The following is a 143727-nucleotide window of genomic DNA, read 5'->3' on the forward strand; positions in this document are numbered from 1 at the left end:
TTTAGCGATTAGGATTGAATTAGGTCGTTTCCTAACCATGGGTTAGCCTTTACTAATCGGGTCAACCTTTGACTTGAACATCTTATGTCGGTCGACCACATATGCCACTTGGTCGACCTCGTACCTTAAGGTGTGATGGTTGCGTGAGTTGACCGGGTCAACCCCAGTACATTAAGATTTAATATTTTTATTAAGATTTTGATTAAAATTAGTGATGAAATATTGTTATTTAGATTGAAGTGGGCCCATCTTGGCCTCGCAACTCACGGTAACATTGAGCATTCATCATGTTTTGTTTTTTCTTCGTCAACTTTTAATCTGTGTTCCGTGCTTTCACTGGACCCCAAACAAGCCACTAGTTACTGCTTATAAAACCGATGCATATCTCTACACGATGCCAAATATTATTTATTATTATTATTATAGGAACGAAGGTTAGAGGTTTTAGTACCCGAGATGACTAAATTGTTAAAACTTAGCAAAAGATTAATCAGTTTAAAATAGTAATTAAATATGTTTTTAATTATGATTTAAACGTTAAATTCTATCTATAATAATATATAAATAGTCACTCACTTTTTAAGAAAAAAATAAATTATCATATATTAATTGTATCAAACATTGAATATAAAAATCTTACTTGAACATCAGAATATCTTTACAGATACCATTAAGATAGTAAAGCGACCAAATCAAGATAGGAGATAATAGTTCTCTGAGTCTTGATCCGTAATTTGGATTCTGATTTACATAAAAATGATAATTTAATGAAATATTTCTTAGGAGTTGTTGTAGAGTAAAATAACAAGAGTGATTCTAAAATGAGACAATATTGTTCTCGCTAAATTGATTTTCCAGTTGTTTATTCAGTAAACATTATAGTCAATGAACAAGAACAAAAGTAAGAATTTTGTAGTAGAAACTTTGTAATTCTCTCTCTCTATTTTTTTTTCTTTTTTTTTTTAACTTATAATGCGACATTGTTTATATCGGTTGAGGATAGTTAAGTTAAATGTAAATAAGTTGGTATGGTTGAAATATATGAAATAAAATTAAAATTAAAGATAGTTATTAGAATAAATGTGTAGAAATAAGTAAGAAATAAGAGATTATGTTTTACAATTTTTTAAAGTTATTTAAGATAATAAATATGTGGAGTAATGTGTGAAACCTAATTGGTTTGGTTGATGTGACTAGACATGTCCTACCTAACGAGTGTACCATTGTGGATTGCTCACAGAACTTTACTTCATTTTCACCGTCACTTCAGAATTTTGTCAACTTGTTTAGGTTTAGTTAATGCTTTTCATAAATACACGGAAATGGTTTCAGATTATTTTAGTGTTCATTGTATTAATTGTTGAATTGTCATGTTTATGAGCTACTTATTTGAGTGGTTGAGCCTTCAATGGTCTAAGGCTCCTTAGATTTACTTTTGATAGGAGACTAGATGAAGCTCACTGGTCAATAGATGAAAGTAGAAGTACTTTACCAACACTTTAATGCTCTGTTTCTAAAAAGACAGAATTTTTTTTTTTTTTCTAGTCATTTAGACGGATGAAAAGGCGAAGAAAGTTGAATGAGGGTATAAGGTATCTCCTCATAGTTGAGAAGAGAAGAAAGTGGAACCCAATAGAGAAAAGCTAAGTAAGATTTTTTTAGTTTCCATTTTTGTCCCAAATAAATGTTTTTGTCCAATGTAATATTTGAATTGAAAATATTTTCAAAAATAATTTTCTTATATTAATAATAATAAAAACCATCAGTAATATTACTTTTCTTATATAAAAAAATATGTACTTAATATATATATATATATAACATAATGTAATATAAATTAAATAACTATAATTATTTAGATTAATATATATATATATAACATAATGTAATTTAGATTAATAAAATAAAAATAATATGATTTTATTTAAATTTTTAATTTTATTTCTTTATTTTAATTTTACATTTTTTATTTTTATTTATAATTGTAATTTTATATTAATCAACTAAAATATGCACAAAATTAATTATTATTATTTTTTTCTTTTTTATACACAAGGGTAAATTTATAATTTTGTAATTCACACTATTAAAAATAATTCAAAATACTCTTACAACCATTTCATCACTCACAAACTTCGATAAACTTTCTTCACAAATCCACTTTAACATACCTTAATCCAAATAACCTCACTTTCTTCACACTTTCCTCTTAAATCACTACAAATCCACTTCCTCAAATCCCAAGAGAATGATAATATATGAAAAAAGAAAAAAAAAATATACATATGTTATAAGTAATGATATTTTCACATATTTTTATTATTGTGATGGGCTACTATATATGTTATATTTATAGATAGTGATATCTTGAAATCAGTTATATACATATATGTTATATTTATGAATAATGATATATTGATACTAGTTTTATACATGGTGGTCGAGGGTTGTATATGCTATATTTATGAATAATGATAACTTAACATCAATTTCATACATAGTGGTCGACTATTACAATGTTATATTTATAGGTAATGATATATTAATACCAATTTTATACATAATATCGACTACTATATACTTTATATTTATGGATAATGATATTTTGATATCAGTCCATATATAGTGATATAGTGATTTACTGATATATTTATGAATAATGATAATCAGCAATCAATAAACTAAATAAAAAAGGAAACACAAGGGTATTTCAACTCAAACAACTTCTCTAAGCATCCAGCTAGTGCAAATTTCACAAAACAAAGCAAAAATATCCACTGATAAGCAAGAAACGCTAAACGACTTCACACAAGAAAGGAGAAAAACCCCTCTCATACAAAAGGCATAAGGGAATAAACTAAGGCCAAACCGTAGTTCAAGTGCATCCAAAATACTAAACCAAATATGTTTAAAACATCAATCTTCAGCTAGCCATACTGAAAAAATCATCCATGGGCAACACGAATGACTTGCTTGCCAACGTTCTTGCCATGGAAAAGTCCAACGAAAGCAGCTGGAGCACTTTCCAAGCCTTCATTCATGTCTTCAATATACACAATCTTTCCCTGCTTATAGTAATTTGAGACATCTTCCAAAAAGCGCGGGTATAGATTCAAGTAATCACTTTGCAGAAAACCCTGCATTCTGATGCGCCTTGAAATGAGGTTGAATAAATTGTATATTCCAATGGGCTTGGAAGGGTTTTGCTGAGATACCATCCCACAAACTGCAATTCTACCATGAATCTTCATGTTAAGGAGTGCAGCATCAAGCATGTTCCCACCCACATTGTCAAAGTAGATGTCAATGCCATGTGGAAAATACCTGTCATGTAAGCCAGGAAAAATTGTGTTTGTGACTGGAGTTTTGAATGTCAAAGTCATGAAGGATAACTAACCAGTGAGAAGTAGAAATAGTTGTAAACTTATTTCTCAAGAACACTTTTAGAAAAACCATTTTGTTTCCATAGACAATAGCTAACAATTCAATTGTTCACAAACCTTTGTAGAGCCGCATTCAAGTCTAATTCTTCTTTGTAGTTAAAAGCTTCATCGAAGCCAAGCTTATTCTTTAGAAGGTCAACCTAACACAACAAATTCAATGAGAAAATTAACAAAGTACTAGGTTCAAGTATCTGTGTGTGCATTCATGTGTCTAAATGTCAATACTTCATCTATTTTTATATGTTGGGAATCCCTCCTTATTCTAATGGCGACCATAACCAATGAATCTTGATAACTGATCCATTGAATAATGGTAATTCCAAAAGTCTTGGAATTATAACTCTTTTTTGAAAATGTGATGAACTTTAATTACCCACTATGTCTTTATGTGATAAACTTTCCTCTCATTCTCTATATAAAGAGAACTTGTGAGGAAGAGAAAAACAAACAAGTGAGAAAACAACCTAGAGAGTTGATATCCACCATAGTGTGAGATTAGAAATCCTAGTGAAAGGTTAGAGAGAAGTTGTATTTCATCATTCTTGGGTGAGATTGAGTGTTTTCTCACAGAGTGAGATAAACAAATATTGTAATCCTACTTTCATAGTGAAAACATTTTCATATTGAAGAAGTTTGCAACCTTAAAAATTATCAGTGTCATTATTCTATTTGCTCTATTTTCTATTATTTGTTTATTGCTTGCGTAAGTGTTCATTTTTTATCTACACCAAAGAGAGAGAATTAATTCTGATTTTCCTAACAATATACAGAAAAAGGAACAACTAATTCAAGCATTCAGTTTTACTTTCGGCAATCATTAGTGAAGCTGACCTTTTCCTTTGATCCAGCACTTCCAACAACATAGCAACCTTGTAACTTGGCAAGTTGCCCTACAAGCTGACCTACAGCACCAGATGCTGCAGATACAAAAACATATTCTCCTTTGCTTGGGCTGCAAACCTCAAAAAATCCCGCATAGGCAGTAAAACCTGGCATTCCTATAAAATTAAAGAAAAAATGAATGGCTAATTATTTATCAAACTAGACCACCAGTAGAAGACTGGAAGTGATTTCATTTCCATACGTAAGTCAAATAAAGAAAAACACAGAGGCTGAATGTTGAAAGGATTTGCAAGGTCAAAACAACTGTGCCATAAAAGACATGATTGCATAAAATATAACAAAGGAACTCTCTAATATTAGAGGATTCCCTCCAACCAGATGAGACGAAAATAATGAATGAGCTCAAAATGGTGCAATCCTACATTATCAATTAGTGACTATAATGTTCAACAACAGAGTGAATCTATAGGCAAAAAAAAAAAACTATCAACACTTCCAGCAAACTAAAATCCAAATCTGGTGGCACTCGGTTATGAATCAGGGCGATGTTGGGCCAAAATTCCGAAAAAAGGGAAGTTACACATAGCAGTGCATTCTATTCTGTCATAATACATATAGGAGCCATACACAATCTATTCTGCTCGGATTGTTAAAGGGTGCATTAATTCTCCCCTAAAGTTGATAGGTGAATTAAGTCACAGTCCAATAGTAGTGTTTAGACTCTTATACTCTTAGTTTAGACTGATATACTCTTAATTAGAAAGAGAAATATTTGCGCTCATAGTATTAGCTATAGATAACAATGTACTCATAAATCATATGAGTAAGCACAAGCAAAGATACCAATACCAAACGTGATTGACATTTGGATACAACAAACTTGTATAAAATTATAAGATATAAATCCAAATAGGAGACAAAAGAAAGAAAAAAGCATGTGTTGGAAAGTCGATAGTAATAATTGAGGGGAGTGGCATACCAAGAAGACCGACATGGAAAGAGAGAGGAATGCGGTCATCAGGTTCAATTTTTCTGAGCTGGTCTGTTCTTTTGATGAGGCTATACTCTTCCCAGCCAGTGAACCCGGTAATGAAATCACCAGGCTTGTAATTTGGATTATCAGAGTGTATAACTTTCGACACACCAAATCCTTCAAGTGCCTTCATCAAAACACACAGGAATCAGTTATTCACTGTATCACATGGCGTCATATTATAACATAATTAAATCATCAGAAGATTTTAAGTCTAATTTTATCTTATAATGTGAGGTTTACATAACTATTAAATGTTGTAATCTCTAGTCGATAAACCCTAAACCCCTAACAGTGAATGATTTGTAACTTGATTTACACCTATTTATAAACTATTAAATGTCCTAAACTCAATGTGTTTTGTAACCTGACTATAAATGAGTTTTGCATCTAATTATAAACTATTAAATGTACTATTCTCTACTAATGTGGAATCTCTAACAGTGAGTGGTTTGTAACCTGGCCAGGGACAAACGGAGGGATATAAGATCCGTGGAAATCACGCATGCGACCGCGCATGTAAGGATCGCAAGAGAGGTAAAGGTTTTTGACGAGAATTGCTGCGGAGCCTTGCGGCGGAGGGTTGAGCTCGAGATTTGAAAGCTTGAGCTCCATATCTGTTTCTTTAGGAATATCATCTATGTAGCCTTTGAATGTGACCTTCTTGTTCTGCACTACTTCTTCTGCCATGGTGGGAGAAGATCCAATTCAAATGAGGAGAAGAGAACTACTACTACTGGTTCTTGGCTCAAAGTTCAACAGTGGAAAATGTTTATTTGAATCATGACGTGTGCACCTAATCACCTCGTTCTCCAAGTAGCTAGATTTGGATGCCGCGGTCTTCTTCATTCTACCTACCACCCTCTTTACTTCTTCCAACCGCCAATTAGCAGAAACACGAATACAAATATTAATACGGAAAAACATATAATCTTTAAAATAAAAAAACATAAATTTATATGATATAAATTAATAATAAAGATTTATGTATATATTATGCCTTAAATAAGTTTAAATAAAAATAATAATTTTTATAACTGATTTAAAGAAATTTGTTCGTTTATTTTTATAATTTCAATAAAAATTAATATAATAAATTTTGAGTTTTAAAAAATTAATATATTTTTAATTGTGATACAATATACTAATCTCATACGCCACTTTAATTGTGATACGATTTATGTACTGTACAAATCTCATACGCCACTCTTGGGTTCAGTAGAATCATGTAAGAGCAAAACTATACTTTTTGTTTGGAATGGAACACCAGTACACAGTGGAAATATATAAATACATTTTCTTATAAATATGTATTTCCACAGTTTTTCTTTTAGTTTTTTGGTCGCTACTTTTATTTTATTTGACATGACTAATATATTTTTTTCTAAATAATAAAAATATTAAAAAGGTATGGTGTCGATAGATATTTTTCATTTGTATTTAAAGTCATCTTATGTCCTAATTCAGATTATTCATCTCCGAATATTTATTTACAAATTCATAGGATTCGCATTTTTAGCAAAATTTTGTTTTATACCTAGAACTTGAATAAAAATCTTTACTTGAAAAAATTGACTTACTGATGTAGCAACTGGAAAATAGGTCAGGTGAACAATGCATCTCCATCTACAATTTGAGATTAAGTTCATAGAATCGTTAAAAAATACATTGGTAATTAATTAAAAAATTATTTTAAAGGCAACCCAAATGTGATTCTTAAAATTCAATAATTTTATTATACATTAATTTATAATTACATAATAATATAAAATAACTTAATGTCAATATATTTTAATTAAATTATATACGCATTAAAAAATTAATAATATAATATAAAAATAACTCAAACTTGAGGTGTCTCTTATTCTATAATTAATAATATAAAAATAACTTAAACTTTCATTAAATCGTATGCATGTTAAACTAATAAACATAAGTTTGAGGTATCTCTTAATTAGAAATCAATGAATAACAAAATCATTTATAGTGAAAGAAGTATATTAAATGAAAAAGTAGATTTAGATTTTTCAGATATTTACAATGTAGGTACAGACAATACATACATTTGTTGGAGTAAACTTCAAAAAGTAAATCTTTCTTCAACTATTTGAATTCAATGCCATTCAAGTTTCATACAAAATTATAAAGGTTAAAACAAGCAACTTTCCAGGGTAAAAAGCATTCTCTCAACTAATTTTCTACAAAATAGATTATGCTTACAAAATCCAAAACGATCCCAAAATTCAGTCAGAGTACACTTACATGATAAAATCATTGAAATAAATAATAAACTGGGAAAGAACAAAACCCAGAAACTTTTTCATTATAGCAGATTAATTACTGCTGGCACCTCGAAATATAGAGAAAGTTCATCAGTTTACGACACAGCCTATCCAAAAGAGAGCTTCAAGAACATCTAAGTTGGCTTCCGCATGTTACGTCCAGCACGAATCACTTCATCCACCACCAGTAACTGAGATACTATAACTGGCCTGTATGATGGGAGGAAAGAAATGAGGGGGGAAAACTCACACTTACGGTAATGTTAATATGAGAGGAAAAAAAATACAGATTACAATGTATTTACTTTTTGTTTGGAGAGAGTTGAAAGAAAAGAGAAATATTGACTTCTAAAAAGGAAAAATCAAATTTCCCTCTCTTTTCACTTTCCCTGCTATTAAAATCCGTTTCCTCACTCACTCTCCACCATACCATTAGTAATGGCACTGTTTTACTGTTTTAGTATTAACACGTTCCTAGTTTCAAAGCCAAACAACAAACTGAATGTGTCAACAGATCAAGATTCATACCCTGAGTTTATGATTTGGCGTTTCACAGAGTAGTTGTCAAAAATACCCTCCATTGCAGGGTCTACAGGTTCACCTGTGTTCAGGCTCAACCCCACAATATTTCCTTTGTCATGCTCTCCCTGAAACACCATTCAGCAAGTACAATAATAATATATCACTCTTCTATTTTATATGAGAATATCTATACAATCACATTAGGGAAAAAAAAGATAAGTGGAATGAGTTTAAGGAAGTATACCGTGAGGGCAATAATCACATCTTGAGTGTCAAGCCCAGAGTTTTCAGCAAGTGTCTTAGGCACCACAAGAAGTGCATCAGCAAAAGCCGCAACACCAAGTTGTGCACGCTGTTTCAAGATTATAAACATCAGAGTTGAAAATTGAATAAGTAAATACAATTAAACAAGAAAAACATGGACAACCAGAGACTCGTAATTTACCCCTTCAACTGTTTTCTTAACTTCGTTCATCAGATATTGTCTAGCAGCAACTTCAAATGCACCAGCACCCTGATCATGGGAAAGAAAATTCTCTTCAAATCAATTACAATCACAAAAAAATTGCACAAAGAGTTCGTTATTGGAGATATATTAATTTTAGCTTCGGTTTTTCGCATGTAAAAAGCTTCCTTGTAGTTGTACTGATTTCTTTCCAACAATTAACTACTTGAGTGGATTCAACAATAAGCTCAAAATTACTCAATCAACGATGGGTAGGAACAAATCAAGTTATTTAACCTAAATTTATGTAAAAGCACATTATTTTTCTTCTAATTGAATTCATTAATCAACTCAAGCACACATTTGCAATAATGTGAGATCGAGTTTCTGGTTTATTTCGTTATAAACGTGCTGAAAGCATGTCCAATCCTACAATAATCTTTTCTCTTTAATCTAATAAATTATAAACAACACAGTAGCTGCAATGCTAGGTCCAGAATTTCTTCTATAGGGTAAATTCATTTGACTAAGGAAACTATAACAAGAAAATGGAGTTAATCAATATGAATAGCATGAACATGCATATTACAAAAGAAAAATGTACAATTCGTGTATCAAAATAATTGATTGACATAAAAATGTCTTACTAAGACAACAGATTCGTCTTCAAGGGTATTCTTAACGGCCCTCAAACCATCACGTACAGCATCTTTAATCTGAGCTATAGTATGGTCATTAGGACCTGTTTCATCATGACAGAATTGCAAATCTTAAATACATTACAGGAAATAAAATGACAGTTTCTTCAAAAGTCAAGTCAGAGCAAAAATAATAAATAGCAAAAAAGGATCTGATTAACAAACGCAGATTAGGTGAAAGGACAATTTACCTTTAATCAAGATTGTGCAGGAAAAAGGATTCTTAACATTTTCTATGAATGTATATTTCTCTTCACCAAGGACATGTTCATATACCAAACCTGCCCAACCAAGACATTCAGGAGTCAAATCATCTACCGAGTTTACTGCCTCTCCTCCACAGGCCAAAACCAATCTTTCCATGTTTCTTCTCTTTGCTCTCCGTAGGCCAATTATCTAACACAAAAGGTCAAAAAATAAGCAGATGAAAAACAGGATAGGGATTGTCCAACTGATGTCAGCTTATGAGAGTTTACTTCGTGCTACATTAGCAACATGAAATTTGTGTCATGAGATATTTAACATCACAGACATTATTATAATCAAAACATACAGTCTTCAAGGATCACCCAATGGCTTTCGCTCATAGAAAAAATTAACCTCTGAATTTTAACCTAGGGACAGGTCCTGGTTTTAGCTGAATCAGTGCAAACCGACAGTCTTCAATAAAAACTATCTTCAAACTTCATGCGTAAATAATCTAGCAATTTGATCAGACCACACTGGGGCATGGTCATTATTTATTGGTAAAACAATTAATTTCAAAAATATGTTTATAACTTTCTATGTATTTTAATTTGGAATATTTAAGACATTTCAAACTGGGTTCTTCCTTCAACCAATAAAAGAAAATTATGCCTACTGGTCATTTTCAGCCTATTTGTGCATCATTACCTAAATAACTGAAAAGTGAAATGAAATTTCCAAGAGTACTTATACATTATATAGTCATCTTCCCAATATTTAAGTTTTAAAAAACCTGAATGTGATGGTATGCTACTTACTCCTTCCCTTGCAAGGAGGTCCAGTGATGGAGGATCAATTCCCTTTTGGTTGATGACAACAAAGTTGGTATTATCATCAGTGCAAACCTGCATACACATACATGAAGTTATATAGTCAGGAGCAGTGAAATAAAATCAAGCTATTGATGAGAGATGGATCAAGAAAAAGGGGGTTCCAACAATAATCCAGAGACGATTAGTATATCTATTTTACAGAAACATGAAATAACATTATTATGTTATTGGCAATATAGCAGACCAGATTAACATGTAAAAATCAATACATACAGGGAGCAAAACTTCTCTACCTTATTCTTCAGTTCAATGATTTTCTTGACCCTCTCATCAACCTGCCGTCTTTCAGCAGCAACCATAGCCTCTCTCTGTTCCGCATTTGAGTAGAAAAAACCTGAATTTACCTCACTGGGAGAAGAAAACATTGACTTCATTAGTCTTACAGACATCAAACATAGTTCAGATAGGCCAAACATCTGATAGTGAAAACCACACAATGTATATACATCATTGACTTAAAGTGATATAACTGTCGACAAAACAGTGTGTTGATGGGTTGAAATTATTAATTTTACCATTACAAAGTTTGCATGGTTGAAATAAATAAATAAAAATAGATTTCCCTTTATTAATACATATAAGCTTGGTTTGTTCTAGGTTAAAACCGGTTTTTCTAGAAAGAGAAAGCAGGTAATTCAGATTAAAAGAAAAGACAATTGATGTGGCAATACCTAATTTTCTTACATAGTAAATGAATACTTTATTTGTTTCAGGTCAACTAAACCTTCCTTAGTAAAACAGAGTAAACATATAACCAACACTAATGGTAACATATCATGTCATGTGAGCTTACTCATTTTATGTTTCAGGTTAACTAAGCCTACCTTGGTAAACCAGAGTAAACATAAAACCAGCACTAATGGTAACATTTCATGTCATGTGAGCTTACTGATTTTATTATCCAACATAAACAATAGTGTGTCTGAAGTAAAGACATACACAATCAACAAATAGAGACTAGAGACTGATAACATGTGATATTGGTAAACACTAAAAACAATACATAGTAATTAAACGGTTTATACATTAATTTCAACAATATGTCTACCATTCATAATTTATCACACTGTCATACTTAGATAAATATGATAATGTGATAAATTATGAATAGCACTAACATGTTTGGATTACAGGTAAAAGGAATCAAATGACAGCCATAACACAAATTGGAAGATATTGACAAATATCAGGCTGATTACCTCTTCTCATATTCCAAAGATACATTACACGTTAAGATATAGCAATTCTCTGCCCGACGCTTCATGTCAGGGTGTCTTGAACCATGATCAAGGACAAGACCCTCAACCTAGAAAATACAGAGGAATGAACTGAGTGGGAGCAAGAACCGCACAACCCAAAACATAAGGTGCATTAAAATAATATAATTATAACTGAAGTAAGACAATCAAGGTAAGTTACAGTTAAATATGGTTTGCTATTTGCGATATTGCTACTACAGAGCCCAGGTATTATAGATTTGTTTATTCATGATTTATTTGAGTTCAAAAAATTATAAATAACAGAAACTCTCTACTTTACTTTGTTTTTCATGATTTATTTATTTGAGTTCAGAAGCTCTCTAATCAGAAGATAGTCCACTACAACTATGCTTCAGCTCTCTATAGAAGCTCTCTTCATAATGCTTCCTCTGGCTATTTCTCTCAAGAGAAACATATTAAACACAAGGCCACTATCAACTATCAATTTGGTAATCACAACCAAACGCAATTGTTATCAGTTATGACTTACAGTAGCACACAGACCATGAATTATATGGCCTATCTTAGTTAGCCAAGGAGATAAGCAAGATGTGAAGAATGTCAGCACAACTTATGCAATAAGAGGATAACCTGCCCAGAGGTTAAATTCGAATCTCATCAAGATTCCAAACTTTTAGAAAATGGTCTGAAGGATATATTCAAAGATGAAGATGATGAAAAACTACCCTTACCCTTCATCAACTTGCTATACTGAGTTACTAACTACTATCTAGGAGAATGCGAGCCTGTTCAATATACACCGAATGGCAGTGAACAAAGAAATGCTTGGTAGGAGACAGTAGAAATGGATTTAATTTATCAATTCTTGATTTATGGTACATAAGAGGGAAAATATGATTGAAAATTATTTAAAATAGCTTCTTGTTAAAAACTTCTTTTACAAGTACAGATTTTTTTTATATTAGCCAGGATATGAATCTATATCCATAAAGCAAGATGAGCAACAAAGCTTAAAGATTGACATACCAAATGCACAAGAACTATAGACTAAATGTTAAAAACTTTTTCATATTTGGTAATAACTGAGCTGAGAGCACCAAACTGTAATAATTAAAGCTATAATAACAACAAAACTATATATGAATTGATTTCAGCACAAGATGGATAGCTTTTGATCATAACAAGCAAACAGTCCCTCTCAACACGAAACTATCATGCACTAACTAGATCTCAATCCTGCATTTAGAGAAAATCCACCCTGACTGGTTTTCAACAAAGGAAGATAAGCATAATGATTTCAACCAAAACAAAGTCAAGTCCTTGATAAACTGTTACTATCATAAAAAATAGGCAAACTTATTCCTCATCACATCCCAACTTATGCTTGACTAATATTAAGTTGAGAATTTTAGATGCTGTCAAAAGATGGAAATGTAATAACGTGAACATCCAGGTTGTACACAATATATGTAATATGAAATTTAAAAAAATTATCAAAATAGTATACAAATTACTGGAAAAGTGTGGCTGCAAACAGTCATTCATAAAACATACCAAGCGTGTGTCAACATCAAACTTGTGTCGCATATGCATAATCTCCACCATAAAAAGATCAATTTCCTCCTCAGGCTTCCGGATGCATAAAACCTATCATAGCAAAAACCACAAAAAGTTCCGGGTCAATTAAGCAGCAAAATGTACATCTTTAAATAACCAAACAAACATGAAAATAAAATTTTCATATTTATAAGGAATCAAAGTTAAAATGTCTAAAATTCAATATAAACTCACCGCATTAACAATTATGTCAGTCAATTGATCTGCAAGTGATTCATGCAACTGCAAATGATGAGGAAATATACGGTGAGAACATCATGCGTGTTAAAAAGTTATGTTGAGAAGTTATTATTCACTCTGTCTGCAGTATCAATGTATGATCAAATTTGAGCAAAAAACGGATAATATAAAATGAGTTTTACCTTTGTCCTCACGGTTGTTCTAGCTACCATCTTGAGAATCTCTTTATCAGGCTCACCACCCATCACAACAGGAGTCTTAAACTTTTCAAGGAATTGCAGAGTTGCTCTCTTTGCAATATCAAAACCATCAACCAACACGCGTGGATGCATACCTAGAATATCCATATATCATCTCAGCATTAGCAAAGGATGAAATGACAGATAAGGCATCAAAACGAGAAAGGCTCATCCCTCATTTTGAGGATGTTTATTTGCCCCAAATCCTACAACTGAATAGAATAGGATAGCATTTAATGCCTCTCTTTTGTAAACAATTCATGGCCGTTTCAACTGTGAAGGGGATCACACCTGCTGAATCGCAAAGAAACTGCACTCCCTAGTTACACTCATGTTCTCACATCTTTTGCGCATTCAGTCTTGTTTCTTCTAAAATCTGTTTTAGAGGATATTGTACCATCACCTAGTAGCGTTTTTCATCTTCTCTCAAGCCAAAAAATCGTCTTCTCAAAAATTTTCCCTTAATAACTATAAGAAATCACCACCAGTAGAAAATTAACGGCAGTTTCATAGTAATAAAACTGTTCATATAGATAAATAGTCTTCTTTCTTTTAAAATCTACTTTAAAGGTTATCATATCGTCATCCTAGTTGCATTTTACCTCTTCTCTCTGTAGCAAAAAATACCCTCATCTCTAATAAAAAAACCAACTAACCACAAGAAATCACCACTTAATCACAAAAAACAGTAAGAAAGTTCATACTAATAAAGCTGGAAAGCTGGATAAAGATAAACAGTCACATGTTAGAGTGTACGCCTACGAACACACAAAGAGAACAAGCAATGCAAAGAAAAACTCAGAAACAAATGCAAACTCCAACAGAGACTCAAACTCACTAACCTTCATCAATGTAACGTTCCGACTGCTTCATAAGTTCGCCAATGAAGATGACAGTGGAAGTGGTGCCGTCTCCGCTAGCGTCATCCTGCGCCACAGCGGTCCTCGCAATCATAATCGCCGTCGGGTTCTGGATTTGCTGAGATCACAACAAACAAGATCAAAACACGTTCCGCCGTAACGGTTTTCAAGTGCTCGTAGTAGCAGATCTCAATTAATAACAGAAAAAAATGAAGAAAAAAAAAAACTAACCATCTCTTTCAAGAGAGTGTTGCCATCTTTGGTAAGCTTAATATCACCAGCGCCACCAACGAGCCTGAATCAAAGAGTGTATCAGAAACAACAACACGTAAACAGATACGAATAGAAGAAGAAAACGAAATGGAAAATATAGAAGAGAAAGGAAGAGAGAGAGACATTTTGATGGTTCCTTTTGGACCGAGGTTGCTTTTGAGTACATCTTGCAAACCCTTGGCGGCATTGATGTTCATGTGCAGTGCCGCCGATTTGTTCAGCACTTCGGCGTTAGGGTTCAGCGCTCGCAGAGACATTTTCGAGAGAAGAAAAAACAGCGACTGAATGAAACGAGTGCTTACAACTTGAACGGAAGCAGTGAAGAGGAAGTGGGGTTCTCTAGGGGTTTCAGTCTTTGCAACTCGCAGTGAAACGGCAGCTGAATCCTCGTTTTATGTTTTTAAGCAGCGCAGAAATACGCCATGTCGTTTATGAGGTCTTTATTTTTTGGGACACTTTTCTGGGCTTTAGATGGTAGCCCAATTCTCGATAATTTCTTCCTGCACTCCTATATTTTCTTCACTCACCTTCTCCCACATTGCAACCACAAAATGACATTTTAAAACATCTATGCTTCTAAAAAAAACACAATCCATATTTTTTATACAATCATATTATAACTCTCAATACTATTATTTTATTATTTTTTTATATTATTTAATTACAAATTTACTTTTTATTATATATATTTATTTCTAAACATCATTTTCCTTATAACATACTAAAAATATGTATTTTTGGAAATGATGATTTCTATGCACAATTTATTACTTGTAGTTAATTTTTAACTATTTTGGATTATCATTCTAAAATACTTCATAATAAAAAAAAATATTACGAAAAAAAAATTAAAAACAATGTAAATACATTCCAAAAATATGTTTTCGGAAAAGATATAACTTTGAAACATCTTAAAATATTTCTTATATTAAAATAAAATTGTCGAAGCATGTGTAACAATCATTGAAAAAAACTGTATTATGTTACTTTTTCATATCTTTTCTACCTGGTGGAGTCTAGCTAACTTCAAATGTTCTTCGTATTTTATGGATAAATAAAATGAGATGAAACTTACTATTTAGCTAATACTTTTGGATAACTTTTGTTTTTTTTTGGAGAAATTAATTTTAAGATTTTTTTATAATTTCTCCACGTATTTAAAATTAATACGTTATCATATATTTTGTGTGAGATGTGTTTGGTAATTCCTTTTTTTTTTATGAAGAACTTGAAAGTGATATTTGTTCACTGTAAATACACTCTACTTGTTCTTATTATAAAAATTATATATGAATTATTTGATATTTGAGTTCTTTTTATGTGACTTTTAACAATAATTATAATAAATTATGAGATAGAAAATACAATGATATGGGAAGAATCTATCACATAAAAAATACAATGATATTAATTGAAATTTAGTTCAGGTGAAACAAAAATCCACTTATGATTGTGTCATTAGAGTTAGATGCATACATAACTTTCAAATGAGTTAATCAAAGTTATGACCTAAGAATTCATCAAGGTATACTACTATTATAAGATGAGCTCAATATGTGTTTATGTGATTAAAACCTTTCCATGAATATTCTTTCAAAACATAAATTCAGAATTTAGGAGACAAAACAATGTTTTTAAGATACATAAATTTGTGAGTGTAAAGCAAATTGATGTGATTCCACTAGCCATATAGAGAAAGGTTCTTGACCTTCTTAGGAATCACCTTGAGTTGGACATTATAGAGGCACTTTTCTTAGAGTTGGATCATTGTTCTAAGACAAGAACTCACCAAAAACTAGTACCAAATCCTAAACTCATTTGGATGAACCAATTATAGTCAAATTGAACCAAACAAAAGAGGTAGAATTAAGAAGTACCGAACAGAATTGCATAAGAACACATTTCAACCGAACAAAATGAAATTAAAAGGCAAAGAACAAAACATAGGTGCTGGAAAATTAAGAACAGCCGAACCAAAAACAAGACAACAAGCTTAGAACAAAGAATTAACAAAGAAGAAAGGAAGGAGAGAAGAAATGCTCATGGAGATGGAAGGAGGATGGATGATCTCGCCACTAGAAGTGTGGAATGCTCCTAGATGAGAGTGATGCCGCCACTTGAGGACTCCATTGATCCATCAAGATAAGACTAGAGAAGAAGGCTCAAAGCTCTCCAAAGTTCACTCAAAATTTGAGTAGAGTTTTCTTAGATTAATTCCAATCTGAATTTTACAAAGGAAGCACCTCTATTTATAGCCTAAGGTGCTGAAAAATAGGTGGGAAATTTCAAATAAACTCATTTGAAATTCCCACAAAAAACAAGTCACATGGGAGGTGTGACCTTTTTCTACTATGACACCTCCCAAAAACTACACCTACACCACTCTCCTAAGTCACATGGGTAATGTGACTTTATTTTACATTTTCACACTCCTTTATTTAATAACCACACCTCCTAAAACTATACAAGAGTATTTCAAAGCTTGGCATTGCCCCTCATGGGATGGACTTGGGCTCTTTGGGCTTTGGCCTTCTTGGGCTTGGGCTTTGGGCTTTGGGCTTGGGCCTCATCTTTATTTTATGTCTTCTTTTAGTTTTGAGAAGACTAGAAGGAAGAACTTCAAATGTGAGGGTGGATGTCCTCTTCCTCCATTAATAAAAGCCTCCTTTATTTGATTCTCATCACAAACTAAGGGTTTTATGGGTTTGGTTGATTTCTTTGACTTAAACTCTTATGGAAAAAAATTGTTTTGTTAAATATTGAAGGAGAACTAGATTTAAGTTAATTGAAAATAAATAAGTGATGATAGCTTAACCTTTGTGATTGAATATTTTATCAATAAAAAATAAAACTTGATATGAGTAAAAATAACTTTTTCACTAACACTAAATAAACATTAAACAATTTTAATTTTTATTACAAGAAAGTATTAGATTCTTGTAAGAGTGAGTAGTTTATGATTTGCAACATATACTTCTACTTGTTTAAGTATCAAGTAAAAACCACTTTCATCAAATCTTGATGAATATATGTAAAGTACTCGTCAACATGAGACTTTAGTGCATTATCTAATAACACAAAACAACAAAAAATAACAAAGGACATTAAAAATATATTTTGATTTGTAAACCAGTAACAAATATAAATTGTTCCTAATTCACACTATGTGTTAAATATTTTTAGTCAAAAGATTAATTCATAAAACTTAACAACCTCTTCTTATATGTTTTCTCATTTAGGAGTTTTTGATATCATAATTTTTATCTAACACAATTGGAAAATTCACAAAATAATTGATACTTTTAATACAATCAGTGGTCATTTTACAAAATAAAATAAAATAGAAAATGCTTAGTCTTCAACATGTGTGAACACTAATGTTTAGATTTGACTTATCTCTACCATGAATACATGTTTATCTAACACTTTGTGTGTGTTTGGTATGAGGTACTAGAAACTTGTTCAACATAATGTCCCAAATTCAGTGCAGATTCTTGGGTGGAATTTCAGGAAAAAACCATTCCGGAAGAATTTTTAAGAAATTTTGTAAAAACCAAGGCTATCCTCTACCGAAACTTGTGAAATTCCGGCCTAATTTTTGCAATTTCATTCTTGGTCCGTACTGCGCTGAAAAAAAATCACACAAGCACTTTCGTATGTTGTTTGCACCCAGGCAAGGAGGAACGTCCATAAACGAATCACAAAAAGAAGATACGGGGAAGAAAAGCCAGGACGTTTTGTTTTCGGAAAACCGGTTTTGTTCACTCTCGGTCTGGGACTTACTGCGCCTTACTCCTTGGGTATTTTGGTCTGAAATTTTTACCAGACATTCGTCACTGTGTCTTTTGAGTTTTGCCTGAGGTTTGAGCCCCAGATTCGTCCCACAAGATCGGCAATAAATTTTTTATTCGTCACTGCCAGGGCTGAAAGGAAGGTTCGTTTGTGTGTAAAACTGTTTGATTTTTTTCGTGGGTAAATACTCATCCGTTTGACCTGAAATCTGTCGCGTTTTGTCCCAAATTCAGTGCAGATTCTTGGGTGGAATTTCAGGAAAAAACCATTCCGGAAGAATTTTTAAGAAATTTTGTAAAAACCAAGGCTATCCTCTACCGAAACTTGTGAAATTCCGGCCTAATTTATGCAATTTCATTATGGGTTCGTACTGCGCTGAAAAAAATTCACATAAGAAACTTGTTCAACATAAAAGTATTGAAAAAAAAACACTAAGATGAACATCATTTGAATTGTTTGAAGGATAATTCCAACAAGCCCTCACTAAATTTTCCATTTGAATCATTCATTGAGTTAATCTATGTGCTTAGTCAAAGTACATCACTCTCTTACGAAAAGGCATGTATGGTTTATGAAATAGTTTATTCTTTCATTAGTAGTTAAAAAAATAATTACTTCATACATAAAGAAATATTGAAAAAAATATTTAGTGATTTGTGTTAAAGATCTAACAGCATTTTATATTATATAACTGGGTGCAAACATTATTTTATAAATTGATTTTATAAAGATGGGTTGAACTTAAAAGTTCACTTTTTAATATATGTTACCAGAGTTTAAGGGTGGACAAAAAATCCAAATTACAAAATCCAATCTATAATTTTCCAAATCCATATTAGTTTTGATCCATTTAAATGGATTTATTTCAAATCCAAATCCATATTTTTGGATTTCAAATCCAATCCATTTAATTGGATATGGATTAAATATGAATTGGATACATTTTTGGATTATCCAATTTGTATTTTGGGTTGGATTTTGACTTTGCCCGATCCAGGTTGAGCCAAGACAATTCGGGCGCAGGTTAAGCAAAGTTGACCCAAGTCCAGCTGAATGAGCCCGGACAGATGTCAAGCCGAGCGGGCCCGGACTGATGTCGAGCCAAGAGGGTCCAAGCCGATGTCGAGCCAAGGGGGCCAGGGCCGATATCTAGTCATTCGAGGTTGGGCCAATGTTGAGTTGTGCGAGTTCGGGCCGATGTCTAGTCGTGCGGGCTCGGGCCAATTTTGAGTCATTCAGGCCCAGGCCGATGTCGAGCCGAGCGAATCCAAATCGATGTCGAAGTAAGCGGGTCTGGTCGATGTCGAGACGATTGGGACCGGACCGATGTCGAGGCGAGCGGGCCCGGGCCGATTTCGAGGCGAGCGGGCCCTGGCAGATGTCGAGTCGACTAGGCCCGGGCCGATGTCGAGCTGACCGGACCCGGGCCGATGTCAAGCAAATTGGGCCCGAGCAGATGTCGAGTCAAGCGGGCTCGGGCCATTGCTGAGTCAACTGGGCCCGGGTCGATGTCAAGTCGACCGGGCACGGGCCAAAGTCGAGTCGACCGGGCCCAGCCCGATTTTGAGGCGAGCGAGACTCGACCGATTTCGAGGCGAGTGGGCCCGGGCAGATGTCGAGACGACTGGGCCTGGGCCGATGTCGAGGCGACCGGGTCCGGGCCGATGTCGAGCCGGCTGGGCCCGGGCCGATGTCAAGCAAGCTGGGCTCGGTTAGATGTCGAGCGGGCCCGGGCAGATGTCGAGGCGAGCTGACCCGGGAAGATGTCGAGTCGACCGGGCCTGGGACGATGTCAAGCAAACTGGGCCCGGACAGATGTCGAGTCGAGCGGGCCCAAGCCGATGTCAAGTCGAGCGGGCCTGGGCCGTTGTCGAGTCGGGCGGCCTCGGGCCGATTTCGAGGCAACTGGGCCCGGGCCGATGTCGAGCCGACTGTGCCCGCGCCGTTGTTGAGGCGACTGGTCTCGAGCCGATGTCGAGTCGACTGGGCCCGGGCCTTTTTCGAGTCGATCGGGCCCGGGCTGTTGTCGAGTCGACCGGACTCGGGCCAATGTCGAGTTGAGTGGGCCCGGGCCTATGTCGAGTCGAGGGGGGCCGGGTCGTTGTCGAGCCGAGCGGGTCTGGGCCAATGTCGAGTTGTGTAGGCCCGGGCCGATGTCGAGGTGAGCGGGCATGGGCCACTGTCGAGCTGACCAGGCTCGGGCCGATTTTAGAGCCGATTGGGCTCGGGCCGATGTCGAGCCGAGCGGGCTTAAGCTGATGTTGAGCCGAACGGGCCTGAGCCGATGTCAACGGGCCCGGGCTGATGTCGAGTCGTTCGGGCCGAGCCGATGTATAGTTGTTCGAGCCCGGGCCGATGTCGAGTCGTCCGGGTCGGGGCCGCTGTTGAGTTTTCTGGGCTCAAGCCGATGTCGAGTCGTCCGGGCACGGACCGATGTCGAGTCGTCTGGGTCGGAGCCGATGTAGAGCCTAGTTGGTCTGTGTTCAAGTTGAGTCGGCTTAGGCCCAGTTCGAGCCAAGTCAGTCTTTATCCATATCAAAATGGATTTAATGTAATTGACAAAGTGAATTTAATATAATTAACAAAGTGGATTTAATCTGGATTCAATCCACTTTAAATATATTTAAAAAAAATCCAAATATATTTAATATAGTTAAAGTGGAATTTGGATTTTAAATCCAATCCACTTATTTGGATTTGGATTGGATCTAGATTGGAAAATCCAATCCATGTCCACCAGAGTTATTTAGAACACATCATAGCAAGAGTTTGTCAAACTTATCAAGTCACTCGCTAAATATATAATCTTAAACACGAGTTGACTCTCAACATAAGAAGAGGGTATTAGAGATTTTATATCAACTAAAAATATGAACATTTCACTATATAAGTAAGTGTAAATTTTATCTTAAGAATGAATAGTTCGTAAGTTAGAGCATTTTGGTGTCTTTTTCACTGTCTCAGTCGTTGGTTTATCTTTCTTTTTCATTGTCTCATTCATTGGTTTTATCTTTGAAGATGAAGAGGGTGGAAAAAGGAGAAGAAAGAAAGGAGGGAATCATCAACCCAAAGAATAAAGATGAAAAGCCTTTGGCATGTCGATGGGTTTTGAAATTTGGCAGACCCATGTGGATCTGTGGATGAGAAGAATCTTGACTGTTAGCACCATGAAATTCATGTGAGGTTAATATGACCCCATGTTTTTGTACGTGGACTGCAGAATCTAGTATAAAGTAAATATTGTAATTGTTCATGGCTACTTCTCCACATCCCACTCCATTGGATCATGAACCACCTTGCATGAGATTGTGATTCTTGGAACAAAATCTTCCAAATTGGACCTACTCAATATTTAAAACTTTATAGACCAAGGTAAAAGGCTCTAATAGCACACCCTTATCCCTGTAAAAGCCCCTATAAAAACAAAGAAAAATAAAAATTAATTACTAATAGTTACAAAACGAACCCGTGTGCTGCACTCCAATACTAACGGCTACTACAAATATTAATCAGAAGCATTATTTGTACTTAATTATTCACTTTCGGTTAAGCCGACACAGTCAAAGACCTGGTACAATCACACCACTTAATTTGACTTTTACTTAAATAGAAAGAAAGTATTTCTACTCGTTAGAATCAAATCATTGTATTTGAACTAATATTCATTTTAAAAGATCGATGCTCTTTCATAATTAAAAGATGTTCTTACTAGGGAGATGAGACCTAGGGAGATGAGATCTAGGGAGATGAGACCTAAAGAATTATTGAAGTCTTCTTTTCCTTCCTTCGGTTGGGCAGGTGAATGGTTGATGAGCTGGGATTCTTCTCGTCCTCCTTCTTCTCCTTCGGCGCTCGGTCTCGGGTAAGGGTACCTACGAAGGCATTCTGACGCTCAAGTCAGTAAAGCGGGTGGTCAGCTCTCAGGTAGGTGAACAGTAATAAATGACGTCTCTTACTCATTGGGATGTGTGCTATTTATATTATTCCAATGGGTCTACCTTGTTGGGTCCGTTTATCGAGGTGGATACCACTTAGGGTTGCATTACCTAATTCTTAATGATGGATTAGCTTCGCTGACCTTGGTTTGGACGTTAACGATGATAGGGGTCGGCCATCGGCCAGATTCCCATAGTCTCGGTCGTCCCGGCCAGGTCTTCAGAGGTTTCGGCCGAGTCTTCTAAGGTCTCGGCCGGCTTTACCTTAGTCTCGGTCAAGCTGACCAGGTCTCGGTCAAGTTGACTACGTCTCGGCATTGCCCATACCTGTACAAAAGAAAAAAAAGTATATAAAATATTATTGGTATGGAGAACTATATTAAACATGTAAATTTTGATAAGTATCGTATTGATGTTTGATATATCAGAAAAATTTATTCGAATATTTTAAGTAGAGTCAAAATTGATAAAACTTTATGATATTTAACAAAATTTGATAGTTAGGATTCAAATTGATTAAGTCAATCTGCGGGTGCGGTGCATGCATGCATACATGAATGGTGGATATTGAAAGATATGTAGTTATCAATTACAAGAACTAAAGAAAAGTACATGTGCATCATCCTGAATAGTAGTTATCAACACTATTACTTGAAAATAAAGTTGAAACAAATGTCAACTTAATGGAATCCAGGGTGATTGTGCAAGCATATATATATATATATATATATATATATATATATATATATATATATATATATATATGCACACTTAATATGAAGAAGAATATGTATAAAACAATACATTTTTAATAACTAGTATCCTAGATCAATTAATAGTAAAAATTATATGCTTAAATATGTATTTATATTTTTTTATATAATAAATAAATTTTCAACCTAAATTATATTGTAATATTATAAAATTTACTTGATAACATTTTAGTTTATAAAATAATACATAAAAAAATTAACAAAAATAATTTTAATAATTTATTTACTTCAAATATTCCAAAGATTGAAAATCTAGACTAAAAATAAAAACTGTGTAAAAATACAGGTAAAAGAAAAAAACATATTTAAACACAAAATTGTACAAATCAAACTAAAGCAAACACTTTATCTTGCATGAAACTTATGTATGTAAGAATCCGTGTGCGGGTGTGTATTGGAAGAAGACATATATGTAGAGAGATATGAAAGAAATAAAGGTTTTGTGTTTTCTTTCAATATTGAATGAAGAAATAAATAATAGAAAAAGAAATTAGTATAATATTATGAATAAGAATAGAAGGCATATCTGTGAGAGATATGGGATATTTAAAGAATAAAGTTAACTTTCCATTTGGTAGTACTTGGAATTAGAAGAATATTCTTTGTTTGTTTTTTTATTATAGTGGTCTTTCTGTCTGTTTAGTAGCTTCTAACACTAAATCATCACTTTTTTTCTGGTCTTTAGTGGTCTTTAGTAGCTTCTAACACTAAATCATCACTTTTTTTCTGGTTTTATAAAGAAAGCCAAAACAGCCATTTATAATTCCTCGTAACACTGAAATTTATTTAAATATCTCTCACAACATAGATTATTGTTCTATACACGTCCTGTTAAGAAACAAGATTATCTGAAAATCACAAGACATTGATAAATTAAGAAACGAAAATAATGTTGCACAAGGATAAAGTGCTTATGACAGATGTCCTTGTTCACTTCACTTTGTGGATTGGGTATCCAAATCTCAAACAGATAGGCCATGAGGAAAAAAAGTCACAGAATTTAAGTGTCATAATAGGGGTGCAAGTTGCAACATGCTTGTTACAAAAGTATCGCACGAAGTGCTGCATTTACCTCTCATTCAGCAGATAAGAATAATGTTTATCCCAAACACCCCCTCATTCAATTGGATTCTCCCTGTTCATTTTCACACTCATCATCAAAATAAATCTTTAATACAATCTATTCACTTTTATTTATACTGTTTTGGTTACCCTTTTAGAATGGCTAAGTCAGAGCGGTGGATGTTAATCCCATTTGATGATCTTTAATTAGAATAATCGTCCATAACCCGTAATATGACGAGGATGTCTGTTTTTGTCCAAAGGCCATTAAACCATCTGGATTTTCGGCTATTCGGGCCCCTGGTATAACACAATCCAATGAGACAAAGACAACAACAAAATATTAAGATTTTCCAACTTCACGCAAGAATCTTCATAACAGCACATGCCTATCAGAATGAAGCTTCTTCTCGAGCTTCTTTCCAACTTGGACCCTTCTTCTAATTGGTCAATTCCCACTTATCTTCTTATTCTCTAATCCTCTATAAAAGGACCAAACCATGTAGCATCGTGTGGCATCATCAAAACTAAGGAAAATTCATATTTTTACTCTTGACATGGCTAGCCTTTCAGTGAAGCATAACCCTCAAGTGAACAACATTAGCCAGCAACGTGAAATCATCACTGAAGAGATCCAAGGACTCATAAGAGTCCACAGAGACGGACGTGTAGAGAGGCCACCAATTGTGCCTAGTGTCCCCTGCACATCATCATCAGAACGTGGTGTCACACCCAAAGATGTTATCATCAACAAAGAGACCAACTTGTGGGCACGTGTTTATGTGCCACTAAGTTCTCACACAAAGCCTCTTCCTTTGCTTGTGTACTTCCACGGTGGTGGATTCTGTGTTGGTTCTGCTGCTTGGAGCTGCTACCATGAGTTCTTGACCAACCTTGCTTCCAAAGCAAACTGTGTAATTCTCTCTGTGGATTATCACTTAGCCCCAGAGAACCGTCTTCCCGTGGCATATGATGATGGTTTCAAAACTCTCATGTGGGTGAAAAGAGAAGCACTGAACATCTCCAGTGCGCAAAAATGGTGGCTGAATCACTGCGACATGTCTTCCCTTTTCCTAGCTGGTGACAGTGCAGGTGCCAACATAGCTCATAATGTGGCCACACGCATGGGATTATCATCAAACACCTCAACGGCACCATTATCTCTGAAGGGTGTGATACTGATTCAGCCTTTCTTTGGAGGAGAAGAAAGAACAAACTCCGAGAAGCATTTCCTTCAGCCACCCAATTCAGCACTCACTTTATCCGTTTCAGACACTTATTGGCGCTTGGCACTTCCTCTGGGAGCAACTCGTGATCACACATATTGCAACCCTCTTGCACATGGCACGGTGAAGTTGAGAGATTTGAGGGTTTCTTCGATTATGGTGTGCGTTTCAGAAATGGATATTCTGAGAGATAGGAACTTGGAGTTCTCAAAAGCTTTGGCTAAAGCAGGGAAAAGGGTTGAAACGGTTGTTTTCAAAGGCGTAGGCCATGCATTCCAAGTGCTGCATGATTACCAGCTTTCCCATTCCCGAACCCAAGAAATGATGGCACATATCAGGAACTTTATAAACCAGTAACTTCTCTGTTTCATGGGTGCTGTTTTCTGTTCAGATTACATGTTTAAGATACTTCATCCATTAGAAAATTACATTTCATTTCATAATATATAATAGAACTTAATTTATGTTTCTACCAAAAATAAACTCAGAATTCGGTGAGAATTGCGTATTTCACAAAGAATCGAACTTTTACGATAAGAGAAAGGTTCATCTCTAAAGACTAAAGAGTGCTTAAGTCACTAGAAACACAAAGATGATGATAAATTCTTAACATAAAACTAAAAGTAAAGTATAAAATCAAATTTAGTGTCTTCCCTTACCGCACAAGTCATCACTTATTTATAAATAAGATCATTAAGAAAAACATTGAATGATTATCATGAGATATAAATGAATTTTATAATACTCACTACCCTATGAACTCTAATAACCTATAACCGAATTATGATATATTTATGTGCATTAAATATTATATTAAATGAACTGTTATTGATCTGATGTATCGATCTAATTAGAGGTATGTGTATTTTATAATTAAAATTTTATAAGACTGAATTACAGCTTGAGTTCACTACTTAATTCTTAATAATTGCAGTATTTTATCTATTGATCAAAATACTGGTTTTTTAACAGGAAATAAATTATCTTTACCCCCACAATACTGCAAAATATAAGTGTATTTAGTTTTTTTAATAGTAAACATCCTAAATCCCCCTCTTTTTTTCAGCTATACTTCAATTTGCTTCAAAAATCCATATCTCATATACATACGTATCCCGATACTAATACTATTGGGATACTTCACTTGGTCTCCAAACCTAAGAAGCACCAACACTCTTGTTTATTTAATTTGTCTAATTTCCATATTTTTTTTATACTTCACCAACCTTCCAATAATGAAATCCTTCTTTATACAAACTATTTTAAAAAAATAACGAGATCGTGTTATTTGTATATGCAATAATAAAATGTAATTTATGACAAGTGTTATTTATACAATAACAATATTAAATGCACATCACTTCACCCATATTTTACAAAATTATGAAATTTTTATTCGTTTATACATTGTGAGTTTACTTTATTATGAGATATTTATTTTGACTATTGTCATAAACTCTAAATAGTTTTTATAACATATTAAAATTTGTATTTTAAACTTAACTCAATTTTTAAAAAAAATATGCCTTTAAGTTAAGATTTTTTATAGTTGTTTTAGTAATAATAAGTCAAATATTTTTTCTATAATAGAGTTTGTTAAAAAGTTTATTTAAATTAACTTGATTTTTATAAAATCGATTTTAAGATAAAATTTACATACACTTGTATACTTTGAATTGACTGAGTTTGGAATGTGAGATAGATAGGAAATGATGATGTTATTCCCATACCAAATTATATTATTATTGTACCTATAGGTAAAATTTCTAAATTCTAAACCTAAAAGTACAGATAAGTTAAAAAAAAAAGTTACTTAGAGGAAGAGGTTTGAAAGGAATGGGAAAAGATGAAGTAAGAGAAATGAAAGTGAAAGAGGCATGAGTAAAAGTGGTGTGGGGTGTGAGTGTTTATTCTATCTTTAGACATTGTGTTTGACCAACCATGAGATTCTAGTGTCCCTTCTGAATTAGAATTGTTGAGAAAGGAATAGGGGTATGAGAACATGTTGAAAATGAATGATATTTTACAAGGAATACGTAATTGTTCCACAAGGACCACTATTTCATCTTCAAAATAACTCATCTTCCAAAATTTGAAGCAATGTACTTCTTAAGATTCCATCACAAACAATATGTTGTGGTACGGTTCAAAAATATAGTTTATTTTTCAAGCATGTGGATATGGCTTAATAGACTCAATTTCTTTCTATACCTCCATAAAACATGTGAAATGATAATTTTGTTATTTTTCATATTTTTTATTGACACCCTTCTTTTTATTTTTTTCAGATTCATATATTCTAAATTCTAAAATTCATAATACAAAATTATATTCCAAATTTTAGAATTTAGAATGTATTTTTTGGGTTTGAAACTACATTTGGAAAACTTTAAAATATGGAATACAATTTTCTATTCCAAAAATTAGAGTTTGGAATGCATTTTCAAACCAAAAAGTTATCTTTCGAACTACCAAATTTAGAATATAAAACTATATTCTTAAATTTTAGAATTCAAAATATATTGTTAACTCCTTCTTCCGGTTACTCGTATCTTTCGTCTGAGATGTTGTACCTGCAGAAATTATTCGAAGCTTAAGTCAATATTTGTCTTAATTACTCGTCAGAAAAACTAAACTATTAAACTAAATGCTCTATCTATTTATCCTACTCATTAATGGGCCTATTGGATATGTCACTTCATACTAAATCTTCTGTTTATCATTTATTAATTGATTTTCTATTTTATAATTCTGTTTATAACACTTAATTAAATTTATTTGTTGTTTATGCGTGTTTCTTATTAAAATTGACACATGTATGTTTTTTCACGTAAGATTTTCACTAACGCATTTTTTGTTATTTTCTTCTTTGCACTTCTCGACTTTCCTGACCTCTCGACAGATCTCTTTTGGCATGACTAATTTATATATATATAAAAAAAGATAAAATCAAATACCAAGAGAAAGGGGAAAAAAAGTAAAGAAAATCAATTTTTTTATGAAATGAGAGATGTATTTATTTGGTTCATAGAATATGTATATCCAATAAAAAATGTAAGAAATGTTGTGTAACTACGAAAGAAAACAATATTAAATGATGAAAACTAATTTTATTATATGTTCAAAGTGGGAAATATGAAAATATAATATGTATAAATCTTTAAATTGAGAACAATAATTAAATATTGTAGTAAATACTTGAGAAGAAGAAACAGTGCGAGAAAATGAGACAAAGGTCAAAAAGACTTTTGAGGACTCGTGAAATTACTGAGAAAATGTTCATAAAGTAATATCATGAAACATTTATTTTTTTCCTAGTTTTAAACTGTGAAATTCCTTTTTTAATTACTCGTGTTTGTAATCTTTTCCTTTCTTTAATCTTAAGATTTTTACAAGTAAAATTTAAATGGAGATTTAATTACCAAAAAGATGGACTCAAAGTACTTAATGAATATCTCTCCATGACACAACAAGTGCAAGGAGTGGAGGAAATTGGTCAAATATCAATTTTAAACAAAAAAAATAATTATTTATCAAATTCAAAACATTACTTTCCATACTTCACAAGTCACTTTACTTAATGAATTTGAAGATAATTAAATTTGATTTGCACAATGATACATAAACTTAAATACATGTTTCAAAATCAAATTTGTGAAACAATGAATGCAAAGTAACATTTTAAACTTAGAAACTTGTGATTTCAATATTCATTATACAATAATCATGACATCCTAATGTAACCTAATTATGATTGAATATGACTTGTTAGTGAAAAAAATATTCATATTTGATATAAGAAAAGAAATATTCATATTTGATATGGGAGGATAAATATCTTCCTAGTAAGTTATTATATCAATCGAAGTGATTTATCTGGGTATGATGTAAAATTTGTAAATATTTTTTTTAAAAATGAGATGTATGATGAGGGCATAAATAAAATGGACAGATCTCAAAAAGTACTTACAAGATGTAAAATTAAATAAATAAATACATGAAAGATAGAGTTTGGAGGAAAAATAACAAGAATATGACTTAAAAGAGATATAGAACATTTGAAGGGCATAGAATAGAAACCAATATTCTTGTAAACAAAAAAACTATTTTTTTTGTATATAATACTAAAATAACATTGCACAATGAATAATCCTAAAATATTATTACTATAACTATCTTAAAGAAACATCACATGTTTTATATTGAAGTGGTTAAGAAACATAAACTGACTTGAACATTTAGTAGTTGAGTTAGTTCACGAGTCTTAGAACCTTGTTTATGACTTATACAATGAGTTACAAATAAGTGCTCATATATTGACAACTCTATACCAGATTATAATTGGAAAGATAAATAATATTTAGTTGAAATGAAACAATTTTAAGATTGTATTGACCAAATCATAGTTATAAACTAGTGTTTTTTAATATATAAGTGTCATAGTAACATTATCCGTTATAAATATCTCATCCATGTATAATCACTTTGAGCTAATAGAGATTTTCTACCCTGTATTAATTTATTCACTTATCTTTTACAATTTAAAAAGCTTGTTAAATACAATTTTTTCATGCTAACATAAAACTTCTTTAAGTGTGAATGAACAATATACTTATCCTTTGAATCTTCAAATATCACATGTTCTATCATTCTTCTCTCATTGTCCATCTCATTCTCATTTTAACTTTTTGTTCACATTCCTTCATCATTTTAGAGAGTTATCGTGTATTTTTAAATGGATTGCATTATTAAATTTGTTTATATGAATTTATACATATTTTAAGTCTCAATGACCTCACGATAGAGTCTAGTTTTTTTATTTATTTAAAACTTTAGGTCTCAAACAATTTGAAGGTATTAAATCGAATGGTTTAATGAGACTAATAATCTCTATCTATAATTTTTGAATAAATAGGATTACGAAAAAAACTTTTAAAGTGAAACAATTATAATTTTTTTAAAATAACGTGACATGTAGATTCAATTTTAAAAGAATGAAAAACATATAATATTTTATAAATTTAATGAGAAAAAATATAAAAAATAACACAAACAATGATAAAATTATTGAAACATGAAGTTTTGGTGAATAAATATGTAATCAAACAATTTTTACAACGTTAAAAAAAAAAGAAAACCACTTTCATATTTGACAGAAAAAACTATCAAAAGCTGGCTGCTAATTTGTAATGGAAAAGATTTATTTAATACCATATACACTAAAAACATATACTTAACATTATATTATAATAATATAATAATATTTAAAATAAAAAAAAAGTAGATATAATTAAAATGTTAATTTATTAGGCTGTGAAGTAAATGCTTTTTTAGTATTTATTGTTTTAACATATCACCATATTTTATAATTTATTTGGTGATGTGAAAATGTTGATAATAAAATTTACAAAACATAAAAAAAAAATGGTTAAGGATTTTTTTTTTCATTTTAAGCTATTTTTTTTTTCCAATTTTATAAAAAGAAATTTTCTCAAATGCGCGGTCACTTGTAATAATTTATTTCACATTTTCACTCTCCCACACCATTTCGCCGGATCCAGGCAAAGTCTCCGAACGATCATCAAATCAAAACATTTTGGCGATACACTCTGCATTGTAGCAAAGAAGAAAAGTTGGATTTACATGGCGAAGCATTACACGGCGGCGGCGGCGGCGGCGCCGCTGTCACGATTCGGCGTGCTGGTTGCGCAACTCGAATCTATAGTGGCCTCCGCCGTTCACAAATCACCGCAGCCACTCCTCTGCTTCGATCTCCTCTCCGATCTCATCACCGCTATCGACGAGGACACCAAGGTCTCTCTCTCTCTCTCTATCAACCTTTCATCGCATTGCTGTGGATTTGTTTTTTCTTCTTCTTTGCTCGTTCGTTTTTCCGCATTATTTCGTTCGTTCGATATTTGGTTGATTTGGAACTCCGCTGATTCACTTTTGTTCCTCACGTTATTTGGATTCGTTCACGGTTTTTTCTCTCGAATATATATCTCCTGTAGATTAAGTTTGATATTCAGAATTCAGAGGGATATACATTTGCACGTTTCAGTTCGGATAAGCCGTTCCTGCTTTTTTGTTTTCACGCTATCATGCTGTGATGAGCTGACTTAGCTACAGTTTAAAATTCAATGCATGCTGCACAGAACACTGAAAGCAAGCTAAGAATAAGATTATGGTTAAGATACGACTCTTATTGTCTTTTCAGAACTGGCTCTTGTTTATAAACTGAAGCTTTGTAATTAGTGTGAGGTTTAATGTTACTCTTTTGGTTTTTGGCACTTTTATTTTAGCCTGAATTCCCGAAACTCTATCAACGGTGATTTTCAAATTCTAATGTTATAGAATATGGTTTCCAGGAGAATATTTTGTTTGTGCAAAGGAGATGCGAGGATGCTCTGTATTCCCTGCTTGTTTTTGGTGCACGACGGCCTGTGCGTCACTTGGCATCTGTAGCGATGGCAAAGGTCATATCTAAGGGGGATTCAATATCAATTTACTCTAGAGCAAGCAGCCTTCAGGGATTTCTTTCAGACGGGAAGAGGAATGAACCTCAGAAAATTGCTGGTTTGTCTAGATTAAATATTGTTTGAAGTTTTAGATAGATCCTGGATTCCCAAATATTCTTATAATCATCATACTATAAAACTTGTGTAGTTAAATTGTTGTGTCCTTCCTTTGAAGCAGTCACGAGCACAAACGTAAAAAAGAAGCCATGAACACTATTCTATTCCATAACAAGTTTAGGTGAAAGACGCACCCTTAAGGATGCTAACAGGACACTTCAATTACAAACTAAAGGGCTATATAACTTATACATTGCCTCAAAATTTATTGTGGCATTCTTGTTTACAACCCTTACAACAAGACAAGTAACTGCTAATCTAAAACCTGATCTAAAATACTAGGATATACACAATGTTTCCTATGAACTCCAAAAGATTGTTCCAAAGGAAATTAGCCTCCTTAGATTGCAAACATAATTAGCCTTTTGCTAGAGAAGCTATGAAAATAGCATTAGAGAAAAGCCATGAATACAGTAATATTTGTAAGCAAATGTTGGAGCAAGGAGACATTCAACCAGCCACATCACCATAAATTTTGCCCTATTTTTTATTATTGTTAAATAAGAAATAAGAAATTCATTAAGATGAAAAAATGGTCTGCTTCCTTGTTGTTGTTAGAAGCTTTAAAACAAGTCATGATAAACTGTTGGAAATTAAAGAGAGAATAAAATTATGGGGAAGATGTGACACTTCAAAAAATAGAGGAAATAAGAGCACAAGGAAGAACATTGCTCACATGTACTCATCTTTTTCCATACACCTGACTAGTCTTTGGACATTTTAAGAATAGATAGAATATGAAATGTAGCAAGTCTTTGTAAAATAAAATAAGGAAACTCCTTGTTTTATTCTGGAATTGTGTTGGATGTTGTCAATTTGGATTTTAACCTTGGAGAGCTACTCTAAATATATGTTCCTTTTAGCCAACAAAGACAGTATTCAGAGATAGGAAGAAGTACAAGTAAGAATAATGATAAGTGTCTTCCCTAGAGAAAACAATATTTAAACTGTTGCCACTAAGTCACAAGGCCTGAATCTTACAGTTGCCCCAAGTAAAACCAGAGCTTTTTGTATCTCGAATTCTATGAATGAACCAAGCAGAGTGTCTCAAAACTTAAAGCAAGCCTATCACAAAGCAAGTTGGTAAGGAATTTATGGACTGAACCAAACATCTTAGCATATGTGGCTATCGCAGTTATTTGTTGGTGCCCTTTTGATTGTTTTTGCCATAAAAAATGAAATACTATAATAAAAAGAACAAACTGTAAATGAAAGTTTCTGTCTCATATATATTAATTGCTGGAAAAATATCGTAAGCATCGATATGAAAAGAAACTATTTGATACGCGAAGGCATAATTGAATGTATTTTTCTATTATTTCTATAAGATTCTATCTAATCTTATAGAAATAATAGAAATTTTATTTCTCGATGAATGATTTGCAGTATAATATACATTATTGTAATTTGTATACAAGAAGAATCACTTGACTCTTACATATCATAGTTGTGTTAAATTTTGTGTTGCATTTTTTTTTCTGGAGTGTTGTGGTTTTGTTCTTGTTTCTAGCATTTAACTATTCAGATCCTGTCACTTTTCTTTTGTTTTTACTTTTCATTTTTTTCTGAACATAATTTTATAGGTGCTTCACAATGCTTGGGAGAATTGTATAAGTACTTTGGCAGAAGAATCACTTCAGGTTTACTTGAAACAACAATCATAGCAACTAAACTTATGAAGTTCAACGAGGTATTTCCTGACAACTTTTATGTTCATATGTTTAAATTACTAATAACTGAATGATATGCAAATCATAGAGAACAAAATTATCTTTGTTTATGCATGCCTGTTTTCTTTTGCCTAAGTAAAAACTATAAATTTATGATCCTAGCAGTACCTTTAATTACTATTTTCTTTTTTATTATTTTTCTGTTCCTATTTACATTGAAAGTTTGGTACTTGATTTACTTTTAACATGTTTTTAAATTCCTGAAAAGCAACTGTTGAGTGAAAAGATACAATTTTATTGGGCAGTAACCAATCGAAGTTTTGACCCGAGGTTGCAGGAAACGTGTTTAACATCACAAGAAGACTTTATCAAACTAGCGGAATTGACTAGATCACACCTGTATATGATATTGTACTAGAATTGCTGAGTAAGATTAAGAAAATGAAAAGAGGGAAAAAAATAAAAGATGTGTCTCTACATCTTGTAGAGATGTGGGCATATGTTACAGAAGTGAGGAACAAAGAGGTTGATCACATATTAGAAAGTGAATAAGAGAGTGATTATAGTTGGTAAGTTCTTTAGGAAAGAATAAGGGAATCTTAAGGCTTGTAAATATTTCAGTATACTGCTGTTTAAGAATGTAAATTTTTAGTCTAATAGATAAATCAATTTCATTAATGATTAAACAAAAACACTCATTCCTTATACGTAGAACTTGAGCTTTTCTTAGTTGACTCATCACTCTCTTTCTCTCAACTTGACAAAGTGCCTTTATTTGTCTCCCTTTTCTTCATCTATTGCATTTGTCATTTCTGCATCATTTGTCGATTGTCACTTGTGAAAGGTATCTATTCCTATTATGATTAGCTATGCTCTCTTTTAATGAATTTCCTATGTATCAAACATCAGGAGTTTGTTAGACAAGAAGCATTATATATGCTTCGGAATGCCTTAGAAGGCTCTGGTGGCAGTGCTGCTTCAACAGCATATTCAGAGGCTTTTCGTCTTATAATGAGATCTGCCACTGGGGATAAGTCCTTTGCTGTGAGAATAGCTGCTGCAAGATGTTTGAAGGCATTTGCTAGCATTGGAGGTCCAGGCTTAGGTGTAACAGAACTTGACAATTCAGCCTCTTCCTGTGTCAAGGCAGGTATTTTTGTCTCAATTTTGTCTCTTTCACCTGTAAATATGTCAATTGTTTGGTGCAAAATCATTGTAATCTATACATTTCTTTGTTACTGCTACTTTTGATAGGCACTTGAAGATCCTGTTTCATCTGTCCGGGATGCGTTTGCTGAAACTTTGGGTTCCCTGCTTGCTCTTGGAATGAATCCTGAAGCACAGGTCTCTAATATTGTTTTTCTCTGTTTTTTCCTTGGTTTTGCATCATTCATACTTAACCCACCTCAATTTTTTCTAGGTTCAACCAAAGGGAAAGGGTCCTTTACATCAAGCAAAAAAACTGGAAGGTGGATTGCAGAAGCATTTGATTTTGGTCTTTACAAAAGGTTTGATGCTCTGTTTGGGTCACTGTATTATGAAGATGGTGCTAAAATACCATGTTTTTAGGCAGTTTGGCTTTAACCTTTTCCAGATGTGCTTGAACCCGAGCCTAAAACTCATGGAGAAAATCTATTGAAGATTAACGACCATAATCTTTATAAAAGAATAGAGAATTGCAGTTTTTGGAAAAAAAAAACTAACTCTAGTAGTTTTTAAAAGTACGCTTCATGGATTAAGAGGGTATAGCTGAATTGGTTGAGCTTGAGTTGTTGTAAACTCCATAACACGTGTTCAATTCTTGCAAATAAAAAAAAGTTGCACATGTTATCTTTTCTATCTGATCCTGAACTAATTTGTGAGACATTGAAACAAATTGTTTAGTTTGAATGTAATTTTAAGCTAAAACATCCAAATAACTTTTACTTTATTTAAAATTCTTATTTTTTTACTTAACTTTAAAGTAACTTTTGGGCCATAGAATTCTGGGCCAAATCTACTTCTCTGTACTCTCTGTTCTCTCTTTGCCTCACTTTCTCTTATTTTCCCACACTTTTATCATTTTCTTCCATTTTGTCTGATTTCGAATAGTATTTAATGAAATGCATTGAATGCTGGTATTTCTATTCGATCATTGGAGGTCAAATAAATGATTGCAAGTGAGTTGTTGGATGACAGGAGGCAATACTTAACTTCCATCATGGAATTGCAGAAAATGGATTATGGCCGTTATCCAGGCAATTGCGCCTTGCTCTTTCTGGTCATTGCTAGTCTGCATGGAGGGGGTGAAGTGAATGGATATTGCCTTTATTGTCTGTTGAATATGAACACAGATTTGTTTCAAAAGTGGGCTGCAGATTGTTTTATTTTTTATTTTCTATTTTCCCATATCTTCTGTATTTGTATTATTTTTCTTTGTATGTGCTGGTTAAATTTATACCCTGCAGATTGTTGCCTTTTGATTTACATTATTAATATTAATATAAGTTATAAACCCAAAGTAAAGAATGGGGTTCATGCCTTATACTCTGAATTGATCTAAAATTTACAAATTTTCAACTGTCTCATTTTCTTGTTGTGGCTTTCATTTATACTGCACATTCTTTGTGGGCATGTAATGATTTTTTTATTTCCATTTCAGTTAGTGGAGTGAAGTCTAGGAATGTTCGGACTGGGTTAACATTAGCATGGGTATTCTTGTTACAGGTGAATCACATTTCTTTGATAGATGTTCCGCTTGCAGTTTATTTAAAGGCGTTCTTGTGGATATTTGTAGATTGGTTATTTTCTCAGAACATAGAACCCTGTCTTGTTTAGTAATAGGGACACTTGTTCTTATTCTGCTGTTTTTTAGCTTTAGCCATTCATGAATTTATTTACTTTAACGAGACATTGTCATTTTACTGTCTTTATTTCTTAGTTTTGGTTTGCTACTTTGTTTTTCTTTTTTGGAACACTGACTGCTTTTCATCCTTTTCTATAATATAAGTTTTTTTTTCTCTCTCTCTGAGAAGCAGTGTTTTTATCTAGACACTTCAATTCAGGTCACTTTGTACACATTAAGGTTGGGAGGCAAATGGAATATGAATTGAAAAAGTCACTTTGTACTCACTTTTATTTGGTGTGGTTGTTGATATATGACTGAAAGTTTTGATTTTATGTATTGATCTTTTGTATTTTTTTACGTATGGGTAGATTGTCCCCTTTAATAGTTTGGTAGCTGCCACCCAAGTTATTGTAAAGAAGAAAATTAAAGTGCATTTACTTTTTCTGATTGTGAATACTATTCTCCGGTAATTTTGTTTTGCAGGTCATTCGGATAAAATATCTGCTTCCTGACAGTGAGCTCCAAAATTTGGCATTGCAAGTTATGGAAATGCTCCGTGCTGAAACTTCTGTTGATGCCCATGCCTTGGTATTTTTCTTATTTTTTAATTTGTACTTTTGCTTTTAGTTAATTACGGATGTGTATTCATTAAGATAGACTGGTGGAAATAGGAGAGGAGGGAGAAAATAGTGCCACTTTTTAAAATTTTCGCTGTTTATTTAGGCCCTGTTTGGACTTTGGAGGAATTTCTTAACTTATTTCAGCTTTTTTATTGCAATAGGGACGCGTAAAACATTTTGGTCCAAGTTGGACTGGCTTATGAAATAGCTGTTAAAGTAGTACTTATGAACTATTAGAGCTTATAGTCGTAAGCTACAAACTGAAGCTTATCAAATTAACCTTTGCCTAAGCTAAATTGTCTAAGGCCGTTCCTTTTAATAATAGTTTTCTGACTAAATTAACCTTCATAGTGTCAAAAGTTCATTTCTGCATAAGCATTTCTCAAAATGTATCCAAAGGATATTTGGTTTATTTTAGTCTGCACTAAAGTAAAACTTATTTAACGAGCTCCACCTGAATAAGTACCTATTGAAGCTGGCCGACCAAATGGGGCCTTAATGTAAGCCTATACTTTCTTAGTACATTTAATCTATATGTAAATCAGGTGAAGCTTGTAGAAAAAGTCAAGGTGAAAACACGTTTCTGGTTTTATTTTCTTATAAAACTGATTAAAATTAACAAGATCCATGGTAAAAGGTGGCTTTGCTATGTACTTGATGAGTGTGTGTTAAATTAAGGCAATTCTGGAAACATTTTTCCTTATTTTGATGGGGTGATCCTTGGTGCCATGGTAAGGTCGGCAAGGAAACAGCTCCCAAGGGATAGAGATGTATACATCTAACCTTCTCCAAATCCACTGTGGTGGGAGCCTTGTGTACTGAACCCAAAACTATCTGAAAAAGGAGAGTGGAAATAATGAGGTACATGACTAGACTTTCTCCTGTGTTGAATAAGAGAAACCCAAATCAAACAGGAAGGTAAGGCTCACCAACCTTGCTTTATAACATCGGTCGGGCCGAAAATTTTCCCTGAAGAAAATATAGGACAAGAAACATATATTCATGAAGCCCCATGTACCCATATCCTTCTAAATAGTCTACCTCTGCTCTCCTTGGGCATCGTCTATAATTTCAAATGACCACATTGTGTTTGGAAATCTATTTGGTAAAAAATTACCACTGAAAGCAGAGAGAAGAGCACATAGATGGGGTATTAGGTTTAACTAAAAGAAAATAAGGAACAATCAAAATCTGTCAACAAGTTAGGGCATCAATTCTTCTGTTTATTTCATAGAGAAGTTTACTAAGGTTGCTCACTGATACTGGAAAAATGTCCTGATGGTCACCATGTAGCTAAAGTTTCTCACCTGGTGGGATAGTTTTGGTTGTTGTATGCAATAGACGGATGGAGAAGATTATTAAAGGGAAGTTTCCTTATAAGTTTGCTAAAATTAATGTTTGTTCCACAAACATAAAAATCTCTGTTTTGATCCACTTGAATAAATAAGATGGATAAAAATAGTGCATTCAAATCTACATTGTTGTGCTTTTTTACTGATGTGTATATATGAGTTTAAAAATAAGCCAAGGCACTTACATAAAACCCAAACCCTGAAGCTAGGTACATACCAAAGAAATAATAATAAAATAACATTACATTTTAACACTCCCCCTTACGGTGGAGCGAGCATATAGGTCATACGCCAAACTTGGAACATATAAACTGAATCCTAGGTCCTCTTAGAGATTTAGCTAGAATACCTTTGAGTTGTTCATTAGAACTGACAAACTCAGTAATAAGATCCTTGGACAACTTCTCTATAACAAAATGACAATCAATCTCAATATGTTTAGTTCTCTCAGAAAACAATGAATTGGAGACAATATGACGAGCTGTTGTTACAATACAATTTCATCTGCTTATTTTTTCACAAAATTTCAATTCTTGAAGTTGTTTAATCCACACAAATTCAAATGTAGCTAGGGCCACATATCTGTATTAAGCTTCTACATTAGATCAACAACAACACTTTGTTTCTTACTTTTCCAAGATATAAGAGATTCTCCCAAGGAATACAAAGTATCTTGTGGTAGATCTCTTGGGAATAGGACAACCAACCCAATCAGCATCACAATACCCTAATATAAGTATTTACCTTGTTCTCATACAACAATCCTTGTCTTGGGGTCCCTTTTACATATCTGAAAAGGAGTAAAGTCCATTAACTTTGATAAATTAATTTAAAATTTCCTTTAGAAATTCGGGATCCTATCAAATTCTTGGATTGAAAGAGAATGGATAAAAGGTTGAACATGTATATTTCATTAGCATGCTCAAAATCTTTAAATGGATATACTTGCCATTTAAATTCTAGTAGAATTCAAACCCTAAACCCTTAACTTTGATAAATCAATTTAAATTTTCCTTTAGAAATTCGGGATCCTATCAAATGTTTTGGATTGAAAGAGAATGAATAAAAGGTTGAACATGTATATTTCATTAGCATGCTCAAAATCTTTAAATGGATATACTTGGCATTTAAATTCTAGTAGAATTCAAAATTGACTGAAATTTGGATGCCATCTGGAGCTGAGCATTGGAAATGAAGAAATTCAAGTTAAATCAGTAGAGTAGTGGCTTCTTACAAATAACAAGACTTTAAATTTTTGAACTATTCTCAGCTTTGTCTGTGACTGAATGAAGATAAGAATACATATGCGAAAACAATTTTTGAGGACTTGTAAAATCTGCTGCCTACGTGTTGAGATTTTGGAAATGAAGAAATTCAAGTAAAAACAGTAGAGTAGTGGCGTCCTACTAATAACAAGACGAGCTTTAAATTTTTGAACTATTCTCAGATTTGTCTGTGACTGAATGAAGATAAGATAAGAATATATTTGTGAAAACAATTTCTGAGGACTTGTAAAATCTGCTGCCTACATGTCGAGCTTTTGGGATGAGAATAGGGCAATTGTGGCGCATTTGTGTTTTTTTTCTGCAGAAACTGTGCATGTGGTTAGAGCAAACTGCTACTATTTTCAGCCTGTGATTTTCTTGAATGTGTTGTGGTTTCTTGAATGCATTGTGATTGAGATCACAAAATAGTTTTTCTTGCCCCAACAGTGATTCATCTTTCAATTAATTTTAAATTTGGGTTTCCTTTGATGCTAGTGGTTTGTGAACTAGCCATTTGCTTCTTTCTTAATAACTAGATTTAGGGTTGTAATATTTTGAACATTTTAAACTGTTGAGAAGAATGTCTTATTTCTTGTTGCAGGCATGTGTTCTTTATGTCCTTCGTATTGCTGTAACTGATCAAATGACTGAACCTACTCAAAGGAGCTTTTTGGTGTTTTTGGGAAAGCAGGTACAATTTTGTGTAAATTAAATTAGTAGTTAATGTTTTTCAAGCTGAGTATTTCAGCTCTGATGTCTTCTTAATGATGTTTACTGAATCTTACTCCTTTTCCCCACCTTTTGGCAAATTATAGGTCCAATCACCTGAGGCAAGTCCCTCCATGAAAGTTGCAGCCTTGCGTACACTGTCTTATACTTTAAAGACAGTGGGAGAGGTAAGGCATACCAGCTTATGTTTCAATTTGGTAATGAAATCTGCATTTTTTAACCAGCAACTATGAGGACTGGAATGTCTCAAGGTGTGCTTATTTTAATTATTCCATGTGCAGGTTCCATTTGAATTTAAGGAAATTCTTGACAACACTGTAGTTGCAGCTGTGTCACATTCTTCGAAACTTGTGAGCTCATGAAAGCATATTTTATATAAATATAATTTATTATTCTCATATTAATATCCTTGCTCATTTTGGATTCAAGACTAATTTTAAGTTTAAACACATCATATTATTCTTTGGGGTGGAATGAAATAATTGAAAATATAAATGATTTTGCCTTGTAAATAGTTTCTTCGAGGAAAATGTGAAAGGAAGCAATATGGCTAACATTCAGTTAGGATGATGGCGGTTTGTGGAGAGAAAAGAAAATGCTTCCTTTTGTCACATACAATTTTTATGCTCCAGCTAAAAGGGGAGTGTTAGAATAAGTTGTCTTAAATAGAATTTATTGAAAAGTTGCTATGTTTTTTGTGCTGTACCTAGCTCCTAGATATATCTTTTCCTATTTTCTTCTCTTCCCTCTCATACATTGTATCTAATATTTCCAAAGATATTATAAATTAGATCCTAAGAGAGGGAAAATCATCTTCTCAAATGCATTCTCTATTCTTTTGTATTTTTCTCAAGTCTCAACATGATATCAATGCTGTACCATCCTCTGTGATCTGGTTTGTCACTAATACATTCAACAATGATATATGTTGCTTACATTTTTTGTATGTAATAATAATAAACTTTGAGCTTAGTTTAGATAAGTCCGTTTGTGCCTTTATATGCTTTAAGCTCTATTAATTCTTGGGATTGTGTTTATTAGAGATATAAATAAAATCAATACACCAGGTGTGCACCTAAATATAAATTTTAACCCAGCATAATAAAAAATGTAAAGTGGACTATCTCCTTGACAGTTGGTAATAACTTAACTGTTAAGTTACTGGCATGAATGCTTGTAATAAGTGAGTATAATTACCCACTGCATGGCTTTATCCAATTCACAAGCCTTTTGCTTTATATCTCGTGTGTGATAAAAATATGGAATCGCAGCATAGTTATGGTACTTTGGCTTTTATTTCTTGTCTTTTATATCTGTTCTTAATATGCAAATTCTCAGGTTCGAATTGAGGCTGCTTTGGCTTTACATGCATTGGCGGAAGTTGATCCCACTTGTGTTGGTGGTTTAACTTCGTATGGGGTGACCAATCTTACTGCTTTAAGAGAGAGGGTTTCTTTTGAAAAGGTAATGTTTGTTAAATTTGGTGATAATCTATAGTTTATTGCATGTTTTGTAATTGTTAAAATAAATTTATTGAAGGTAATATGAAAAGAGTACAACAGTAGAAGATGAGAACTCTTTGCTTATTCACAAATGTGATACATAAAAAAGACAGGTGAAGATTGATAAGTAATTTAGTCGGGCAGCTTAATGGAGTCTGTTTTTGATTAATAAAGATTCTGTTTGGATAACCTTTTTCACAAGCACTTATAGGGGACAATAATAGAGAAGAAAAATGAACTACCGTAGGCTAAAATGAGTTTATGTATAAGTTTTTGTTAACTAAAAGCAAGTATGCAGTAGCATCACTATGCTATATGCAATGCCAACTAGGTTGGCAACACCGACAACATCAATCTTCTGCAGCATACTTAGATATTATGAAAAAAGAAAACAAAAATATACATGAAACCTATGAAAAAGTAAATGATATCTGTCTCTAAAGAAATCAATACTATGAAAAAAATGCATAGCATCCCGCCAATTGTCAATCTGACAGCTATATACTAGTAAGATTGAAGCGGTATGTCTTTTTAACTGATATGTTCCAGAGCCAATAAAGCTTTATTTTTGTTAGATATTATTAGATATAATTAGATATTATTTAATATTATGAGATATTATAGATATTGTTAGATATCTCATATTTATGTAATGGGCTTAGTCCATATGTTTCTTTTTCCTATATAAACATAACCCTATGTGTTCAATATACACAAGGGATTTACCCTATTCTTTCTTTTCCTTTAATATGGTATCTAGAGCATAAGGTTAGAGTTTAGGGTTCAATTTTTATTGGTGAACCCACTATTCACTGGAATTTTCCAGCCACCACCCCACTGTCTCGTCGTACCCGCCTCCAGACCTTCGCCAGACCTTCACCGGACCTTTGTCGGACCTTTGCCGGACCTTCGCCGGAGCCGCCGCTGGAATCGCTGTCGGAGCCTTCATCTTTGTTGCTCCCGCCAATTAACCGGTGATTGGATTTGTCCTTATCTTTTATGGCTTCTTCCGCTTCCGCTGCCACTATAGCTTCTTCTTCAGTCATTATGCGGATTCATCTATTTATACTAATTACGTCAATGTTCATCTTTCCATTGACAAATTGGATGGAACCAATTATGACACTTGGGCATCAGATATTAAATTATGGCTTAAGAGTCAAGGTTATGTTGATCATCTTACTCATCCTACTCTTGCTGAAAATGAGGTTGTTCGTTGGTCGAAAATTGATGCTCAATTATGCATTGTTATCAAATCGACCATTCACTCATCTTTAAAACAAATTTTTCGTATCTATGAAACATGTTCAGAAGTTTGGGAACAAGCAAAATTATTATACACCAATGATACTCAATGTCTTTATGGTGTGTGTCAAAATCTTCTCACAATTGTTGCTCCCAAACGTCTTGATGGTACAATGGCAGAATATCTAGGTAAACTTCATGCTCTTCTTCATGATTTTAATGAGTTATTACCTCCTGCCTCTACTCCTTCTCAAGAACTAGAACAAAGATCCAAGTTCTTCATGTTATTGGGTTTACATGGTCTTCCTGATGATTATTCTCACGTTCGTGATCAAATTTTGGGATCTCCTATTGTGCCCAATTTTACTTCCACTTGTTCTACCCTTTTGCGCGTGCCAGGTAAACACACCGCTGATATAACGTCTCATGTTGATGACTCTTCTGCTTTAATATCTCAGCATAATGATCGTACTCGCCCTCACAAGCCGGGCAAAGGGCGTCACAAGTGTGACCATTGTGGCAAACTTGGCCACAAAATTGACAGATGTTATTCCTTACATGGTCGTCCTCCTAGATCTGTTGCGGTTGCTCAAATTGCCCCTGTGCAACCTTCTACCATGGACCATACTTCAATTGATACCCCAAGCCAGCCTGCTATTTTCAATGAATTTCTTAAATGGTATGAGGATCGTCAGAACCCTAGTTCCACGGCTTCTGTTGCACATTCAGGTACATCTTTTGTTGGCCTCACTCACTCCACTTCCCATGGCCCTTGGGTTCTAGATTCAGGTGCCACTGATCACATTACTGGTAATAAATCTTTTTTCTCTTCCCTATCTACTACGGGTTATTTACCTTCAGTTACCATGGCCAATGGATATAGGGTACCATCACATGGTGTTGGTACTATTAATCTTTTTTCATCTTTATCTATTGATAATGTTCTTTATGTCCTTGGGTCTCCATTTAACTTATTATCAGGATCTCATGGACTTTATCAACTACAGATCTCTGCACATGTTGGCGCAATTATGGATTCTCCATCTCTCATTCATGCTCGGTTGGGTCATCCTAGTCTTGTCAAGATGCAACAGCTTGTTCCAAGTTTGTCTAATGTGTCTACTTTATCGTGTGAGTCGTGTCAGTTAGGGAAACACATTCGTAGTTCTTTTCCTCGTAGTGTCTCACAACGTGCTTCATCTCCTTTTGCCTTAGTTCACTCTGACATTTGGGGACCAAGTCGTATTAAGTCTAATTTAGGATTTCAGTATTTTGTTACTTTTATTGATGAATTCGAAATCTGTTGATACTCCCATGGATCCCAACGTCAAGCTTCTACCCAATCAGGGGGAGCCTCTTTCAGATCCTGAGAAGTACAGGAGATTAGTTGGAAGATTGAACTATCTCACTGTTACTCCTGATATTTCCTTTGCAGTCAGTGTGGTGAGTCAATTTCTTAATTCTCCATGTGAAGATCATTGGAATGCAGTCATTCGTATAGTGAAGTACATTAAAGGCTCTCCTGGAAAAGGTTTGTTATATGGTCATAATAACCATACTAAAGTCGTTTGTTATTCAGATGCTGATTGGGCAGGATCTCCATATGATAGAAGGTCAACTTCTGGTTATTGTGTCTCCATTGGTGATAACTTGATCTCTTGGAAGAGCAAGAAACAAAGTGTTGTGGCAAGATCTAGTGCAGAAGCAGAATATAGAGCTATGGCCTCGGCTACTTGTGAGCTTATTTGGCTTTAACAGTTACTTAAAGAATTGCAATTTGGAGAGGTTACTCAAATGACACTGATATGTGATAATCAGGCTGCTCTTCATATTAGCTCAAATCCAGTTTTTCATGAAAGGACAAAACATATTGAGATTGATTGCCATTTCATTCGAGAAAAGATTATATCAGGAGATATCAAGACTGAGTTTGTTAATTCAAATAATCAATTAGCAGATATTTTTACTAAACCCTTACGAGGACCTAGGATTGATTACATTTGTAACAAGCTGGGTACATATGATTTATATGCACCAGCTTGAGGGGGAGTGTTAGATATTATTAGATATTATTTAATATTATGAGATATTATAGATATTGTTAGATATCTCATATTTATGTAATGGGCTTAGCCCATATGTTTCTTTTTCCTATATAAACATAACCCTATGTGTTCAATATACACAAGGGATTTACCCTATTATTTCTTTTCCTTTAATAATTTTGACCTGTTATGCACATGTCTAGTACGAAGTTCTTGTTAAAATTTTGTTTGCCTGCTCATTTTAAAGGTTTTGATAAAAGTAAAGTGGCTTTGTGCACTATATGTTAAGTGGAATGGCCACGTCTCCAAGGGCATTTGGATGCATGTGCATGGGTTATAGAATTACATGGTATTGTAGATTGAAGTTGGTGTTATGCTCATGGTTGTTTCCGATTTGACTGAGAAACTGACACTGGGGTTACTAGGCACAATTACACATTTTAACAACTAACTACAGAAAAATAGAAATTGATATGGGTTAGTCAGCTCAACCATTGAAATATAACTAATTTTTGTTATTACTATGGATTCTGTCAAGTAAATTATTTCGAAACATGAATAACATTCTACGCAAATGGTTTGTATGTGTTAAGGTAGGAAATTTAAGTTTAACTCAATGTTACAGAACCGACTTAGTAAGGTAAGGTTTGTCTTTACTTATATATTATAATTTGGTTATATCTCTGGTCGATGTAGTATCTCTAACAATATGTATTATATATAATTTTTGTTGTTGATTTATTTATGGAGAGTTATGAAAAATCTATCTTCAACTAGTGGCTTTCATAAGATTTCATTTTATGAATTGATGTTGATGCCTTATTTGCAGGGAAGCAATTTACAGTTTGAGCTCGATTCTTTCCATGGGCAGGCTACTGTCTTGGCAGCTTTAGTCTCTATTTCGCCAAAATTACCTCTTGGTTATCCAGCCAGGTAAGTTTCTTCCCTCCATCATTAATTAATTTTATTTTTTATTTATTACTTACTGGTTAAGTTACAGTTCTTTCTACACCAAATTTATGAATTGCTTTCCACTATGCAAATATTTGTGCCTAAGCCCTGAATTTGGAAGTGCCCAGTTTTTGCTTTGATTGTAATTTATATACAGGTCTTATGAAATAGATGTTGATTAACACTTAGTTTATTTGGATGATTAAGTGTGAAATGATTTGAAGATTTAAAAGAAATCAAAATTGTATTATAAAAGAGTCAGAAATGATTCACGGACTTGTGTTTTGTAAGTCAAGAACTAATGATTTTTTTTTTTTTTAAAATCTCCTGGACTAATGGAAGGTTTTTATTCTCAAGGACTAAATTGATTGACACATACAATCAGGATGATTAATTTGGGGTTACTCTTAAAATTTTGCTAGTTTTTCCAATAACTCACATTACCTCCTTTTAAGTTATATGATTTTAAATCATTTTTAATCTCAATTAATTTTGTATGACCAAGATTTGCCCACTCATACTCATTCTCAGAAAAACAATTTACTTATTTTATATATATATCATGTCATATATATATATATATATAACTAGATTGGATATAAGCTGGATGCTATAAACATTTATAAATAACTATCTCTAATGAACTGCTAAACACAACTGGACATGTTTCATACTGCGCACACAACTATACAATGACCAAGGAATCATCACTATTAAATTTAATGCTTGCTTGATTTGCTGCACTAATTAATAATAATGTGCTATGACCAGGCTTCCCGGATTAGTGTTTGGGGTTTCAAAGAAAATGCTGACAGAACATAGTCGCAACCCGGTGGCAGCCACAGTTGAAAAAGAAGCTGGATGGTTGCTTTTATCATCATTATTGGCTTCTATACCGAAGGAGGTTTGGACTTCTAGATAGTTTGTTTTTTTCTAAAGCTATGTTTTTTTGTATAAAAATAGAACAATATTTAAGGAAATCATGTGTAAATATTTGTTATCAGCATTACAGAAAATAAAGCATAGTATTTTATAACAACATTAGGGAGAATAATCAGGACTTCAAGGGAGCAAATCTTAGTGATTTCCTTCACAACAATGAGAATTATTAAGCCCATGTCCATTTTCAGATTTTCTTTAGCTTTCTAATCTTTTGAAAAATTATAACATGAAATTCTACATGTTTCATTAGATTTTTAAAGATGAAATGTGCAAATTATTAACCTAGGATAAGCCTCATAATTGATTTAAGCTAAATTCTGATGCCTGGAGGTTTTGGTTGTATGCAGGAGCTTGAAGAGGATGTCTTTGATATTCTTGCCTTATGGACTACTCTGTTTACTGATAATCCAGAAAATGAAATGAAGAAGACTGATGATTTAATGTCAAGGATTTAGTAAGTACATCTTAACATGATCCAGTATCTTTAGTGTGATCAAATCCTTATATGACTATCTTTACCTTTTGAATTTTCCATCCTTCTGGTGATTATCTGATTCTCTAAAACATAGAGATCAGTCTTTATAGTGTACAGGAATATTATGCAGTTACCAACTACTTGCAACGGATGGCACATCTAGAAGTAACTAACTCTGCTAAGCTGACAAATATATAAAAAAGTTAATACAATTGCAATGCATACAACCACAAGATGCATGAAATCATTGGAAAATTCTGGTGTGAATGTATGACAAATATAGAAAAAAGTTAATACAATTATAATGTTGTTTTGCACATTTTATTTATTTTCTGTGTTGATTAGTAATTTTAAAATGTGTTTGGTTGTGTATTTGTCATTCATTATTACCTCTTGTATCTTGTAGTGTTTGGTCTGCAGCTGTTCATGCACTCACTGCATTCATTAAATGCTTCATATCTCCTAATCTCGTAAATGGTGGAGTTCTACTTCAGCCAGTTCTTGTATACCTTAGTAGGTATAACTTTCTTGTCTACCCGCTTCTTTTCATTTGTGGCTGAGTCTGTGACTTCATTTTATATCAAGTCCTAATCTATGTTGAAAGCAGTGCATTATCGATCATATCAGCATTAAGAGCCAAGGAAGTGCCACATGTAAAGCCTGCAGTGGATGTATTTGTTATCAGAACTTTAATAGCTTACCAGTCTCTTCCTGATCCTTTTTCATATAAAAGTGACCATCCTCAGATAATCCAACTATGTACATTTCCGTTCAGGTAGTGTTTGCTCTCTTTATTTCATTTAATATATTGACTTGAGGTTGAACGTTCACAGAGTTTGGGTTTGGACCTAAATGAGACTGACAAAACTTGCATGTAATGTGAGGGTTGGCTCCTCATTTATATACTTTAATTTCACCTTATTACTAATTGATCTTGGTCTTGAGATTCATTAAAAAGTATGTTCAGTTATATCTTTTTTGTGTAGTAATGGTTCCTTTAAAATGACAATTATTTCATGTTTGGTATTGTGAAAAAATATGTAAAATTGCAATTATAATGTTTTTCTCTTCTTTCTAATTTTTCTAATTGGTATTATTTTCAAGAATTTTCTGTTATTTTTTGGGTTGATAAAAGGTAATTTCTTGAAGAATTGAAGAAATTACAATATTGAATCTTTCTTAACAAAGACAAAAAAGCCAAGCAACAAATTAATTACTTTTTGAAAAACTACTGTATGCTTACACCAATTAAAAATCAAATGATTATTATTATTATCCCAGATCAATTGTTGTGCTATAAAAGCATTATTAAAAATGCGAGAGTTATTGCAAATAATATAGTGATGCTTTTGCATACCTTTGCTTTTAAAATAAAACTGCAAGACTTAATCTGCAACCATTTTTGCTGGATTAGGCATCGTTGCATCACCAAAACCATTAAACCTAACTAGTAAATCTAAAACTGTTAAATGATTTTATTTTGTTGCATTTACTTCATGTTTGTAACAATGAACTGTTAACTATTTATTGATTGATCTGTGTTTTTTTGTTCTTGTATGAATAAGATATGCTTCAGAATATGAAGAAAGTTCGTGCTTGAGGTTGCTCTTAGACAAGAGAGATGCATGGTTGGGTCCATGGATTCCTGGAAGGTTTCTATCTGACTGTTATGCAATTAAGCCTTGTTGTTTCCTTTTACTCATTAAAATAAATTGCAATGAACCCTTGTTGTCAAATGAAATTATAAAATTATACAAATGTCTCCTATCTTCTAAGTTTCTAACTTCTGTGAAAAAGGGATTGGTTTGAAGATGAGCTTCGAGCTTTCCAAGGAGGGAAAGATGGCCTTATGCCCTGTGTATGGGAGAATGAAATTTCTAGCTTTCCTCAGGTATTAAATTTTTGAAGAATACAGTTAACAATCAGTCACTTATGTAGTAATATACTGTTAAGTATAAATTAACTGTTTCTTTATCTCCTTAACTTTTTTAAGATTAGAAATATTTTTGCCTTGGACTCCTAAAATGTTATTCTCTATTGTTTTTTTTTTAAATATTTTCTTTTTGGTTTTATAAAGCTATATTGTGATTATATGTTCCAATTAAATTTGTGATTGTTACATGCGGTCTTTTCGCCTTAATATGTGATCAAATAATTATTTGAACATGATTTCTTTTTGTGTGGCATGCTCATGGAATGTTCTAAATTAGCAGAAACATTATTAAGTAGAGCTGGAAATTAGAAAATTATTTTTGGCATATGTTTGTTGTGGAATTTGTATCTCGAACAAAAAAAAACTAGTAGGGGGGAGGGACTTCGTAAATAGTAAGAGCATCAACCACTGATCCAGGGATATGCTGAATGGTAAGCCGCTTAGTAAGTACCATCTCCCTGACAAGAACATGTCAATCTCCATATGCTTGGTGTGAGCATGGAGAGATGTGTTCTGAGCAAGAAAGACACCATTGATTGTCAAAGTAGACATTGAGAATTGGAAAAGAGACCTCAACCAAAGTTCATTGAATTGGGTTTTGCCACGTGAGAAGACCACTGACTAGTAAGAATGTGGATAGAGAATAGCATGATAAATAGAGGTGGAGAAATGGTGGAATCCATTGGAAGAAAACATTTTAGAAAGTCTTGATCAGTACGCCTTTGATAGAATCTTAGCATTTTATTTGATATATCATAATAGGGTCATTTGATCCATGTAGTTGACACCTGACTCCGCGTAGAATGGGAGTGGATATTTTTGGTTATTGTACAATTTTATGTTAGAATTTCACTTTATTTTAAAATAAATTTTGATTAGTTCGTCCAACTCATTTATATGTTTGTCTCATGCTGTCTTATTATTTTATTGGATGCATTTCTACTTCAGTAACACCTTAATTTTAACTTGAAGCCGGAGACCATAAGCAAGACTTTGGTGAACCAGATGCTTCTGTTTTTTGGGACCATATTTGCTTCTCAGGTAGTCCATCAACAACCTTGGCATATTGCAGAATTCAGAGAGTGGTTGTTATTATCGTGGACATCAGTTAGTGTTTTATATCTCAGGATAGTGCTGGCATGCTCTCCCTCCTGGGCATTATGGAGCAGTGTTTGAAAGCTGGGAAAAAACAAAATTGGCGCAAAGCTAGTCTTACCAATATTTGTGTGGGCTTACTTGCTGGCTTTAAGGTTCTTTCCATCCTTCTACTGGTATCATCAAAGTATCCTGTGCGGATCTCACCTAATATAATTTTTTGTTCTTCTCCAGGCTTTGCTCTCGTTTCGACTGCAAACACTTGGACAAGAGATTTTGGGTTTGGCACAATCTATTTTTCTGGTAGGAAATCTCTTAATCCACATACAAAAAGTAAATACATTTAGTATCTTGAAAATATAAAGAGTATTCATCACATTCTTACTTTAATAAGTTCGAAACTGAATGAGAAGATGGTGTAGGATGATTTAGAATTATTCTTCAATTGTTTGTTTACCCAAATTGTCACTGTGTTATCTCCTTTTTTTTTTCTTTTGTTAAATATTATGGTATGGTGTTTGTTGAATTTGAATGGAAGAGTATTTTGGCGGAGGGAGACATTTGTGCATCACAGCGCAGAGCATCATCTGAAAGTCTTGGATATTTAGCTCGATTTGGAAATGATATCTTCACTGCAAGAATGGCAAGTTCTTTTCTGCTTTTCAATATACATGTTTTGTTCCCTGTTCTGTCGACTGTAATTTTATTATAAGAAACATCTTCCTTATTCACGAGGGGAGCATATTATGTGAGAACTTAAAGAAGGAGTATTTATCTCTGACCACAGAATCATTTATGGACAGTTAAGATGAAATTTGAGTAAAAACAATCTTAACCATCCATATCATGTGTGAAATATTAATTGTTTTTATTTCTTGTGTTCTCACCCGCTTAGACACATTTAGCTTTGAAATTTTTTCTGCACTAATCAATTTTTCTTCTGTGATTGTTCTTTTCATCAATGATGTTGCCAAGCAGACAAGATCACTACTTGGTGAGCTAAATGGTGCAACTGATCCGAACTATGCTGGATCAATTGCTTTTGCACTTGGCTGCATTCATCGCAGGTCATTTATTATAATACCAATGAATGCTTAATAGTTTTGATGTTTATTTTATCAGTTTTTTCAATTCCCTCAATATATCATCCTTTCATTCTGAAACACTGATGAGTTTTTGTGGACAGCGTGTCAAAAAGGAATAAATCTCTATTTGATACTTTGAAATATTTCTGTTGATAAGTTTAATTGTGTAGTTAATTTCTTTCTTCTTTAGGATTTAGTTTCCTACTTTCACTGATGTAATTCTCCTTTATAAAAAAGAGGAAACCCTACACAAATTGATCATCAGTAATATTTTCATATTTCCAAGTATTTTTATTTGTTTGAACTCTGTTTATCTGTACTTTAGCACATAACCTTTTTGTGATTAGTTTGGTTTAAAAAAAAGTGAAAGGAAAGAAAGGAAAATGAGTAGAAAATGGGATGATAGTAGGTTGTTTGGTAGGAGGTTGGAGCATCCCTCAAATTCTCCAATTAGTTTATTTATTCTTTGCCGATAAAAAAAAAGGTAATAACACATTGTAAGTTAGGTGATTAGCAATTGAGATGTGATAAAAGGAAAAAGGGTGGTTAATATTGACAGAAATAGCACCAATGAGAAACTTTACACTTTTACAGTAGTTTCTTTCTAAAAATTCTTTCTGCTTTGTGAGACAATCTAATTTATTGGAGGATTAGTTTATGCAAAACTACACTGGTTCTGGTAGAAGGTTTACATGATGTTTCTGGTGCTTTTTTCTTGTGCGTTTAAGATCTCAGCTTAGATATTTGGCTGACAGATCTACTAACTATTTCAAACTTATATGAGCAATTAATGGTTTTACTTCCTTCTCCTGATTGCTACAGGCCCCATTTCTTTTATAATTCTGTCACTCTTTCCCAAGTGTACAACATCAACTCTAAGTTTTGACAGTTCTTTTCTTATGTATCTTGACTGCAGTGCAGGAGGGATTGCTTTGTCAACTCTAGTGCCTGCAACAGTGAGCTCTATATCCTCACTGGCTAAAAGTTCGGTAGCTAATCTGCAGATTTGGTCTATGCATGGTCTTCTTTTAACTATTGAAGCTGCTGGCTTGTCCTTTGTCTCTCATGTCCAGGTATTCATAGTTAAATATAAGCATCTTAAGATTGATAATATATTAATATAGTTTTGATATTTTGTCGTCCAAATAGAATTAATGATCTGACAAAATAATTGCTGCACGAAGAGCTTTGCTCCTTTGTTTTAATGTGATAATATATTTGTCAAGGACCAAATTGACGTAGTTCTATGAAATGTAACTGATTGATTAATCTGAGCCATCCAGTGTTTTTTATAATTTGAATTTTGTATCCATGCTCCAGAGAAAGCTCTTTAAACAAGTAAACATTTACATGGTAGAGAAAGCTCTTTAAACAAGTAAATAATCTTTCTTATTAGACATTATGTGGTTCTCTCTATGTTTATTCACAGGCGACCCTTTCTCTTGCTATGGACATTCTTTTATCTGATGAAAATGGGTTAGTAAACATTCAGCAGGGAGTTGGCCGTCTTATAAATGCTATAGTTACTGTTCTTGGTCCTGAGCTTGTCCCAGGAAGCATTTTTTTCTCCCGCTCCAAGGTGAATTTTCTAGTATTTTTTTTCTTAATAAAAATATAAACTTATCAAGAGGAAAGAGAAAATAATTATAAATTAAAAAGAATTTTTAGGATAGATGATCATCTTTAATGAATAAGGAAACACAAATGAACGTGATAAATATTAAAAAACAAAATTCAATGAAGTGAAGCTACAAATTCCTCAGAATGTTTGTTTGGATAGCTCCCTTAAAAGGCATCAACTGCTGTGTTCAGGATGCCTGCTTACAAATACCAGAGTTGCAGTCCTAGCCTATAACCTTATGCACTTACTGAAAGAAAATATATAGACACTAAAAATTATTAAAGGAAAAGAAAGAATAGGGTAAATCCCTTGTGTATATTGAACACATAGGGTTATGTTTATATAGGAAAAAGAAACATATGGGCTAAGCCCATTACATAAATATGAGATATCTAACAATATCTATAATATCTCATAATATCAAATAATATCTAATTATATCTAATAATATCTAACACTCCCCCTCAAGCTGGTGCATATAGATCATATGTACCCAGCTTGTTACAAATGTAATCAATCCTAGGTCCTCGTAAGGGTTTAGTAAAAATATCTGCTAATTGATTATTTGAATTAACAAACTCAGTCTTGATATCTCCTGATATAATCTTTTCTCGAATGAAATGACAATCAATCTCAATATGTTTTGTCCTTTCATGAAAAACTGGATTTGAGCTAATATGAAGAGCAGCCTGATTATCACATATCAGTGTCATTTGAGTAACCTCTCCAAATTGCAATTCTTTAAGTAACTGTTTAAGCCAAATAAGCTCACAAGTAGCCGAGGCCATAGCTCTATATTCTGCTTCTGCACTAGATCTTGCCACAACACTTTGTTTCTTGCTCTTCCAAGAGATCAAGTTATCACCAATGGAGACACAATAACCAGAAGTTGACCTTCTATCAGATGGAGATCCTGCCCAATCAGCATCTGAATAACAAACGACTTTGGTATGGTTATTATGACCATATAACAAACCTTTTCCAGGAGAGCCTTTAATGTACTTCACTATACGAATGACTGCATTCCAATGATCTTCACATGGAGAATTAAGAAATTGACTCACCACACTGACTGCAAAGGAAATATCAGGACGAGTAACAGTGAGATAGTTCAATCTTCCAACTAATCTCCTGTACTTCTCAGGATCTGAAAGAGGCTCCCCCTGATTGGGTAGAAGCTTGACGTTGGGATCCATGGGAGTATCAACAGATTTCGAATTCATCAACCCAATTTCCTCCAAAATATCTAATGCGTATTTTCTTTGAGAGATAACAATACCAGTATTGGATTGTGCTACCTCAATCCCCAAGAAATATCTGAGTTTGCCAAGATCTTTGGTCTGAAAGTGTTGACAAAGGTGTTGTTTTACTTGTGAGATGCCATGGTGATCACTGCCGGTAAGAACAATGTCATCAACATATACTACAAGATAGATACACCCAGCACTCGAGTGACGATAAAAAACTGAATGATCGCCTTCACTGCGAGTCATACCAAATTGTTGAACAACATTGCTAAATTTTCCAAACCAAGCCCTAGGAGACTGCTTGAGGCCATATAAGGATTTGCGAAGACGACATACCAATCCAGAAGACTCCCCCTGAGCAACAAAACCGGGAGGTTGCTCCATATAAATTTCTTCCTGCAAATCCCCATTAAGAAAAGCATTTTTAACATCCAGTTGATAAAGAGGCCATTGTTGAAGAGCAGCCATAGCTATGAATAAGCGAACAGAGGCCATCTTTGCTACTGGAGAAAAAGTATCACCATAGTCTAAACCAAAAATTTGGGTATAACCCTTAGCCACAAGACGAGCTTTGAGACGATCAATAGTACCATCAGGACCAACTTTGATAGCAAAAATCCACCTGCAACCAACAACAGATTTCCTAGATGGTAAAGGAACAAGTTCCCAAGTTCCATTATTCTGAAGCGCATTCATTTCATCAAGCATGGCCTGACGCCAACCAGGATGGGCTAAGGCATCACCTACAGATTTTGGAATGGATACAGAAGAAATAGACGAAAGGCAGGTATAAAAGGGTTGAGATAGTCTATGGTAACTCAAAGCAGTATAATGTGGAGAGGGATTACGAGTAGAACGTATACCTTTACGAATAGCAATAGGAAGATCAGGTTCAACAGTCGGAGGTTCAACTATAGGAGCCGGAGGGGGATGAGGTGTTGGCACCAGAATAGAGTCTGCTGATGGACGATGAGACGGTTGACGACGACTATACACCTGAAGAGTTGGCGGCGGTGGTGAATTGTTAGGTGCACTAGGCACAACAAGAGGAATATTAACTTGATTAGATGAAGAAATTGAAGGAGAAGGACAAGACTTAAAGTAAAGGGAAGATTCACTGAAGGTGACATCTGCTGAAATAAAATAACGGTTTAAAGACGGTGAGAAACATTTATATCCTTTTTGTGATCTAGTGAACCCTAAAAAGACACATTTGTGTGACTTAGGAGATAATTTATCAAGACCAGGACTAAAATTATGAACAAAACATGTGGACCCAAAAACTTTGGGAGGTAAAGAGTGGAGAGGGTCATGTGGAAATAAAATAGAATGAGGAATTTTGTTATCTAAAACTGAAGATGGCATGCGATTAATGAGATAACATGCACTAAGAACGGCATCACCCCAAAAACGCTGAGGAACATCACCATGGATTAAAATAGTACGAGTTGTTTCAACAAGATGTCTATTCTTGCGCTCAGCTACCCCATTTTGTTGAGGTGTATAAGCACATGAAGTTTGATGAAGAATACCATGAGAAGCCATAAAATTTTTAAAAGAATGAGAAAGATACTCACGTCCATTATCACTGCGCAAAATTCGGATGGAAATTCCAAATTGATTTTTAATTTCATTGTAAAATATTTGAAATATAGAAAACAACTCAGAACGGTTTTTCATTAAAAATACCCAAGTACATCTTGAATAATCATCAATAAAAGTAACAAAATACTGAAATCCTAAATTAGACTTAATACGACTTGGTCCCCAAATGTCAGAGTGAACTAAGGCAAAAGGAGATGAAGCACGTTGTGAGACACTACGAGGAAAAGAACTACGAATGTGTTTCCCTAACTGACACGACTCACACGATAAAGTAGACACATTAGACAAACATGGAACAAGCTGTTGCATCTTGGCAAGACTAGGATGACCCAACCGAGCATGAATGAGAGATGGAGAATCCATAATTGCGCCAACATGTGCAGAGATCTGTAGTTGATAAAGTCCATGAGACTCACATCCGGTGCCAATCATCCGTCCCGAACTCCGGTCCTGTAAAGTAACAGAATCTTTGGTAAAAGAAATAACACAGTCAAGGGAACGAGTGAGACGACTAATGGATAATAAGTTAAATGGAGACCCAGGGACATAAAGAACATTATCAATAGATAAAGATGAAAAAAGATTAATAGTACCAACACCATGTGATGGTACCTTATATCCATTGGCCATGGTAACTGAAGGTAAATAACCCGTAGTAGATAGGGAAGAGAAAAAAGATTTATTACCAGTAATGTGATCAGTGGCACCTGAATCTAGAACCCAAGGGCCATGGGAAGTGGAGTGAGTGAGGCCAACAAAAGATGTACCTGAATGTGCAACAGAAGCCGTGGAACTAGGGTTCTGACGATCCTCATACCATTTAAGAAATTCATTGAAAATAGCAGGCTGGCTTGGGGTATCAATTGAAGTATGGTCCATGGTAGAAGGTTGCACAGGGGTAATTTGAGCAACCGCAACAGATCTAGGAGGACGACCATGTAAGGCATAACATCTGTCAATTTTGTGGCCAAGTTTGCCACAATGGTCACACTTGTGACGCCCTTTGCCCGGCTTGTGAGCGCGAGTACGATCATTATGCTGAGATACTAAAGCAGAAGAGTCATCAACATGAGACGTTATATCAGCGGTGTGTTTACCTGGCACGCGCAAAAGGGTAGAACAAGTGGAAGTAAAATTGGGCACAATAGGAGATCCCAAAATTTGATCACGAACGTGAGAATAATCATCAGGAAGACCATGTAAACCCAATAACATGAAGAACTTGGATCTTTGTTCTAGTTCTTGAGAAGGAGTAGAGGCAGGAGGTAATAACTCATTAAAATCATGAAGAAGAGCATGAAGTTTACCTAGATATTCTGCCATTGTACCATCAAGACGTTTGGGAGCAATAATTGTGAGAAGATTTTGACACACACCATAAAGACGTTGAGTATCATTGGTGTATAATAATTTTGCTTGTTCCCAAACTTCTGAACATGTTTCATAGGTACGAAAAATTTGTTTTAAAGATGAGTGAATGGTCGATTTGATAACAATGCATAATTGAGCATCAATTTTCGACCAACGAACAACCTCATTTTCAGCAAGAGTAGGATGAGTAAGATGATCAACATAACCTTGACTCTTAAGCCATAATTTAATATCTGATGCCCAAGTGTCATAATTGGTTCCATCCAATTTGTCAATGGAAAGATGAACATTGACGTAATTAGTATAAATAGATGAATCCGGCATAATGACGGAAGAAGAAGCCATAGTGGCAGCGGAAGCGGAAGAAGCCATAAAAGATAAGGACAAATCCAGTCACCGGTTAATTGGCGGGAGCAACAAAGATGAAGGCTCCGACAGCGATTCCGGCGGTGTCTCCGGCGAAGGTCCGGCGAAGTTCCGGTGAAGGTCCGGCGAAGGTCCGGCGAAGGTCCGGCGAAGGTCCGGCGAAGGTCCGGCGAAGGTCCGGCGAAGGTAGGGGTGGTGGCTGGAAAAATTCCAGTGAATAGTGGATTCACCAATAAAAATTGAACCCTAAACCCTAAACTCTAACCTTATGCTCTGATACCATATTAAAGGAAAAGAAAGAATAGGGTAAATCCCTTGTGTATATTGAACACATAGGGTTATGTTTATATAGGAAAAAGAAACATATGGGCTAAGCCCATTACATAAATATGAGATATCTAACAATATCTATAATATCTCATAATATCAAATAATATCTAATTATATCTAATAATATCTAACAAAAATGAATATGAACATACAGAAAAGTTGATAATACTTTGTTACCGAGACCTATATATAGATCAAAGAATTACTAAGAGTTAATTTTAATTGAGAATAGAAAAAAAAAGTCTTCTGGCAACAAACAAAAAAGAGAAATATCTCTAACAGCACTGAAGTAGGACATAAATAGTTAAAATAATCTAGAGTCTGCAGCATTTTTTTTATACTTCATACAGTATTTTTTTCCCCATTACAGTCTGTCATTGAAGAGATTAGCAGCTGGCAAGAAACTTCAACTATGCTTGAGTATGTTTCTTCATTCCACCTATTATAATATAATTAATATTTTCTTGTTGTCATCTTGTTTTTGGCTTTGGGGGAAGTATTTTTCAAAGTATTGTTTTATTGATGATTATAAAAAGTTTTGCTTGTTTTGTTGCAGGAGTGCTCGCTTCACACAACAACTTGTTCTTTTTGCACCTCAAGCTGTTTCTGTACACTCCCATGTGCAGACTCTTCTGTCTACTTTGTCATCAAGACAGGTTTCCCTCTGAAGTATTTTTCATTGTAGGAAATGATGTGTTATTAACTCCTCTTTTTTGCTTATACTTTCTTTTTCTAAATGCAGCCAACTTTACGGCATCTTGCTGTGTCTACTCTAAGGCATCTAATTGAGAAAGATCCAGTTTGTTCCCCATCTTTATATGTTTTCAATAATAGAAAAGCTAGCATGTCAAATTGTTTTGCTAAGATCTGATTTTAATCTTTGCAGGCTTCCGTTATTGTTGAGCAGATTGAAGATAACCTGTTCTTTATGCTTGATGAGGAAACTGATTCCGAGTACGGGCATAGATAATAAAATTTTCTTACCCTTTCCTGTTGATTAGTTCTTGGGTTAAGATCAAAATCAAACACCTTTTTTATTGTTAGTTTCTTAAAATACTTTAGGTAAAGCCTATGCATTTGTGCTCTAAGGATTATTAGGATAAAAATATCCTCATTCTCTCCATAGTATTTAGGAGAAAAAATATTTTTAAAATCTTCCTGTTTATTTCAGCATACTTTTATTTCCTTATTTTTGAGAGTTTGTTTGTTACAATTAGAGGTGATGAAAATGTAATTGCTTATTTGTTTGAAATAAGGTTGATGAGAGTTTGGCATGGTAGGTTGCCCACTTGTATCACTCGGGACTTCTTTATGAACCTGTATAAGCTACTGGAATATATGTTTTCCTTATTGCTACATGGGTTTGGTGTTGCCCCCATGTTGGTTGTAATATTTTGTATCTTTCTTTTCTTTTTAATGCATGTTCCTCTAGAAGCACATGATTGTTGAAGCTCTGGGATGCCAATCTAGTTGGAATTTCAAAGCTTTATAATGATGTTTTCTAGAGTGAAATTTGTTGGAGAGCCCACATCAACTCGGAGAAAGGCCGAATTATAATATATTAGTGGGGTGCAATCCTCACCTTACAATCCAATTTGAGTTAGGAGTAAACCTACTACTTACTTAAATGGTATTAGAGCCATTCAAAGCTTGTCGTAGTCGAGTTCTCTGGAGGCTATTATGTCATTGTTATCGCACTCCTGTTAGACCACCCACAAATATATGTCCTTAGCGTGAGTGTGTGTTGGAGATACTAGGAAGAAGGCCAAATTTTAATATATATAAGTGAGGTGCAATCTTCACTTGGCAAACCGGTTGTGAGTTTAAGTATAAACCTACTTACTTGGAAAACTTTCTTATAAAATAATAAGAATTTATTTTAGAGCAGCAAAGAGATGTCACAAGGAATACAAAAGTTAGTATTTTGTTCCTTTGTTTTGTTTTAAATGTTTCAATCTTCCAATGATTTTTTTTTGTATTTAACATTATTTTCTGATAAGATTATTTGTTGGCTCTCCCTCAAGTTTCACAATTTTGTTGTTTTATTTTCTTGAGAGGGAATGGGTGGGGGGACATGGGGGTGGTTTAGTGAATTCCTTTAAGAGGGAAAATGGGGATGATGACATTTTCTATGGTCAACCACAGTATCATTTATATTTTATTAACAAATTGGTCATGGTGATTTGTAGTTATTGGTATTTGACTTTGAGACTGCTCTGTTTGTATTCCTTTCATTTGTGCAGAATTGGAAACTTGGTGCGAACAACAATTATGCGATTACTTTGTGCAGCTTGTCCTTCATGTCCTTCACATTTGATATCAGTATGTCGCAAAGTGGTAAGCTTATGCCTTACCGATTACAGTATCACTGTACCGCAAATAGACAAGAAAACTGATGCTTTTGAAGGAAATTAAAAAATAATACATATGGGATATATTAATTTTTGTTTGACTGAGCCATCTAAGGGTTTTTTTCCTTTGTTTGGGACTGGTGGGGTATCTAAGTAATTATTTAGCATAGAGATATATGCCCAGTGCAGGGATTTATCTTGTAAAACAAGAGAGAAAATGATGAAGGGTTGAGGGAGATCCTTATTGTGAGAAAATGCTTGTGACCTTAAGTGATTAACCCCATACAATTGTGTTATGTACAATGATAAAATGGTCTATGTATAACCTGTAACATAGTGACACATGGTTGCATTGTAGATATTACTACCAAATCGCAAAGCAATCTCAAATGACAGTAAACTACTTTTGCTTCTAAACTGTTAGTGAGCAACATAGATAGAAAACAATATGATGTGTTCAGGTTTCAATGAATGATGCTGCTTTGACCACTTTTTGAATAGTTAGATGTTTCTAAAATTGCCTCCAGTCCAGTCTACCCCCAATTTATAGTAGATATGCTAGAGGAATATTGCTAGCAAATGCTGTCAATCGTTAAACTCAATCAATAACCTTGGTTTTTGGGTCAAAAGATATTTTCTGACGCTTCACAATACTCTTCACTATGGTATGATGGGATCATCACAGGTCCTTGCGACATCAATGAGGAACACTGAAAATAATAATGTTGGGGCAAATGATAACCCAGACGGTGATTCAGGTTTGAACCTTGGAGATGACGAAAATATGGTTTCTGGATACAACAACATACAGACTCACAAGTTTCAAGCTTCCACTGGTGCTGCTAATAGGGAGAAGTACCTCAGATATAAGACCAGACTTTTTGCTGCAGAGTACGTACTTCTGAACTTGTAATTTAAATTTTTAGAACTTGCATGTATCTGGCAATGATAAATTTAACCAATTTTAAAGTATAATCACCCCCTTTGTTTACCACTAAAGATAATTAAAGAAAGGATTCTCTCACTTGATGTTAACGTGTCTAATGCTAAAGATGTCCTCATCCTTTAGTGAAAAGTTAACTTTGAAATTATGTCACAATCTATATTTTGAGGCTGATCTTTTTTTCTGATTAAAAAATTGACTTCAATCTTTCGTTAATATTGTTTGTTGTTTGAATAATTAATGTTGTTTCAGATGCTTAAGCCATTTACCAGATGCTGTTGGAAGAAATCCTGCACATTTTGATCTAACCTTGGCACGGAAAGAACATGCAAGTGCGCAACCTACTGGTGATTGGTTAGTTCTCCACTTGCAAGAGTTAATATCACTTGCTTATCAGGTACTGCTTAGCTATGCATGATCTACCTTTTGCACTTTTATTGGATATTCAAGATATATTAAAAATCCATCACGCCCTCTCCTCTCATTTCCCCCCATAACAGATTAGCACAATTCAATTTGAGAACATGCAGCCAGTAGGTGTCAGTCTTCTTGGCACTATTGTGGACAAGGTACTATGTTCTTATATCAGTTTTGGGCATATCTTTGGTGTTCAGCTCCTGGTATCTTTAAATGGGCCTATGTAACAAATGTGCAAAGGCATTTAAGAGCCTTTTTATATAAAATATTAATTCTATCCTTGAAATTTTCTTTGCACTCACTTATACATTATGAAATGTCTTTGTCTCTAGTTGATGTGGGATCTCCAACAAATATCGTTTTCATATTTGCTTCCACTTCCGTTCTCGTTCTCTCTTAAGAACTCTAACAAGACACATACTTTCTTCTATTTAGACAGTTAGGGGTAATTTGACTATTGTTTACTTTGAATCATGTAAAAGTTTCAACTAAGTGTTGAAGAACTTGATCATTTTCAGCTTAATTTTATTTGTGTATGACAGTTAGGGGTAGTTTGACTGTTGTTTACTTTGAAACATGCAAAAGTTTCAACTAAGTGTTGAAGAACTTGATGACTTTTATTAATTATATATCTGGAGTTAATGTTGGAATATACTAATTAATATTTATTTTCTGCTTAATATTATGTTGTGCATGTACTGCATGGTGTATCCTAATCTTATTATCTCTCAACTGGTCAAGTTTTATTAATTTGTTCTTGTATGTGAATTTGGATTAACAGTTTGAAAAATCAGCTGACCCGGAGCTTCCTGGGCATCTTCTACTGGAACAATATCAGGTATTTAACAAGATGTGCGAAATTTGTTTTCCCTGGCAAGATTTCGATTCTTTAGTCAACTAAGGATACTGTTTTTTGTTTCTTTAAGGATCATTTAATTAATTCACGTACTGTTTTTTTTACATAGTCCCATATAACGTGTTGTTTTTATGATTTAAGTAGATTATGACTTTTGTGATTTATTTGGAATAACTTCAACTGTACTAAATATAGGCCCAGCTAGTATCTGCTGTTCGTACTACCTTGGACACATCTTCTAGTCCTAGCCTATTGGAGGCAGGCTTGCACTTGGCTACCAAGGTAGCAGGCTTCATCCTTCTCCTCATTTCCTTTTCTATCTTTGAAATTGATTTATTTACTTTTTTAGAAATCCCCCAAAATTACTTCTGTAAATCCAATTGCAGGCTTCCCTTGAACATATTATTATTGGGATGTTGCCAATATATATGCAAAGTTCCTCAAGTATGTGATTAAATATAACTCACTAGTATGTGAAAATTTCAGATACTGACAAGTGGAATCATCAGCGGAGACCAAGTGGTGGTCAAGCGCATATTCTCGTTAATTTCTCGCCCATTGAATGACTTTGAGGACATTTACTATCCTTCATTTGCAGAATGGGTCACGAGCAAGGCATGTGACTATATGGTTATTATGTATTTGAATTTTTTTTTGAGATATTTATTGTCTACATCTTTTGTCTTATAATTTTTATTTTAGATCAAAGTAAGACTTCTCGCTGCTCATGCTTCTCTTAAGTGTTATATATATGCATTCATGAGGAAGCACCGTGATGGAGTTCCAGATAAGTATCTGGCACTATTACCATTGTTCCAAAAAAGCTCAAGTATTCTGGGAAAGTACTGGATCCATACATTGAAAGATTATAGTTATATATGCTTATGCCTAAGCCCAAAGAGGAAGGTATGCCAGAATTTGAACTTATCAAATATTATGAGTGCATAATTTTATTGGGAGATGAAATCTGGATCAACACGAAACTGTGAATATCTTATGGTTGCCTTCTCATTCTAGTTGCTCCTTTTTTGCAGTGGAATCTGTTCCTTGATGGATTGCAATCAACTATTGTATCTTCAAAGTTGCGTCCATGCTTAGATGAATCTTGGCCTGTAATTTTGCAAGCACTTGCACTTGATGCAGTTCCTGTGGATTCTGAAGGAAATGAAACCTCAGTTGAAAACACCCTAAAACCTAGTGCCACTGCACTTCAATATAGCATGGTTGAATTGAAGTGTGAAGATTTTAAGTTCCTGTGGGGCTTTTCTCTTCTTGGCCTGTTCCAGTCACAACATCCCATCCTTTGCCAACCAATTTTACAGCATGCATTTCTTAGTGCTAAGCATAATGGTAACTTGTCAAGTAGTGATGTGAAATCCTCAGACTTGAAATTATATGAAATTGTACTTCCTGTGTTTCAATTTCTTCTGACTGAAAGATTTTTTGGAGCTGGGTTACTTACTGTGGATATTTGCAAAGAACTGCTGCAGGTGGGTGTTTTATCTTATGTGTAAAATCATTCTGGTACCTCCACCTAAGTTTTAGGAGAGATGGTTCTTGACATAATTTCCAAATATAATTGACATGGATATTCATATAATAAACTAGTCCTTGTGAAATATTAGTTTCTTCTATTTTCTTCCTTATATAGAATTATTAAGCATTTGGAGCTACAACATGTGATTTAGGGGCTTATGGATTATATTGAGTTTGCAGAACCTGTGGCTTTTTTAAATCTACCGATAGTCCTAGACAATGTAGAAAGTTTGAGAAATTAAAGGAAAAAAATTTGATGACTAATCTGGATTATTCAATATATGTATATCTTAGTAAGTGAGTTTATGCCTAATTCAACCTCAGCTTATAAGGTGAGGATTACACTCTATTTATATATCATAATCTTATTTTATTTCTAGCTGATGTGGGATATCTAACTGTATGGTAGTGCAGTTTCTATGGATATTGGAATGCAAAATAGTCCCTGCTTATTTGCAGTCATAATAATTCATGAGCCTACATGTTGATTTTATATCATATGGAATGGGCATGAATAAAACTATTTCTGTTTAATGTATGCAGATTCTTCCATATTCCACTTACATCGATAATTCTTGGCATAGTCTTGCGATATCCATTTTATCACAGGTAGACATTTGATAAATTGATTTAAGGATGGTGACCCCGCATTCTATTTTTTCTCAACACTTCATAATCTCATTGTCTAGATTCTCATTGTATTGTAGTCTAGCAAGCTTTTTCTGCTTCGTTCAATTTTTTTTAGACTTGTGAAGTTTAAGTTTCAATTTTTCCCTATAGGTTGCTCAGAATTGCCCACAAGAAATTTTCAATAGTGAAAATTTGGCTTTGATAACTACGGAACTTTGTTTAGACTACCTTTTTAAAGTGTTTCAGAGGTATTTAATTTCCTATGACTGATGATTAAGGCTGTGAATTATTTGATTGACGTTTTGCATTGGATATACATACTTTGCTAAAGATTTCATGTTCCTGTGTTGTCTAGTGCTGACACAGATTCAGTAATTCATCCAAATTCTGAAGTAAATGTGATACAAACACTATGTAGCACAACAAAGGCAGTCATCAACCGTATCGAGACCAAGGTGTGTGTTGTTTATGATACTGGATGACTGATTTCTGTTTGAGCCATTATTTTTATTGTCAAATATCTACAATTTTCTATTCATGGAAGTTGTGCAATATTTTATCCTAAATTTTTCTTTAATTATATTTGTTCTCTGAAATTGTCTTGGTTGATGATTTCTTCTCACAATGATTACTTAAGATGCATAAGAATCCCAAATCAGTGGTTTTGGCGTTAGTTTTAATTGGCTACAAGTGCGTAAGGGAGGCTTCAACTGAGGTGTGCTTATCAGGAGCCATTGACATGGTCAACTGTACAACTCCTTTATTAAAGAGAATCATCGATGGTAAGCCGTTTTAGTTGGAAGTAGTGTGATTCATGTTCATTCATGCCTCCATGTGCATTGCTATTTTGAATGTTAATATTTTACACGTATTTCCTCAATGTTTGCTCACATGCATTTTTACTATTCTTCATTTAATTTAATGGTACAATCTTTATGTGGAAAATATTACTTGGTATTTGAGCTGGATCTCGGCTTCAAGCTATAGCCAATATAGGAGAGAAGAATAAACTTTGATTCATTCAACTTCAGAGCTGATGGATCTTTTACCCATTTTTTTTTGCAGATGAGGCTGACCCTCATGATAGCATTATTTCTCTAAGAGATATGATTGGAACTTGTCTGAACGTAGTCGCTGCTCTGACTAAGGACTGCATTGAGGAGTTCCATTTGCTGGTTAAAAGTTCCAACCAACGCAAGTTAATACATACAAAACTTTCATTTTCTCTTGATCAAATTATATCCATTTCAAAACTAGCTCTTGAAAGCAAATATGCCGAAGATTGTGAAGCAAGGAACTCCATCTGTGTTGGTGCAGTAAAATATTGTATTCGATGTATCCAAACTTTACTTAGTGATTCGAATACACAGGTAAATGAAAGACCAGAAAGAAACACCACACACTATGACTATGGCTGTTATCCAGAAAGAAATACAAATGACAGAACTTTCTTCTTGACAGGTTCAAGTAATAGGATTGCAATTTCTGAAATCCAGGATTCAAAGAGTAAATACTGAAGATAATTCTTTTATGATGTTTCTTGTGGGTGAGCTAATTACTGATATTTTCAGTTTAATCCACAAACTGTTTAAGGTATAGCCAATGTTTCATTTGTTTTTCCATTAATACATCTAATATTGTCATTAGTTCATATTAGTATTTAACTTTATAATTCATGGAGTAATTAAAGGATTACATACTTTATTGATAACAGAATACTATGACAAGCGAATCAGTAACCATTGCTAGTGAATGCCTGAGTCTCCTGGTGCTGTTACAAACCCTGTCAAAAGGTAATGACTGTCAGAGAAGTTTTATGAACCTACTTCTGGAGGCAATTGTCATGATTTTCTTGTCAACTGAAGCTGGGCTCTCTCAGGTAATATGAACTGGGATTTTCTATTTGTGAAGCTAGCTCTTCGTAATTTTGTTATACATTCTTTTGATCATGCAAATAAATGACAGGAAGTCAGTGATTTAAGAAGCACAGCTGTTAAGCTTGTTTCTCGCCTTGCTCAAATTCCTTCATCAGCCATTCATTTCAAGGATGTTTTACTATCAATGCCTCCTCTTCACCGCCAACAACTTCAGGTACTTTGTTACTGATGGATGTTTATGTCAACTGATTATAGAAAATTATTTTGCTGAATTAGCCGATCCTTTTTTTCTACTATTGCAAATTGACTACCTGGAAGATGCTGATGGAGATTATATTTTTAGAAATGGCAAATTTGTTTCTGTCCTTAAGAATAATGAGGTCCGACTATAATTTCTAATTCGCAGGGTGTAATCCGAGCTTCTGTAACACATGACAAAAATCCAATAGATCTAAAAGTACCAGTTTTGGACATAAAAGTGCCGAAGGCATCATCAGAAGGAAGTGAAGTGAAACATGTTGCACCATCACCACCCGCTGTTGTGATGGAGACTGATGAAAATGACAAGGAAGAAGATGAAGTCAGTGAAGATGACTGGGACGCATTTCAGTCGTTTCCTGTCTCTAAAAATGAGGATGAAGATGATTCAGAAACAGAGCATACTGCAGAAGGCAAAGGCCCGGATAAAATATCCTCAGAAAGTTCTATTGAAGGTGTTGAGTTCCAAGAATGTTCTATTTCGAAATCCATCAATAATGAAAAGGAGCTGAAAGGTGATGAATGTGTGGAGGCTGTCGAAGAGAAACATCATGGAGCGTATCCTGCTACTAACAAGCCTCTTGATAATAACAATCAGAAGATGGAGGACAAATTAGAAAACTCAGTGCTTCAAGAAGAGCGAACATCAATCTCAGGAAATGAACTAGTTTCTGGTGATCAAAAGCTTGAGGTAGAAGCAGAGATGGAGGAAAAATTGCAAGACTCAGGCCTTCAGCAGGAGGGAACATCAATCACAGAAAATGAACCAGTTTCTAGTGATCACAAGTCCGAGGTAGAATCTGAGATGGAGGAAAACTTGCAAAACTCAGGCATTCAAGAAGAGCAGACATCAATCCCAGGTGATCAACTAGGTTCTGGTGATCATGACGAGCCCGAGGTAGATGCTGGGAAGGAGGAAAATTTGCAAAACTCGAGGCTCCAGGAAGAAGGAACATCAATCCCAGGGAATGAAGTTTCTTCTGATCAGAATCCTGAGGTAGAAGTAGAAGCTGAGGAGGAAAAATTGCAAAACTCTGGGATTGAAAAAGAGGGACATTCAATCCCTGAAAATGAACTAAATTCTTGTGATCAGAAGCCTGAGGTAGAAGTTGAAGTATCAATTGAAGATGAAGTAACCTCAGATTCTGTAACACTTCAACAGGGGGTTTGTGAACCAAGTAATAATGAACAGCATAGTGAAATGTCTGAAAGTCCAATAGAGTGTACAAAATTAGAACCATTTGCTGAGCCATAAGAAGTAAATTAGAGTTCTCATAAGATATATCGATTCTTACTCCCTATATTTGAAGCATTGTAAATGTATGGCCCAGTAAAGCTATTCTTTCTTTTGCATTTTCAATTTATATTCTAATTTGTGGCATCTACTTTTTTATTATTATTTGGGACATTTTGTTTGACTTCATTACAAGAAAATCACTAACTAGAAAAAAAAATAATTAGTCACTATATTAATTAAATTAAATATTATTTTTGAAACTAAAAAAATTATTGATATTTAAAATAATTTTTATTATTTATACAATTTATAAATTAATATTTAATTAATTATTAAGATTTTAGCTACTAATCACTTTAGATTTTAAAGTTGGTTGCAAAATTTCAGTATCTAATTAAAAATTAGTTTATAAATTTTATTTACAATAAAAACTAATTTTTTTTTGTCTCTAAAATAATATTTAATTTAATTAATATAGTGATTAATTATTTTTTATTTCTAAAATTGATTTTTATTTAATGATTTTCTTGTAGTGTATCCGTGTATATTAATATAAATATAAAATATTTATCATTTATAATTATATATAGTGTTGGGTATACAAATTATTTTTCTATTTTACTATTATAATATTTTAAAGTCTCAATATAATATTTATAGTAAATTATACTGGTATAAAAAAATAAACAGAAAAGAGTTTGAACATAGTGAAGTAAAAAACAAAAAAATAATGTAGCACATTGTCCGTGTCTTACCTAGATTAAAAATATTTTGTGATTTGTTTTTTAGTTAAAAAAAATAAATATATTTTAATTTCTGACTTTAACTTTATATATCCCTGTATATATATAACTTTTATAATTTAAAAAATACTTTTTTATTAAAATTAAAAACTGTATTTCAATATAATTTAAGAGAAAAAAACATGCCCTCGTATAATCTAGTTTTAAAAAAATTAGAGTGAGTACATACATTTCTCTTTCTCTCGTTCTCTCATTCCTCTCATTGCGTTCGCTGGTTTGAGATAGTAGCCGGGAAGCAGAAGACTTTACCAAAACCCCCTTTTCCGATTCACTAAAAAGCTCTTAGCTTTCAAGTTATTGAAAGTGACAGTGATGCATAAACTCCTCATATTGTATGCCACTCAGACGGGCAATGCATTGGACGTAGCCGAACGTCTCTCTCGCGAAGCTGAACGCAGAGCTTGTTCTGTCAACCTTCTCTCCCTTGATCAATATGACCCTGTATGTGTTGCAATCAAATGAAACTTTTTCTACTGCTGTGTGTGCCAAAAGTGTTGTTTTGAAATCAAAGTTTAAGTTTTTTATTCAATGTTTGTGCAGTGTTTGTTACCGCAGGAGCAGGCTGTCATTTTTGTTGTTTCCACAACAGGCCAGGGTGATACACCTGATTCTATGAAGGTGACTAGCTTAAAAGGATCTTTAAATTTTTTCTTGATGTAATTTGAAACTGCTTCCATAGTTCAATTTAAACATGGTGATAGTTTAAAGGTTTTTTTACATAATCATTCAATCAGAGTGTTGACCTTTTATCTAAGTTGGCTTCCTTTTAGTTGATTGTGTAAAAGTCTATACACTTCAGTGCATGAAAATTAAACTCTTATTTTAAGTTTTTTTTTTGCTTGTTATTCTTTTTCCTTTGCAGGTGTTTTGGAGATATCTTCTTCAGAGAAGCCTAGGTCGGCATTGGCTTAAAGGGGTTCCTTATGCAGTTTTCGGCTTGGGAGATTCTAGTTATCAGAAGTACAATGTAAAGTATCAATTCTTGCACATTTGGTGTTATGTTTTATTTTTTGGATTGTGTGTAACACTCATGGTGCTGCATTGATTATTGACTATGTACCTCTTGATGCTGAAACATTGTGAGAATGTGGGCAAAGTAGGCACTGGACAATATTGAAAATGACTTAGTTACACTAAAATTTTGATCAAAGCAATTTTTACTGTCTTACCAGATATGTTTATTTTCTTTAGTTTCATGATTTGGATAAAACCTTACCTGTGAACTGGTACAGTTTGTTGCGAAGAAGCTAGACAAAAGATTAATGGATCTTGGAGGAATAGCTATTGTAGAAAGAGGCTTGGGAGATGATCAACACCCTTCAGGGTATGGTTACAAGCTATGTTGTCAATTGGATATTTTACTTGACATAGTTAAAACATACACATCTATGCTTATAAAGTATGAAACATTGATGTTGTTGGAATACTGATTCATCTTTGTAATATGGTATCAGAGCCATTTCGAGTCTATCTTAGCGAGTATTTGTTGAGCCTATCGTGTCACCCGCTATCGGGCCGCTATCGGACTACCCATAATATATAGTCCCACGCACGAGTTGATAGTCTCGGCGTGAGGGGGGTGTGTTGGAGATCCCACATCGACTAGAGATTAGAGCCTTTCATTGTATATAAGTGAGTGCAAACCTCAACCCTATGAGCCGGTTTTATGGGGTTGAGTTAGGTTTAAAGTCCACTTTGTAATATGTTTAATCAGAATCAATGTTTTCTTTTCATTGTATGTTGTAATACAAACTTTGTTTCAAGTGACTAAAGATGGTATAATTATTTGTAGCTATGAAGCTTCTCTGGATCCTTGGTCGTCTTCTCTGTGGAGAATGTTAAATATGATTAAACCACAATTCTTATCAAATGGTCCTGATGTTGTGATTCAAGATACAATTTTGATTGATCAACCCAAAGTCCAGATCACATATCACAACTCTGAAAATGAGGACTCACGTTTTTCTAGTACTTCTGGTATTCCAAACTGGTTAAGTTCTTGGTTGACTTGCAATCTTTCATATTTTTTACTCAGAAAGTCTTTGCATGTATGTTGCTTTTATTGCTAATGATTCGTCATCTCTATGAATAATTGAATTAGGTAGCTCTCTTCTATGCTTAGGTAATTAGACTTTGCATATCAAGTAATACACTAGTCTCAAATTGGTAGAAGTGCTTGCTTTAATTACTTCACTACATAGTCATTTTATCGAATTGTTGACATGTGATTGGATGTGGAATATTAGTTGTGCTTGAATTACTTATGGTTAAGCCTTGAAAGTTGTTGGTGCGTAAACATGTGAGAGCATTTTGGCTTTTTGTCACATTTGGGCAAAAGCAGTACACACTCACACATAAAATACACCCAAATGTGAGAAAAAATTGCTTTGGTGTTCCCAAAGTTGTTTATTCTTCATTTGGTGGAGTTTTAGCTGTAATGGTTTGGTGGAATTACACATTTTTATCCTCATCGTTGATAAGGCTTTTTTTTATTGTTATATTTGACTAGAATAACATGTGACTCTTTCAGATTTAACATGTCTTAGTATTCAAGTTGGGAGTGCTCGAACAGTGCACCCTGGAAAAGCATTGTCTGACAGAAGCACACCTGGCTGCTTTCTTAAGATGGTATAAGATAAGAATTATATGATATTATATTGACGTCTTGATGCTCATGCATTCAGAATTTTAGATAAATCAAATGTTTGTATGTCATTTTTATAGTTAAAATTTCCTTGTATTTTAAGAAGTACAATATCTAATCTATTAAAATTGACGTTGATTGATGAAGTGTTAATTGATCCTTAAAATGTATAGAATTTTGTAGACTTGATTTACTCAATGTGTGTTTTCTAAGCCTATATTTTTCATGAACAACCTTTTCTAAAAACGTATCTACCACCTAGTCATTTGTTTCTGTAGAATGCCTCACTTTATTTCGTTCTGATCATGCAGGTAAAGAATCTTCCTCTGACCACATCAAACTGTGTAAAAGATGTTCGTCATTTTGAATTTGAATCTGTTTCACATGTAAGCTACTGTATCTTTTCTTTAACCTTGTGGTGGATAGATGTATAAACTTCTTAGTGTTGAAACACATTAAGAACAAATTACAATTCTTCAGATCCTATTTTTATATCGAATGGTGAAATTACTTGCTACAAAATTATATTCCTCCACCTGATTTTGAATTAAGAAATGCATTATGGTTTGCTCAGGCTCTTCAATATGAGATTGGTGATGTTCTTGAAATTCTACCTGGTCAAGATTCCATTGCAGTTGATGCTTTCATACAACGTTGTAATTTGGATCCTGATTCATTCATAACTGTAAGTAATTCAATATTAGTTAATATTAATGTGGTTCTCCGACCCTCCTCAGTTAGCATTGACTTCACATTATGCTGCCTCGTGTCTAGACATAAATGAAACATTCAAACATTGTTTGATACATTTAATCAGCTAAATGACCTCTTTTTAACGTCATATACAGATAAAAGAAGCAAGCCTCGTGGTTGTTTCTGCTATTACTTTGTGCTTCCAGGACTTTTCTGAAGCCATGTTCTCCCTGAAAAGTTTTCTATCTAGGAATAGTAGAATTATATAGTTTCCTTTTTTGCTTGTACTTTATTTGTATACCTGATTGGTATTTTTGTTATTAAACTTATTTTTCTTCAATATGTGTATGTACATTTACTGCTAAGATATCTGCAAAATTTCAGGTAAGTCCAAGAGAAATGGATGATCACAATGCACATGATTCTAGAATCCCTGTAAAATTAAGAACTTTTGTGGAATATTCAATGGATGTAGCTTCAGCTTCTCCACGGCGCTACTTCTTTGAGGTAAGATGTAGTCAGTTTTGACAGCCCACTTTTTATGCCATTTTTTTAAAAAGTACATAATTAAATTCAATGTTTTCCCTTTTCATTTACTTTATGCTCTTTTTCTTTTCTATTTGAAGTTATTAACCTTGGATTAGATACATAATGAGTTAATAAGTTGCTATAATTGGTTGCTTTGTGTAATCAAATAGAAACTCACAATGACCAAGGAATGATGATTTTTCAATATATTTATTGGCTTTGTGTAATGATGTGTATCTTATAAGTTATAAGTTTGTTATAACACATGATGATTTCTTTAGTATTTACATATAGGAAAAGAAGCTTGATAAATTATTATGTCATCAGCTTGGATATTTGAGTTTCTTCACAACTTATTATGCCATAACTTCTTGCATTAAAAGCTAACCTAGCATTACTGTTATGTTCCAGGTTATGAGTTTTTTTGCAACAGCAGAACATGAGAGGGAAAGACTTAAATATTTTGTTTCACCTGAAGGAAGAGACGACCTTTACCAATATAACCAGAAAGAAAGAAGAACTGTTCTTGAGGTAAGGTCAATGAGTTCTCTTGTGTCTAAGGTCCATGAATGTAAAGGAATTAATGAAACAATAATTGATAAGGTTTGGTGGTTCTTAAGCTTATATTCAATTATGATGCATAAGTAGATATATAATGGGAGGATATAAATATTGTCTACCAAGATTAGTGATATCAGGCAGATTTTTAATGACATTTAAAATCTTATGTATGAAAAAAAAAATTAGATTTCAGTTTCAGTTCCAGTTCTGTTTTGAAGGTAATTGCTTTGTTCAAATTAAATTGATAGTTTTTTTATTTTATTCACTAACAGTGATATGACTCATTTTTCAATGGCATGAATCTGCTAAAATTGAATTGGGGAGATGCAATGTAATGTAGAAGTAGATCCCAAAATTTGTAGCAGTTCTGGGATTTTATTTTACTCGATCATGATGTTTTCTTTCTCTGAAAATAAAAGAAATTTCATTGGAAGGGAATAAAAATGCAAGAGGATATGATAGCCTCTGTGATGAACTGATGGTTTTCTAATTTAGCTTCCATTTAACAATTATTTAGATATTCCTTGATTATCTGCTTTTTTTTGTCTGCTTTATTTCAAATTTGTGCATAAGTCTGTTCTCCATGTTTGGTGGGAAAAATAGGTGTTAGAGGATTTTCCTTCTGTAAAAATGCCATTTGAGTGGCTAGTCCAACTGGTTCCTCCTCTGAAACCAAGAGCATTCTCCATATCTTCTTCTCAATCAGCTCATCCCAATCAAGTACACTTGACTGTGAATGTGGTGTCATGGACAACACCTTACAAGAGGAAAAAGAAAGGACTATGTTCCTCATGGCTAGCTGCATTAGATCCTTGTGATGGTATGAAGCAAAACAAGCCACTCATTGCATTTTCTCAAGTAACCAGAAGCATTGCCTCTACATCTACCTTTTTTCTTCTTTTAAGCAGGTACCCTTGTTCCAGCCTGGTTCCATAAAGGTTTGCTTCCGGTACCTGCACCGTCACTTCCCCTCATACTCGTTGGACCGGGAACAGGATGCGCGCCTTTCCGGGGATTCCTAGAGGAAAGAGCAGTGCAGAGTAGAACCAATGCCACTGCTCCAATTATTTTTTTCTTTGGTTGTTGCAATGAAAAGGGTGACTTTCTGTACCATGACTTTTGGTTGAGTCATTCACAAAACAAAGGGGTGCTTTCAGAAGCAAAGGGTGGAGGTTTCTATGTTGCTTTCTCAAGGGACCAACCTCAGAAGGTTTATGTTCAGCACAAGATGAGGGAGCACAGCAAAAGGATCTGGAACCTATTATCTGAGGGTGCTGCTGTTTATATAGCAGGTTCTTCAACTAAGATGCCTGCAGATGTAACATCAGCTTTTGAGGAAATTATATCTAAAGAAAATGGAGTATCAAGAGAAGATGCAGTTAGGTGGATTAGAGCATTAGAAAGATGTGGTAAATATCATATTGAGGCATGGTCTTAGAACAAGACATGGATGACTGCTTCCTCCTGCACCTCCATATGTTCTTCTCTCACCTTCATAAATATTTGTATTTCAAAAATGTCCTTTTGTAATATTCCGATTATGTAATCTGGAAGTCTTATCCAAATTCATAATTAGTTTTCGGGTTATGCAATCCAAAAGCTCTTTTTAGATATGATTAGTTTTTGGATTACATAATCTGGAAACGAAAACATTTTTCATTTATGTGATTAGTTTTCGAATTATATAATTCAGAAGTATTTTTTGAATTTAAGAGTAATTTCTGAATTATGTAATCTGAAATCTAGAATATCATTTTTTTTAAATATATTTTGGATTATATAATCCGTAAACTACTTTTGAATCTAAGATTAGCTTTCAGATTATGTAATTTAGAATATATATATATATAATTTTTTTAAATTGCTTTTGAATTTTATAAATATACGGGGATGACACAAGAAAGATAAAAAAATATTTTTCACGCTTCGTATGGAGGTGGGACAAGAACATACTACCATATGGAAGTATGACCATTTGGAAGTGCAGGAAGAAGGAGTCTGCATATATGGAGGTGCAGGAAGAACTTTGATTGTGCAATAATAGCCGATTGTAGTACCTTACCCTCATTCTATTCCTACTTCTTTTTCATTTTATCTTTATTCTTTCGTGCTTCTATACATGTATTGAATTCCATTTTTTAAGAATATTTTTCAATAGTCTAATGTGTAACTCATCTTGAACTATTGGATTTGTAAGAAAATTGAAAGTAAGAATAATAAAAACATTTTTAAAATTACTCAAAACAAATGTTTAAGAAAAAAAGTTAAAGTCGTAATAAAAAGAACTTTATTTTCATTAGTTTTATATTTTAAATATGTTAAGAATTGAGATAATTAAAGACTTGTTTTGTTTTTAATAATTGTTACTTGTTTAGTGAAGATTAATGTTCATATGCTATTAACATTAAATAGAAATCTTTTATATTTGTTGTAGTAGGATGTTTCTCTATCAACAACACTTAGAGGTTATGAGGGTGGAACACACTTTTTAAATTATGTGTTCGAATGTATTCGTGTTGGATACATATCAGATATTGAGACTTATAGGATATGTATCGATGAAGTGTGTAACTCAAAGAGTATTTATTAGATTTTTGACAATTCTAATACGGTTCTAACACAATTTTAAAAAAGAAAAATACATTAATTTTTTAAAAACTCAAACTTATTATAAAAATAAGGAACAAGTTCTTTTGAACCAGTCATGATCTTCCTGTTAAGAAAAAAACTGAAACATAGTTATGCATATAAATCTTTATTATCAATTTATATAATTATATAATATATAAATTTATGTCCCTGTATACTATACATTTTAAAAATTATACGTATTTTTATATATTGAATTATACGTATTTCTATGTCAATATAGGTGTAAAATATAAGTTTATAAAGGTAAAGAAAAGAAATTTGTACACAAAAGAATCAAATTTTTGTGACTAGTTTAAGGAGAGAGATTAATTAAATTTGTTAAATATCATAATCCAGAAATAACACTATCTAAGAAAAAAAAAGAAAAGGTTAAAATAGAACCTTTTTAAAAAAATAACATTTTTTAAAATAAAAACTGAAAGACAAATCAAACCTTTTAAAAATAAAATACCAAATAAAAGAGAGCAAAAACAAATTCAGATCAATTCTTCTTTTGGGTCTTACAAAACGAAGAGGGTGTCTCTGTTGTGTTGTGTTTGAGCTATAGTCTTTTTCTGAGTAAGGTAATTCACAATTGCTCTCTCTCTTTCATTTCTTCACTTCATTTCTAAATTACTAATGCTTATCATATCATATCATATCATGCAAATTTAATAACAAAACAAAACGATCCGTTTTACAACTCTTTCAATCGCGTTGCCCTCAACCTGTTTGTGAAAAATGCTCACTCAAACTCGTTCTCGATGGTTGTGTTTTCGGCGTGATTAGCATGCTCCGTTCATCGCTCCGCTCGTTCTCGACGTCGGCGAGGGCGTCGCAGCAGCTAGAGAACCACAACTTCCTCTCTCCGAACTCCTTCCTGGGAAGCTGGAATGCGCCGCGGGACCCAAAGGAGGCGGAGGCGAAGCTGGCGATGCTGCGAAGGGATTACGCGAAGCAAGTGAAGGAGGTTCGGAAGGAGTACATAAGAGAGATGGAAGCGATGAAGATTGAGAAGGAGCGCAAGGATGAGGCTCGCAGGGAAGCCCTCAGAATCGCCAACGAAGAGCGCAAGAAGCTCAAGGCTCAGGCGGCCCAGCTCAGAGCCCAAGAACGCGACATCGAACGACAACAGTTTCGAGAAATGCTCGTATGTTGATATCTTCCTCAAATCCAATTGTTGTTTGGACAAAACCTATATGCAAGCGTTTTTGGTACAATTTGTTTTTGTCACAGTTTTGATGTGCATAGTGTATGTTCACATTAAATATCAGCATAGGTTACTGAGGTGATACTTCAATTTTGATTAGAGATCAGCGCCGAAAAACCCCTTGAATAACTCCATTTGAGGTTTGTCCTGAGTTGCGTATGCTTGCTGAAAAGTTAAAATGAACCTGGATTTCCTGGCATGTCAATTTGTTTGTTCAAACTGCAATTTGAATGTTTAAGGCTCAATTTGAAGTTCACTCTTCATGTGTGATATGATATGTTTTGTTAGTATCCTGTTCTGCTGAATACATTTATTATGTTATACTCTGTGAAAGTTTAATTCTACAATAGCTCTCTGGAGATTTGAGCTTTAGAGAACTATTCTTGCTGTACTCGAGGTTTATTTTAGTGCTAAAGAGGTCTTGACTACAATATGTGTTCTTAATTTCTCTCTTTGGATACTTTGTTCTTTGTACTGCAATTGTTTGTCAAATGATTAAATATTTAATTTTTTTGTTTGTGCTGCAAATCTGTCATTCAAGTGAAACTATTTCTATTGTATTCTCTTTTATTATGAATTTGTGTTGAACTTTGATAAAAAAAAATCTTGTAATGTTCATTTCTTGCTTTTCAGTTAAATTTCTTACATTCCTGTCTTTAGGTTTTGGGGCATTTCAAAAGCTTTCTAAAAGTCTAATAAATATGAGCGGTTGTTTCTCTATAATAAGAGAAAACACACGGTCATGGACCGTCTTAATTTAGTTCATTGCCATCTTGGGATTGATTTCTTACTTTTGTGAACCAGTTAAAAGAAAGAGCTGAGAAACTTGAAAACTGGAGGATGAAAGTCAAAATGCATGAGAAGAAGAAAGAAGAGAAGAAAGAGTCGTTGCGCCGACAGAGTTCAACGTGGATTGATAAAGACAATATTGAGAAAAAAATCGTCGAAGCTATTGTTGAAATACATCAGATTTGAGCTCATTGCAGTTCCACATTTGTATTGGTTGAGGTCTGTGATATCTTGTTAGTAGACTTTAGTCCTATGAAGCACCCTTATATAGATAGTTCCTGCATTTAGAGAATTACATTCCTGTTTTTACCGAATGATACTTCGGGGATATTCACTGTTTTGGTTTTGGAATAACATCAGAATTGAGATCCTGGTTTGGTCTTATCGAGGTGTCTTGTTGATAACACAAATCTGGTGGTCATGGTATATGCAAGTATAGCCACTACTGTTATGGGGTATGGGGACTTAGAGCAGAATGCTATTACAAACTTAAAATGAAAACCGTATGCACTGCTTCAAAAGCTTCACTTATTTGATGTTTGATTTGTCGATTGAGATGATTTCCAAATGTTTGGGTTTTGTAAGTACGTGAAATTTGTGTCCTGCCTGGAGTCTATTAAACTTTTATAGGAATCAAATTTCATATTGTTAATAGTTTATAAATGAGTAACATAACATATTCAAGAAGTGTAGAAGATGTATCTATATCTTTTTGAAGATTGATTATAAAACTGAATCTGACATAAGGGTGGAGATTTCGAAGTTGCTTTTAGAGAGATAATCCCCAGAAGGTTTATGGTCAGGCATTAGATAAGGGAGCACAGGCAAAGCATCTGGTGTATATATTGCAGGTTCTTCAACCAAAATGGTTGCAGAATGGTTTCAAAGGTCTAATATGATGCACGTATACATTTTGGTGGTTAGATTGGACCTCTGTGAATTATTCATTGGAAACATTTATAAAAGTTCAACATAAACTATCCTTCAGTAAAAGGGTCTCAACATAAAATTTAAAATACAACATTATTCTTGACTTCATGTTTGCATGTAGAAATCCAGAAGTGGTTGTTATATACTTCGGATTTAGATATCCAAAAAATTATTTTCGTGTTTCATTTAAACTTCTGAATAATTATATCTGGAAGTGAGTTATGAGTTCTGGATTTTTATGTCTAGAACGGTGTGCTCTAAATAGTGTTGAAGGATCGAAATCCATAACTCATTTATATTTGTTTACGGATCTTAACATTTGGAAGAGCAATATGATGTCCAAATAAGTTCTAGATGGCTAACTTCAAAGTCATATTAGTTCCATACTTACATATTTGAAACTTTGAGATTTGCTTTAGATATATATTCTAAAGACAAATCCTTAAATCATTAAAAGCAAAACGAACATGATGCAAATTTGAAGTGATATGGTGGAGGGAGAATCAGGCTCAAGAGAATTTCCTGACAAAGTACGAACTTGGTCTAAAATCCATAATAAATTGGATCTTTCATTTTGGGCCATTTCTTTATACAGCTACCCATATTTTTTTTCTACACCTCATAAATATAAATCTTTTTACTTTTTACTTTTTTCTACAGATAGTATAGAAATTATTTTTTTCTTAAAACTTTATGAATTACGTAATACATAAGTGACTTATGGGTTATGCAGTCCAATTTTTTTTCTTTTAATTGGACAATCTATAAAAGATCTTTTACTTCCGAGTTACACTATCTGTAGATATTTTTTCTTAAAAGTAAGTTCTCGAATATCACAATAATTTTTTCTGAATTACACAATTCCGAATATTATTTTTGACTTCTGGATAAATTGATTAATTCAAATGTTTTTCTCTAAAAAAAATATATTTCAAATTGAGTAATCTGAAAATAAAATAAAAATTACAAATTGTAGAATTCGTTTTAAATTATACAATTTTAAATATTCATTTAATTTTTGAACTATACCATTTAGAACTTACAAAGTGAACTTTTTTTTTTATATTTATGATATTAATTATGCCACTGCATAAAAATATAATTATAATGCAACTGTATTAATTTCACTCAATTCAATATTCCTTATCTCAAATTAAACTAAATTTGAATTTGAATCATGTTTACTTCTAATATTTTATGATAAAAAGGAACTCTCTGAATGATCAATAACCAATAACTATACAACGTTGATGCATAGTTTCCTAACTTCTTTAAATATATTTTTAGTGCTTATTTTCCTTTCTGGGGGTAATTATACTTTTATTTAATTAATAATTAGAAAAAATTTCAATCTGATTAACTGTGTATATTATTGTTAAAAAGTTTGACTTTCTAATAACATAATAAAATAGTTAAATAATAATATAACAAAACTTGTTTGCAATGTTTATAAATGAACTAAGAAAACAGTTGTTGAATATTATTATTGTTGTAAATCTCTTTTGTCTTTAAAAATTGCAACTCATTAATTTTTATTTTGTGAAAACTTTATATTGATTATTAAAAATTGAAAGTATATTTTACACTAGGTTTTATATACTGAAATTCATTGAAGAGGGTGTGTTTTGCGCTCTTTCATCTTCACAAAAGGAAGAGTATTCGTTGTGCTGTGTTCACAAATCCAAAGAAGTGAATTGAATCGGAGGATCTTCTTCTGTTCCATGTGGTAATGCGAATTCGACCTTTCTCCCTCTTTCTTTGGTTTCGCCCTTTCTGAAAATTTTGATATTGCTAATGTTGGCTGATTCATATCATATAATATAAAGTTAATTGAAATTGAAAGATTCTCTTCGATTGGAAGAAGTATGAGTAGTACCCACTGAAACTGTTTCTGTTAGATGAAACAATTTAGCCACCCCTCAATGCATTTGGGTTTAATATTCTTTCAATAGTTTTGAGACTGCCCTCATTCTGTTTGTGGAAATGTTTGCCTTTTATTTTCTTGCATTACCCTTATCTTCACAATTTAGAATTTATTTATTTATATATTGATCTTATGTATTTTCTGCACTTGCATCAACAAAGGGTTATTGTATTTTGTGAAATTATGCTAACCCCTTTTCCCCCTTGACCTAGATGGCTGGACTTTTTAGGATATAGGAGTCTTTCACCTAAGGTAGTTGCTGGGGTTTGAATGTTTCAGGCTCAATTTCTGGATTTAGATTCCACATTGAACTCCAAAGTCCAGTCTTCATGTGTGATATGATATGTTTTGTTAATATCCTATTCTGCTGAATACATTTATTATGTCCTACTATGTGAAAACTAGTATAAATCTACAATAGGTCTCTGGAGATTTAGGCTTTAGAGAACTATTCTTGCTGTATTTAAGGTGGATTTTAGTGGTAAAGAGCTTAGTCTTGAATAATGTGTTCTTAGTTTTGTACTGCAAATGTTTGTCAATGGATGAAATATTTAAATTTTTTGTTTGTGTTGCAAATCTGTCATCCAAGTCTGTTACGCAATTGAAACTATTTCTGCTTTTTGTGTTAAACTTGGATGAACAAAGTTTTCTTGCAATGTTCATTTCATGTTTTTCAGTTAGATTTCTTAAATTCATGTCTCTTAGGGTTACTTTTGGGGCATATCAAAAGCTTTTTGAAAATCTGATAAATATGTCAAAGCAAAACACTCAGTTCTACAACTCTTTCAATTGCTTTGCCCTCTCTGTTCATCGTTCTGCTTGTTCTTGACGTGGGCGAGAGCGTTAGCAGCAGCTTCTTTCTCGTTTTGTTTGTGGAAATGCTTACCTCTTATTTGCTTGCATTCCCTTCGTCATCACAATTTAGAATTTATTTATTTATTTATTGATCTTATGTGTTTTATTTCATCCACTTGCATCAACAAAGGTAATTGTATTATGTGAAATTATGCTAACCCTTTTTTTCTCCGTTGACCTAGATGGCTGGACTTTTAGGATTTAGGAGCCTTCCACCCAAGGCAAAGAATTTGGTAGTTGCTGGGAGTTTGACAGCTTTTGTCTTTGGTGCCTATTTCTACACCATGAGGGCTGTTGGAGGCACTGATGAACTGCAGGTAGCAATTGATAAGTTTGAATCTCACAAGACCAAGAATGAGGGTGAATCCAACATGTCATCAAAGGTCTAAAGCTCATGCATTGCTTCTACAACAAAACAATGTATTCACTTATTTGATCTGTAATCAAGCTTTTTACTCTGCTTAAGAGTCTTGAAAAGAAGAATGAATGATATTGAATCTAGTGCTAATAAGTTTCAAGCAGCCCTATGTACAAATAATGTGTGGTAGGGAAACTATAATCGAGATCTTGTTTTGGCCTTGCCGAGTGTTTGATAATGGTAATAGAAATCTGTGATCATAGTATTCTCAATTACAAAGAACAACTGGTACAGTGACTTAGGGGCTGAACTCCATTACAAACTTCAAATGAAAATCACATGTCTTAAACGAGAAGAAAATAAGAAAAGTTTCTTTCATAAATTAAAATTAGAAGTTTATTTTAGCGAAGTTTATTTTTTTTATGTTCATATCTTAATTTGGTATAAATGTTTATTGAAAATTTTTGTATAAAGTGAACTTTTTCAATAAACATTTGCCCAATATTGAAAATGTATTCCAATTCAACTACGGGGAATCCAAATCCTAGTTATTTAGCACTTAACGTTCTTAACCCATACTTAGCATTTCCTATTTAATCTTTCATAATCTGTGAGACTGATGAATAGAAAAGGTGAATTCATGTAATTTAATTTATATAAAAATTAAATTGAGATGAATCATGGGTGTTTAATTTAAATAAACATTTATTGTTGCTACATAATGTTTTTTACTTTTCCATATCTTTGATAGAAGATAAAATATAAATAATAAAATCATAACTCATTCTACTTTGTTTACTAATAAGTATGTATTTCATTTTATCATAAAATATATGAAGAAATCATTAGATATTCTTTAAGAAGGTGGTGTTGATAAGTTTTACCACTTCAGACTAAAAGAATACTTAATATTAATATTAATTATCTAGCTTTTTATATTAATTAATAATTGATCAACCTACATACAATAGTTTATAATTCAAATAATTCAATTTTAATGTGAAATTTTGTAAAAAAAAAAGAAAAATGTTTATATAAAAATGAAAACCCATATAGAAATTTGGGTGACCCGGATTAAAACGGGTCAGAAAAAGGGTGTGGTGTTATCTTCTTGGTTGTGTTTGAAATGTGAGTGTGAGAGAGTGAGAGAAGCACCAGCAATCTAAGACCTTATCAATGGCACTTCTTCACCTAAATCTTCTTCCAACCTTCAATTCCAAAGCTTTAACCTTTCCCTCCATCAAACTCAATCCTTCACTTTCCTTCTCCCTCTTACGCTCCCATCTGCCTCCTCCAACCACCACCACCACCACACGCTTTACCGTCGCCGCTTCCGCCGCCGAAACCGCCGTTGTCCAAGAAGAAGCCCCTCCCACTCCCCAACCCGAGGTTCTCTTCTCATCTTTTGCTCCTAAACATTCAAACAATGCTTTTAATTTCTATTCTCTTTTTTTAAATTTAGAAAAAAAAAGCTCTTATTTATCTTAATTTTGTGGTTAACAGAAGCTTGGAGTGGTTGTGAAGGCAACAGAGAAGCCAAGAATTGTGTTGAAGTTCATTTGGATGGAGAAGAACATTGGAATTGCACTAGACCAGACTATACCGGGACATGGTACCATTCCCCTAAGCCCATATTATTTTTGGCCCAGAAAAGATGCTTGGGAAGAGCTGAAGGAGTTGCTCGAGAGCAAGCCTTGGATCTCCCAAAAGCAGATGATTATTCTACTCAATCAAGCCACTGATATCATCAATTTATGGCAGCAAAGTGGTGGCAACTTATCCTGACCTCAATTCTGCTGTTGGAACATATTTCAAACATTTTTTGCTCTTGTATTATTGGGTTGTTGGAGTACTTGGTGATGTTTTGTAATAATAAGACGTTTCCCCTTCTAATGTTTATGTTGTTCTGTTGTATGTTCTTTCTCTGGCTTTGTATACCACTTGTGCTTAATTAATATTACTATCAATTAACTTATATAAATCATTTGGATTTTAGTCTGTCACATTTTATTAGTTAAACTGTTCTCTCGATTCTTGTACACATGTTGAGTTTTTGGTTTTGTTTGACAAAATTGGAAGTTTTAGACCTTACATGTTGTCTACATTGGCTTCTGTCCCACTCTCTAATCAAGAGAAGGCATTCTGTTTGTACAAAACTTTCTTGCAGTGATCAATTGCTAAAGAGACTTTGAAAGGTCTAAAGCTTATTGTTTTCTTGTGTATAAATTAAAACTTGAATAAGGACTAAGTGAATTGGTTAACTTATTTGATTTCAATGAGTAAATTTTAATTGCAAACCTGTGTCAGTGCTTTATTTTACAATTAACCTTTTGGTTGAAAAATAAGCTTGCTTTAGATACTCGGATATACGGATCAAAGCTTTGTTCATCGATCGATGTATTGCTTTGTAATATCCTTATGCTAAAACCATGATTAAGCTTTGTGATCTGGCATCAATGCTTATCCTGATTTTCACCATCATTGGGATCAAATAAAATTTACAAATAAGTAATGTTTTGCCCTCCTTAAACATTTTTACTTTTTTTTGTCCTACAGCAACTTCTTAATGTTGCCTTTCTGGTCAGCTAATCTGACACTCATGAGGAGAAGAAGTTCTGGCTTCAGCAGGCTAAATTGTTACCATAGTATTTTACTAGAGGGAAACCGTATGTCAGGAGAATTGCCTTCAAAATGCTGCCATTAGAATCTAAATTGGATTTTACATACTCTGGTACATCTTTTCTTACAAATTGGTTTCTTATTCTATTTCATCTGCTAAATAATTTTGAGGTTTGGCATTATGTACACTTTTGAAGAAACAATATGTTCCAATCCTCTACATTTTTTGTTGTTCACCTTTCGATCATTTAGTCCTCACTGACATCATCTTCCAGTCCTCATGTTCATCATGTGTATGTATCTGCTTTTGAAATTGTGTTGGATCCCTAGTTTCCGTCACATGCCTTCTTGCCATAGGATTTTGAGGGGGATAAGATTGAGATCTCTGTGAATTCCATTTTATAGCGTGGGAAGAAGGGTGAACTCTTCCTTCATTGAATTTGAAGAGTTCATTTTCTGTAGCTGCATCAGAATTACTGTTGTGATCATTGTTATCCCTTAGGAAGCTCTTGGCTGAGCCTAACTCCCCAACCATGGGGTCCTCTATATTTGCTTCCTCCACATGTTCCTTGGAAATTAACTCAGCATTCTTTGATATTGTTGTCATATTATCTCTTAAACTCAGACTTAAATGAAAGTCTTCCCATGCAAGTGTTTTAACTTCCCTCCTTTCCAATGCTTTTAGTTCCATAGCATGGTTGCTTTTCGATATGACTTCATAGTCTTGTTTAGAACTTGAGCTCAAAGTGGGACGCACTTTGATCTCAAGTTCTAAGGCTTTTTCAGCAGCAGCGGCAGGTGTATCAGTGTGTCTCTTCCTTTCTTCATTCCTATCAGATAAATGCCCACACGAAATTATTTTTTCTGCATTATTTTGGATATTAACTTCACGGTTATGATCATCAACACTATTTTTTCTGGTTTCACGTTCATCTTGCCTTCCTTCAACATTCAAATTGTCCTGTTCATCTTGCCTTCCTTCAACATTCAATTTGTCTTGCTCCAAACGCAAAGTAACTCCAATTTCTGCAGCAATTTGCTTCAGCACTTTCATTTTGATTTCCATGGTAGGGTGTTTTGGTGAAAGCTTTTGTATCATCTACACAAACCAAGCAAAAGTTATCAGAATAATGGGAAATTCTCTTGAAATGATTTCTCTGTGCAATAACTAATCAGCACCTTGGAGTTCACTCTATTATTTTTGTGCAACTCAACAGCATGGTGTGCAAACTCTTTTCCCAACCTTGATGCTAAAATCTCTCTTATCTTATGCAGCTCTGGAAAATCTCCACACCTTGAGGATGCAAAGATAAGGCTAGATGTTGCTTCCCTGAGCTCAACTGGGCACTCCCTACACGTGTTCAAAGACAGTAAAATTCATGCATCAGTAAATAATTCATCACCACTTCAGTTTGGTGTTTCTTCAAGATTCACTCAACAGCTGCAGAAGCAAGGAGAGAAGAACACTTACTTGTTCGTTTCAAGAGCTTCAGCTCTTTCTCTAAGGAAATTGCAGTAGTTTTCTATCATAGCAAACACTTCCAAAATGTTTTGTTCTGTTATCCATTGCTCCACCTGTTAATAAGCAAAAGATAAACTCAATATTTATGTGTAAGAGAAAAAGAGAAGGGTTATTGGGTGTGGTTATTAGCAGTAACTTACACGCAGTAGAGCAGGGTCATGGTGACCAAGGTTCAAGAGCTGAGCAAGATCAGAGCGAGCATAAGAGGCTCGAGCTTTGTGCTGGTTCTTCAAGATAACAATCCTTGAAACAGCAAGTGTGGTGATGCTTTTGATTTTGGAACTGAAGCTTTTTCCAAGCAGACCCATGTTATGTTATAAATGGAATTTGGTAGCACTAGATAGCCTTGTTTGTGTGTTATCTAAAAGGGGTGAGGAATGAAGGAAGGATTCTATGTTCCAAGACCTTTATAGTATCAAGCTCCTGATTTGTCTTTTAAATGGTGTATCATTCTATTCGAAGGGTTGAATATTGATACTTGTATAATACATATCGATGAAATATTTAGTTCAGTTCATATCGATGAAGTGTTTAATTCAAAATAATTTTAAATTAATGATATATGACACTTATATTATTAAATATTATATTTTAAAAATTATATGGAATCATAATAATGTTTGCTGTCACTCATAAATGAAATTCTCCCCACAATAATAAATATGAGTTGGAGAGTTATTATTTGTTTTGAATTGGCCTAAACCTAAGTTTGAGAAGTTCTTATCTGGTTCCTTTCCGGAACATAAATACTAGAAGCTCTGATCATTTCTATTGGAAACCCGTTCTCTTTCAAAAGGGTCCACGAGAACGATGTTGTCACGTGGGATATGACCCCTTCTCATGCAACTAGTTTGGAATTTGAAAGGTCAAAAACCTCATATTATGTGAATTATTTATTTAGTTCTATGGTGGTTGAAGAAGTTGCAGGAAAAAATAAAAGTATATTTTAACAAAAAGTAGAAAATTTGAGGCATTTGGTAGCCACCATAGCACGAGTTTACCAAAAGTTCAAAAACAGAGACGCGTAGTAATGCCATTTTCTTCTGTGCAATGTGTTCAGAAATTAAATAAACAGAGAGAAGAAGACGAAAATTGGCTGCTATGACAAGGTGCATATATTTAGGTGCATCACAAAAAAATAATAGGGATTCATATTTTTTTTTATTGAGAATGATAATTATTTAAAGTATACCAATACCTGTTATTTTTATTTCTAATAATGGCTAAGATTATGTTTTATTTACAAAGGTGTAAAGAAACAAAGTGATTGGAGAGAGAAGGGAAAGAAAGAAAGTTATTAAATTGTGAGATGAATTTTTAGGGTTTTAATGAAAAATAATTTGTTCCTTCTTATTATAAATAAATCAATTTTAGGCTTTTTTTTCGTATTATATTATAAATGAAAGAACTAAGTAATCCCTAGTTCATTTTTTTCATTATAATAATTGGTTTGTGGCATTTGACTATCAAAAATAGGGTTCTGAAAGTAGCATAGCAGCCCAACACCAGGCATGACTGCGTGAATATCTTAGTTTGTTTTATTCCAAACTATACAAAATAATATTCCAAAATCCTTTACATTTGTATTGAGAATTTTTTAAAACAGAATAACTCGTTTTTATAGTAAATTTTAAAACATTTCATAAAAGGAATATATTGTTTGAGTGTTGTAAAATTTTAAAAAAAAATCTAAAATTTATGTACTAATTTAACTATTTAAGAATACTCTTTTGTCATTTTGTGAAACTTTCTTCGTTTTAAACTTTATCAAATGGACCCAATGACATTAGATAAAGGTTTGGAAATAAAAGTAGTTCATCTTGAATTGGTTCATTTAGTGAACTATTTTTCATGTTTATAGGAGCTAGTGTGGTTTAGGTGTCTTCATTTAATTTTATAAAATGTTGTTAAAGATTTTGAATTTACAAAAAAAAAAAATACTGTATTAACCTTAATTTTTTTCTTTAATAAACATGTTACAATTATTAATGATCAAACATACCAAATACTTGTTTAATTACCTCAATGTAAAAAAATAACAAAAAAATAGACTTGAGGGATGAGAGATTTAGAGAAAAATTTAAGAAAAAACAAAGAAATAGATGAAATAAAAGGGATGTTTGCTCAAATAATAAAGGATTAAGAAAAGGTCAAGAACAAACATAAAGAGGGTGCAGTAGGAGAAAATATTAGCATGATAATCATCACTCCCCAAGATATAGGGTGTTTAGTAGTCACCACCACTTTTATTACTATAAACCACTTCCAAGATATCATAGTCCAAAACCCAAACTCCTCCTAAAGTACCTAAAGTAGGCATTTTGCTCTCTTACATGAAAAAAAAAATTAAAGAAATGAAAGAGCTTGTAGTAAAAGGAAAAAAAGTTTATATATAGCAGGAGAAAAAGAGTATGTAAGAAGACAAAAAGAGTTACAAGCTCTTATTTAGATTAAAAAAAAAGAGAAAAAGAAGATAAATCTCTTATAACATCCGCTACAAGCATAGTTGAAAAAAAACATTAAAAGAATATTTTCATGCATTAAACTCTTCTTTTCACTTAAAATCATTATTCTAACTCTTTTTTTTCAAAAATCTCAATATAACAAAACTCATTTTTGTCATTGAATATCTAGAACTTTGTTTAAGGACCTAATACTACAAATTGACTTAATTGGACTTTTATCTATCTTTCATGGGTTCAATAAAGAAGAAAACTCTAGAGTGAAAAAATGTATAAAATACCCCTTAAAAGATTTTTATAAAAAAAATAACTAAAACATTAGACAACACGAAACAAGATGATAGATACTAACATGATTTTAGCAAGACCAAACTTTAATTTAAATAATTATAGTGTATATTCTACGGACCACGTATTGAGCAAGTAGTGGATAGTAATTGTGCCATCAATTTAGGTCAAATAAAGTAGGATTTTGATTCTGTATTTGGACCTATGTTTGATAAGGATTTTCTCATGCCTAGCTAACGTTGGACTTCTAATGGTTTTCGTTGGACTTCTAATGGCCCAAGATAAACCCTGGACTAGTTATTCAAGGGATGAGACAAAAAGTAATATGATTCCAAAGCGTTTAAGCACCGAATTCTCAACCTAAAATGACTTGACTAGTTAGCCACCAAGTTCATGAAGTTTCTACCTGATCATTATGTAAATGATAGAGCGTCAAATAAATGAAAAAAATAAAACTGTAGATAAAGCTGGAGAAAAATATGAACACATGGAGTTTTTCCTCAACACGTTTCCGTTTCCTAGTTAATGGCATTAAACAATGTACCAAAGGACAAAAGTTATATAATATTAGCAATGGCAAGTCTCCAAAAAGATTGCAGAAGACTAAAAATTAGAACAACATAACAGCAAAGAAAAACTAGAAAAAGCAATTAAGAAAGTGAAAAGTAACACCATCCATCACCTTGCTTAACATGATCTCCACAAAATGATCCTCAACCACTTGATTTTCCTTCACATCAGCAACCTAAAATATCAACCAATACAATCCACAAAAATGGTTTAATCTGAATAAAACTAACACTTCAAAGGAAATGTAAATTCAAATTCAACAGCATTAAACACAAATGTAGCATACCTTAGAATAGAATAACGAAAGAGTGAAACAGCGAGAAAATTAGAAAAGAAGAAGTGAAAGAAAAGCATTACAGTGTCCATAACGAAGTGAGTCCCCTCGAGAGTCTTCACGTTAATCTTCATCTTCTTCGTGTTTTCGTTTCCGTTTCGATACTGAAAAATGAATGATAGTGTTGATATGTTAACACTGTAAATATTAAAAACATAAACATACAGTTAACATTTTGATAAATTAATATTTTATTTATTTTTATTTTATTTTCAATTTAAAGTGTTATTATATTATTATAAATGGTTGTTGAGTGTATTCATTTATAATTTATAATTGGTGGTGTATAAATATTATTGAAAATTTTAATGTAATTATATAAAAATTGGATTACCAATGAATCATAACTCTTCATATTCCCAACACCGCACGCAACACGACACAAAATCAGAACGCCGCGGATTTGGAATTACAAACGTTTCGCGCTTATTTATAAATGCACATTGAGCACCTAGTTATCCCATGCGAGCACGACCACGGTCTGACAAACTCTATCCACCTTAATCTGAAGCCACGTGGCATTGACCATTAATGCTCCCTTGCTTACCACTTTGCTTTTAATAGAGGATTGTTTAAACTTAATTTATGAGAGATTTGTCACGTTTTGTTCCAAATTCAGTGGAGATTCTTGGGTGGAATTTCAGGAAAAAACTATTCCGGGAGTATTTTTCATAAATTTTGTGCAAACCAAGGCAAAGTGGTTTGCACAAATTCCGGCCTAATATCTGCAATTTCATTCTGGATCCGTATTGCGCTGAAAAAAATTCACACAGGCACCTACCTGTGAACTTATGTAAAGTGAAATTTTTTTAATGTGATTAGTGAAGAAAGGAAGAGTGATTATTCAATTCACTCTTTATAATTTTTAATTTGTTTAACTGATCAAAAATTTATAAAGTTATGAGTCGTTTTTTCATCTGTGGAAAATAAATACAAGAAATAAAAGAAGAGTGTTTATGAATCATTTGTTAATACAGTGAATTCCATCATTTAAACGATGCAGACTACTAAAACGAATCAATTCATTCATCATATTTCAAAAAAAAGTCATTTTGAATAATCGACTTCGAATAATAAAAAAAATCTCTAAAATTTCACAATGTCTTGAAATCATTCTAATAAACAATTATTATCTCACCTAAAATACTAAGTAATTCAATATTATCATTTGTATTTTTGGAAGAAAAAATGTTTTTATTAAGAAAAAAAGGAAATATTATACATTTTCATGAAAATAATGGAATTGTATATACAATGGTAGAAAAAGTGTTCACCTTTTACCAAATGGAAAAAATAAACATAAAATAAATAAATATGATTATGTTGTTTTATATAATGGATAACATAAATACAAAATAAATTATTAAAAAATTTCTCAAAACCAACCCAACATTCTCTTTATTACATTTCAAAATTAACCTTTCCTGATTTTATTAGGAATTTGCATTTATACTATATATTATATAAGGAAAGATGATTTGGACATGCATCTAAGTAAATAATATGAAGATTATTTTTTACACATAAGAAACACCCTTTTTGTGCCTTCAAAGATATCCACTTTGATAGGATTTTAGTGACTAATTTTAAGGCAAGGAGTCATATTAGGAAAGTAAATATACATTATGGCACAATTTATGAATAAAATAAATTAAAAACTCCCCTTTAATAATTTTTAGGCAGTGAACGAAAAATATTTAAGGTTAACCAACAATGAACTTAAGATGTTATAATGAATTTTTATCATGAAGCTTGTGGAAGAAAAAGAAAGCAAAGTTGAGAAGAAAGAGACCTGAAGCAATAACATAAATGCAAGAAAGAAATTTTTATTTTTTTTTCAATATACTTGAATTACCTATAACAAGAGTTCAACAAGCATATATAAAGTAAAAAAAAAAAATGTCCATAACAATATATGAATTTCACTATCAAAAGCCTTAGTGAAGAAGTCAATTGGTTGATTTGTTGTTTGTATGGACAAAGTGTGACACAACTAAAGTTATTACTTTTTTCTTACAATGTGACAGTTAATGTTGATATACTTCATTCGTTCTTGAAAACTAGAATTTTGTGTAATATATCTTCCAATTTGATTGTCACAATATAAACTAGTTGGAAACAAGGGGTGAAATGAAAATCATCAACGAGGTTGGTCAACCATTATAATTCACATGTAATGGTTGCAAGAGTTCGATACTTTACTTTTTCGTTTTCTATTATATCATAGATTCTTCGAGAAAAATGTAGAATTCAGTAACAAAACAACGTGTGTTAACACAAGAAGCCTAATAAGAATCGTTAAAGCCTTTTAACAAAATAACAAAATAGATGGGGAAAATACCTTGATATGGTGAAGTTTTATATAATAAAAAAGTTTACCTATTAGGCTCATATATTCCTTTTTATCATGTATAAATGATCATTCAAACATATACTTCATATCCTTTGTCATCATGATAGGAATAGGCTTGGCCCCTTACATTTATGATAATGTCTAAGAAAATTTTCTTTGACATATGTGAATCCCTTTATGTGATAAGCAATTTCAAGACCTAAAAATACTTAAGATGACCAAGATTTTTTTTTATCTTAAAATCATTATTAAAAGGTGTTTTAACATTATTGTAATATTAGATATACAATCTCTTGCTAAAAGAGTGTCATCCACCTACATAAGAAGAATAATGAAAAAAGTAATTATTTTCTTTGTGAATAAAGAACTATCAAATTTAGATTGAATAACATGGATAAAAAAAATTAATGAATTTTTCAAAGTAGTCTTAAGTCATATAAAGACTTGATTAAATGACATAACTAATTAGTTTCGACAAGATTGACACCTCTGGAATAAATGTCTTGCTATCATAATTATTTAGTAATTAAATGTTTGCTTATCACAATAACCTAAAATAGTATATTAAGACTTACAATATTAAATTTCAGTTTTAATATTTTCAATCATATTAATTATAAATATATTTTTATTCATTTAATATATTAATACATTTCCTTAAAGTATACAGGGAACAATTTTACTACATTTAATTTAAAAACATTTAAATATGAATTTAATATGCATGTACTGATGAATTTAATACGGATATGTTCAGAAGATGTAAAATTTACACTTTCAACAAATAAAACAATATCATCATGGTTAAAACTTTTAATCTAATCATTATAAAATTAAAATATTTTGGTATGTTCAATATATACTCTTATATTGTTTAAGAGTCAAAATCAACGATAATTTTAATACACATTCCTCTCTTAATTTACCAAAACGTCTTTTACTAATAAAACTGTAATAAAACTCAAAAATAAATAGTGATTATCTAACAATATTATTTATACGGACTTAAGTTTATAACATTAAATAACAACTAATAGTCTAAAATAACATAAAAGACTAAAGAAGATTCATACAATACAATGCAAATGTTAAAAAAAAGAAAACTTATTTTATTCATAATAATATTACTCATGAGCATGAGTAGATAGGACTTGCAAGGAGAAGAAAAATAATATATATAAGCAAATACTATACAAGCATAATTTTATCTTTCCATCTAATTTTGGCTTTATATATTTTATTTTTCTTTCATTATTTATCATTAACTCCATTAACACAGTCCTTGGTGAAATTAGTGATTTGTTAAGCACAAATTGTGGCTGGTTCAGCCTTCTGAGGCATTATCTTTTTTACTTCAGTCGTCTTCTCCAGAAACTTTTGTACTAACTCCATGCTTGGTTTGAACACAATCTCTTGGTACAAATGCTTATAATCCTCTCCTTTTAACACAACCTCAAACACTTTTGTGGAATCAATTCTGGTCATTTTCCGTTCATAGTTCATCTTTTGGATCTTCCACAGTTGCATCTCAGACAACCTACGAGTGTTCTCTTTGGTTTTCGTAATCGCATGTTGCAGCATCTTCTCCTTCTGAACCTCGTCGTCCATTTCCTTCTCCACAAGGAAATACTCTCCGAGCTCAGGAACCCCAATGGCTCTTCTGATCCCTCGACTGTAATCAGCTCCAGCCACAAAATATTCTCGAATCTCTTCCACAACTCCTGCATCAACCATTTTTTTTTTATCAGCAAGAAACAATATATATAAGAATCGCTTCAGAGTCATCTAACTCATCAAGAAACAATATATACATAAGAATCACTTCAGTTCAGAGTGATCTAACTCATATAAAATAAACAATGATATATTGACATCCTGTTCCACTATACAATTTTTAATCGATGATATAAAAAAATGATACTTTTGTCATTTCATGGAAAAATGAAATTTTAAGTAAAGAAACAGGTTATAGTGGAGCAAGGTTGTCCGTTTATCATTTTTATAACCCTTATAATCATTAAAAAAAATCATTAAATAGAAACAAATTTTAGAGACAAAAAATAATTAGTTGTTATAGTGACTAAATTAGAAATCATTTTAAAGATTAAAAAAATTATTGATTTCTAAATTAGTTGATAAATAATTTCTAAATTTGTATCTAATTAGCTATCAAGGTTTTTACTACCAAATTTAGAATGTAAATAATTGTTAGCTAAAACCTTGGTAGTTAATTAGATATAATTTAAATATTATTTATCAACAATAAAAACTAATTTAAAAATCAATAATTTTTCAGCCTCTAAAATAATTTCTAATTAAGCAATTGTAGTAATTAATTATTTTTTATCTATAAAATTAATTTTTATTTAATAATTTTCTTATAGTAAACGCAACATCTTCCAACCAACTACTCAATACTAGTCGTAACAAAAACAAGCTAAAACGAAACGAGATAAGTCAGATAACAAGACCTGCATCAACCATTTCATCCACCCTTTTGTCCAAATAGGGGAACAAGACTGGTAAAGACACATCAACCCAGATGAAGCAACAATCATATTTTGAGCAAAATGCAATGTTGGGATCCTCAAGCAAGGCTCCGAGGTAGGTGTTGGAGCCTCCCACGATAATGGGTAGGTGTCCATTTTGAAAGATGATATCAAGAGCAACAAGAACATGGTTGCAGAAATCATCGCTGGTAAAGTCAGAATCAGGATCATCAATGATCCCAAAAAGGTGATGAGGAATGCCACAACGTTCAGACTCAGAAGCCTTGTTTGTGATGATGTCAAGACCCTTGTAGACTTGGATTTTGTCTGAGTTGATGATTTCAGAGGGAAATTGCATGGCCAAGTTGATGGAAAGTTTGGTCTTACCAGTGCCAGTTGCACCCAATATGAACAGAACCTTCCTCTTTCCAACGAGTGAAGCCATCAAATTCTTCTAAATAATGCTAGAGAAAGAAGATAGGTAAGAAACATGAAAATAGTTTCTTCATAAATAACTAAGATTTTAAATGTATTATCAACATTTTACATATTTAATTTAATCACATATTAATTATCTCCTTTTTTTTATTTTCCTTGACCTCCAAATCTAAGAGTATAAACCTTAGTTCAAGCATTTAAGATAATAATTTTTCATGTAAGGTAATGAGGAAAAATTGTATTTCTAAATTGTGAAATTAAGAGTCTTTCAAGTTTATTATATTAAATGGTGGAGGTATATATTATTTTTATTTCTGTAATAAATAGTTATCCGTAATTTTGAATCTTATTATAAATAGGTGTACTTGTATTTTTTTAAAATTATTATAAATTTATACTATAATATTTTAATTCATTTAAAAAATGCATAAATTAGAATAAAATCAGAAACTAAATGAATTTAGATTTAGCAAAAGATTTTTTTTTTAAAAATTAACAAAAACATAAAAAGTGAAAAAAAAATGGGAATGTGTATATGCATAAGATAAAAGGAAATAGTGAAAGAAGAGAAAAGGAATTGATAAGTGTAGCTTAAAATAAGTTATTTAAAAAATATTGTAACTAATAATTTGAAAGAAAAAAAAAGTTATTCATATAAGTTATTAAATTGATAAGTGTTATTTTTTCAATGATAAAAAGGAATAAAAGAATAAATTGATGTATTAAACTAATTATTACTTCTCCATGATAAAATTAAGAATAAATTGTATACACCAAATAACAAGAAGAAATCTCGTTTTAAAGATGTAAATTTGTTTTCCTAATATATTTTCTCCCTTTTCATTTCTTTTACCCCACATATCATAAAAAAGATGGATAAAATTAAAAAATTTAATAAAATGAATAATTATAATAGGAGAAAAAATAAATGTAAATTTATAAAATAAATAACTTATCATTTTTCGTGTACTGAGATAAATAATAATAAAACAATATAAATATGTTTTTAGAACATATTTGGCATTTTTTAATTTTAACTTATTATAATTTAATATTCTATTTTTATCTCTGAAGGAATATCCAAATAATATCATCACTTGTTAAAGTACCACCTAAACAAATATGAAAAAGTAAAAAAAAAATATAAAAACCAAAAGATTAAAAAATATATCAAAGATAAAAAATAAAATTCAAAGTTAACGAGAAACAAATTTAAATATAATTCCTCATCTAAACTAAACTTTTTTTTATATTTCAGTGAGTTACTGCATTAGATTAAGACGTAAACTCGATTTGTATTTATTAAATCTTTGTTTTATCCTCAAAATATTTTAATTATATAGTTTAATAGTGTAGAAAAATCAACAAAAAATGCATAAATGTAAAATTTTATATATTCATGAACATTTTATTTGATTACTATCACAAAGAAATTAAAGTATGAAGAAAAAAACAATTTGTATAGAAGAAGAAGAAGAAGCTTTGAACTAACCTGATATGGGTTGAGAGAAAATGAAATGAAGGTGGTGAATTACGAAAATGGTGGTGTTATATAACAAAGTGTATATGTTTATGAAATTAATGCATAGAAAAAATGCTGAAAATTATAATGGAAAAAAAGTTATTATTTTACCATCAATAGTTATAAAATGGAAAAAATAATAATTTGATACTTAAATATTAAATGCAATAAAATGACTATGTTCTGTTTTATTATATTTCAGATAAGATACTTAAATATTCAATGTTTGCTTTTATTAACTATTATTACACTCCTCTTTGTTTTTAAAACATGACCAGATGGCAAGGTAAAAAAAATGATATTTATTATTAACTATCAACATCAATTATTTATAAAATTAAGGAGGGACAGATAGATTAATGATATTATTAATTATTTATTAAGATATTAACATTATCACTATTATTATTAGTATTTTGTTAAAAATATTTCAATCATTTTATGATTATTATTATTTTTATTATAATACTATTACTATAAATATTAATAGTAATAGTATTATTTATATTATTTAAAATATTAAGAATAATTCATAGTGTTAATAATAATTATTACTAATAATACTGATCAAATTATTTATTTAAAATATTCTTATATATTAATATAAAATAAAATTATTCTTATTATTATTATTATCATTCTTTTCAATATTATTACATCAAATTATTCAAATATTATTACAATTATTTTTAATATTATTATTATTCATTACATCAAATTATTAAATTAATATTTTTATTCTAATATACATCAGTATAAAATAAAATTATTAGTATTATCATAAATTATTATTATATTTATTATCATAATTCTTTGTACTATTATAAATTTGTTCGTTTTTATTATTATAAATTTGTATATATCTGTAATTTTAAATATTATTATAAGTTTATAGTATAATATTTTAATTTATTATAAACTTACGTATATTCGTATTTTTTATATATAAAATTATGATGTAATATTTTAATTTATTATAAGCACTAGAAATCCTTATTGTATAGATAAATATGTTCTATAATAATAAAAAAAAGTTTGATTTGAAAAACAAAATCCAAATCAAATTTAAAAACCAATTATTCAATTTACTTTTATTTAAAATATTGGGTCATTTTAATATATATATATATATATATAGATATATTTAATTAAATTTCAACAATTTGTGTTCACACTTTATAAATATTAATTTTATTATATTTTATAATAAAATATTTAAATGCGGAATTTATTATAAGTATTAATTACTAATTATAAAAAATATATGATAAATCATTATATTAATACCTATTTTGTTCATCATAATATATGAATATTTAACAATGGTTTTAAAATATTTCTCTTTTTAAATTGATTCAATTTTGAATATTTTACTTTCTTTTGCAGTTTTCAATCATAATTAAACACTCACCTTAAAATCTAATCAACTTACTTAGAATATTCAAATTAAAAATTAAATCTTTCAAATTTCTTAAATAAAACACAGATATCCTTTTTTGTAAAATTTACAATAATAACCACAACAGACACATAGGAAAATCAATTTTTCAAAATTCTAACAAGAGACTAAGGAAAATAACATTAGAAAAAATTCTTTGAAGTTCAAGAAAAGTTCCCATTTTTTAGATCTTTACAACCAAGAATAAAATTAAAAAAATCAAAATGCATTCAATAAAATAAAAACTTTAGGAAATTGGGGTTCAGAAAAATTCCATAGGAGGGAAAACACTTTTGTTATGTGTGAAAACATTGGTGTTAGAGAGAACCTCAAAGAAACACATGAAAAAAAAAATTAGAATAATCTTGAAAGACAAAATCAAAACATTTATTTAAAAGACAAAATAAACATATTGTTTAGATATAAATATATTTAATAGAAGATAAATTTATAATTAAATGATATAAAAAAATATTAAAATAATAATATTGAGAATTGTAATATGATTATATAAAAAAGTATGGTTGTCGAGTTGTAATATGATTATATAAAAAAAAGTATGGTTGTCAATATATCATTACCTTTTCAGGTGAAAATTCACATTATATCATTACAGGAGTTTGATCAAAAATTACAAAATCGACTTTGAAGCATCTCGAACTAGGGTTGACCACTACAACTTTCATGACTTTGCATTAAAATTAAATCAAAAACATAAACTCTAAAATTTTATTTTGTAAAAAAAACTTTAGCCTCTACCATGAGCACTGAGCTGAATAGAGAGAAACTACAATAGAAGAAAAATGAAGAAACAAATACACTTATTAGCGAGTTTTAATTTGAATATGAATGTGGTTTCATGATTACCTTGTACAATGTTTGGGAATTCGAGGGATTTCTCGAAGGAAAAAATTGTGAAGGAAAAAGATTAAGGTCTCTTAGCTTGAAAATCGAATTGGAGATCGGAGCCAAAAAGAGAAGGAAGCATGGGAAGAAGGAGACGATGACACATTAAATTAAATTGAAAACTACTTTGTTTGTGACAAGAGTAATGAAGAAATGTCTAAATGGTTCTTCGGATAAAATAATAAAATGAGATGTACTAAATGGAAAAAGCAAATTTGTACACCAAAATTTGGTTACTAAAAGAGAAATCTTTATACATAGGTAAAAATTATTATATTAAATTAATATTTTCATTTTATTACATATCTATATAAAATAAAATTATTACTATTATTATTACCATAATTATTGAATTTACACATTTGAGTTTTAATATTGATTAATATCTAATTATCGAAGGATATTACCGAGAGATATTGATTGACACCAAATTATAGATAGATATTACCAATTAATATTAATTGACGGATATTTAATGATTAATATTGTCAATGTATTCATATTTAATTATTTATTATAATAGAAGAAAATTAATTATTTATGAATATATTATTTTAAAATAATAGTAATAAACTTTTAAATAATAATAAAATCATAATTAATATTTATAATAAACAAAATATTAAAAGTACTAAAATAATAGAATAATAATAAACTAAATTATAAAGAATAATAATAATATAAAGAATAATAATTTTATTTTGATAGGATTTATGAATTCTAACAAAGATTTGATGATTTATAAGACTTTTTCCAATGATAATTGTCTTTATATATTTTTTTTAATTATTATAATGTAGTTATATTTTTTCATCATGTTGTATTATATGCTGTGTTTAATATTAATGTACAATAGATTTTTACACCAATTTTGATTGATTTTATAGGATTTTACAATATATACAATTTTGCTTAAAAATTTTATAATTAGTTCTTTTAAAAATTTATTTAATTTTTTTCAAAATCAACTCTAAAATATTTTGCATGTATTTCATTTTTTATTTTGCAATTAACGGGATATTTTAATCATAGGAGACAAGTAACTAATATTAATTAGGCAATAAATGTGATCACAATTTCGGTATACTTTACTAAATTTATTACATTAAAAAATTTATACTAAATCTATTTCAATTATGAATATTTAATTTTTTTAATCTATTTTTAAACATTTTTCATGTATCCACAATGTTAAATAGTTTAATTCTGGTACATGCTTGTAGTTTGGAATTATTACATGTAACTTCATTAAAGTCAAATAATTTTCAAATTGTAAAATACTAAAGTAAATTAAAAATTAATATGAATCATAGTCGCTGAAATACTTTGAAAAACAAAAGCCAAAAAATTAAGTTCAACACCTACAAAATCTTCACATCAAAGAATACTCTTTTGCCAAATTTATTGTCCAAACCAAGGAGTCGACAAAGAATATTTTGAAGGTTGAATGAATGTTTAAACAGTGTTTTTAGTCCCATCATTAAGATGATTTATTCTTTCAATTACATCTTATTGTTTTTGTTTTTGAATTATCTCAATTTGATCCATTTTTTTAAAGGATGGGCTTATCATGACAAACAAGCAGTTGCCCACAAGATAGAGGGCTATCTACTCTAAGACTATTTCTTCATGCAACTCTCGACTCCATATGTTCTTCTCTCACTCTCATACAAATCTCACTCTCATACAAAACATGAAAATTCTTTATTATCCTTCTTGTGCCACCCTCATACATCTTAATTTTAGTTTCCGGATTATATAATTCAAAAGTCTAGATTTGATAGTAGCTTCTGGATTATGTAATCCGAATACGCATTTGAAAAAAGTAGTCCGGATTACATAATCCGGAAGCTAATCTCATATTAGAAAAGACTTCAAAATTATGTAATCTGAAAACTAATCATGTCTTTGGAAAAAGACTTTTGGATTATGAAATCCAAAAACTAATTCCGAATTTAGAAATTACATAATCCAAAATACTACGTAGGGACATTTTTGGAAATACCAAAATTTATAGAGGTGAGAGAATAACATGGTGAGAGAATAACATGGTGAGAGAATAACATGGAGATGCAGGAAGAAACAGTCATACTCTAAACTACCGTTCAATGGATTGATAGATATGTTAGAGTTTTGGAGGTTTTTACTTTTTACAATCGTAACTATTCTATCTTTATTTGTGAGAGTGTGGAAAGCAATAGTTTGAAATTCTGTTTTCAGGAGTCAAGCAAAGGAAATTTCAGTTTTGGGCTACTACAGAATATGCAACTAAGTAAAAAGTTATAGGTGAAGGTAAAGTATCTAAATTTCAAAGTTAAGACAGCATAATCTACAATGGGATTATAAATTGACAATCAACCCAACAAATTTGGATTCAACCCAACTTTATGCATTTGTCACGAGAGCAGACCCAATCCAGTTGATTAAAACTCGATCGAATGAAAGGAAATGTGCAGTTATATTGAAACAATGAGCACAGAAATGGGACATTAGCTTTTGTCACGGGAATCCATCTAACTCTTTCCTTCTAGTAAGAAAATTCACATTCAAATTTTACTATTTAGAGTCAACGATAGCTTACATGATCACTCACTATCTATGTATATCTATCTAACACAAACACTAATATAACGCGAGGATACATATAATCTCTAAAATGTGAAAATAAAGACACAGATCTATATATTATATAATTATTAATTATATAAATTGATAATAAAGATTTATGCTGCTTAAGAATTAATGAGGGAATACTTTTTTAAATTCAAATTATGGCAAAAGAAAAAGTTGGAGTATGGCAAAAGAAAGAGTTGGAGAGTATGGCAAACGAAAACAAACTCGAGAGGAAATGAAATTATTGCATGGTCCATGAATTATCCTGTAGCAAAGATATAAGGTTAGTCAAATTATTATCAAATGGTGATGCTAAAGCTCTACTATATGCTCTTAACTCGAAAGATTTGCATTCTAACTATTAGTCTAGTAACAAACATGCAATCCAACCATTGATATTAGAATCAAAGTAACAACTTCAATCCCTAGTGAAACAATTATCAAGGGGGAGATTTTTGCATCAATTGTTCCTTGAGAGAATTGTATCCTAACTATTATTAGCCATAATTTTTTATCAACTGAAAAAAAACTCAATGCAACAATTGATATTATAGTCAAAGTCACAAATTTGATCCCAATGCAACAATTATTGACAGGAAGATTGTTATGAGTTGTATCAATTGTCTCGAGAGAGGCCAAGTAATAATCGAAGAATTTGATTTATAACACAACAATACAATTGTTGAGAGAAATTGTTAGTTAATACGTTATTAAGTAGAAAGAATCATGACTATTAACTATATCTTATAACTTTTAGCCTATTGATAATTGGTTCAATCCAACAAAAGATAATTTACAATAATCCCACGGTGACAACACCCCTCACCATGAAAATAAGATTTTCAGGATACCAATCTTCGAGCAAAAACAATCCCCGAAATGTATCCCAAGCTGTAATCAGTGCTTAAATTCTTAAGTAGATAAGAGGCTTGATAGAATTATTAAAATAATTACAAATTTGTAAAAGATGTACCCCTAATCTCCTATAAAATATAATATATATAATCTAATACCTGAGAAAAAAAAGTGTTAGGTAAAATCCTCAACAACAGAACCTCAATAAATCCAAAGCCCCAAACCGACAAGTGACAAACCCCCACCACCTCTCAAATTTAAAATGGGAAGCAAAGGGGTGAGAGTGAACTTAAATTGAAAAGGAGAAACAGCTATAATCATCTCCAGCTAAAATATTAACTCACAAACTAGGAGAAGTGCCACAAGCATGGTTGACTTGTTTCTAGTAATCCCAAGTACGAAGCAGCAAGACTTTTCCTCAATAGCATATTCACTCAAAACACAAGGATGGAATGGAAATGACACAGCCATCTGTTCTGTACTTCAAATTTCATAATATTGCGTACAACAATAAAATAACAGCTACCAGTCATTATTTCTGTTCCAAAGATACTGATTATTTGCAGTTCAGAAAAACAAAACTAACCATTCAGTTCCTACCCCTCTCTCGCTTTCACTTGCGCTACCAATCAGAATCAGAGCAAATAAACTGAACACTACTCATCAATCCAAGCCTTACGCATCAACATTTAGAGAAGCACAATCTCAACTAACAACTCATCAGCCAAAACCAAAATTAAAAAAGCAGAGAGACAGAAGTTTAGTTTACAGTTCAAAATAGCATCAACTCAACGCGCGATGCTTTGCCACGAGACCGCCACTTTACGTTTGTTCCTATGCGCCCAACCGTCGCTATTCCTTCTCCAATTCCGAACCTCCAACGTCTCCTCCCCTTTCACGCGCGGCGCAAAGAACGGAGCTCTCGCAGCGGCAACCGCGATCCGAGGCAATGCGAGGGAAGAAACCGATTCTAATTCCGACTTCGTATCCCGTCCCTTGGCCTTGGACGAGAACGCAGACAGGAAAACGTCTCTCGTGGAGGTTCCAACGCGCGGCAACATTGAATTGAGCGCGAACACGCCGCGAACGCTTTTAGTGTCAGTGACGGCGGGATCGAGGGGGAGGAGCTTGGATGAGCCAGCGCTGGCAGCGGCGCGGCGGTGGCGGTGGTGGACGCCGTGTAGCCAGCGAACGAGTGCGATATTGGAAGAACGGTTAGGGTCGTACTCGATCCGTTCGACGACACCGAGGGAAGAAGTGGTGTTCCGTTTGAGATCGACGGTTCGTTGCGACCGCTTAGCTCCGCCGCCTCTGTGAAACGACGTTATGCGCCCCGCCGAGTTGCGGCCGGCGGTCTTGCTGCTTCCGAACGTGAACTGCCTCAGTGCTCTCTTCACACCAGACATTGTTTCTTCTTCTTCCTCTTCCAACTTCAAAGTTAGGGTTTCTGATTTTCCACGATGTTTTCTTCAGGTTTTGTTATTTAGAAAAAAAATAATAAATTTAAATCATTTTCAAATCATTTTAATGGAAAGCTATAATAGCTCAATTTAATTTTTCGTGTTGGAACAACACTCACGTTTTCAAAATATAAAAAATTAAAATTAGTAAAACAAAACTAACTTTTATCCAAATTAACAAAATATCTTAATCACTAAAACTAAAATTACAAAAAAATATAGACTCTTGTGTATATTATAAATATATATATATATATATATGTGTGTGTGTGTAATATGTAATAATAGAATAAATCAAAAAAATTCTTGTAAGAAAAATAGAATAAATCAATTGAAATAATAAAAGTTAAATACATAAAATATAAATATTAAAATAAAGAGTTGGATTTTGCTATTATAAAAAGTAAATTGGACAAATGGGTTGGTTAGCCCATCATGATATTGGCCCATCGTATAAAATTTAATGGACGTCATTGCATTCTACAGCCCACTGCACTCTCAAACAATTAAATTTTTAATTTTACCTTTTAAAAATATATGCATTTTGGAACACAAACAAAATATATTTGTATTTCATGCCCAATCCAAAATATATATATTTTCTGATTTTTTTTGTAAATTATATAATATAAAATTAATGTTTAATATAATTTATTTATTTTAATAAAAACCTTTTTTTATTAATAATATTGTCATAAATTAAATTTCATTAATAATATAAATTTTAATTTAAGAACGAAAAATCTAATTACATAAGATACAGAAAAATATTTAGGTATTATATCTTAGTTGTCTAAGATATAAGGTATAATACATCATAGTATCATTTTATGTTGTAGTACCTTCAGAAACATGCTCATAATTAATCATATTGTACGAAACTAATTACATGTTTCGGTCTTCATCATTTGACCGATCGATATCAAGGTTCCCAATACCAACCAACAATACAAATTCAATTATGCTTAGTTAGAGTAAGTAAAACATTAACAAAAATATTAACCATCAAAGTTTATTTCGTAACAAATTAAGTTTAATTTTAATTGTTGTCATTATTTACGATGTTAGTTTATCTTACCTAACATGATTTTTATAAGCTCTATTTAATTAACTATTTAACCTATAGCAAAACTTAAATAAAGTTACTTGGATGTTGTTTTAATTCCACATAATATTATTTTAGAGGACAAATAATTTTAAGTGCAATTAAATATGTAACATTAGTTAGTTTCATAGTAAGTTTAAAAGATATCAAAACTCTAAAAATACATGAAAGTCTTATCTAGGAATTAATACTAATTAAAACAGTTACTTATGTGACGAACTGAAAAAACTATAATCCAATTAAAAATAATAATAACAACATTATCCATAAAAATATATAAATGTGTCCATCTAAGAAATAATATAGACTAACTTAAACTAGGCATGGGTTACACTATTAAACACTTTAACAACTTGGAAAAGATACAAAAATATAAATAAAAAACGAGTCATATTTTTTAACTTCATACGTGGTCTTCTAGAAAAACAACAATTGAAAAAACGGATATCATATATTTTATACACTTGCACAAGTATGAAAGATCAGAATATATAATTAAAATCATACACCAAAATATATTTTTCATATATTATTTAAAAATATAATATTAAAAAGTGAATTTTAAATTTAACTTAATTTTATAAAATCAATTTATGAAATAATATTTATATCCGTTTATATACTATAAAATGTCGAGATTCCCAACATAAAAAAGAGTTCAAGACTATATATCTATAGTGATTGATTATGTTTCGATAGCGGATAACCTAATAAACCTAACATAATCTCACTAGGATAGACTCTAAATGACTCTGATGACATATTAAGACGTAAACTTTAAGTCTAATTCAATCTTATGAAATTGGCTTATAAGACAATATTTATAATATATAAAATATTTTTATATCTAATTAACGTGAGATTTCCCATTAAAAGAAACATAGTGTTTCAATATAGTCTCACATAGTCGAGATCGAGAGCAGTTTATATACTATTTCCTCATATAATTTATTAAGATGTCTTTTAAAGACAAAATCGTGATGAAACACCGACCTTCAAAACAAATACCTTAAATCGAGTGATTGACCATAACAAGTATTTTTCAGACTCGAATAATTAAAAGGCATGACAATGGACTCATCATCTTTAGTGAATAAATAACAAAAATGAAAACAGAAAACATTTGACCTTCACATGAAAGCATCTCAAAGGAAAAAAAATTGATGGAGGATTTAAGCATTTAGCAAGATCGAAAAAGTTGAGAGAAGTTAGGAGTTGAAGTAGATATTGTAGTAGAGTTGGTGAGGTGGTGACCAAATCCAATCCACTACAATTTTGGTTAACATTAAATAATGATGATTAATGATGAAGGTTTTCCCATTAATGAAGCATTAAATTCAATGAACATAGATTGAAAATAGAGTTTGGTGGGAACCACAGAAACCCTTTGTCCAGGGCAGAATCGCCCATAGGACTGAATCCAAACCAGAAACCAGTCATTGGTTTTCTACAAAACCAGTGTTAGCAACAATAATCAATTATTAATCAAGTAAACTAAATTAAGGGATAGTTCCCAAAAACCAGGAGTTAAAGTGCATAGAAAGAGAGAGATAAAGGATGAGATTCCAAATAAATTGGCAAACATCTTTGCATTTTTTAAAGGCAACAATTCTGACATTCCAACCTAATATACTTAGTAATTGCATTCATTCTATTGCATGAACCACTTTAATATCCTTTTCACACGTGCCCTTTCTAAACTAGTTTTATCACCCAATCATGCTTTTTATACTATTTTTTTATATATTAAAATCTCTAGTTAAGTGAGAGATTATATTGAACAACAATTAAGACAAAAATAAGTATTCATGATACCCATAACTAATCTAATTACCCACTTTATCTATAGGAAGCATTGCAAGATGCTTTATAAGTAAGAAACTATTTGGTAAAAGGATATTTTAATTTTCCTTCTTAATTTATCCCTTTTACTTAAAAGATTTAATTTTAGAATGAATTGATCTTTCTTGTAATTCTCTCAATATTCTTTTTTGTTTTGTTATTTTCAAAATATAGTTTCATATTGTTTAGAAGTCAAAGTTAAAAACAATTTAAATATATTTTATTCTTCAAGGCGCTTTTTAATGATAAAATTGTGATGATACATCGACCTTCAATGTGGACAATATCTTGAATGTGGTTATTGACCTTAACAATACTATCTCTCGAACTAAACGTATTTGACTCGGTCGGTTGATCATCCAATCCAATACTAGTTCGTTTGATTCTGACCGGTACACCTCTAAAACTTTTTCAATAATTTTTTAACCTCTAAAACTTTTTTCAATAATTTTTATGACAAAGTGAAACTGAAAAATAAAAGATAAATTTTGGAAACAAAATAAATAACATAAAAAAATTAGAATGTTTGGCTAGGTTGTACCTTTGATTTTCCTCAAAATCGGGAAACTGTGTTGTCATACTTTTCCAACTAATTTTGGGTTTGGATTTATTGTTTTGACCTTTAACTTCTTTTCATTTTTTCTTCTCATCCTTATCTCATACTCTTTTTTGCATTCACCTTTACTATGGAAAAGATATTTTCAATAGTATTAAGAAGTTACTTTGCCAATGACCATGACATATTAAACTTTTCAATAAAAAACCCACTCAAATTATTACTGTGTAAGTTTAATCACATTTATATATTTTTTAAATATATTTAGAGGGTAAGTAGCATTTTACACATTTTTTAAATGAAAAAACTATTTACAGAGTCAGATATTGCATGACAAAAATTAATTATAACTACAATTTCCTATTTTAATCCTGAAGAAACTTTTATTTATATGACAAAATTTTGAGTAAAAAGTAGACAATATCACAAGTGATATCACTGAATCTTTGACTTTAGAATTAGGGAGTCTGGACTACACATAGGGCACTATTTCACCCCATAAAAAAATCTTCCACTAATCAAAAGAAATAAATTTAATAACAATTTATAAATATTCTTATTCTTTTAAATTTGCTAAAGTAATTTCTTAAAAGAATAAAATGAAAGAACAATTAGTGAAACTGATGAACTTAGTATATATAATAATATTTTTTTATAATCTTGATATTAAATATCTCATCAAAACTCGAATCTTCCACCACTTGTTTAAAATGAGAGGTAATATTTTAGAAAAAAAGTGAAATACTAAATCAAATAAATTTCATTAATAAATAAGTTAAATGAGTAATTGATAAAATATAAGACTAAATTGATTTTATTTATTTAGTAACATCATGTGCAATATGAACAGTGTTGACCATAAATTGTTAGGTTACAATCTCCAAAATTAAAATTAAAATAAAGTGAGTCATTGGTTGACACACTTAATAAATCCAAAATAAATAAAAAAGTGAGTTATTGGATGACATACTTTCAAATAAAGAAAACAAGAAGTGAGAAAGAAATTGTATACAAATCATACAAATCTTCCTTTTTCTTTCTTTCTTTCCCTAATTTGGATGACTTTAAGTTGCAACTTGCTTCCATCTTTCTATAATATCTATTTTTTCAACAATAATAAAGTTAGCTTCTATGAATAGAAAAGACATTTATAAATCCACACAAATGCTTTTCCTATTAGAAAAGTGGTTGAAATGAAAAAAAAAAATATAGTAAAAATAGAAGAGATTGTTTAAATTGATAAAACTAAAATAAAACACAAAGAAAAAAAATTAAAAAAATATAAATCATGTCCAAATGATGACAAGGTATTATCTGATTTAAAAGTAAATGTTCCGTCACAATTTTATCATTAAAAAATATCTCAATAGATTAGAGGAGGAAAAAGTATATAAATTATCATCAACTTCGACTCCTGATTTTTAAACATACTGAAACAATGAAACAAATGTATTTGTATTAATGAAAGTATTATGTAAAAGTTAAAAACCCAAAAATATTTTACATTAAAAACTAAAAAAAGTTAAAAAATTGAAGTATTATTTGAATAATTAATATAATTTTTTGAACCTACTGAAACTTGAGTCTATGTAAATTAACTTTTAAAATTTGCCACACAATTCTAGTGAAAAATTCTTTACTTATGAGTTTTTCAAAGTGGCAATGTTACTAGATAGTTTAAGGTTTAGTGTGCAATGTTAGTGTATAAGTGTACATTCCTGAATAATCAACAAGAATACATAAATTTTTTATGTTGTTTTTCTCTCTCTCTGTGTCTTGTTTCTTTCCCGAGACACACTTCGTAAGAATTGTCGTGAAGCAAAGTCTCATAATTTATACACTTTACATGGTCAACTATCACCTTTGTTAAGTACATGAATGTCACAATTCAGAAGTAAGTAACAGGCACTTTCCACTCTGATTTGTTTTGACTGAACATGGAATAGAATCATGCTTGTGCTGTTTTCTACAAAAAATGGTTGTAATAATATTAAAATTTAAAGAAATTAAATTCTTATAAAATATCAAATACCTTTTTGGTGTATGGCGTTTTAGTAGATGAAGATTAAGTTAGAAAATATATACTCATTAAGTAAGTATTATTAATTGTTTTTTAAAAAATAGGCAAGCTAGAGCTACTAAAAAATCAAAGCTTCTTAAATGACTATTCTCACTTTTAAACAAATGTGACACACAAACTTTAATAAATAATAAAATGGAAGTGATCACTTTTTTAATTGCATTGCAGTCAACAATCTTGGTGTTGTTATTAATTATTGTATTATTAGGCTTTATCTAACTCTTTACAAATATCTTATTAATTATCATAAGAAAATATAATCAAATAAACTTTATTTTTTCATAGAAAAAATTACAAACTTACGTATATACATGTATATATAATATAATACATAAGATGAAATCACTCAATAAAAGTTATTGTTTGGAAAAGTTTTAGAAAATCTTTTCTAAAATATAAATATGGGACAATTCAAATGAATTTCACTCAATGAATAAGGTTGACCAATTATTAAACTTCTCAATTTTAAAAAAAAAATTTTGCTCAATAAACAAGTGATCACCAATTTTTATTACTTGTAATATTTTATATTTTAAATAACAAAATATGGAACATATTTCGTGGAACTCATCTTAACTTAAAATAGTACAATTTAAACATCATAGTAAAGCTTGTTAGTCCAAGCATACTCTCACATACAATAAAAAAAATATAATTATCCTTAGTTTCATAATTTTACCATCATATTATGTCATATTACATCCTAAACATAGATGAACAAATTCACCATTTTTTTCACTTCCAAAATTTAACATCACATTCATATAACATTATTAATTAGAAATGCATATCAAGAAACCAAAATATTCCAAACCTAAAATCATTTTAAAAAAATTATAAAAAACAATAACGTATACTATACATATAAAAACTCAAAAACTCAAAGCACTGTAAATATATTATCAAACAAAACACATTTTTTTTTTCACAAAAACTCAAAGCAATGTCACAAAATCACATGCACGTTCATCTACCTCAATATACTACAAAATTATAATCAACATCCCTTACCTTTATAAGTCATATACTTACTTTATCGTCGGAGTACAATCGACAGGTAGGACTCCCTCTGTTTCAACAGAGCTGCGTTCCAGCATTCAAAGGGAAGCACAAAATCTACCAGAAGTAGACGAAGCTAGAGTTTAGAGTCGACTGACGACCAAGTCAACCAGAAAAACACAATTTTAAATAGAATACAACTAATTTAAAGAGAGCTAGTTATATGACCTTTTAATTAATAACAAATAGATTTAATAAAACTGTCCAAAATCTTAGTTAAAAAAAATATATTTATTTGTGATACTTAAAATTTGTTAAAAAAAATACTGAACTAAAAGAATATTAATAAATATTAATTGAGATTCAAAGGATAAGATACGAGACAAAGAACTAAAATTTATAAAATACATTTTTATCATTATTAACAAACATACTAATTTACAAATATGAATGTACAAGAAACCACTTAACCTTTAAACCAGAGTAATTACTATGATAAGTTTATAATTCATATGTGTCATTTATTTCATATAAAATTTTCCTATTATCATTAAAATATAATTATGTCCTTATACATTTGAATTAAATTATTTTTGAACAATAAACTAAATGAGTAAAATTTAAATGAAAAATGAATAACGAAAGCAAGATATTATAATCACTTAAAGTAGCTATATTTAAATTTGAGGACTAACTTTTGAAACCTTTATTTAGACGATGAAATTGAATATTTCACCTATTATTTTATCAACATGAATTTTCTCAGCAGTTGCATCATTCTTGAATAAATATTAATGACCAATTTAATATTAATGGGCGCCATTAGAAAGAAACATGGATGAAGAATGTTGAGAGATGTTAGTTTGAAAGATAGTGTGTTAATGTTTTATTTTTACAGAAGGGAATAAATAAATTTGGAATAATGATATATTTTTATATAATCACATTAGAATTCTTAATATTATTATTTTAATAATTTTTTTTTATATTATTTAATTTTAAATTTATATTTTATTATATATGTGTATAACTTTAAGAATTGTCAAAAGTCTTATTTACTGAAATAGTGTTGGTGATTTTAATTTTGGTAAAATTTGGATCTCATGTCCAAAACCATTGGCTTTAGTGCTTTTCCCTTTCATCACCCGCGCCCACAGTCATGAGACCAAAACCGGAAACCAGTGTCCGGTTTTCAGCCAAAACCGCTTTCCATCCAATTCCAGAAAACCAGGAGTTTTTTTCCCCTTTTTCTTGTTTTTAATTTTCATTCAAAAACCGCTCTTTGAAGAGAGATAGTGTTGGTGGATGGATCCTCACTCCACAATATGTGGCGATTCGACCGCACTCTGTCACCTGACCGTGCCCGCCACGCGCCACTTTCTTCTCTCCTCAATTTTTGTACCCATTTGCATGCTCTTCTACCTTCCCTCTTTTCCCTTTCACCCTCTCTCCTCGCGTGGCAGATTCCGTAATATTACCTTACTTTAAAGGGCACTTCCCAAGTGAACAGACCATGGAGAAGCTCTGTGGCACTTAAGGGTTATCCCACGTCATCTACGTCCCAATGACTAAGGGATGAGTGTCCCTATGATTGGGAGGTGAGTGCACGCGCTGTTCATGAGGGTGGGATTGTGACGTGGTAAACCAGCTGTTTACTTCCTCGAACTCCAACCTCTTTGAACGTGGAAACCATGGTTTGGCTTTGTGTGTTGGTGTTGTTATTGTTAAATAAAGCACTGGTAATACTATAAAACAATTCTTCAGAAACAACTGCGTTCCCCACAACCCAGTACCTGAAAAATCCACTCTCTCTCTCTCTCTCTCTCCTTAACCCACCAACAAATATATACCCTTGTTTTGCTCACTTCTATGATCACAATCTCCCACAGAAAATAGCTTCTTCAATTTCACCTCTTTCTTCTCCTTTCTCCAAGATTCTCAATTGGGTCTTCGAAAATGCGGATGAGCTGCAATGGGTGTCGAGTTCTGAGAAAAGGGTGCAGTGAGAATTGCAGCATCAGACCCTGTTTGCAGTGGATCAAAAGCCCAGAATCTCAAGCCAATGCTACTGTGTTTCTCGCCAAGTTCTATGGCCGTGCTGGTCTCATGAATCTCGTTAACGCAGGCCCCGAACATCTTCGTCCAGGTTTGTGCCATTTTCCTAAACTTTCTTTTCAGGAATACAAACTCCCACAACGAGTAGAATTAGAGTCCGATAAAGGTTTATAAAGCCCAGCATGAACTGGATTTTGATTGTGTACATGGAATTCACTGAACTTGGGTTGTTTCTTTGATCTATGCAGCGATCTTTCGTTCGTTGTTGTACGAGGCATGCGGTCGGATAGTGAACCCGATTTACGGTTCGGTTGGGTTGTTGTGGTCGGGGAGCTGGCAGCTGTGTCAAGCCGCAGTTGAGAACGTCTTGAGAGGCGCGCCGATCACGCCGATCACGTCTGAAGCGGCGGCGAGCGGGCGGGGCCCGCCGCTCAAGGCGTACGACATACGCCACGTGTCGAAAGATGAGAACTCCGCCGCGTCGAACGAAACTCAGCAGCAACGAGTCAAGACTCGGTCTCGCGTCAGGCGTCCACTCGCCAACGCCAACGCCAAGCCCAAATCCACCTCCAACGATAACAACGGTAACAAGGGAACCGAATTGGGTCTTTCTGAACCGGGTTTGATGACATGCGAGTGGACCGAAGAGGTGTTGAATCGATCTGGCAGTCACGATTCGTCGCTGAGCCACCAGTCTGAGGCGGCGAATGCGGTGGAGAGCGAGAGCATGGTGTCGGTGGAGACGGCGGAGACTTCGATCCTCTTCCGAGATGAACCGGAGTCGAACCGGAAGCTCGTGCGACGAACCGATGATGTTGGTTTGGAGCTTACGCTGGGGTTCGAACCGGTTTCACGTGCGCAGCACGTGGTTCCGGTGAAGAAGAGAAGGATCGAGTTGAAGGAATTTAGTGGTTCGGCTGAGAGTGAGTCGTGCAAGATGGAGCTGGGGCTTGAATGTTCGGCTTGAGCGACTCGTGTTTCGGCTCAGTTTTGATTCCATCGGCTTTTTGTATGTGTTTGATACCAGAGATCAGAACCGTTTTGTTTTTTTTTTTCTTTTTTCTTTTTAATAATCTTTTTTTCTTTTTAATAATCTTTTTTCTTTTGTAATTGCGGTTGTGAATGCGGTGCAGTACAATCTCAAACATGAATGAATGGCAACTCTTAAATTATGGAAGAGGTGCATTTATTTAGAATACCTTATATTTCAGAACTTAAAAGACAGTGTTTTGTTCATAATTAGATTAAAGTGCTGTATTCTTTAAGAATTACAATGTTCAATGCTTTTTCACCGTATTTTAAACAATAAAAAATTAAAAAGGTTTCGGTCTGAGAACTTGTTTATTACATTAAAAAGACGTAAGAGGGTTTAAAATTGTTTTTAATTGCTTAAAACGGATGATATTTTTTAAAATCTTTTCTAAAAGTATAGTTATGGACATTTGGGAGATGAAATAAATTTTAATTCTTTTACAATTACTTCTTAATAATTTCCTTGAACAAATAAGTTTGCCTAAATTCTTTAATTTAGTCTAATTATCCTTACATCTCCATATAATTTTTAATTCTAACATTATCTTTTGGAGTGTGGAAAGTGTAGTACCTTCATTGGTGATTAAAATAGGTTTTGTGATTAAAGTAGGTTTTGTGACGTGTGTACTGATACTAATTGTGTTGATGGTTAATTTGTGATGGTAAAGGTAAGATGGTTAATGTTTAAGGTAAGTTTTATTAGTGATTAAAATAAGTTTTGTGATGTTTGTAATGATACTAATTGTGGTGGTAAAGGTAAGTTTTGTGATGTTTGTAATAATAAGTGTTTAAAGGTAAGTTTTGTGATGTTTGTAATAATAAGTGTTTTTTCAAAATAATAAAATTCTAATAAAACGATTTTTCTTGACAAGCATGTCATACATCTCAACTGTAACATACATGACTGAAAGGTGAAGTTTTGCAACTAAAATTATTTAAAAAAAATAAAATTATCCTTCATTTAAAATTATTTAAAATATTAAAACTGACTTGATTTACATTATCTCTTCATAGTTCAAAGCCCAAATTTGGAATATTAGAATTCAGGGTAATGGGAAATTAAGCCTTCACTTGTTGGATTATGCGTTTAAATAATCCAAAGTTAAAATTATAAAATTACAAAAATTAGAATACAAAGTTCACATTTTTCAATTTAGAAATATTTTTTCTTGATTCATAAATGGTTTTGCTTTCTAATTGTACAAAAATTCAGACATAACTGACTCAAGTCGGACATCAATAATTTTGAATTGTAGAATTCGGATATAAATAACTTAATTTAAACAAAATGGTTTTTGATTTTTTAATTCTAGAATTCCGCCCTCACTTGTGTGCGTAAATTAGTAAGTCTGACTTATTTTTTTAATTTTGATCATATAAATAAATTCCCCTTTTTATTTTTCTGTTTCCACTATCATAAATCATTTATCTTAACCTTATAACTTAACGTAAACTTTGTGATTCGTGAATTAATTTGGTAAAATGATTAAAACTTTAAGATACGGAAAATTATCTACAGTTTAATGCAAACCATCACACTATTGTTGTACGGATAAATTGTGTAGAAATCAGTAATTGATGGAAGACAAATATTTATTAGTGTAATTTCTAACTCATTTGTTACTTGAAACTTGTATGAGTTATATTCCCTATTTAATAATTTATTTTCTTATGATTTCATAGTTTTTATGACAGTACCCAAATGTTGTAACTATTGTCACCAAGTAAGGATGAGCCCAAAGAATCAACCGGGTCACTCTCTGTCGGGTAGGCCATGGGCCCATATACTCCCATGCTCAATAATTAGTTTTTTTCTTTTCTTTTTGCACCCCTTATTTTTTAAAATGATATTTTACCTTTTCCAAAATGACTTCTACATTACCTATTATAGAGATTTACCTGTTCTCGAACAAGGTTGGAGTCAAGAGAATAATTGCCTTTCCTACCTCTGCTTGAAACGATCTTCGTGCTCTCCTTTAGCTACTTTATGTCTCCGTGAACTCCAAGCTTAAATGATATCTGTAAAAAACATTCTGACGTTCAAGTGAGATTTTGGTATTCGACACTCGACACTATTAGTACTAGGTGATGACGTACACGATTCTTGGAATCTGTGCTTAATTTATATGATTATCATGAACCATTTGTTATTGGGACGAATTAGAATTTTTTTTATCATGATTAAGAGTGTATCATTTAATGCTTTATAGCTCATTAGTGTCGTTAATCCATTGTTAATGATTTTTGTCATGTCGATCTAGATCATATATTACAATATTGAGGTGTCATACGGTCCGGTACATTATCAGGACAAGCTTTTTGAAATTTTCAAGAAAAATTTCCAAAAAAAAAGCTTTTTAGAACGTATGAAACTTTCGAGAATGTATGTGATGTTTTATGAAATGGACTTTTTGGAAGAAGATTTTGGAACAAATTGTGTAGAATATATGAGAATCATTTTATAACAAAATTTCCAAAACAAACTTTATTAATTATATATAATACCTTTTCGAACGAGTTTTTTTAAAACAAACTATCAAGTAAACCTATTTGTTTTACTCTCTTATTTTTTTCGTGGTATGAAGGAGAGTATTTTAGTCTTTTTACTTCTAGTATGGGGTGCAGAAAAAAATCATAATTAGAGGAGATGAAAGTTGGCAATTGCTTCCTACACCCAAACTTTTGAACCCGCACCCAACACAATTTCAAAATTTCCAAAAATATCCTTTATTCCGAAAATGAAAATCCAAAATTGAAAATAATGCATTTCAGAAAAATAGATCCGGAAGAGATTATTGTGTTCCGAATATAAAAATCCATAAAAAAAATCAAAATCCCATTATAGATAAAAAAATCTAGAATTGAAAATAATATGAAAAAATTTATCTATAAGAGATTATTGTATTTCGCAAAAGATATCCAGAATATAATTTGATATGTATCCATTTTTTAAGGCTTTTTGTCTTTTCCTCTATAATTGGGTGCAGTGATATGGTGCAATTGCCATGAAAGTTTGAATATGGGCCTTTCAATTGCAGGAAGCAATTGCCACTCTCACTCTCTCTCTTCTCTCTTCTCTCTCTCTAAATAGTTAAAAACTCTCTCTCTCTCTCTCTCTAAATAGTTAAAAATATAATTTGTTTTATTATTAATACAAACTAAATTATTTCTTTTAGAGTATATATGGGTAGGATTGGATTTGGACAAACCCATCATCTTTGCTTAATTGAGTCATATTTTTGTGTTTTTCTTTTTTAAACTCACTTTTTATTAAGATGAAATTTGGTCGATCGAGTCACATGTTTCGAATTTTTATTTTTGTTAAAATGTTTAATTTAAAAAAATACTCTTTTAAAGATGTTTTAGAATATTTTTTAAAACAAACTATATCATTTAATAATAGAAGAATTGACAATTTTAGTATTTAAAAAATGCATATTATTAGTTAATAGAAAAATGAAATTGAATAATAGGTGTATTATGATTATTATTATTTAGTATTTTTGGTGGATATGTATTGAATTTAACATACACTATTCACTCACCCAATTGTTAAGCGATTGAGTTCGGTCCATAACCATAAAAAAAATAAAAAAATTCTTAAACTACATATTTACATTTTCTAAAATAAAAAATCCTAACTTTTGAATAATAATAATAATAACCTTTAAGAAATGAGAAGAGATTGTTAAGAAGTGGAGTATAACTTTAACTCAATCTTATAAAACTGGTTTATAATATGAAGTTTATCCTCACTTATAAAAAATGAAATGTTATGAGTGATTTCATTACGGTCCGATATCGGGTAACACGATAAATCCAACAAACTCTTATTAAGATAGACTTTAAATGACTCTGATACCATGTTAAGAAGTGAACTTTATGCCTAATCCAATCTCATAAAACCGGCTTATAAGATGAAGTTTGCATCCACTTATAAAAAATGAAATATCTTAATATCCAGTCGACGTGAGATCTCGAATGTAGATTTAGGTTATTTTTAGAATTAAAAGTCATTTATTTATTAATGTTGTAGTCTAATTTAAGGTTGTTATACATTTAGAGAGTTCACATTTGATTAGAGTTTGAGAAAAAAAAAGTTAAGAAGTGAAAATCACATTGAATAAACATGATGTGAAAACAAAAGATTTGTTTGAATTGATGATATGACTTGTCTGCTACAGTTCATGACATTTCCTGTTAACTTTAAACGCAAAAGTATACAAATTGGTATGAACGGTTGTTATAAAAACCCAAAATAAAAAAGAGAAAACATGGAAAATGAGTTAGTTGGTGCAAAACAAAAGTTCTTATCCTTAGGAATATGTTTTGGTAGTGTTATGCAGAAGTACGATCCTGGTACTGTGTTAAGACAAATTCAATAGCCTTCATCTTGAAGAACTAGAATTCTGATCCTCAACAGTGAAGTGCTCATCCACTTTCGCCACTTTAACAAAAATGGTGGCAATCACTGTTCAGAAATATCATCACAGTTTTCTTGTTTGTCTTATCACAGCATTTCACACATAACGTAACACAAATTTTTTTGTGTGATTTATCCATTGAAGGATATGTATGTGTGTATTGGGGTGGTCACTAAGAAGGAGCATGTAAGTGGCTTGTCAATTCAATGAAAAAATGATACTCATCAAACTCCATTGCTATTCTTTCTCTCATCAGTCATTTCTTCAATCTCAGTGCTCCAACAACAACTTGCTTCTTCTGCTTCATCAACATTGCCATAACCAGTTTCTGAGCTTTTCTGTTTTATATATAGCATGGGATGGGATTGCAGCATTAACTTTTTAACAGGATTCAACTTTTATCATTCTATCCAATTTATTATTCAACTTCTTTTCTTTACTCAACATTAATACTTTTTTTCTTTTGTTTTTTACAAATTGGTTAATTTTTGTCTTTTATTACCAAAATGTTGTCATTTTTTAAAATATTACGAGTTTAGTGAACCGTGACACAAATTTATTGTAAAAAAATTTGTGATAAGATAACACAATTTATACTTTAATTTAAAGTCGTACTATCTTAATACGACTTTTCTTTTCACATAAATAACACATTAACACGATTTTTTCATATACGTAAAGAAGTCGTATTTTCAACCTCATAATATTAATATAAAAAAAAAATGTTTGAGTTTATTACAAGACTAGACAAATAAGTTTGTATTAATGGAATCTTAGTTCATTGTAATAAGTTTGTATTAATGGAACCTCATAATTCTAGGTCATTGAAACACATATAAGAATATTTTATATACTTTTTTACCTCTTAAATCTGTAACTTTCTTTTAGTCTTTTGAATTTGTGTGAAACCGTTTGTATTTTTTTTTTTATAAAAAGTTTTTATGTTAGGTATCACTATGGTACTTGACATTTCAGCTATGTTGATATTTCAAGTAACAACAATCATTTGTCATCATATGAAAAAATATTATTAATAGTTTCTAGCTTTGTTATTATATGATGTAGTTACTTAACTAATGTAATTTTTTTTTTCTTTCTAACTTTATTTGGTTAATTATTTTTACTTTATTATTAAAGCTTGGTTGACCTATCTAATAAAATTATGATTTTATAACTTTAATTATTGTTGAAAAACTCCTTTATAAATAGGATATTGATAAAAATTATGATGCAAATTACAATTATGAATGGAATAGGAACTACGAAGTAAAATATAAAACATCTACCTTAACATTGCTCGCTTAACAAAGTTCACCACAGAATTAAGTTCTTCTTTAAGTAATTTAAAAGTTTTCTCATTGAAAAATCAGAAAACTAATTTCATATATGTAATTCAACTTATTTACATAAAGAAGAATTATTTACATAAAGAAGAAGAAGAGAATAACATGGAAAAGAGTGTTAAATTGAATATATAATAACCTTTTTATTATTACACATAATTATATTTATTATTATTATTTTAAATTTGAGTAATTTAATCATTCTTAATTCTTTTATTCCAAAACTTCCAAATTTTTTATTTGAACTCCTTATTCTTTCATTATTTAAAATATTTTCTTTATTTTTTATCAAATAAAAAATCATATAATTATTTTTTCTCATTAAATAATTATATATAAACTTTACGTGAATTTAATATTTTTTTTTTGTTTATTTACTACTTAGAGAATTGGTATACTTATAAAAGACTAAGCTTGCCACTTTGAGGTCATTAGAAAAATTTCTATTAATTTACAAACAATAAATTATTTCATTTAAGAAAAGTGTGTTGACTTTGACGTAGAAATGCATATTGGTGATGAGAGAAGAGGATTACCTTTGTAAATATATTATGTTTCACTTTGTAGTTTTGAAATAACTTTTCAAAACTCATATTTAACATTAAGTATACGAAAAGATATTCTACGTTCGTATTTATAGAATTCTATAAATCATTCACATTTATTTTAAAATTTTATTTATATTAATTTTTATTCAGTATGTTTAATATAGTCATAAATTATTTAGAATAGAAGATAAAGACAATTAATATATATCTTCATATTTTAACTCCTCAAAATATCAATATCTTTTAAGAACGAAACTCTAATAGAGTTCCAAATTTTAAAATATACAATACCTTGATTGATGTTAATTATGTTATATCAATGAATTTTAAAATAATTTTTATTAAAAATACATTATATTTTAATATTAAAAGAGATTGTAGAGTGGATGTAAGAAAAAAAATTAGTGTAAAATAAACTTATGAACTTTTTCCTTTTATACGTATCTTATGGACATGAATATAAAAAACTGAGTTAAATTTATAAAGAAGGGAAGTCTAATTCATCTTATAATACTATACTTCAGATCATTTCAATTTTAATTATTATTATTGCAAGTATTTGTTATGTTAAAATTACACAATATTTTATTTTAAATTATAACTATCCTGTTATTTTAAAATTAAAATGAAACAATACTTTATATTTTATTATTGTATAGTAATATTTCATTAGTCTAAATAAAACTGAACTCGGTATTTTAACCAAAGTTTCGCGATTAAACTTTGTACATAGAATACTTAATATAAGATCGAAAATATAAATTAGTGACACCTCGGATCCCTTGTTTAATCTTATTACTAAAAGGGTTTTAGAGTGAGACTTAATCAATGCAATTTTTTTATAGTGGTGAGATCTCATACCCGTATGGTACAATTTGTAATAAAATATTAAAGTATTTATTTCAATATTTAGACACTGATAATACAATCTTAAAAATCATTTATTGGAAAAAGAAAGGAATGTAAATATATTTTTTTTATCCGTAAGGATTGTACGTCTCAGACTTCATTGGACGACCGAAAGCAGTCAAGGCCCATGTCCGTTGGGCCGACCGATAGCTGAAGTCTAATTACGCCCAATCAAGGTCAGCGGAAAATCCGTGATTAGGATCTAGGTAATGCAGTCCTAAGTACGGTCCAACTCTTAACCTGACCCAATAAGGAAAACCCACCAAAGGTAATATAAATATCACATATTTCAATAATGGTACGTCATCATATACATTACTATGAGAATCGAGTACTGAACGTTTTTACTGACTTGAGCGTCAGAGTGTCTTCTGCAGGTACCATTTGAGTCTGGATTACGAGAAGACCGAGAGCCTAAGCTAGGAAGGAAAGAAACTAAATGACAGTATAACCGACTGATAGAAGGAGATAGAAGAATGCTCTCAATAGTTCTCTATGCTCAAACTCTCATACTAGAACAATTTTATTAAAATTAACTCTAATAAATACTACTATTAGTGTGGATGTTTTAAGAGTTTATAAATAAATTTATTCAAAACAGATTCATGCTGTCTTACTGAAGGTCAATTCTCTCTTGGAGAATGCTTTAAAATTGCAGTAATACGTAGTAATATAAATTGATGTCCCGTTCTGATAAAGTGTATAACAAAAACCATATAATCTCAGTAACTAAATAGTGAAAACAAGTATAAACTTGATGAAGTTAATTCCTCTGGTGTACATTAATTTATTAGAAAGTGCAAAATTATTGAGAGATAAATTGGTTTCTAGAAAGTGTAGAAAAGTAAGCATGAAAAATGGCGTTATAGTGTTATTTCCACTACCATACTTGTACCCTCCAACAGTAACCATAACCAAGGTTAATTCCAAAACAAATCGCTTAAAATCCGATATGATAAGCACTTATTATTATTCAATGCACACTTTCTTATCTTTTTCCAAAAACTCTCCACAAAATTACCTATTATTGCAACTTCCAAACTATCTTAAATCTTCATAATATCTTGCATAATCCCATATATATCATTCAAATACAAACAAAACCTATCAGTTTCTTCCTCAGGTTCAATTTTAGATCACATGTGAATCAAAACAAAAGTTTATTATTGGCAGAATCAGTCAACTCTACAGATTGTGTACCCATAATGCCTACCAAAGACACACTGCTTAACAGCCCCATATGCATCTCCATTTCCAACCCTAACATTAGGCAAATGGGGAAACAAAATCATCAAAATACAAAATAAATAATATCATAAAAAATATTAATATTAAAAATATTATATTATGTGTACTATCGGATGGCCGAAAGGCTGACCAAACGACAAAGCCGACTAGACGACAAGATACAAAGCTAAACACGTAATTAGGTATAAACAAGCCAACTTAGGTGATAAGCACGGTTAAGACACAATTGGGCCTTCGTTTGCACCCTAAAGCAAACCCATAGCAGCCATAGTTCATCTAGAGCAGTATAAATAGCAGAAGAGGCACAACACCCAAGGTAACTATTCACTCCCTGCTCTTCTGGTACCTAGCTCTCGGACTGACTTGATCGTCAGAGTGTCTTCGCAGGTACTCCCTCCATCGTGTCCATACCAAAGGAGATCCAGCCGAAAGAAGCCTAATCGAAAGACCGGAAAGACGAGAAGATTGCAACAAGAGAAAATGTTCTGCTGGGTTTAGGTCTTGTAGGAACATTATGGAGTATTGGGTTTGATCCCTTTCTTTCTTAAAAAATATTCTCTAGTGTTTTTCCTTTTCCCCTCCCATAAGATAAGGATAATTTATTTGTTGTTTCCAAATTTCACCGATTTTTTTAGAGTTTATGATTTATGGTTTAAAGTTTAGGGTTTAGGATTTATAAAGCAACTTAAGAATTAATCCAACTCATATACAAAACACATGAACATAGATGTCTCTCTTCAAACACAACAAATCCCACAATTTTACTAACTACCTACACAGTACCACCGACCAAAACATCCTACCACTCAAAACTATCACAAAAACTAGTACTTCTGAAAGACATAAAAAACTATTCTACCTAACTAAAAACATCATACTTTTTAATCGAATACATACATACCAAACGTTTAGGATATCAATCCGAATTTTAACACTGGTGTCATAACATGTGTCTACATCACTGACCTATTTTTTTAGGTCAAGCATTATGTGCCCATGAAAGGTAATGTGGTGTGGGCATGAAAAGTCAATGGATCCGATCAAGGATACGCCAACAATCAACAGTTGACCCTAAAAAGCGGAAAGGTTGCATGAGGAAATTGAGAAGAAGCCTCTTAAAAGTGTTTATAGTCTATAGAGACTATATATCTATATTCAACAAAACCACATTTTCATAATTCCTTTTAGCTTTTGACAATGAAATTTCAGTAACCTTTTTTCAACTCTATGTATGGCACCTCAAAATTCTACCCATTGCCCTTTCAAGGTCACACTGCACTCACCCACACTTCAAATACCAAACTTTGCTACCATCAATGGTGAAGATAATATTGGATCATACTAACCATTAACACCAAGCAGCAATCTTAAAAGAGGATGATTCACGTTTTGTTACTATATTATGAAGTGGACTTTAAGTCTAACTCAACTTCATAAAATCGACTCTTGGAGTGAGGTTTGTACCCATCTCCAACACACCCACCTCACGCCGAGACTGCCAACTCGTGCGTGAGACTATATATTATGGGTGGTCCGATAGCGGACCGATAGCAGGTAGGACGATAGGCCCAACACAAACACTCGCTAGGATAGACTCAAACCTGGCTCTGATAACATATTACAAAATAAAACAGGACAGGGATGAACAAAAGGTAACAGAGATGAACAAAAGAGTAAATTGAAGACAAAGGATATGAGAATGAATATTTATTCTTTCTTGTTATTGAAATCAAAACAAATGGGTTTGAATATATACAAGTAGTACACTCATTCTAGGTTTAACTAAAGAGGAAAATAATCAATAATTAAATACTAGAATCATAGCACACAAGACAAAATAAAGGTTATTCACCTCTATAAACAGAAACAACTGATAATTAGAATAGTTTTAACGAATTTTGTGATAGTCAAGAAGGATGAATCTCAAATAAAACATTCAGTCTAAACTAAAAATACAAAGATTTTTAATCGAATTCCTCTTCTACCTTTTTTTCGATCTTACACATCTCTTTATGCTTTAAATATAAAGTATTTTTTTTCTCCTATTATATCTAGTCTTATTTTTAGTTATTATTCAATGTTAAAGGTCGCTTATTCATTCAAGGTCAATTTTCAGTATTTAAGCTATTTTAATTTAAGAAAAAAATAATAAGATTGTTATGTTTAATATTTATTATTTGTCAACATTATTTTTAGTTTGACTTTTTTTATTAGACTCGAGCCTTAAAAAGTTATTAATCGAACCGTTTAGGGTTTAGGACCACAAATTTTAATTCCAATCACACACTTACCCAATATCTGTCCACATAAACATCATAAAAGAAGTGATCCACACAATAAAAGAAAACAAGATCTTTTTCTTCTTGTTCTTAAGATACATAAAAATGTTTCAAAAGAAACTTGGATTTAGAAAATTAATTAAAAAACCTTAAAAAGTTTACTATTGGCGTGTGTTAAGATTAACATTATGAACCTATACGTACGTGGAGATAGAGTGAATGTTACGATATAAATTTGGTTCATAAATTTGAGGGTGGTGCTTTCACGTTTTGGGATTAAGAAAGCCAAACAAGAACTTTTAAGCTTGTTTTCTTAGATTTTTGTTTGATTGACTGAAAAAAAATAAAAAAAATAAAGGGGAGCTTTCACTTCTTGATTATCTCATTACGAATATTTCTGAAAAAAATTTCTTTAACATCAAAATCACACCAACACTAGAAACAAGAATCTGCACACAAAAAATCTAACATATGAACAATAAAAACTAATACATTAATTGAGATTAGAACTAAAAAATAGTTTTATAAATAAAATAAAATATACAATATTTATCAAGAAAAGTACTATTCCATAATAAGTAATAAATTTAAAAAAATGGAGTAGCTACCAAAAGATATGGTTTCACATATTTAGTGTGGAAGGATTCTAGGTTTAATAATTTCGAAGGGCATAAAGCATGCCTTTGATTGGAAATGCATAAAATACATTATTTAATTCTTTTACAAGATATATTATTTTAATTTCTTTAGCAGTTCTTTAACAAGATGTTGAGCGCATTGCACACACTCATTGTTACATAATGAGTGGCAACATAATAAATAAACTTAACTAAAAAATGTATTCATTAGTGTAAAAATCTTATAAGGTGTTTTAAGAAGAAATGAACTTTAATCCAATTTCATAAGGTTCTTATTTTTAGTTGGTGTCGATCTCTAACACATCTCCTTAAGATTTGTCAATTTGTATACAAAATTATATAATGGATGACTCGTATTTGAAAGTATATAATAGATGATCTGATAGCAATTTGATAGGGGTGATCTACTATGTTCAACAAACTCTCGTTAAGATAGACTTTGAATAACTTTGATACCAACTTAATAAGTGAAATTTAAGTCTAACTCAACTTTATAAAACTCACTTACAATATAATATGTTTACATTCAAATATATATTTCTAATCGAAATAAAACTTTCAAGAATATCTATAAATAAATATCATCATGTTGATATGAGATAATGTAACAAAAATGTTATTTTAGAGCATTATTATGTAGTCAATTACATTGACTATGAGATATTTATGTATTTGAAAACATTGGAGATTAGCAAGCATCCCACTACCGTTCAATTGACCTGAAACTGTGATATATATGAAAGGGTGATGTGAGCAACATCAAATCTTTGGGTAATCGAGAAAAACTTAATACTTTTCATTTCAACATCATTAATGTAGATGCATACTAATCAAATGTGAACGTGAACATCCATGTCACAAGTTTTAATCATTAAGTTCAATTCAATTACGGAACAAAACATAGTCGTTAAACTCAGTTTATAATTGTGTTTAATATAATGCATTTTGAAGCCACCCTAATGGTATTTTTGAAGTTGTCCTTGTAAAAATATAGTTGTACTTGCATTAATTATATGAAAAAGAGTGTCATCAAAATTTGCTTTCACTTTGTCTTTTCGGTTTCTCCTTTCCTCCATTCGTTCCTCTTCTATCGGTCATTCATGTCTTTCCAGTCTCTAAATTAGTGATGTGGTACTTGCAGGAACACTTTGAAGCTTAAGTCAATATTTATATTAATTACTCATTGAAAAAACTAAAAAACTGAACTAAACATTATATCTAAACCCTAAACCTCTTCTCTTGGTCACTCATGTCTTTTCGGTATTTCTTTCAGTCTACGGTGTGGTGTGGTACCTGCAGGAACACTCCGAAGTTTAAGTCAACATTTATGTTAATTACTCTTTGAAACAACTAAAAACTGAACTAAACATTCTATCTATTTATATTATACAACTTGCTAATGGACTTATTGGGTCTGTCATATCATTTTAATATGTCATTTATCTCTTATTAAATGATTTTTATACTTAATTGATTTTATTTCTCTTTCAAACGTTTCTTTTATTAACACTGACACTTGTATACCTTCTCACGTAATATTTTCACTTACATTTACACTCATCTTTATCTTCTTTCGACCTTTCGATCTCTCGATATGCATACTTTTTACCTAACCGATTAACCGATTGAGTAGTTAATTAAGAGAGTAGTTTCTTAAATGAATGTTGATGGGTCATAGCATTATGAAGATGATTATTCACGTAATCATCATTGAACCATGTATCATCATGCCTACAATTATTAAAGCATAATAATAAACTACTTTACTGATTTTACAACACTAATCCAAGATATTGCCCTAAATGTCTCAGAGAAGATCATCAATCTTTTATCATAATCTTCCATCTCTACAACATTGCTTAGTGGGATTTTGCTGGGATTTTCACCTGCATCACTCAAACAAGATATATATATTAAATAACCAATTAAAGGGTCAGAAATGGTTCTTCCACACTATATCATTTTATATTAAAAAACAATGCACCTTATATCATTAAAGTAACTTGATAACTAGATATCACGCACCACCCTTGTGCATTTTATCATTTTTCTATTTTTTTCCCATCAACATTACTTAACTGTCGCATCATTCTCTTTTGCCTTCAACACATTTTGCTTGAATAAAGTTTTAGAGCTAATTAATAAATAATGTTTGATTGAGATAGTTCCGACTTAAATAACCACCACTTCGAGTCAAAGTCGAAGATACATTTGAGTGTGTTTGCAATATTTGAAAGAGGGTATCTTCTATTATTTTAAAACAAATTATCATGACATTAAAAAATTACTTCAACTATTGCAATAAAGATACATGTGCTTAATATATTAATTAGAGTCGATTTTTTTTAACGTTTGGGAACTATTTATGTTTATATATATTTTGGAGTTTGTTAATGATGATTTACTCTGACCGTTGCTATTGTCATGAACATACCTCTTTGTTGTTTTTGTTGAGAATAATAATTTGTTGATAGTTTCTGTGAGGAGTTTGAGTTTGACTATAGAGTGAGATTCTATATTTTTTTTATAAAGATTGTGTCATCTTAAAGTGAACATTCACATATACTTAACACTTGTTTACAATTTTATTTTACATATTTGATTGTTCTTCGACAAAGTAAAGGGTACAAAATCTAATCAAAATCGAAAAAGTTAATACGAGACGCTTTACTTTTCATCTAAATCTAAATCTTGAGTTGAGCCATGTGGAAAACTTCATCCACATTAATCTTCCCTTGTTTAAAAACAATTATGTTCCTATGATCCCATATACTCCAAATCATTGCTATATACTTTTCTCATAATGTTTATAATTAGTTGACAAATAGAAATAAGGACTTTAAAGAAAGAAAAATAGTATAGTGGGAGAGCAATAAATACAAACTTTATAAAATATATTCTTTCTGCTAAAGTTAGATACCTACTATTCTAAGCATTAAGTTTACTCCTAATTTTGTCCAAGGTAGCTATCCATAACTATTTTTTTTCCTTGGGTTCCCATCCACTTATAAGCCTAAGTATTTGAATGGTATGACCATTTGATTATTGCAATTTAAAGTTTTAACAAAAGCAATCTTAACATTCCTCTTTTTACACTCGTGACTACTGTTATTGACTTATGAAAGTTAATGCTTAAACCATATACTAGCTCAAAACACCTAATGTTACTTATTTGAGGTGAAAGCTACAATTTACATGTATAATCATTTTTTTTTTAATTAGTAAACAATAAGTTAATAGAAAAGGAACACAAAGGGATGTTCCAACCCTTATATACTTTAAAGATACCAAACATCTTCTCTAAGCACAATACAATGAATGCAAATCTGCCAAAACAAAGCAAAAGATCAATTACCCTTAAAAAAAAAGACCCATGCTAAACATAAAGTGTTAAACAGCTCCGCAACATAGAAAAAGTGTACCTCTTATAAAAGAAAAACCAAATATCCAAAACAACAAAGAGAGACCGAACACACATCTGTCGAACCAAGCGTTTAGAGATTTACATGTATAATCTGCTACGATAAAATACGCGTCCCATCTAAGCAATTACAGTTATAACTATTTTTATATTATTTTACCATAATAAGTCTATGCAACAACATTTAAAATGATGAATGAAAGCAAGGAGATGAAAAAGTAAATAAGGTAATGGTGTTGTATTTGATTGAAGGTTATTTAAAGAAAATGGGATAGTAAAAGATGAGTGGTTTGAACTATTTGAGAAGATGTTGTTGGGCTAAGTGGGCTTGTCTTGGATTAAGAGTGGATGGAGAGTTCCATCCATAGCTGAGAATTGGCAACTGGAAGTGTGGATGGTGATCAAACTGAATTCAACTAAATGAATCATTGCCACGTACGAAGACAATAAATTGAATCTTAAAAAGTGAAAACTAAATAAAAACGTTTTTGCATGGTGCGTAGATATAAATATTGTGCACAGTTTATTAGATGTGGAATAGTGTGAGAAAGAAATGATGGTTGCAATAAAAGAATGATAAAAAGAAAGTAGTGGGAGAAGGAGAATAGAGGACTGGTGGAAGCAGATGATAAGGTGGCTGAGAAAACAAAACAACCCCTTTAACTCCAAAATGGACATACCTACCCTACCTTTCTTTCTCTCACACAACTTGCCTTATTTTTTTCATTCACCAAATTATAAATAAAAATTAATTCTAAAAATAAAAAAAATTAGTTGTTATATTAACTAAATTAAATACTATTTTATATACTAAAAAAATTATTTGAAATATTTTTTTTATTAATAAATCATTTTTAGATTGATATCTATACCAAAGTTTTAATTATCATTTATTTAAATTTTAAAGTTGTTGGCTAAAATAGATCTGTGTTAGGCAACATAGGTCATCGAAAGGATCTTAAAGACCCACCAACGCACGGAAGTTGAGATCGTTCAGAAAATGGATTCTTATTCGAAGGGTGCATAATCGCATGGATAAGCTCACACTAACTCGTTACTTTGGGATCCAATTTGATTCTGAGATATCGGGAAGGAATTGAAATATAATTATATCGATTCATCTCATTACAAAAGAAAAAGTTCTCTATTGATTCAAATGCTCTACCTACAAGATAGAGATAGAGAAATAGAAAAAAAAAAAAGAGGATTTCACATAATACTTTTGATAAAAAAATCGATTTGATTTTTGTTTGTACTTTTCGCTAAATTATGAAATGGGTAGATTCTAGAGGACCAAACCTTGTAGGAGTTAAAGAATGGTAAAATAAAAAAAAAACGAAATAAAATTTTAAAAATTATTTATCAATAATAAAAACTAATTTAAATACCAATAATTATTTTAATTTCTAAAATAATATTTAATTTAGTTTATATAATAAATAATTATTTTTTATTTTTAAAATTAATTTTTATTCAATAATTTCTTTGTAAAATTTTATCTAAATCATCTTAGAAACCAAACCAAACCAAACAATTTTTCTCAAGTGTTCTACGAACCACAAATTTGTTCATCGGGTTAAATTCACACGCTGCTGAATAGTATTGGTTTAGAAACTTTATCTAAACAGTTCCTCCATTTTCTCTATCGCTTAGTGATCTACAAACTCAATTTAAGCACAATGAAGAGATAAATACGTGTTCTTCTTTCATTCAACTTTTTAATTTACATATCCTAATCCTTGCAATCATTATTTCATCTCTATCTCGATGGTTGTAAAAAAGTTGAAATAAAAAATTACAAGAATGCTCATCAAGATCAAGATCACCACATATATATATATGTTATACATATATTATAAATATCCGCATCATAAAAGACAAAATCTCTCTTTCAACTCAGAATCACTACAAAAAAATCACTAAATAGAAACTAATTTTATAAACAAAAAATAATTAATTGTTATATTAACTAAATTAGATATTATTTTAGAGGTTAAAAAATTATTAATTTTTAAATAGTTTTTAAATTGATATTTATTAACTACCAAGATTTTTGCTACCAAATTTAGAATTTAAATAATTGATAGTTAAAACCTTGGTAACTAATTAGATATCAATTTAGAAATTATTTAACTAATTTAAAATCAATAATTCTTTTAATCTCTAAATTGGATATTATTTTTAGTTTATAAAATTGGTTTCTATCTAATGATTTTCTGGTAGAGTTCTTCATGGTTGCAAGGGCTTCAAACAAACCTGAAGTCCATATTTGGGCTTGATGGTGAGGACGACGACAGGGGCATGACGGTAATTCGGAGAAATGGTGAAGCTAAACCGAGAAATCAACATGGCTAATATGATCTTAGCTTCCATTAAAGCAAAAGCTTGTCCAACGCAGTTTCTAGGACCAGAAGCAAATGGCAGAAAACGACCAGGAACAAATGGCTTTGAAGTGAATCTCTGTGGGTTGAACTCATTTGCATCTTTGCCCCATAGCTTTTCACTGTGATGAATGGCCAACACAGGGATCCAAATTGATAACCCTTTTGGGATGTATAAGTCACCAAGCACTATGTCTTCAAACGCCATTCTAGGAAGCACTGATGCTGGAGGATACAACCTCATTGATTCGTTGATCACCATATGCAACTGAACAACAAAAATCAATTCACAACTTTCGTTATTTTCATCGATCTTTCACCAGTTTTTGGAAAAGAAAAATGTTACTTTTACAACTGCTTTTTGATTTGATTTGATCAATACAATTTGTTGTTTTTCTTTTATGTTGTACTATGATGTATGATTTTCAATATATTATTCTTTGAAAAATCTATCAATTAAATATAATAGTTTGGTCTTCCCAACTATCTATTAGTCCAAGAAAATCTCTAAAATTTTCAAGTGGTAGCCATGGCATTGAGTTTAGTAGGGTCAACTTGTTTTCCTTTTCCTTCCTTGTCTCTTTTTGAAGAAAAATACAAAGAAAAAGTCACAAAGATCGAAGTAAAAAATTATAGAAAATGTTACTATTCATATTGTAAAAAAAAAATATCTATTTTACCTTTAATATTTCAAATATCTATATTTCCAAAACAAATAAGATACTTCTGGATATATAAATTCAAATAAATTTAAAATTGAAATTGGACGCTAAGATGTGAAATTTTTTTTTTTCATTTTAGATGTGAAAATTTGAAAAAGGTAACAAGGGCAATTTGGGATTTTAATAAAAATGATAGGTGTATGTCACAATTAATCTGGTACAGGGAAAAATTACCTTTTCCTTAATTTACAATTGTGATTTGATCAATACAATTTCAAAATTATTTTATCTTAATATAAAGTTATTTTTCTTTCAAATTTTAATCTGATGCATGGTTTGTTAATATATCATGAATAAAAAAAGTATTCTCAAAAAGTATTGGCGTATCTTTATTGAGAAAATGAATGAATTGTGATCTTTGGACACTCTAAAAAGAAAGATAACCATTTGTTTAAAATAAGAGCAACTACCGGCGCACGGTGCAAAGATGATGCTTAAGTAAATTATTTTTTGTTTGTTTGTTTCTTTATACACATTTTTGGTTTACACTAAAATATTTCTTAGTTGTCCCTTCTCTTCGTCGTGCTACTAATAACTTAAAACCACCCTAAGATGTTCACAAAACTCATTATTCTTCAACAAAACATTCTTTTTAATTTTACTAAATTCCATGGACCACCCCATTAAAGTTTTCCTAAAACTGGCTCATACTGGGTTTCAAAAGCAGCCATTGTGTAGCCTCCATAAAAAGACACCACTAAAAGTATAATTATATCAAATTCAAATTAATATAAAAATAAAATTTATTTGTTTAAGATACAAATTTGACCCACCTGCCTCCCCTGATCCCCTAAAAGTAGCCTAAAATAAGTACCCTCCTCTCTTTTTTGAAATAAAAAAATAATAATTTTTTTTTTTTTTACCCTCTGAGTGTTGGAGAAGGTTTAGAAGATGAATGATATATTGACAACATGTTCCAATACACAATCTTATTTCTTTATCTAAAATTTCAATTCTTACATGAAATGACGAAAATACTCTTTCTTCATATCATGAATCAAATGTTGTATACTAAAGTGTGTTGTCAATATATCATTCCTCTTTAAACTCTATATATGTATGTTTTAAGAGAAATGATATATTGACAACCTGCTTAGTATATAATCTCTAATTAATAATATAAAAAATGATATTTTTGTCATTTCATACAAAAATTGAAATTTTATATAAAGAAAGAGAGTTGTATACTAAAATAAAGTTGTCCTTATATCATTTTTCATGCTTTAAATAAGGTGTAAATGGAAAAAATTATATTAAAATTAAGAGAAAGTTTGTGTTGAAGAAAACTGATTTTGCTACTTACATGAGTGAGCTTGGAGAGTTGATCCAAAGAAGGAATTGATCCATTGCAAACACTTTTAACCTCTTCTCTGACTTTTTCCTGCCAAGATGTGTTGCTGGCTAGTAACATAACAGTCCAAGTGAGTAAAAGAGCAGTGGTTTCATGTCCAGCAAAGAAAAATGTTTTGCATTGATCCATTACAAGCTGCAGATTGATGCTGTTTCCATTCCCTTTTTTCTTCTGCATCTCGTTCAGAAGCATCCCCAACAAATCATTCCCATAAGAGTTGCTTCTTCCAATCTCCACACAGTCTTTTCTGCTCTGTATGATCTCCATCAGCAGAGTCTCCACCTCCATCTTCAAACACTTTATCTCTCTGTTATACTTGCTTGGGAAAAACCTATGCACACATTTTCACATCAGTGAAAAAGGGAGGGGACAGGCACATACAAATGTTTGCGGATAAAACAAGAGAAATGATATATTGACAATCTGTTTAATGAAATAAAAAAAAAATATTTTTATCATTTTATACAAAATAAAATTGAATTTTTTGATAAAGAAAGAGTGTTATATAATGGATTGTGAATGTATATTTTTCATAAAACAATAGAGATGGAATAAGACCGACACAGCTATAATGCAAACCATGGAATAACTCAAAAAATGTGATTATTCACATGCTTCAGGATAAAAAAGCAAGGAATCCACTGCATTTTTATCTCACACAGAAACAAACAACACTACACATAGAATTAGAATCACACAAATTTATCAAGATTTTGGTTTCACGTTTAGGGTGTGATTTCTTTTTTTCTAAACGTGCTTTTTTCTTTCTTAACTTTGAATGAGTTTCAAACATGCCCTCAATCTTTTTGTGAACAGAAATCAAAAGGGTGGTTGAGAAAAGAGCTTGTAAATCACAAACCTGCTTCCAGGAAAGCAAAGATGGCGACTTGCTTGAGCACAACGACTCTGCAGCTGTGTGAGAAGCTCGAATATTTTCTTCCCTTTCTGATAGCTTGTGCCAAACTCAGTCCTAGAGATAATATCTGCAGTGAGTTCAGTCATGTAGTGACCAATCTCCACCTCAGTTTGGCCACCCTCTAACGCAATTTTCAGTGATTGGAGCATCTCCTTAGTGCATTCCACCATGTGCCCAGCATAGCTCTACAGAGTTTTTTTAACACCAACCATTTCTAACCATTAGTTTTTCCAAAAAAACCTGAGTCGACTTTACAACACACACCTTCCAACCATATACTCAAAACTAGTCCACTCAAAAACTAGAACAGCGAAACAAGCTAAAGCGAAACAAGACAAACCAGAATAACAAGATTTGAAAAAATCAAAAAAGGGGAGACTCCAAAACAGTAACAATTTTACAAAGAGTATCAATACCTTAAGTCTGTCTCCCATGAATGCAGGGGCAACGATGTGACGTTGGTGGTACCAATCTTCACCATTTGCCATCAACAGTCCTTGCCCAATGAAATTCTTTGAACCCTGCCTCTGCTGCCAGGATTTCCCAGATACAGTGCTGTATTTTGAAAGGAACTCTTTGATCAATTCGGTCTCAGTGAGGCACAACCTTGGTTCTGTGCCATTCCAATACAGAAACCTCTTTCCTACACAGTCAAATTACCAGTTTTAATTGATTAGTTAAATTAGAGGGAAGTAAATAATCAAGATCATGTGGTATATGTTTGTTTGGTTAGTATTATGTGCACATACATACACGTATATGTACATACCAAATTGGGTAGACCAAAGTAAGAAATGTGGGAGAAGACGACCAACAATGTCATGGCTTATGGTTTTCATGTCTTGGGAGGTTGTTTTGGAGACAAGGGAAGCCATGTCTAGGATGTTGCCTGTGAGGAAACTAGGTTTTGGGCCACGAACACCTTGCATCTCCATGATCTTTTTTATGCGTAGAGGGGTGAACCAGTAGCATGAGAGGTTGTCATAGAGGAGTTTAAGTAGGAGAATAGCGAGTATGGCCAAAAGGGGTGTGAGGACCACCATAGCCATGGTGGTAATATACCAGGATATGTTGTTGTTGTTCTTCTTGTTGGGATGAGAAATGAGAAATGAGAAATCAGAAGTGAGGGTGGTTATTGTGTGAGATGGTTATGGAAGAGTGATGGAAATTTGATGCGTGACTCTACCTATTATATATAGTGGGAATTTGATGGAATCTCTTCCATTTTATATATAACTTAGTGAAGAGACTACAGTTTTAGTTTAGTGGTTATGCTTGTGTTAGTTCCCACCATTTATCGACACAAGGTGGTATTCTTACAAATGAATATCTTAGCTCAATGAGAACACATAATAACGTGTGGCAAAACAATTCAGTATGCGTTTATGGACTAACTTTCAAACCAAAACATTCATTTCGGATTATGAGATTCAGGTAATATGTTCTTAATTACGATTCATATCTTTAATTCGGTTCAATAATAAAGGGTCAATGATAATCATATAAATAGGCTTAAATTCAAATAATTAGGTACGTCATCATTATACACTGAAGACACTGAGTATCGAATCGAAATCTCACCTGAACGTCGGAATACATTTTGCAAATACCATCTGAATTTGGAGTTCACAAATGCGAGAGGTAGAGAGGCAAGAGGAGTACGAGGAGTTCACACCGAGAAAAGGAAAACAGACCGATCGACTAAGAAGGAAGGATAATTATTCTCTTAGTTTCAATCCTGTTCCAGAACATAAATCCTCATTAATATAATTATTACAAAAATTATCATAGAAATCAATAAAATTATCCTATGTTTTTTTCTTTCTAAATATCTTTTAGGCATGTTTTTAATAGGGGAAGAAAGAGATAAAACTCACTTATATAATTAAAAATAATTAATTTTGATACATTATATGTATTATAATTGGGAATAGTTTGGTGTGAATCCTTACTAGTTTTTTTCTTTTATCGGTAATAAAAAATAAATAAATGGGAACCACTTCAGGGATGGTTCAACCCTTGTACATAAAGAGCAAAACACCTTACCACTTCAGGGGTGAATCCTTACTAGTTTGGCAGAAGGAGTTGATATTATAACACTAGTATGTTTTTTAGTTACTGATTCAAGACTTTTAAGCCATTCAATCATAACAAGTTAATTCCTTCTATATCGTTTTTCACGAGTCAACAACAAATCCCCTAATTAAAAAAAATTATATAATTAACAAATAAGAATTGTGAAAGACATATATTTTAAGTAATTATTATTAAATTATAATAAATTTTTATATATGACTAGTTGTAGTTTATTTTACCTCTTTCAGCATATTAAGTATTTTTTCTTAAATCTCTCCTAAATAATAGTTACGAGTCCCAAATAAGAAAATAATAATGACATGTATGGTTGCCTTAGTTTTTGTATACCTAGTGTACTTTGATCTCTCGATAAAATAAATTGTATTTAACATTTCATTTTTAAAATTAATATAGACTAAATTAATTTAGATTATAGTTACACTTGAAATTTCTTACTTATTAAAGTGTACTATTCTGATATTTAATTTAATTACTCTAGTCGACTTGATTAAAACAACTTTTCACTTAGATTTAAAGAATGTGTAATAATAGAGAAAATATCAACATAATCAAAACAAGTTTTCATTGAGAATTGGGTCAATTGGGTTGTGTAGTGGTAGACATAATGTTAATTTGGTTTGAATAAGTCTTTACTGAAATTTTAGAGGAGTATAGTGTTATGATTCAAGTTTGATATTTGGGTCAGATTTTAATATTTTTGTAGGTTATTGATGGACATGTATGAGTAAAATAGGACAATTAAATTTTTTTAATAAGTGAATAATTTTTTTTATCAGTAAGAAAAAATAAATAAATATGAACCTCTTCAAGGATGATCCAACCTTTTTACAAAACAACTCATTTCAAAAGAGAAACCCTATAACTCACCAAAAATTGTCAACTCATAACTAACACGGACAACTAAAAGAAACACCACAAAAACTACCTACTCGAAACTAACAAAGGTTCTTGATAAAGAAACAAGTCTATGGATCAAAACACCAATCAGAAAAAAAAAACAAGTATAATCACATTTAGATGTTAACTAGGACCAAACCTTTAATTGAATCAAGGAAAAAAATCTCAATATGAACAATCACTCATCCTTTATAAATGTGTTTATTACTATGTTTCCAAATCTCTCCAATAACTACAATCAAAACAATTCCCCAAGCAACATTTACAAAGATTGGAAAGTTGCACAATTTAAAATGCAAAAAATGTGAAATAATATCATTATGATCAACTTACGCCACCGAAGTCAATCATAACACAGGTTCGAAACTAACCAATCAATTCTACATTAAAAAATAAATACTTTGTTAATAACATCAAAGTAATTAAATCATTCTAATATAAATAATAATTTTAAAGAAACATAATTAGTAATAAATAGAATGAATAAAGATAAGATCTTATCCAAATTCTAATGAAAAGATGGACAAAAAAGAGAGATCTGATTTAGATTAGGGTATGTATTCCTTTTGCTAGAATATTCATATATTTTTTCTATTATGGTGTGACTAATGTTCAATTTTTATTTTAAAAAAATGAAAATATAAGAGATATGAGATCAAACTTTTAGTCTACTAAATAATTTACATATTAATTAATTGATTACAATCTTGATGATAATTACACAAGATCATTGCCATATCCAACAACCTAATTTTCTTTTCCCCTTTTTGGGGTTTTCTTATTAAATAGATTTCAAACATGCACATCACATGTTTTTACTTTTCGTATATTTAAGCAATTGACCTCTTTAATCCAACAACTCTAAAAACTTTAGTAAATAAGTCTTAAATATAATCCCCATGTTTTTATTTTATTTTTTACTATTTCCTAAAAAAAAATACAGGCACATAAGTCTTGTTCCAATGAGCCTTAATAAATTTCTAGCTAAGAAATTTGATCTAATTTTAATATTGTGTAAATATTGCCAGTTAAATACATAGGAAAAGGTAATGATTTACGTAATTACTCTTCAAAATTACTTGTTTCATTTACTAATTTCATTTCTTATTTTTTTAAATTAAATAGAAAACATTAACAATTATTTTAAGATTGCAATTTTTTCTTTATTCTTACTCTTTTTGTACAAGCGTTATTTTTTAATTAAAAGAATATAGAAAAACATGCAATTTCGTTTAAATAGACGACTTGACCAGTTAGACATTTCTAATTGGAGTTGATTATTTAAGTTCCTTACCAATAAAAATAACATTTCAATATAAATTATTTAAAATTAAAATGATTTTTATATAAGAAATTCTCTTCCATTTTTAAAATTTAATGTGAAGTCTACATTAAAATATTCATTTAAATAATTTTAATTGGAAATGCTCACAATGCCGCCCCTAGTATATAGTTTTACATGCCTTTACTTATTACATTTAAAAAAATAAAAATAAATAAATAAAATTTATGTGATATTATCAAATCATAACTTAATGTAATCAGGGTTGCATCTATATATTAAAATCAAAATCGTATTTTCAAACATGATTTATCTATATTTTATAATTTTTTAAACTATATACTTATGAATTTAAAAAAGCCTTATAAAATTATCTGGGGGATATATAATCTTTTTTCTATTACATAATTATGCTGATAGAAAAATTGAACCGAAGTTTCATAAAGCTACATAAATATTTTCACTTTTTTAATACTTACTATAATCTCATTTATAAGGTTATTTTTAAATAATTAAAAAAATTAATACAATGTATAAAAGGTGTCAATATAATGCTTTTTCAAACAATCAAGAAAAGTAAAAAACAATTATGTTATTTCACAAAACCTAATAAATAACTAGTCTAATATATTTTTAACTATTATTTTTTAAATGTTCGAAGGATATGTAGTTGAAAATCTCACATTTATTAAAAATAAAAACAAACTCTTAATATATAAAATAGGATAAACTTTATCTTATAAATTGAAAGTGTAAATTGAATCATACTTAAAGTTTACATTTTTTTTATCAACAATAAAAAAATTAAAATATTTCAGAAATACTTCAATCCGATTACATTCTATTCATGTTATGATTTCGACATAACCCTAAAAAACAAGTAAAAAAAAGAGTAAATTTCAAGTTACAGTAAACAAATTTATAGCTCAGTTGAACAAATTACATCTATTACTGTCTAGATAAAAAAAAAAACCAGAGAACTTTTATTGAGCTTAATTATTATTTTTTTTTACAAGATACATGACACATAAAGTAAACCTAATTTCTTAATATATAATTTCTTAATATATAATTTCTTAATATATGTAATGAAGTATACCAACCCATTTTCTTTAGAAGAAATGTGACATAGAAGGTAAACCTAATTTATGAAATGAAATATATGTGGTTAAGTACAATGCATATGGTCCACAGATATAGGATTAATGAAAATTCAGAAGTCTTCTCACTGAGCTGTGTGATTATCAAACTGATTTGTATCATTTAACAGAAAACATGGATGGTTGTTTAAGTTTGCACCCTGTCCTACACATAATAATAACTAAACAAAAGAGAGGTTCAAGAGAAGACCAACAACATCAACATAATTCACCTAACATTAACAAAAGGAGTACATTATAGTGTCCTTTTTTTTTTAATTCTTTATGATTTTTTTTATGCATAAATAGTACACTGATTATGTTTCGTTTGTTTTGTGATTGAAATTGAGTTGACAGAAATATTAAGGATAAAAATAGTTGATAAATATAATAAATATGATGTCTTATTTAGATAGATAGAAATAATAACAAAGATATAAGTGGAAGATTTTATTAAACTCCGTATTTTTTTTATTAGGAAGAATAAATAAATAAATAAATGTGATTCACTTTAAAGGTGGATCAACCCTTATACAGACAAACAACTCTTTTCTTCAAACAAACAAAAATTCATGAAAAGTCGTCTATCACATATACAGAAACGAAAATAGTACTAGCTAAAAACCTATCACTGAAAGCGAAAGCCATCACAAAAACCAACACTCCACAAAGCCAGCGCGACCAACCTAGAAATCAACAAGAATTTTTAATCGAAAAAATGCATATTAGGGATTCTAAACAACAATTAAAGAAGGAAAATTCCACAGAAAATACTTTTGCTAAAATCCAAAACTAAACTTTTAATTGAGTCACGAAGAAAATTTCAGAGTAATCAATCACTCCACCTTTAAAAATTTGCATTTTTTTTTAAATACGAGTTTGTTTTTTACTTTTAAAACAATTGCAATTTTTTTAAGAAAATTCAGAAAAAAAAATAACTTCCTTCCTCTTTAGCTTAAATATATAGAAGGAAAATGTTATGATAGTTTATCCAATTATAAATTATTACTGGTATTACTTTTTAAATAATTATTATAAAAGTCTACAAATTAATTATACATTATATGTTAAAATTGGATGATAGTTTGAAATTATTTTGCACCGTTAATGCATGACCTTCTGTCTGAATTATTTTAATGGTCCTTTATAAATATATGTTTTTTTTTTCTCTCTCAAATCAAGCAAAATAGTATAAATTTGATATTTTTATACCATTGCCTTTCTTTTATTTCTTTCTACTCTATTTTATTTCATATAAATAAAAGATATAAAGGTCCTCAAATTATTACTGCAGAGAATAAAATAAAATGTAAACACTTCCACTATCAGCTCCAGCCAAATTTTTTTATATTATTTGAAACAATGCATTGGTCAAAGAGGGTATCGTCACTCATACATGTCTCCACCTTTATCATCATTTTTTTTTTGGATGTTAAAAAATGTAAAATTATTTAATTTGTTATTAATAATTTGTTTGGTTCAATGAAATTAAGGTTTGTATTTTGTGAAATGTAATATAACACTTGAACAAGACCTCACACTACAAGAAAATCATAAAATAGAAACCAATTTTTAGAGACCAAAATAATTAGTTGCAATAGTAACTAAATTAGAGACCATTTTAGAAACTAAAAAAAAATTGGTTTCTAAATTAGTTTATATTATTGTTAAATAGTTTCTAAATTAGTATCTAATTAGCAACCAAGGTTTTAAAATTTGGTTGCTAATTAGATACCAATTTAGAAACTATTTAACAATAATAGAAACTAATTTAGAAACCAATCTTTTTTTTTAGTTTCTAAAATGATCTCTAGTTTAGTTAGTATTACAACTATTTATTTTAGTCTCTAAAAATTAGTTTCTATTTCATGATTTTCTTGTAGTGTCACCAACAGAAAAAAAAATTATAAATAAATTTGTGATAAGAAAGAAAATACTTTAAGATATGTCATAATTTTATACATATTAAACAAGTCGAATAATTGAGAGAAAAAATTGTACAGTGATAGGTAGAAATATCTTAATTTTTTTGGCGGGAATGTTGTTGGATTTCTATATATTAACTTGACACGAGAAAAGCAAAATATTGAAAGTATTTTGAATAAGGAAACAGTGTTTGAAACCGTTCATTGCACCAATGGGAGATAGGTACTCTTTGGCAGATGACCCTGCAGCCTTTGTTCCCTACTACTCACTGCTAACTGTAGTTAACAATTTTCACCCTAATTTCATTTTATCTATCTAAAGTTCTCTTGCTAAAGAGAAAACTTGTACTAACATCATGAACAGAATTAAAAAAATAAAATAAAAATAATAAAATATTAATTTATTAAGGTGTGAAGTATATATTTTTAGGAGTGTTAATATATCAATACTAAATATGTACATATTTTGGTGTTAGAAATATGTTAGAGATCCCACATCGACTAAAGATTATAGTCTTTAATATAATATAAGTGGGTGCAAACCTCATCTCATTGAGTTGGTTTTATGAGGTTGAATTAGACTTAAATCTCACCTCATTGCATCCACTTATATACTATGAAATATAAGTTGCAAAATATTTAAGTTGACTTTGTTATAAAAAGTAAAAAGGCTGAAGTTGTCAGTTATTATAGTTGCGAGAAGAGTGAAAATAATGAAGTCTTTAATTTACTGGTTTTTCTGCTAGACAGGTACCATCTATCTGAGTGAGGAAAGAAGATTTTGAAGACATCATTGAATGAGAGTAAATGGTACACAAAAATTAACAGACAGTGAGATAGTTAATGGTAAAAATGGCATGCATGCAGCACTCTTCCAGATATCACTAATTTGAATAGTTTTGTGAATGAATAGAGTAGAATATTAGTGTGTATCATCAATACTTGCACTGCTTTCCACCATTACAGGTTGCCTCTTGGCTTTACAACTCATGATCAACTACCCTTTGCTCACTTATATATATATATATATATATATATATATATATATATATATATAATGTTTTTTGTTCTATCTTCTGCAAACCATGATTATGGTATATTTGTTTTATGATAATCTACAAAAGCTTTGAGTCACAATTTTTGCCCTCTGATTTTCGTATATATATATATATATATATATCCCTCTTGTTGCCTTGATGTGTTCATGACCCAAAAAGAAAAATGTAAGCAATTAAAAATGGCTAGGATGTATTTTAACAAAAGTTACAAGGTGTTCCGATTTTCTCTACTAAGATAATACACTAAAAGAATAATTAAATTTAAAGATAAAAAATAATTAGTTACTATATTGACTAACTTAGATATTATTTTAGAAACTAAAAAATTATTGATATCTAAAGTAGTTTTTATTATTATAAAAATTTATAAAATAATTTATAATTTGATATCTAAATTATATACTAAAATTTTACCTACTAATATTTTAGACTATAAATTAGTCTCTAAAATACTAATAAAGACTAATTTATAATCTAAAGTCGTTAGTAACTAAAATTTTAGTAACTAATGTTTAAATAACAATTTAGAAACTATTTTATTAATTTTTATTAATAATAAAAATTACTTTAGATGCCAATAATTTTTTGAGTTTATAAAATGGTCTATAATTTAGTCCGGTAGTAACTAGTTATTTTGGTCACTAAAATTGGTTTCTATTTAGTGATTTTCTTGTAGTGATATTACTAGGATTAATCATTGTATTTTGAAATATCGTCGGTTTTGGAGTTTGGAGTTCTGACACAATTTTGTTCTTAAAAAACGTTTTAGCGCATTTTAATTTGCTAAATGCTCCTGTCTAGGTAAATGTTGTTTGGAATTGTGTTTGGATTGCTGTAGTTAGTGAATTATGGAAGCACAGGAATAAACATATTTTTCAAGAAGGAGTGATCCACCTTTCGGAAGTGTTTTAGAAGGTTAGATTGTTTAGAAGGGATGAGGAGACTTATTGTGCTCTGTACAAGGGTTGGACCACCCTTAAAGTAACTCATATTTATTTATTTATTTCTTGCTGATAAAATATATATATATATATATATATATATAAATTGTCATTAAACTTTAGGTAGACATGTATATTCAGGTTAGACATTCAGAAACTACTGTGAATACTTTTAATAACTGTATTTTATAATTTTCTTCTACTTT

At 31.5% G+C, this 143727-nt stretch overlaps 13 protein-coding genes across 19 annotated transcripts; 7 read left to right on the forward strand and 6 right to left on the reverse strand.

Annotated features, from left to right (window-relative positions):
- Positions 1-2706: 2706 nt before the first annotated feature.
- LOC137825813 (2-alkenal reductase (NADP(+)-dependent)) lies at positions 2707-6204 on the reverse strand. Its single transcript, XM_068631600.1, has 5 exons — positions 5779-6204; positions 5266-5446; positions 4275-4441; positions 3501-3583; positions 2707-3324 (listed from the first exon to the last, which is right to left on the reverse strand). Exons 1-5 carry the CDS (start codon positions 6007-6009, stop codon positions 2946-2948), a joined length of 1041 nt encoding a protein of 346 aa, XP_068487701.1. The 5' UTR covers positions 6010-6204; the 3' UTR covers positions 2707-2945.
- A 1194-nt stretch (positions 6205-7398) lies between these two features.
- LOC137827059 (T-complex protein 1 subunit zeta 1) lies at positions 7399-15157 on the reverse strand. Its single transcript, XM_068633268.1, has 15 exons — positions 14858-15157; positions 14693-14756; positions 14444-14579; positions 13545-13696; positions 13357-13404; positions 13120-13212; positions 11545-11651; positions 10579-10693; positions 10271-10357; positions 9458-9662; positions 9216-9310; positions 8569-8637; positions 8368-8475; positions 8130-8248; positions 7399-7811 (listed from the first exon to the last, which is right to left on the reverse strand). Exons 1-15 carry the CDS (start codon positions 14989-14991, stop codon positions 7736-7738), a joined length of 1608 nt encoding a protein of 535 aa, XP_068489369.1. The 5' UTR covers positions 14992-15157; the 3' UTR covers positions 7399-7735.
- Positions 15158-24008: 8851 nt separating this feature from the next.
- On the forward strand, positions 24009-26005 carry LOC137826891 (probable carboxylesterase 17). The gene has a single exon (XM_068633047.1). It carries the CDS (start codon positions 24854-24856, stop codon positions 25877-25879), a length of 1026 nt encoding a protein of 341 aa, XP_068489148.1. The 5' UTR covers positions 24009-24853; the 3' UTR covers positions 25880-26005.
- A 5024-nt stretch (positions 26006-31029) lies between these two features.
- LOC137827079 (protein SWEETIE) lies at positions 31030-68682 on the forward strand. 3 transcript variants are annotated; one of them, XM_068633287.1, is made up of 48 exons: positions 31030-31336; positions 31891-32098; positions 33741-33847; positions 34737-34973; positions 35082-35171; positions 35248-35335; positions 36469-36533; positions 37138-37242; positions 40493-40582; positions 40707-40787; positions 40902-40970; positions 41959-42084; positions 46242-46345; positions 47135-47267; positions 47653-47759; positions 48187-48297; positions 48388-48555; positions 49346-49432; positions 49578-49671; positions 50686-50754; positions 50841-50963; positions 51043-51111; positions 51347-51451; positions 51787-51875; positions 52810-52966; positions 53323-53472; positions 58804-58853; positions 58990-59089; positions 59176-59232; positions 59320-59387; positions 60677-60770; positions 61470-61675; positions 61980-62124; positions 62228-62296; positions 62926-62982; positions 63196-63282; positions 63487-63615; positions 63703-63906; positions 64035-64490; positions 65080-65145; positions 65317-65414; positions 65522-65621; positions 65804-65948; positions 66232-66536; positions 66628-66759; positions 66881-67045; positions 67132-67257; positions 67450-68682. In XM_068633287.1, the coding sequence occupies exons 1-48, from the start codon at positions 31166-31168 to the stop codon at positions 68554-68556; spliced, it is 6969 nt and encodes a 2322-aa protein (XP_068489388.1). In that variant the 5' UTR covers positions 31030-31165; the 3' UTR covers positions 68557-68682. The 3 variants fall into 3 exon arrangements, with proteins under 3 accessions (XP_068489388.1, XP_068489389.1, XP_068489390.1); XM_068633288.1 differs by lacking the exons at positions 31030-31336; positions 31891-32098; positions 33741-33847 and having other exon boundaries at positions 34921-34977; XM_068633289.1 differs by lacking the exons at positions 31030-31336; positions 31891-32098; positions 33741-33847; ... (1 more) ...; positions 35082-35171; positions 35248-35335 and adding an exon at positions 36155-36173.
- An 837-nt stretch (positions 68683-69519) lies between these two features.
- On the forward strand, positions 69520-75924 carry LOC137825977 (NADPH-dependent diflavin oxidoreductase 1). Of its 5 annotated transcripts, none has more exons than XM_068631802.1 (12): positions 69520-69782; positions 69882-69959; positions 70204-70308; positions 70574-70665; positions 71134-71318; positions 71872-71969; positions 72297-72371; positions 72560-72670; positions 73063-73185; positions 73618-73737; positions 74371-74587; positions 74676-75924. In XM_068631802.1, exons 1-12 carry the CDS (start codon positions 69654-69656, stop codon positions 75203-75205), a joined length of 1863 nt encoding a protein of 620 aa, XP_068487903.1. In that variant the 5' UTR covers positions 69520-69653; the 3' UTR covers positions 75206-75924. The 5 variants fall into 5 exon arrangements, with proteins under 5 accessions (XP_068487903.1, XP_068487902.1, XP_068487906.1 ...); XM_068631801.1 differs by having other exon boundaries at positions 74673-75552; XM_068631804.1 differs by having other exon boundaries at positions 69546-69782; positions 71134-71331.
- Positions 75925-76844: 920 nt separating this feature from the next.
- On the forward strand, positions 76845-78781 carry LOC137825979 (uncharacterized). Its single transcript, XM_068631806.1, has 3 exons — positions 76845-76982; positions 77188-77548; positions 78413-78781. The coding sequence occupies exons 2-3, from the start codon at positions 77189-77191 to the stop codon at positions 78581-78583; spliced, it is 531 nt and encodes a 176-aa protein (XP_068487907.1). The 5' UTR covers positions 76845-76982; position 77188; the 3' UTR covers positions 78584-78781.
- A 3507-nt stretch (positions 78782-82288) lies between these two features.
- Positions 82289-82685, forward strand: LOC137825980 (uncharacterized). The gene has a single exon (XM_068631807.1). It carries the CDS (start codon positions 82289-82291, stop codon positions 82493-82495), a length of 207 nt encoding a protein of 68 aa, XP_068487908.1. The 3' UTR covers positions 82496-82685.
- Positions 82686-83583: 898 nt separating this feature from the next.
- On the forward strand, positions 83584-84445 carry LOC137825982 (small ribosomal subunit protein cS23-like). The gene is made up of 2 exons (XM_068631809.1): positions 83584-83853; positions 83968-84445. Exons 1-2 carry the CDS (start codon positions 83641-83643, stop codon positions 84247-84249), a joined length of 495 nt encoding a protein of 164 aa, XP_068487910.1. The 5' UTR covers positions 83584-83640; the 3' UTR covers positions 84250-84445.
- A 690-nt stretch (positions 84446-85135) lies between these two features.
- Positions 85136-87057, reverse strand: LOC137825981 (vacuolar protein sorting-associated protein IST1-like). Its single transcript, XM_068631808.1, has 4 exons — positions 86746-87057; positions 86555-86658; positions 86263-86434; positions 85136-86182 (listed from the first exon to the last, which is right to left on the reverse strand). The coding sequence occupies exons 1-4, from the start codon at positions 86911-86913 to the stop codon at positions 85328-85330; spliced, it is 1299 nt and encodes a 432-aa protein (XP_068487909.1). The 5' UTR covers positions 86914-87057; the 3' UTR covers positions 85136-85327.
- Positions 87058-93724: 6667 nt separating this feature from the next.
- LOC137825906 (adenylate isopentenyltransferase 5, chloroplastic-like) lies at positions 93725-97058 on the reverse strand. Its single transcript, XM_068631710.1, has 3 exons — positions 97032-97058; positions 95084-95565; positions 93725-94333 (listed from the first exon to the last, which is right to left on the reverse strand). The coding sequence occupies exons 2-3, from the start codon at positions 95544-95546 to the stop codon at positions 93915-93917; spliced, it is 882 nt and encodes a 293-aa protein (XP_068487811.1). The 5' UTR covers positions 95547-95565; positions 97032-97058; the 3' UTR covers positions 93725-93914.
- Positions 97059-102088: 5030 nt separating this feature from the next.
- On the reverse strand, positions 102089-104353 carry LOC137824356 (large ribosomal subunit protein uL2mz, N-terminal part). Its single transcript, XM_068629985.1, has 2 exons — positions 103643-104353; positions 102089-102283 (listed from the first exon to the last, which is right to left on the reverse strand). Exon 1 carries the CDS (start codon positions 104277-104279, stop codon positions 103662-103664), a length of 618 nt encoding a protein of 205 aa, XP_068486086.1. The 5' UTR covers positions 104280-104353; the 3' UTR covers positions 102089-102283; positions 103643-103661.
- An 8246-nt stretch (positions 104354-112599) lies between these two features.
- On the forward strand, positions 112600-114142 carry LOC137826204 (LOB domain-containing protein 40). Its single transcript, XM_068632089.1, has 2 exons — positions 112600-113061; positions 113219-114142. Exons 1-2 carry the CDS (start codon positions 112872-112874, stop codon positions 113935-113937), a joined length of 909 nt encoding a protein of 302 aa, XP_068488190.1. The 5' UTR covers positions 112600-112871; the 3' UTR covers positions 113938-114142.
- A 16350-nt stretch (positions 114143-130492) lies between these two features.
- LOC137825984 (cytokinin hydroxylase-like) lies at positions 130493-135505 on the reverse strand. Its single transcript, XM_068631810.1, has 5 exons — positions 134952-135505; positions 134599-134825; positions 134126-134367; positions 133219-133597; positions 130493-131461 (listed from the first exon to the last, which is right to left on the reverse strand). The coding sequence occupies exons 1-5, from the start codon at positions 135229-135231 to the stop codon at positions 131042-131044; spliced, it is 1548 nt and encodes a 515-aa protein (XP_068487911.1). The 5' UTR covers positions 135232-135505; the 3' UTR covers positions 130493-131041.
- Positions 135506-143727: the final 8222 nt, after the last annotated feature.

The sequence above is a fragment of the Phaseolus vulgaris genome, chromosome 8 (genome assembly GCF_000499845.2).
Source record: "Phaseolus vulgaris cultivar G19833 chromosome 8, P. vulgaris v2.0, whole genome shotgun sequence".
Lineage (NCBI taxonomy): Eukaryota > Viridiplantae > Streptophyta > Magnoliopsida > Fabales > Fabaceae > Phaseolus > Phaseolus vulgaris.

What these genes read in the sequence shown, in the direction of transcription:
- LOC137825982 (XM_068631809.1), top strand. Translation starts at nt 83,641, where the DNA reads ATGGCACTTCTTCACCTAAATCTTCTTCCAACCTTCAATTCCAAAGCT. An exon ending in CTCCCACTCCCCAACCCGAG is followed by an intron (nt 83,854 to 83,967) that starts GTTCTCTTCTCA and finishes TGTGGTTAACAG; the next exon opens with AAGCTTGGAGTGGTTGTGAA.
- LOC137824356 (XM_068629985.1), bottom strand. Translation starts at nt 104,279, where the DNA reads ATGTCTGGTGTGAAGAGAGCACTGAGGCAGTTCACGTTCGGAAGCAGC.
- LOC137826204 (XM_068632089.1), top strand. Translation starts at nt 112,872, where the DNA reads ATGCGGATGAGCTGCAATGGGTGTCGAGTTCTGAGAAAAGGGTGCAGT. An exon ending in CCCCGAACATCTTCGTCCAG is followed by an intron (nt 113,062 to 113,218) that starts GTTTGTGCCATT and finishes TGATCTATGCAG; the next exon opens with CGATCTTTCGTTCGTTGTTG.
- LOC137825813 (XM_068631600.1), bottom strand. Translation starts at nt 6,009, where the DNA reads ATGGCAGAAGAAGTAGTGCAGAACAAGAAGGTCACATTCAAAGGCTAC. An exon ending in TTTCCATGTCGGTCTTCTTG is followed by an intron (nt 4,442 to 5,265) that starts GTATGCCACTCC and finishes TTAATTTTATAG; the next exon opens with GAATGCCAGGTTTTACTGCC. An exon ending in TTGAATGCGGCTCTACAAAG is followed by an intron (nt 3,325 to 3,500) that starts GTTTGTGAACAA and finishes CTTACATGACAG; the next exon opens with GTATTTTCCACATGGCATTG.
- LOC137825906 (XM_068631710.1), bottom strand. Translation starts at nt 95,546, where the DNA reads ATGGCTTCACTCGTTGGAAAGAGGAAGGTTCTGTTCATATTGGGTGCA. An exon ending in GGATGAAATGGTTGATGCAG is followed by an intron (nt 94,334 to 95,083) that starts GTCTTGTTATCT and finishes TGGTTGATGCAG; the next exon opens with GAGTTGTGGAAGAGATTCGA.
- LOC137825984 (XM_068631810.1), bottom strand. Translation starts at nt 135,231, where the DNA reads ATGGCTATGGTGGTCCTCACACCCCTTTTGGCCATACTCGCTATTCTC. An exon ending in TCATGGGAGACAGACTTAAG is followed by an intron (nt 134,368 to 134,598) that starts GTATTGATACTC and finishes AAAACTCTGTAG; the next exon opens with AGCTATGCTGGGCACATGGT. An exon ending in CTTTGCTTTCCTGGAAGCAG is followed by an intron (nt 133,598 to 134,125) that starts GTTTGTGATTTA and finishes ATGTGTGCATAG; the next exon opens with GTTTTTCCCAAGCAAGTATA.
- LOC137825979 (XM_068631806.1), top strand. Translation starts at nt 77,189, where the DNA reads ATGCTCCGTTCATCGCTCCGCTCGTTCTCGACGTCGGCGAGGGCGTCG. An exon ending in AACAGTTTCGAGAAATGCTC is followed by an intron (nt 77,549 to 78,412) that starts GTATGTTGATAT and finishes TTTGTGAACCAG; the next exon opens with TTAAAAGAAAGAGCTGAGAA.
- LOC137826891 (XM_068633047.1), top strand. Translation starts at nt 24,854, where the DNA reads ATGGCTAGCCTTTCAGTGAAGCATAACCCTCAAGTGAACAACATTAGC.
- LOC137827059 (XM_068633268.1), bottom strand. Translation starts at nt 14,991, where the DNA reads ATGTCTCTGCGAGCGCTGAACCCTAACGCCGAAGTGCTGAACAAATCG. An exon ending in TTGATGTTGACACACGCTTG is followed by an intron (nt 11,652 to 13,119) that starts GTATGTTTTATG and finishes TGTATTTTCTAG; the next exon opens with GTTGAGGGTCTTGTCCTTGA. An exon ending in TTAAGAAAACAGTTGAAGGG is followed by an intron (nt 8,476 to 8,568) that starts GTAAATTACGAG and finishes ATCTTGAAACAG; the next exon opens with CGTGCACAACTTGGTGTTGC.
- LOC137825980 (XM_068631807.1), top strand. Translation starts at nt 82,289, where the DNA reads ATGGCTGGACTTTTAGGATTTAGGAGCCTTCCACCCAAGGCAAAGAAT.
- LOC137825981 (XM_068631808.1), bottom strand. Translation starts at nt 86,913, where the DNA reads ATGGGTCTGCTTGGAAAAAGCTTCAGTTCCAAAATCAAAAGCATCACC. An exon ending in GAAGCTCTTGAAACGAACAA is followed by an intron (nt 86,435 to 86,554) that starts GTAAGTGTTCTT and finishes GAACACGTGTAG; the next exon opens with GGAGTGCCCAGTTGAGCTCA. An exon ending in ATAATAGAGTGAACTCCAAG is followed by an intron (nt 86,183 to 86,262) that starts GTGCTGATTAGT and finishes TGGTTTGTGTAG; the next exon opens with ATGATACAAAAGCTTTCACC.
- LOC137827079 (XM_068633287.1), top strand. Translation starts at nt 31,166, where the DNA reads ATGGCGAAGCATTACACGGCGGCGGCGGCGGCGGCGCCGCTGTCACGA. An exon ending in GATGAGGAAACTGATTCCGA is followed by an intron (nt 59,388 to 60,676) that starts GTACGGGCATAG and finishes TCATTTGTGCAG; the next exon opens with AATTGGAAACTTGGTGCGAA. An exon ending in CGATATCCATTTTATCACAG is followed by an intron (nt 65,146 to 65,316) that starts GTAGACATTTGA and finishes TTTTCCCTATAG; the next exon opens with GTTGCTCAGAATTGCCCACA.
- LOC137825977 (XM_068631801.1), top strand. Translation starts at nt 69,654, where the DNA reads ATGCATAAACTCCTCATATTGTATGCCACTCAGACGGGCAATGCATTG. An exon ending in CTAGTTATCAGAAGTACAAT is followed by an intron (nt 70,309 to 70,573) that starts GTAAAGTATCAA and finishes GAACTGGTACAG; the next exon opens with TTTGTTGCGAAGAAGCTAGA. An exon ending in TGCATTAGATCCTTGTGATG is followed by an intron (nt 74,588 to 74,672) that starts GTATGAAGCAAA and finishes TCTTCTTTTAAG; the next exon opens with CAGGTACCCTTGTTCCAGCC.